At 41.3% G+C, this 144179-nt stretch overlaps 2 protein-coding genes across 32 annotated transcripts in view; both read left to right on the top strand.

The window, feature by feature from the left end:
* Positions 1–44323, top strand: part of mef2aa (myocyte enhancer factor 2aa) — a 156258-nt gene extending 111935 nt beyond the window's left edge. For 15 of the 29 annotated variants that reach the window (XM_088641378.1, XM_088641383.1, XM_088641374.1 and 12 more), the window contains 9 exons: positions 14937–15068; positions 15136–15270; positions 17248–17512; positions 21718–21777; positions 32787–32971; positions 35556–35579; positions 38292–38418; positions 39451–39577; positions 39892–44323. In XM_088641378.1, the coding sequence (XP_088497504.1) occupies positions 14937–15068; positions 15136–15270; positions 17248–17512; positions 21718–21777; positions 32787–32971; positions 35556–35579; positions 38292–38418; positions 39451–39577; positions 39892–40204 (1368 nt within the window). In that variant the 3' untranslated portion in view covers positions 40205–44323. The remainder of the gene's footprint in view (positions 1–14936; positions 15069–15135; positions 15271–17247; positions 17513–21717; positions 21778–32786; positions 32972–35555; positions 35580–38291; positions 38419–39450; positions 39578–39891) is intronic. The other 14 variants (XM_088641388.1, XM_088641389.1, XM_088641391.1 and 11 more) reach the window with 14 other exon arrangements.
* A 9063-nt stretch (positions 44324–53386) lies between these two features.
* Positions 53387–136563, top strand: mctp2a (multiple C2 domains, transmembrane 2a). Of its 3 annotated transcripts, none has more exons than XM_088641369.1 (23): positions 53387–53406; positions 72960–73520; positions 79964–80023; positions 82246–82351; positions 93453–93595; positions 94173–94249; positions 94659–94773; positions 94987–95022; positions 98864–99031; positions 99797–99927; positions 100537–100741; positions 102007–102100; positions 102751–102853; positions 103112–103214; positions 103689–103790; positions 105298–105372; positions 106694–106813; positions 119865–119984; positions 121040–121081; positions 129384–129493; positions 129821–129930; positions 132024–132121; positions 135212–136563. In XM_088641369.1, exons 2-23 carry the CDS (start codon positions 73035–73037, stop codon positions 135278–135280), a joined length of 2673 nt encoding a protein of 890 aa, XP_088497495.1. In that variant the 5' UTR covers positions 53387–53406; positions 72960–73034; the 3' UTR covers positions 135281–136563. The 3 variants fall into 3 exon arrangements, with proteins under 3 accessions (XP_088497495.1, XP_088497494.1, XP_088497496.1); XM_088641368.1 differs by lacking the exon at positions 53387–53406 and adding an exon at positions 53860–54016; XM_088641370.1 differs by lacking the exons at positions 53387–53406; positions 72960–73520 and adding an exon at positions 79519–79654.
* Positions 136564–144179: the final 7616 nt, after the last annotated feature.

Genomic DNA, 144179 nt, shown 5'->3' with positions numbered 1-144179 from the left:
AAATACTTCTGAAAATATAATGACATAAAAATATGTCGGGGTCAAAATTAACTCAGGCCTGGATGTAAGACGGATTTCATTTAATATATCAGTGTAGCGGCAATGCTTGTTAATAAGACAGAATTAAGCTGTTGCTGTGCTTTCCTAAATGAGGCCCCATCTCTCTTTTCATCTCTGTGGTGCAGCCACAGAGAAGCTATTAATGCAGGCTGATTTAAGGTGTTTTATTTTGATAAGGAACAACTCCCAAATGGGGATGCACTTAGCTAAGCTTGGCTATCATGATCAATGGTCATCCCTGGCGTCTATCTGTCTAGGGAGTGCCAGATGGACATCTGGACTGCATTCCTAAGTGTCAGGAGTAAGTGACTCATCTCTCACCTTGATCAACCAATCAGGGACTGGCAGGGCGTGGTTACACCACGTGGGTCTCCAATCCCCGCCAAACTCTCAACCAATCAGCACACATCTGTGTCTTGGTCAAAAGGTAGCACACGCTCAGGTCGGGGCTCTCCTTGGCCATTTTCGCGCACCCTCAGAGACAATCACGTGACAAGCGGTGTTGTCTGCACTGGGACTTGGACTTTGTTCTAAGCACGAGGCCGAGGATCCCGTACGTACTCAGAATTCTGCAATGCCCAACGTGAATGCTCCGCTTCATCAATGGCAGCCTACAGTTGGACCCTCGTCGAATAGCTTATTCAGAAGCAGCGCTGGACCGGGAACGAACCAGTTTTCTTCCCGTGCAAAAGAGTGACTTGCAAGGACCCGCAGTCACACTCTGTGCATAGAGACTTTCTTCTAGTCAGCCAGGCTACTAGTAGACCCCTGGGAGCAACGACTGCCCTGCGCGCTGCAGTTAGATTCCTCCGCCCGTCCTACTCTGAGCTGCACCTCGACTGGTTGGCCGGTAGCTAGAGGACGCTGGGACAACGCCTATTGGACGACCGCTGGGACAGAGGTTGCAACAGAGCCTGTCAGCTGGTTTGGTGTTCGTGCCGGGAAATCCCAAATCCGTACACAGTGGATAAGTAAACCCCATGTTCTACATTGCATCTCGAGAATTTAATTGTTACCTCAACCCAAGTTGTTATCAATTTAATTCATGAGTAATGTATTTATTTCTGAGTCTAGTGTAACAGTGGGTAATAACACTGATTAGCGGTTTGGTATAGCCGAACGGTATATTGAAGTATATTCTCTGTTGTGTATCTCTTTGTGTTTGCATCTCTTCGAGATTAGATATCTTGTATTTTGATAACCCTCACAGTAAGGTCTGCCGCCTGTATCCAGGCAGACTGGTATATGTTTGTGCACAATTTATGTTTAATAAATGTATCTCGTGTATTGAATCCGTGTGTGTGCGTTGTTGGTTGTTCTGACAATTGATTGTCTAAAAGCCATAACGAACCACCTCGTGATTACTGCTACATTTAATAATTGTCTCAGTAAAATCACAAAACCCCTACATCAGTGTGGTTCAATATACATTTAATATAAATACTAATTTTCAAATGTGTCCGTGTCCTGTGTGAAAGTGGAAGTGTGCAGAGGTCCAGGTTTGCTTTACTAGCCAGAACTGCTTCACTGTGCTCTCCAGTCGTTTCGTGAGGCAGGTTCCTGTGAGCAACGCGGCCTCAGAGCCTGTCGATGCCGCTCGATGCCGCTCGATGCCATGGTGCCCTGCCAGCCATGGGCTGCTGGCAGACAGGAGTGAAGCGGGGGGCCTGGCGGTGAGCTTGTGTACCATAGATCTCCCTGCCACTGCCGAGCCCCAGACTGATGGAGGATAGAGTGTGCTGCTGGATAAACGTCCCGCTGGCACACCCTGCCCTCTCTGCTTTCACCCTGCCTTAGCGGAACTCTTAATTGTCCTTATGAATATTTTAGAAGCGAGCAAGAGCAAGGGGGAGATTCTGTTTCAGGAGCCCTGACAGTTCAATGCATGCCTGTAGTCCAGCACTGCAATGTCAGACAAAGCAAAGAGGCTGCGATGCTGTTCAGTGTAATTGTCTCGCTCGCCTTTCTCTGACAATAACATTCATGGGTTCTCATGCGAGCGGTTCTAGAAGATGTTTGCTTGTAAAGAGATTATTTTGGATGCTGTATTATAATGAGTCTTTAATGTTAAGGTTTGAGGCCCAGAACGCAAGAGATTTTCACCTTGTGTGATGGAGACTTGTGATAAATCCTGTGAAATGGAAACTAGGTTAACGTGTTTGACTTTCTGCTACGTGACTGCAGGAGACTCACCCTTCCTCCATGTGACGGAGGCTGTCAGTGGGAGCTGTCATGCTGCAGGTTAAAACTCTTGACATCCTGCGTGTCAGTTGAGAGTGCAGTACTAAGTTTTGAAACTTTTCATTTCTATAGAACATTTTTTATGGTAGTATGGAAATATTATGACTTTGAGTTGCCTTTTATTCCTTGTTGTTCCCCCTGACTTCTATTCCCAGTTTGCAGGTGTGTCTGACAGTACCTGAGCTGCTAACTGAAATTACTTCTTTCTAAGCATGACAGCCCACGGCTTGTTTTTTGCCATTCTTGTCATTCACATAACTTTGGCAAGCAGCTGCTTTTATTAAAGGGATGCTGCCTACTACAGTACAGTAGATTCTAACCAGTTTTATTCATCGAAATGACAATCTAGGCAGACAGGGACTAGAAATTATCTGCAGTATCTTGGGTCGAACTGATTTAGACGTACTCTCTCGCATACCTGGCATTTCCAGACTGGTGCATGCAGGGAAGTCATTAGGATCAGCTGTTCAACACTTCTCAAATCAGGATGATTTGATTTTTGAAGTTTACCAATCTCTGCTCATTTTTGCAAAAAATGTGAAGGATATGAGATATAAGCGTTGGTGTGTCTATAGTGGTTTCATCAGTGTGCCCGCTGAAAGCCCTCCTGTTTAGTGAAGGTAAAAAATATACCCTATACAGTACATGCTGCATATAGAGGACTACTGGCTGTCTCATCCTGGCCTGTATCTCATATTCATTGTCAATACGAAGTGGAGATCAGTGTCAAAAGAAAACCTCTCTCTGCCTTTGATTTGATTTATATTGGAATCAACAATTATTTTCAATTATACACCCATCAACTTCGGAAGCACTTTGGCACAGACCCCTGTACAGCATGCAGAGCAAGAGAGTGGCAGACATGCTGCTCTGCTCCGACACCTGTCTGAGCTGCTCACCACGGGACACGCGGCGCACTCCTCTGGGAGTGATTGGGGAGTAGGTGCAGACGAGCTGGGAAGAGATGAGTCTCTTGCTCTTATGTGTCTGTTTGTCACAGCAAAGCTGCAGGCACCTGCCAAGTCTCTGGAGTCGCCAAAGGCTATGAGGACCCTGTCCTAGAAATGCCCCTCCCTACCCTACCCTGCCAGTCGTGCACATGCTGAATCCCAGTTCCACCCAGGGTTTGTAGGCAAAACAGATGAACAGCTCTGCATAGGAAAGAGATTGCTTGCATTTAAGGTACAGTAGCTATGACCTGTGATAAGAAGACATCTTTTGGTAGAAAAAAGGATCATAAAAAGGCTTAGTTTTTATACAAAGTGCTTGTGGAAAATGGTGAACAGGGGCTTGTGGTGAAGACTTTAAACTAGATCCATCCCCTAAGCCATAAAGCTGTGCACCAGTGCCTGACTTGTTGGTTTTCAAGTGGGAGACAAAAAGTCGGAGGCTTAATATTACAAATATTACAGCAGACTTGTTATTGCTTGTGTGACAGATTTAATAAGAGATGTGAAAAATCTCAAATTCTAAAAAGCAAATTGAACATTGGTGGGAAAGCATACAAAACACAAGTATTGACAGTTACCCTTCTCCCAAAAAGATGATGACCTGCTGGGACCTCAGGCAGAGTTGAAGACAAAATGTACAATTCTCATATGCGGGGTCTCGCTGTTTGTGCTGTCAGTCTGGCACAGCAACTGCCGATATAAAAATACAGATTCTTATACAGAATTTATGTCGTTAAATCTCTTGTGGGAGATAAAAGCTGAAGGCCTGGGTCAGTGCCATGGTCCCAACTTTCCAAATTATTTTAACGATTTTCAAACTCAGAGGTGTTGGCACTGTCACTTTCACAGAGAGTAGATCACCTCTCCTGGGCAACTTCCCACAACACAGTTTCTTTCACTGTGAATATTCTTGACAGAGATTCTTGTAGAATACATGTTGAGAGAAAGTCATCCGCTGCTCAGCAGGGAAACTGGCAAATTGCTCTTTTAAACTGTGCTTTTTCCACAGGACATTTTTAAACCTTACCTAGGATTAAAATTGGAGTAGTATGGAAATAAATGACCTGTGTACCCTGTGCTTGTGTTGGGTGTCGCAACAGTCCTGCCAGTACAAAGAAGTCTACTATCTGCACTCTGAAACTGGGTTTCAGAGAGAAGAAGGGAAGATTTTCAGTTAGCAATAACATTAGACTACAAAATCGAGGTGGAAACTTGTCAAATTCAGATGTGAATAGTGAACATTTTACATTTTTTACACAAAATAAACATTTAGGACATAAAGGGTTACAAAAAATTTTTATTATTATTTTTGTTGTTAAATTTAATATTTTCCTAGTATCCTCTACAAAGAGCACACTCACATCTTCATTGCAGTTTATATCCCAGTCATCCTGGTTGCCAAAATGGCAAAATTGACTTTTCACAACCTTTAACATTAAATCAAGTTTTACAGTCCATATTCTCTTTTTCCGGCCACATATTTGCACGCAGTTCTTCTTGCTTGACATTGATCAGTTTCAGTTTCGGAGAAGACTTGCAGAAACCCGAGCAGCTGTTTTTGCGGGTTGGCCTCTAGATACACTGCGAGCTGATAGTGATCACTCGTGCTAGTCCATCCTCCATTCTTCTGCTCAGAAATATTTAAAAGTGAAGTTTCCGTGCCCTCCCCCTTTAGCTGAGGACATTAATAAATTCCTTGAAAAATGTCGTGTAAATGTATGCTCGTATGTTGGATTCGTGAGGCCAGCTTCTAATCCTAAACTCTTTTGTAAAGCTGAACGGGGTTTTAGATTCACAAGACTGAGTCCATTTGCTCCTTGTAAATTATGGACACCTTTCGGGACCGCGGTTGTTCTGTGTGAAACCCTGCCAGGCTCCCGGGCTTCTCGGCAAAACCGCGCGGCTTCCCAAGTTTTCTCTCCGCTCTCCCCACCTTCTCCCCTCGGCCCGTGTGAATCGGCTCCATGTGCTCACCGCTACGTTAAGCAAGGTGGCGTGCTAATCCTCATGACATCACCATTGTATCCAATCCGTTCCATCTAATGCGCTTATCAAAGAGAACCTTTGAGTGCGAATTAACTTAAAGATCAGCGCGGGGAGGGCAGGGGATTGCAAAGCTTTTATCTGCCAAGTGCCTTTTCTTTTTCTTATATAACTTCCCCGACTCCGTGTGGCTGTATTCTCTAGCTCCTGTTTAGCCTATCCTAAGGACAGGGGGCTGGGGAGTAAAAAGAAAAAAAGTTTATTAGCTGCTCACATGGTTTTTCTGCAACAGACTGCAATTTCCTTGAAATTGTTTAAGTGTAGCCAGAATGCTTTTAAAGTCACATTGGCCTTATATAATATTTATATTATCCATGCCTTTTTAATTAGCCAAATGTCTGGGGATATTATAAATCACAGAATCCAAAAATCATACTTGAATATATGTACATATTTTTGTACACATATACATACAATATACACATAAAAAGGTTAAGAAATACTTTCAGTAATAAACAAAGCCATTTGCTGGCAATAAAAATGTCCCTTTATTTACAGTATGAGGTTATTACCACTCCTTATTGCTGGCCGTTGTTTAAATGCATGTTCATGGGAGAGAGCAGCAGGGTTTGAACACATTCACTTTCAGTCCGACAGGCTGGGTGGACGTGGAGCAATGTTATCATAATGATAAAGCTGTCTAGATCTCTGTATGGTAAAATCTTCGACTGCAGTTTGCAAAATCTCTTCTTAAATCTGCGGAGAAAAGATAGATAGATAGATACTTTATTGATCCCGTGAGGGAAATTGCAGTGCAACAGCAGCTTAACACACACAACACAGCCACAGTGTAACGAATTATATAATAATAGTACAATACATACAATACAGTACAAGAGTTACTCACAGTCCGGACACACAAGAGGAAACTAGAACAGAACAGTACACAGAAAATCATATCACACGTATGAATATAAATATAGATGTAACCATAGATATAAATATAAATATAAATGTATTGCACAGGTCCCTGGCATATATTGCACAAGATTTCATTTTGTAGCAGAGCATGAGGTGATCTATTGAAGAGCTCCTTGCTTAAAAAGCAGAATAATTGTAGATGGATAATCTTCTATTTTAGAGCTCCAGTGGAGCAACAGGCCACACCTCCATGGCTAGTTATAGTTAGGTAGACTATCTGGTCTGTGAACTCTGGGGCCTGCTGGCTTTTACACTTAATTCCATTTGACCTCTGAAATCCATTTGTTTCTCTCAGCATGGTCTCCCATAGACTGTACTTAACATTCTGTACATGTCTAGAAGACAAAAATGATATGGTAATGTAGACACTTTTTCCCTTAACCCTTGTCTGCATTAAATGTCATCTACCACATTTTTGCCCAGTCTTAAATTCTATCTGAAATCTGGATTTGCTAATCATCCAATTTTTATAACATCTGCAAACATCTATACAGTAGTTTACAAAAACTTTCACTCCACGGCCAAAACTTTGTGTTTCCTTTCTTCCCTTTTCAGGATGGAATAAACCTATTACTTGTTCCTATTTCACAATATTTCTGTTTATTTATTTCTATGTCATTGATATCAATTTAGAAGATCAGTGGTCCTAATAGAAATGCCTGAGGAATTCCACTAATTCAATCACCCCAGTCTGAACATTCCACCCTTTTGTTATCAAAGTATTTGGCTGATTTTATAATCCAAAGTGATTTACAGAAGTTATTTAAACCATATATATAGATAGAAAAGATGATGCTCATGTATTATAGCTGGTTTGCTGGAACAATTTAAGCCCACGCCCTTACCATTCCTCCAAGCTAGTATACTACATTTAATAGTTTGTGGCATATGCTCCAAAATGGAACATGCCCTTATAGGGTTCTTCAAGTTCAATGTCATTGCTTTCTTCATATTAATTCATTTCCCAGGTAGTAATGTGGTATAAATGTTGTTGTTTTTTGTTCTTGGTATTTTTCCACTCTGCCTCTACACAGGATGGAAATATACTGATGGAAAGGGATAGATTTAATGGATTAAAGATCTGGATCGTGCTCAAGAGTAAAAAGAGGCTTGTTTTTCTCACAGCGTCAAGCCATGTTTGCAGACAAACTCTTTTTCCTTAGTGCACAAACAGACACAGTCACACCTCACTCTGTGTAAAACCTATCATTTTCAGTCGGGTTTTTAAGGCCCCCTCGTAACTTTGTAGACTTGTGCCATGGTCACTAAATGAAACAATTCTCATTCCGGCGTTCCAGTGCATCCCTGGACTAAGGGAGTCATGGTTAACATGGAGTAAGATGCAGACTGAGTGTTGGCAAGAGGCTGAGGCACGCTCTAATATAGGACACGGTCTGCAGACCAGAATGGAGCTCTTTCTTCCTATTTCACACACACTTACATCCCAACTGACTTGACCCCAGTTGTTTTTTTTTTCATTGAAAGCAAACTCTTATCAATACCCGTCTTCAAAACTGTGAGAAAATGGAGGCTCCCACAATCCTCCCTGGGCCTTGTTAACAGATTACAAAGTTCCACTTGTTACTACCCTCTCAAACGCTCAAATACATTTAGGCCGTGACAGCCCTCATGTACAGTTATTCCTCTTGCTCTTATTGTGGGAGTTTTCATTTTCTTTTCTTTGGTTCCTGCTTCTTCTTCCTTTCCTGGATTTTTCCTTCTCTCCCTCCTTCTCGTTGCTGTTTTCCACTCTGGTGATGCAGTGCCTCGAAGTGCCAAGTGTGATAAGGTGACAGTGCCTGGATAGCGCTGGCTGGCTTCATGGGCTGTTATCGGGTTACAGATTGATGTGGCTCTGTGCTCTGACATGATGACAGCAGTTTGAGCTGCAAGGTCCTGTTTTCCAGAAGATGCAATGTATCTGGAGATAGGAAACTGCCAATAAGTGAAAACGAACCCCTTATAAGCGAAAGTAGTAGTTCGAATACGGAGAAGTGATGTTAACGTTATGCAGAACAGAGAAGAGTGTGTACACTATGCAAAGCTGGAAAAGTTTCTGGTTTGCACATGTGTGTAGTTTGGGACATATCTTCTTATGCAGTATTAACCCTGAATTACTGTAGCAGTTGGAAAGTTTTTTTTTTATATTTTGCAGTGTCGTGGAAGAATACAGTCCTGGGCAAACTTCTGATCTGGGTGATTTTGATAGAGCAGTGAAAGTGACAGCCTTTCTAACTATCTCAGCTCTCAAGACGCTGGCTGTGCTGAAAACAGCAATGGTTGTCAACCAGATACAGATTGTATGTCTCAGGAAAAGCATATGGAAATTGTAGCCAGTCATTAGTGGGGAGACATAGATTCTGCCTGCTGAGGTCTGCAGCACATTGTGATAAATGAAGGGGTTGACAAAGTGTTCACAGGCACAAAAAGCTTCAGCTTGGAAAAGCCATATCTGTCCCAGGAGCAGAAATGTGCAAGGGTCTCTGACAGGAGCAGGTGATCGTTACTTCTATTGAAGACAAGAGTGCGTGAAAGGAGGCAGAGAACACCATTCCTCCCTTTGACGCTGCTTTTCTTATCTTCAGAAATCTTTAGACCTTATGAAATCTTCCCCCTCGTCAATTGTGCATGTCTGTGAATCAAAAAAAGCTTTGCTTAGGTCTCATCATAATTCTCTGTATAGTCAGAGTCCTGGAAGAATAAAATGAGTCAGTGTCTTATATGTTGTGTACAAGGCAATATGTAGAACACAAGGAACATATTTGGTCTGTTGCTATAAGTGTGATATGACTTGTTTATCGTATATCTCACATAGGTGAGATATCTCATATTTTATGGCTATGTTGCATGATGGGGGGGGTCTGTCTTTATTGCTCCCCCAGCACAACTTGCTTCTGACATATCTGGGTATATCCTAGAGCATAATCGCTTCCTCTGTCAGGCTCATGTGAAATATTTAACAGCCCAAATGTGTACCAGGAGTTTAATATATGTGGCACAGTTGTTCATTTTATTCTTCCAGACAGTTTTGTATATATAAATAAAATCTTGTCTTCTAACACATTATTCTATTTTTTGTGCATTGCTCATAATATTTTTGGGATTTAATTTAATTGCATAGTATAATACATTTCTGATTTGTCCTCTGAAATCTTGTTTTCTTTATACAAATTAAATCTGCCGCTGGAGGTTAACACCTGCTATTTTTATATTGATCTCCTATTTCTTACTGTGTAAGACAGATTTGGGTTTATAGATTTGGAAAAGCACATATTACTGGGGTTAAAGGTGGAAATAGAAGAATTGAACTGGGATGAGGCTTGAAATGAAATAGACTGACTTGTTCTGGAGATGTAAGTGCCTGCTTTTGATGCCTTATTGAAATACACTCGCTGACTGACAGCAATGGTATTTAAATGAGAAGCAGACAAATCCCCATTAATAACATAGAGTCTGGCTCTGCTTCTCTTCATTGCCTTAGACACACATGCAACAATCCCTGAGACAGTGTATTCCTTTTCTAAAGCACCACAGACCTAGTTACACTTACTTATCTGTAAACTTTTAGCATTATTTAGGAAGGCACCTATCCAAATACAAAAATACATCAATACAGGACTTGCTTTTCAGAAGTCATGTTCCTGATTCATCTTGCTGGTTAAAATTTCAAATATTGCTTTAACCCTGTAGACATGAGCCTTATTTTCTGCAGTCAGATAGTCTCGGGGGAAGCAAAGTCTCATTCATTTCAGATGAAACAATTTTCAGATAAAAGTATCTTGGTCACCTGTTTGTAGCATATTGCTCCTGAACACATTGCTGCAAAAAGTCTTCTGAATTTGTTTCACTCTTCCAGAATGTCCCTCAAAATACTGGAGCAAAGGTGCTTGGTCAGAGTATTTCAGGGGACGGTAGCGAGAGCCTTTGAATTTACCTTTAAGACTAGACCTCACTGGGGCGGTTCGGCTGACCAGTGCTCCACACTCCAGGACCTTGTATGGGCATGGCACGACGAGGCTGCTCCTGATTGGCTGTGCCTGGGCATTAAGGGCTGACAGGTGCTTGAGAGAGGGACACCTGTCCTGCCATGTGCTGATTTAGTGATCCATTTACTGGGAGCCACAGGCAGTGTCTGTGGGATACGCAAAGCGTGCCAAGTCATTTAAGAAGGAATTACAACTGGGCTGTCCAAGACAGACGATCTTTGCACACTTAGAAGTCCCTCTTAATAGTGATATCGTTTTTCTTGATCTAATCCATTTTTTAGACGGATGTCTGAGTTTTGTAGACGTAATAATTGATGCGTTTTAGTTTCTTAAGCAGCTTTCAGTACTGCAGGTTTGTCTCTCTGCTTTTTTGGCTTTACACAGTGAACAATCAGTGTTTTTAAAACAGCCACTGCATCCCTTTGGCCAACGAGCACATCCGGTTATTTATGCCTTTTTCCATGGTCATACTGCAGAACATTTGGCACAAGCTATTGATTGAGTATGAGATTGCGTACAGCTTAATTCAAGATACTATTAATAAGTGCAAGACTAATTGGAAGGTTCGAATGTTTTGTAAACACAGGACCTGAGAATTTGAGAAAATGTTTTCATTTGATATCCACTGCAGCTTGAAACAGTGGAAATAAAACTGGCTAATATTTGTACCTCGCTGATTAGAATTTGATTGATGCTAGTGTGATGTAAGAGTAACATGGAAGCATCCTCTTCCCTGACCTCTGACAACAATACGCTTGCAGAGTGCACTTTTAGAATAAGAGCTCTAGTGAAACCGTTTAACAGCGTTAAAGTGCGGGGGCCGAAACATGCGATACATCCCTCTGAAATTTTTGTTGGAAACGTTTTGACCAAATGTCTGAGGTGTGTTAATTTTACAAGCAATTAAAAATAGCACATTAAATAAAATGGTTGCATAGATATTTTGCAAGTATTTTTAAAGTCTGACTTTCACGAGGTGTAAATAGCTCTTGAAATTAGAAAGAGAATACAGGCAGTATGTTGAAGTACAGTATTTGAATAAGCACATACGCACATGTGCTCCTTGTGTAAATGCTTTTTCATCACCGCCTTCTTAGGATTTGTATCCTGTATTGGTTCATTCAGTCAAGTCCAACACAAATGTGTTGGCTGCCTGACACTCTGGAGTGCACTGATCAGTCCAGTTAAAGGATTGAAAACATGGGACTAAAAGCCTGTCTTCTGAAGCACATGTAACCTGTGTGATGCTTTTTGATGTGAGTTCTTCTTGGAATGTAACACACTAATGTATAAATGTTATCATTCCGTTAAAAGTGTATGGTTTGCCTTCATCGATAACCCAAGTGTAGTAAATGGGCACCGAGTCTTAATACTCAGAATACCTAATATAGAATTCTAAATATCGTGTCAGTGTTTATAAATACACCACCCATTCAGGCAAACAGATAATGGCCTTTGAAATGAGGGCTAACGTCTACATTCTATATGCTTGTTTGAACGTAATGCATGGGCTTCAGAATAAACCCACCACTGCTCAATACTAATTAAAGAAATACATAAGTTTGCACATACTAGTTACACTTACTTATCTGTAAGCTTTTAGCACGAGCTGACAGCTTTTTCAGAAAAGGAGGATGAGCATTCTGCATTATTTGCAAACTTCAGTTTAATAATGGATGGCGTACGTGACAGAAGAGTTTGGGAAGTGAGTCTGGGTGTGTGCATTTTCTGAGAGTCAGATGCCTGGGCGTCTAGTAGATTTCAGCAGTCCGGCAGCGTAGCAGGGCCTCTGAGGCCAGGGCAGTGGGGGCCTTGTGGAGCTGAACTGTCTTGCCCACAGCCGGCCTGTCACACACAGACTCGCCTAGGCACGGCCACACCAAGCAATTTGAGATAATAAGCAGTTTAGGTCTTTAATTTGTAGTTCCGATCGAATCTGCAGAGCTCTGGCGCAGGGAGCATGTAGCTGCATGGTAAACAAGGAGGTTTATGGGACCTAAAGCAAAGGTTGCCTTCAGTAAACAGGAAATGACCGTGGAAGGCGTTTTCGCGGAATACAAAATAAAATAAAACGCTGGCAGAAAAAAGAAACAGACAATAATTTAGGAAAAGACAAATAGAAAAAAAGGTCTTCAGGTTCTGGAATTTGAATTTGCAGGATTTTCTGATTCTGGCTTTCTGAGGAGTTCACAATTAGTGTGAACTGCCTGATTAGAGTCAGCTCCTGTGTTGTCCTTGAAATGAAATGAACAGCCTCCTCCTCGCTTTTCAGAACTAATCTACCAAATGCCCTGTAGAAGATGACAAAAATCATGTTGGGACATGTCTAGAAGCACTCAGGCTTCTGCTTTTAAAGCAAACCAATAAAAAATGAATATTAGTCCTTTTTCTTGAAAAACCCTTTGATTTTGCATGTTAAGCAGAGTATTGATACAGTTTGTCTGTAGCTTGCTGAATTGCAGTACCTCTGTATCTTGGGCTACACTGTTAATTCGACACTCTCTTTTTTCATTAATTGGGTTGCGCCATATTCCATGGAGCAACACAAAGAAATCAGGATAATGGAATAAGTGTGGATGGACCGCAGTCTGCGGCAATAGGAGACTTATTTAAGCCAGACAGTGACTGACCATACTCTGCTCTTTACCAGAACCTTAAAGAATAACTGCACTCACATAGGAAGTGCATGATAAGATTACTAGTACAGATTTTGCAGTCAGTATGAAATCCAACGGTTAGGTCTGACTGCTTGTGAGTGGAAAACCTCAGAGCTGGCTGCTGGGGAGAGGTGTAGGAGGTGGGTAACCTGAGTGGTTAGATAAGACAGCAGAGGAGTTCACTGCTCCTGTCGGAGGTGGAGACGGAGAGGAGCAGAAAGCAGTTGACGCAGCAGGGACTTACCCCTTGCCTGTCGGAGAGATGCTAACACACCTCCCCTTCTGCAAGGAAGTAGCTCATTCAGCACTGGAAGTGTGACTGCAGCAAGCTCAGCTCCAGTCGCTTTAGATTTGACAATTCAGCCAAAGAATATGGCGATTCGCTAGGTAGAATTAATTCAAACTTTTATTAAGGCTCTCCGGTTGCCCAAAGATGTCATTTGGTAAGCCTTGTGCTATTGTGAAAAACAAATCCAGTTGATTAGTGGATAGACCAGAACACACAAAGAATCATTTAAAATAAAATAACCTTAGAAGTTCATTCTGTTCGTGATTCTGGAAAATCTGACAGTGCCATGCCAAGAGTTTATCTTATGAATTAACCAACACGGAGAGTCCACCTCCATTTTAGGACAGCAAGCCACTGTATGGACATTATATGCATTTGTATGCTTTCATTTTTGTTCTTTGCGAGTCATTTCCTAAGTTGATATAGTCATCTGTCACCATTTGTTGCATATCATCAACATCATTCTGACTTTTAATAAAATTGTGAGATTGGGGGGAAAAGTGTTTGTGGTATAAATGTGTCTGTGGTTTCCTTCCAGATACTTCTGTACTGTAAACTGCCACATTCTCTATGTACCAGCACAAAAAGAGGCTAATTTTATATTGACATATATCACAGACAGCTGGGCACAACTGTGTGGCTGAAATAACCCCTGAAATTCATGGCTGTACTACTTTGGCCAGACATAATAGGGCACTTACTTCTATTGATTCAGAGAATCCATAAGACCTGCGACTGGCAGACATGCTGTGTTAACCTTGGAAAATTCTGAAGATGCAGCTCTGTGGGACCCTCCTAGGCTTCAGCCATCCAGCTGTGTGGCTTATGATAACTGAAAGATAATGAAATATGCATTGTGCACGTACACATTCAGCAGGGAGAAATCAAGTTTGGTTTCTCCAGTGCCAAGTGTCCCAGAAGAGATGAGAGGGTCAAAAGTGTCATTTCAATTTGAATCCTGGTTCGGGATCAACTTCAAAATACATGGCACAGCGTTAGTAAAGCGCACACAAGGATGAGAAAAAAAATGTATGCATCTGAGACTAACCCCTTAGTTTTGAATCCACTAGATTTGTTTGTGTTTTCATGTGCTTATTACCCAAGCTTGTTCTTTTTGCAATTAGAGGCCAAAATGAAATCAAGTTTTCTGAATTTCTCCCGACAGAATTACTGAATTTCTCTAGACAGATCTTGAAAAGCTCCGCGAGGACTTCAGCTTTTGTAGTGACTGGATAAATGTAGTAGACTGGATAAATGAACAATTAAATAAACATGGGTACCAGAAGGTCCAAATTACTTTCTTTTTCGGGGGCAGACCCTGTGGTGAAATCCTCAGTCACCTACTGTAGACAGCCCCCCGGTACCCCTATAGTTCCACTACGATCCTGAAACATTGTTTTTAAAACCAAGTATTTAAAATCCTCAAAGTCATAGAAAAACCAAGCTAGGTGACCTCTTCGGGAAAAATAAAACAGTGGAAAATGAACCTGAAGAGGCAAGTGCAAACTAATAAGAAGTGGATTTAAAACTGAGAACAGGAGGTACTTCTTTATGCAGATGGCCGTAGGAGTGTGGAACAGGTTTTCCAGCCATGCTGTTGAAGCCAATACCCTGGTTTCTCTCAAGAGACAGCGGCAGGAGATCCTGGGATCAATTAGCTACTAACTCCAAAATGATCTAAATGGGCTGATTGGCCTCCTCTCGTTTGTAACCGGTTTTGTGTTCTAAAAAAACAGCAAACATTTTTTTTACCCCGTGTGTATGTGTGAATTCTCCGATTGTATTTCAGAAATTAAGAAACAAAGGCCTTAGTGACTGTGCCAGTCCCGAACCCGATGACTGTTTCGGGCACAGCCCCACCATGGACGAGCGATACGGCAAGCTTAACGAAGAGAGTGATTTAATTTACAAGCGCTGCGGTGTAAGTATTTTTTCACTTCTCTGCCCTTTTGTGTTGATTCCCTTTTTTATGTTGATGTTCACTGCAGGCGCTTAACAAGAAAGAACACAGAGGCTGTGATAGCCCGGACCCTGACGCGTCATATGTGCTCACCCCTCACACAGAAGAAAAATATAAAAAAATTAATGAGGAGTTTGATAATATGATGAGAAATCATAAAATCGTAAGTAAATGCAATGTTTTTGCTTGGCTTTGTGGCAAAAGGATTTTTTTTTTCCTTTTTCGGTTTCTATTTTTTTCCGTTGCCCCCACCTCACCCTCACCCCCACCCTCTGCCAGCAATTTTCAACGCAACAATGGACTGTTCAACATTTTCTTAACTTTTTTTGTTCCACGCGCCTTACATTTTGTCACATCATGATAAGATCACATTGTGGAGATAGAGTGAAAACTCTGAGCATCATCGGTGGGTCTCTCTGCGTTTGTGTTTTTTCTCTCCTTCAACACATTGCCCCTTGTTTCAGATACCACAAAGAGAGAGATAACTAAATAGAGACTGTTGTTTTGTATTTAAAGCTAGCCAATTGCTAATAATTGGCATCTAAACCCCAAAAAAGTGGAGAATACTAAGACAATAGCTTGTACAGTATGTTAAAGTGGAAGAGACAGGCCTGCTCAGATTTTTTCCCTGTGGAGGCAATATGTTGCAACTACGTAATGTAACATGATAGAAATTTAATAGCCTGACTAATATGAGAAAAGCTTCCCAGATTGGCTGGGCAGGGCACCTTTTCTGGCTCCAATATTAGCTGATACTGCTGGAGATGGAAAGCTTTATAACTTTCCTCAATGCATTTTTTTTCCTGCACAGATTTCAAGATCAAATCTTTATTGGGGACATACACAGTAGGATCGGGCTCATGTGCGAGTTAGGAGATTTATCATCGAGCTGAGCTAGACTGGGTATTGTCTCAGCCCTCACCTCTTTGCTCATTAAAATCGTGTTTTTTTCTCTCTTGTTTTTCACACATCCTTTGAGGTGAAAACCTCAACTGCCCCCCCCCCCCTCCCCACCACGGCGGTCCCTCAGCTCTCATCTGAATAATAGGCTTCTTGCAATGGGAGTAAAATTAGCTCAACAATACCTGTGATAATTCAGCTAATGTTTTTTTTTTCTACAAAATGTCTGAAGTGAGCTTGTTGTGAATAGGTCATAAGCAGAACAGTCTTTCTGGGTGAAGCTTAAATTTATGACAATGGTGATCTTATCGCGGTGTGTGCGATATTAATAATCTGCACTAAAATATAGTGCTGAAATTATATTGCTGATTTTTTTTTCTTTTGAATGATAAAATACCACTCCTAATGCCATTAACTTCACTAATAAAGTCACTAACCACCTCACCACCCTGAGCTGAGAATGGAATGACTCCTCTGGCTGTTGTCACAGATGCACGCACTGAATCCTGGGATAGGTAGCACTGCATACGCAACTGTGGATCAGAAGATCTTCTCAAGTCATGTTTGCATCTATCCAAGTGCCCTTGTGTGATGTGTACGTGTGCTTTACATATCCTGCACATGCGAAATGCTTGGTTGGTTTCTAATTAAAGTGTCCAATTCTCCATACCTCCCACAGTATTCTGGTAGTATAGAATACTTCACAAAGGAATTTATTTGTGGACATGTGGAGGACATGGACTGAAGAGATGGGATGTGAAGTTTTGTTTGTCTGAAAAAGAGATGACTACTCCCCCCTTGTAGACACATCGAGAGAGTCATTTCCAAGAGGTTTTGTTCATTGACACGGATTGACGTTTTGCACAGAGCATTCCTTTTCATTTTTTCACTTCGTAGCGTACTTAACAAATAACTTGAATGCGGCCTTTTTTACGACTTGCATTCCATCTAACAGTCCTCCATATGCAACGGTTCAAGCCCACGTCATTAGCGTCTGCGGGTACAAAGAGCAGTGCTCTTTTGATGGTCACTTGTGATCTTTACAGTGGCATTTTGCAGCTGTTTGTTGGTTTATTAATAAACTTGCCAGCACAAAGCACGATGCCCACACCTCTGCCAAGGGAATGCTCTGTCAGGGTTACAGTCGGAGCGACTGCTCCTCGCTGTTCCTTTGCTGTGGTCTTTTCCTGGGCTCAGGCCGTTGATCCTCTGTGTGTTTCTGTCTTTGTTCCCCTTATAGCCCACTGCTTTGCCGCAGCAGAACTTTTCGATGCACGTGGCGGTGCCGGTAACGAACCCCAACACCCTCTCCTACAGCAACCCCGGGGGCTCCCTCGGGACCCCCGCCCTGGCTGCCGCCACAGCATCGCTGAGCGACGGCGGGATGCTGTCGCCTCCCCAGGGCTCCCTGCACAGGAGCGTCGTGTCCCCCGGGGCCCCGCAGAGGCCGTCGAGCACCGGCAGCGCAGGTGGGTGGGAGAGCACAGCTGCACAGCAACAAGAAGGTTAGACCTGAGGTGCCGTTGACTGCCATGTTGGATCACGTCTGAGTTTCAAAGTGAGCTAGCTTTTCAGGGCTGATTTTTTTATTTGCAAAGATTTGCATCCTTCTTCGTTTTGTTAGGAAATGACCCATTTATTAAGCTGTCAATGGTAAAAAGAGCAGCTAAGGATATGATGTTAATTTTTTTTAGCTGAATGTACGGTATGTAGAAAAAGAATTAGCCTTTAGTTCAGTAAATACAGTCAATTGTTCAGCTGATTTACAGATTGTCACATCAATAAGAGAACATTCAGACTGCACTCTGTCACCTGTTTGCAAAGTGTTCATGGCTTGAATGGATCTTGAACATGAATTATTTTCTTGTCCTTAATGCACAAATAGAATATCATGTGGCCTGAACTGGCATTATTATTATCCTCAACGTGAAAAACAGATCAGTTGAGGATTTTCTCCATCTGCTGTTTAATTGGTCGTGCACTGACAATGTGACAATGTGAGCAAACTGGACAGGCTAGTGATATTTCCTTAATCTGGCAAGTGTGGAGGAAGTCGAAGTGGCACATCACTGACGAGTGATCAGACCAGTTCTGGCTGATCATGTGCAGTCCAGTTTTGGAGGACATTCAGATGTGCATTGGAAATGATTGTGACAGTTTGCAGGTTTTTTTGGAGAGTGCAGTGGGGGCAGGTCCCACATCTCTTCGACGTTCAGTTGGCTGGTGATTTTCTTGCAAGGCTGTGTGACGGGCCGTGACAGAGTGGCAGGTTCTCCTGAGTGAAGTGGATTTTCACAGCCTCCGTGGAGCCCAGCCAGAGAGGCTGCAGTTTGGCCCCTGAACGTCTGGCCAGGTGGAATGATAGGGCCCCATTCTTTCAGAAACAGAACTTAGGCTTTTTCCCACTTTGGTGGCATAGACCACAAAACAGGCGACACGCCTTTCGCTGCTTTGCTCCCCTTTCGTTTGAAGTAGGAAACAGCTCAGGCAAGGAGCCAGAAAAAGCAGAAATCTCCCTCTCTCTGGAGAGATTGTGTTGCTTTCCATAGAAGACAAAGACAAACAAACCTGCAATTACACAACAAAGTGTTACTCAACAACAATTACACATCAAACCAGCAAAGTGCCTGTGGCTGGCCCAGCCTGTGGGCATTCTTCCTCAAGGGGAATGGCACAACAAGTTTATCCTTCAGAGTATAGACCACAAACCCTACTGTCCTATTACCAATTTCATCTGCATGCACATCCTTGCTGAAAAATAGTAATTACCCAAACCTAGTGCAGAGTGCTGGTTTAAAGACGTAAAGGCAGTGTCTAAGACTCCCGATGACTGGGGATCCATGAATATTGACCACCTAGAGTCAATAGCCATTGTGAATATTTGATTACACCTGCAGAAAAAACATCCACTTTTTGTGGGTTTTCTCCTACAAAGTGTGATATTCCAAGTGTCGGATTTTTTGCTGGGTTCCCTTCTCAGAATCAAAATCCTGTATGATTCCTTTATTAAATAAGAATTAATTAAACTTAGTAATGAATGTCATGATTTTTTAAATTTGGATGAATGTGCTTATTTTGTTTATTAGTTTATATCACTTATATGTAAGGTGATTTTGAATATTTGTTTGCTTGCAGGTTAAAAGGGGATAAAAGGGATAAAAGGGCTTCTTTTGGGTTGATGAACTGTTGATGTTTAAGTTCTCACCCAATACATTCAACCCACCAGGAAAATTAGAATGTGAGGAACCACCTACTGCATGTAGATAAATAACTGATATCTTAATTAATGAGCATAATTAACTTACTAGTTTTATCCAAAGGCTGTTTACCTCTGTGTACTGAGATTGAATGAGTGCAGATGACAAGGTCATTTGTATGAGACCTTTCTTTAAACACTCAGCTGCTGATGTGTCCTTGCATTCAGCATGTGTACTGAGACACTGCCACCACAGTGACTTCTGTTTCTGTGCTCTTCGCTCTGGGAGCTGGGAAGGGAAGGAAGGAGCCTATTCTGGTGTTCTCAGCGGAACTAGCAGTGAAGCTGTCTTCGGTTGTGCTTCTGCAAAACAGATCTGTGGTCACCCCACCTAAGCCCATCTTTAACCACAGCAAGTCCTGAGAGGCACACCAGTCTTCAGAGCCTTTTCAATGAGCTGCACTTTATATCTTTTTATTATCTCCAGCAAAGATAACACTGCTGTCTCTTTTATATTAAATTAAGTATATATTTAATCTTCAATTAAAACTGTTCAGTTCAGTTACATAAGATGTTGCATTAATGTTAAAGTATAGACATTATTTTACATTTTTTGAGCAGCTATACTGTACTATATTGAATTGGTCCATTCAATTCAATGTAGTTTTTGCACCAAAAGGCCTTTACAGTATTATTGATTCCTGTTCTCTAAACAATTCCCACATATTTGTGCACCATTTCCTTCCTCTCTTTCGTTCACTCAAAAAAAGCATTCACTTTTCATCAGCCTTGTTCACCAACAGCTGGCAGTGTCAGTGAAGTTTCATGAAAGGAGACAAATCTTGTGCTGTTACTCACATTCCTGGTGACTCATGAATTCTTAAATCTGGATTTCGTCAAATTCACAAAGGATTTCATCAGATGAGTCATTTCCTTCGGTTTCATTTTCTCCTGACTGGGGCATGTGAAACTGGAGAAGGAACTTTTCTCCCCCCCCACCTCGGAAATCGTGACCACAGCTCTTGTGCAAAAGGGTTCCCAACTCTGGTACTCTTTGTTTTGGGGGGATTTTTCATTCCACCTCAGCTTTCTCGTACCGAGTCAAACTCTTAATTGACCTAATTGAATCAATTGAATTGACTAAATTAACTCTTTAACTCCTTCTAAGACGTTTTCAATCCCTAAATACTAGGAGCTTTCAAGCTGATTGGAGTATCTAAAAGTATCTTAATAACTTCAGCTTCAAAACTGAGAAAAATGATTAGGTGTAATTAAGGAAATCAGTGAGTTAAGTGACTGAGCTGGAAACCAGCAGATGGAGGACTCTTCCAGTCCTCTGGCTTCAGAGCTCTGGGTACTGTGTTAGGAAGTAGCTTCAATCTGGCAAAGACAAAAAGTTCCTGGAATGAAGAGAGAGAGCTCAGACCATAAAAATCCTCTCCGGGTCTCCTCTGGTGCCTGTATTTACACTGAGTGGGACAAAGTTCTACAGTGCCAGATCCTTAAGCTATCCCTTAGCTTCATATATCTTCATTGTGTATGTTTTCAGATGAAAAACAATTGTTCCATCTTTTATATTTTGTTTGTATGTAATTATACACCTATATAGTCACACACACAGCACACAAAAATTTTCCATGTTTATTGTGTCCAAAAGGGTCAGAAACCAGCAGGTTTTATAGGTCTTTTTAAACTTGAATCCTACCTCACTTAGAGCACTTTACAGTTACAGTACATTCCTCCACAGGCCTGGGTAGTGGGCTGTAGCTCACAGGGACTCCGATAGGTGCAGACCAGTGTATCTGGGGCCTTGCTCAGTGAATGCCCTGTCCAGCCAGTTTAGCCTCTTCCAGATTGGTGTCTGCAGAAGTGGCCAACATGCACGTTTGCCTTGTGTGTGCAGAAAAACGATCTTGTAATGTGCTGTCTATTCATACAAGACACAATACCGAAGTTGATTGTGGCTGTTTGTGGCATTTTCACTAGGCACCCCTAAAAGTTCTGAACAAGTTTTTTAATTGTAATACAATGTTTCATAGATGAGTTTAGTCCCTTTTGTAAAATGTGACCTCTTTTTATGTATTTAATGTGGATCTCACCCCATTTCTGTAGAGCAATTTACCATCTGAATAATTTTACATGCACAATGTACTCCTGTTGTCAATAAAGGGAGTTCAGCTATGAGAAAATAACAAATCCATCTGGTTTCACTAAGTAAAATTACGCGTAGCAAACAGGGCTTTGTGCCTTGAATGTAATAAATATAGTTCTAACAGTGCAGATAAAGATTAGTCTGCCTACACATTCAGCTGCTTGAAGATGAAACTGGTGTGATGCTCTATTTAGAGATTATTAGCTCTTAATCTCAAAACCACCTCAGTACAGCACAGCTATAGGATAAAAAGCAAACCTTTCAAAGATTACTGCACTTCTTGGATCTCAAAAGTTCTTTCACATATGGGCTAGAGTAAAAGGTGCAGATGGTTAATCTTGTCATTTTGTGCATCTCGTTAGGTGGCATGCTGGGTACTACAGACCTCACAGTGCCAAACGGCGCAGGCTCAAGCCCAGTGGGTAAGTCTTCGAGGAAGAATTAATTAGCTTTCTAGCAGTATGCAGTACAATTTGAAATCATTAGCTGGATTCATAAGGCTGCGACAGACATCAGTTAACCTTAAATGCCACTGAAACTTATCTTATGATAGTGGAAGGACATTAAGCTGCATGGAAGAGCTGGAAAATCATACAAATAAAATCACACTTCCTTCTGACATGGTGCAATAGGTGGCCTCAGTATCTGAAGCTAATCGTTACAGCATTGTTCTTGTTCTGCAGTGTATTTCCTCAGCGCACATGTATAAGCCCAGCTGATTAAGTCACAGAATATGATGTACTATGTAGTTGTATGTACAGAAACATTTGTTAAAGCTTTTCACACTGGAATGAAGATACTTTAAATATAATTTCTTGCATTTTGGCTAGCTCACTACATTTAAGGGTCTAAATGCTTAAAATTCTGAACTGTCTTTTTGGATAATAAATAATTATTGCTTCAGTCTCAAGCAGTCAGAGGTCTGCAGGCGAATGGAGCAGATTTTATGTCTATGGCCTGTGGCCTTTAGGAAGTAGAAGCAGAGGGCTTTGATGCAATGGCGTCATCTGGTTTGTACGGAAAGCCCTGGTGCAGAACTCAAGAGAAACTGATGTTTTTTTCATAGTCATGAGTCCATGGTAAATAAGCTTCAGAATGGGGGAAAAAAACAGTCAAGCATTCTACTCATCATATTTTAGATGGAACGTTTCTGCAAACGTTTATGCAGAGAATAACAACAAGTTAAAGCAGGACATCAGTTGTGAAAATAAGCCACTTTGGTTGTTATTCAGTAGAAGCGGTAGTGGTGATCCTGGTCGCTGTCAGTAGTGAGTGCTGCAGGTGTAACTGGTGCAGGTCAAGCTCCTATGTCAGGGGGTAGAGGTCATGCAGAGATGCTATGTGTGCCTCAGACATCGTCCCCGCGCCCTCTTCTCCTTTTCTCGCCCTATCTGTCGTGGTCACTTCTAAAACAGAAAGTACAAACCTATTCCATAAATACCACAACAAAAAAGAATGGAAGAGGAGGCTCACTTTCATATAGCAATGAGAGAAGGACAGACTTTCTCCGTGAAGCCCGGCTGGCTGCAGACCGTGGAGACGCGGGTAGCTGGGGAGAAGGCGAGGGCTCTCTGGAGGGAAGCGTGCAGCCGAATGGGTAACGAGAAGCGCTGTGGAGAAGGAAAACGGTGTCAGCTGTTAATTCCTCTCCAGCGCTGCGGCTGGGCTGCACACATTGCCAAAGCGCCAAGGAGACACCCAAGGTTATATGTCCAACTGTTCCTTCTTGACAGTAACAGATACCAGGGTTTTCTTTGTTCTGCGGCGGCCTGTTCCTGGAGATAAGGGCCCAACTGGTCAGATGAGCACTGCACCTGCAGCTCGCGGAATGCAAGCCTGCAGTTTAACACTGGGGGGCACGGAGGGGACCGGGCTGGCTCGTTGGGAACGTCAGGCCAGGAGACCTGGCGAAGGGCTGAGTCAGAAGCACTAGCACACCTCCAACTCACGTTCATGGAGTTCCAGATCTGGGCACTGAAGCTGTGTCACTGCACTCATAGGCCCTAAATAAGCTTTGCATTTAAAAAAATATAAAATGATATTAAACAAAAACTTTGCAGTCAGTGACCATGCTTGCTTAGAGACGGTTATCTGTTGCCGTTATTTGTAATGAAAAGAATATAAAGGGTTAACGAGGAAATGTTTCCCCGGTATGGACAGTTCTGAGCAGCTCTGCATTGTTTAACGATGAATGCAGCGTTTCCTTTAAGATTGCCTCCTCCCGGCCCTGCTCCCCAACCCTCTCCTTTTCTCCTCTAGACATTTCCTTCCCTCAGCTGACAGGTGCATCTGTTTGTCCGGTACCAGAACAGTCCTTTTATGGGCTGAGAGAGTCTGCAAGATGCCTAGCCCAGCAGAACTCTGAAACTATTCGGACCATGACATCCCTCTAAGTCCTTTGTACACAATGCCCGGGCAGCCTGTCATGGCCACTATGTGTCATGTGAAAGGCATTGGCAGGTGTCCTTTAACCCTGTGCTTGCCTGGTAGACCATTTAAGAAGGCCTTCCCGCTGTTATTGGCTGTGAGCTTCAACACTGGGGCAAAATCACAATTCTCACACAATAATGCACCAGGGTCTTTTGTTCTTCGGTCATTTTTCATCTCTTGTTGAGTCATAAAGCTTTCAAAGAGGTCTCTTTGAGTTCATAGGATTAATATTTTTTTATTGGTCTGTATGAGAAAATGCAACAAATGTAGCTGTAGTATAACACAAAAATATGCAGACTTGTACATCACCATATGTAAGGCTGTAAGCAATGAAAGACATCTGAAAGCAGGACATCAGTTTTTTTATTGTTTTAATTTACAGAAGCAATATTTACGGTCATTCAAGGCTTAAAATTATAGTAAAATTAGGAAACGTAATGTTAACTTTGAATCCACTGTTTCTTAACCTGATATGTGGTAGATGAGAAATAGTGATTTTGTTTTTTATTTAAATAGAATATATTAGGGATTTAATGTTCTGAAATATAATACAAATACTGAAACAAAAACAAAATGTGCATTTGTATGCATATGAGTTTCCAAAGTTCAGAAATATTAAGTAATCAAAGAGTGCCATTTTTACCAGGAAATTTGTTTCATTTGTATTTCAAATTAATTTTTAGGAAATGTCTTTTGAAACTGGCCCAGCAGAGCCTTGACAAGCTGCAGGGAAGTTACAAATCCCATTAAAAATGAATATAAAGCAGAGAGCATGTAAAAGATTTAGCAGGGCACACAGGCAGCATAACTGCACAAGAGGCACTTTCACAAACACAGAGAGAGAAGTAAAGAATGAACCTTTCACATTTCACATATTAGAGCTTCAATAAAGGAGAAAAAAGGCTGTATTGCTTTAGTGTGGAAAGAGATAAATGTGTAATTTCATGTCCACTCATTTTATGCTGTTTTTCTTATTTTAGGTAATGTTTTTAAGTTATTTCTTTAAACAGAGCACTATGAAAGAAAATAGCATTCTTTATTACATATTGGAGTGCTGCCTTTCTATACTGTACTTTTACAGATATCTTTGTGAAAATAATTTTATTTTCAAGGGCAGGTTGATATTTGAAGAGCAAAATGTTGTATCAGGTGAACAGAAATTAAAAGCTGTTGATCGTGTTTCTGTGGCAGTACAGTGAATTAAAACCTGAAAGGGGGACAAAATGAGTATAAAATTTAAACATGCTCCAGTCCGTTAAGTGCTTCCAGATAACACAGCCGTATCTGGCCTGTAAGTATAGAGAAGCTGTGACATGAAGAACATGCTTTGAGCTGCCAGAGTATCTTAGTTATACTTGTTTGCCCTCCTCTATCAAAACTAGGCCCTTTGAGGTTAAATCACAGTCAGCTCTGTAGACTTTCATCTTTTGCAGATCTGGAGTTCACAGGATATTTGTAAGATCAGAAAATCACATCTAGTAACGTATCCTCGTGCAGCCTGTTTTTTACAGGAGTAACTACCCGTCCGTTCTTATGTGTCTGCTGTTGACTGATGAAGGAGACAGAGGTGGGGCACACATTACACGCCACATTGTGCTGCTGAGTGAGTGCGCTGATCTCCGAGCTGTAGCAGCAGAAGCCTGTGGGGTATAGAGGGCAGTGTGCTTCCCACAGGCCCTGTCAGGGCACAGGCTTGTTTTCAGCGCGGAGCCTCTCCCCTTGGTGCCGTGGTGAGTAGGAGGAATGTTGGTGGGCTCAAGCCCCTGGCACACTGCGAGGGGTCTGCAGCTGTTGTTTGTTCCAGGTTCCAGCGTGGCAGCAGAGTCTTTCTGGAAAGGAACCTCTTCCATGTCAGTGCTCATGTCAGTTGGCCATTCCTCACATGCTTTCGAGTTTTTACACGTAACCATCGGGAAATGAGTGGCCTGTGGAACAGGCCGTCATGAATGTTCCTTGTGCCTTATTTTTAATGCCATGTCTTGATCTTGGCACAGTTTTTTTTTTTACGGAGGGCTTCCCAGACCTCAGAGGCGTAAACATATAGATGTTTGATCACCCTGAAACCTGAGGAATGGCAGTCGGGCTTGCTGTTGTAATCCTACCCTATCTCCTGAATAACAACTGGGGATTAAGATATCAGAAATTCCTCCTATTTTTTCTATTCTCTTTTTCTTTTTTTTTTGCCAATTTAGTTAACATTTTAGTCTTAATAACCTAATAACTTAAATTATAGAGAGACAATGACTCATATTTCAAAAAGAAACAAAAGAGTACTCCTTGTGTTTTGATTATTTCTGACATTGGGACATCAGAAACCTCCTAAATATTGCTAATACATTGCTGCCGATTTGAATTTTAGACAGAGACAATGTATTGCTTTTTTATCAAAAGAACACTGAACATGGTCCCACAATTTAGCTTTCAGTATTGCTTGTTAAACCTTCAGTGAAATCTGTATTGCTCTCTCTTGCTTAGTGCACTCTGAGTGACTTAGACACTGTAGTGTTACCCTGAGTTTCTTTTTTCGCTCAGTTAATAATACCTGACAAAGGTAAGCCTTTGGACCTGAGCACTGACATCCTTCGGTGGAGGACAGGTGTGGACTGAACTTGGACAAGCACTGGGAGGGGATGGATTAACACAGGGCTGCTTGGCCGCAAGAAGCTACCAGGGTATCCGCAGCACGCTTCAGTGGGATCGTTTCTCCCTGGGTGCTGATTTAGGACTGAAAGCACAATTTGCATATTTGCCTAGCTGACTTGGCACTGTCTGTCTTCATTCCTGCAGCTGAATCACAGAAGGCAGAATCATAGCTGAGACGTCCCAGACTCTGTCTAGTTGAAGAAATTGAAATGATTACAGTACACAGGAGGCTCAAAGAGCTCAAGAGTTCAGGCACTGGACGTTTTTATTCTTCTAGAGCTGGAAGGGCTATAATTTATGTTTTGCTTTTTCATATTGTACTTAGCTGTGGCACAAGACTATGCCTAAGATTTGGCCTTTCTGCAATTACAAACATGCTGCTGCTATGAAAGAGGGCAGAAGCATGCCAAATTCAAGTGCTGGTCACTACCCAAGACATTAAACTGAGGTTTAAAAGGCTTGATGTTTTCCCAGGTGCTATAGGATTTCTAAGAATTAGAAGAATTTTTAAGTATCCAGTCTCCTGTTTTGAAAAAAACACCGGTAAAGCCAGGATTTTTTTATTTTTTTATTTTTTTATTTTACGAGCGTGGTTTTCTTATTTTTGTATCTCTGGGGGCTTAATTTGTGGTCGAAAACTTAAATCGTGTTGTGGTAGATCCTAAATGAGGTCTGTGAGCTAAGACAATAAGGCTTGTGGAGACAAGAGAATATGGTTTGACACAGTCCAATGGCAAGTTACATCGGCCAAGAAGATCTCTTTCTCCTTCTGATTCAGATTCATTAAAAAAGCATTTAGCGCAGGAATATGAATGAAAGAATGTGTGCCTCAAAAAGAATATCGGTGTCATTCCAGTTATATAATAGGCCAGCATCCTGTGCAGATTCCCTCATTAATCTTTCATAGTCACGATCTTATTTGAACAACAATTACAAGTGCTGCTTCAATGATAAAAACAGACCATTTCATGTTGTCACCTCACACTAAAAGTCTAGAAAGGTCTACAAAATCGCACATGAGATTTGACTTAATTTGAAAGTTGCACTTTAAAGCTGTCACTGACATATTAGTTTTATTTTTTTAGGCTGCTCATAAAGTAAAACAAAACGTCACAGCCTTGGTGAAGCTATAGGATACAGATATACTACCTATCTAAATAGATGCTGCCAGTTCCTTTAATTATCATTACTGTTACAAGGAAATCTTCCTTTTAAATCTAAAGTAATGGGTTTTGTTTCTGAAAACCATAGATGGTGTTGTAGTTCATGCAGAAAATATTTCTCAGCCTCTCTTAATTCATATACTGCACATAAATGAGACTTGCTTTCTCATAGTGAGGTACTTTTAGGGTTTTCTCAAAATTGTGTTAATGGCAAACTCAAACCTTTCTTCTTGGCCTTATGAAGTTAGGTCTGAACAAGAAATACTGTACAAGGGGCAAAAATATGCCAAATTGTTTTATTTTAAGATGATTTTTAAAAATTGCCACTGAGATCAGTAAGAATTTGTAGAATTAAATAAAAGAGCCTGTTTAGGAGAACACATTGCATTTCTAAATCAGTATTGAGGTATTGAGGAGCTATGGTCCCAGGATTTTTGTCATATCAAATACAAATCTATATAATATGCTAATATCAGTCTCTTCTAGTGTCTGATATATATGCATAGCAATAAACAGGAGATTGGTGTTTTCATTTTGTAATGTCATTAAATTAGTTTTCTAATTCACAGTGGGGAGTGATAAATTAAAAGGATTTGGCAATTAACAGCGGAATCTCAATGATAAAATGACATATTCAGGTGATATGTCATATTTATACTGTTTTAAAATAGAAACTAGCTCTTGTGTTTTAAAACTACACCTGAGTATGTAACATGGGTTCAAATGGGTCTGCAATTATTGAGCACAATTTCTTTATAAAAATCCATCATTTTAAATGTCCTTTGTTCACCTTAATGCCTGTTTCAGAATCAGGACTAACACGACAGTGTCAATAACAGTAATTTGTTCAAAAAGGGATGAACAATAAACCATTCCATAAGAAATTTTTTAACTTTTATAGTTTTGTCAAGGATTTTCCCTAGAATTTGAATTGTTCATGAGCTGACAATTGTGGGGTAATATCTTGCTTTGAAAATCAACCGAAAGGAAATAATCACCAAGCCAGAGCTAATTGTTGAAGTCTAAGAGAAATAAAAATCCCTCTGGCACTAATTACTCCTGGTTGATAATGCAGTGAAATCAGGGCTTACTACACCATTTGCTCTGACTGATACACTGAATCAGGCCCTGTGTGTCCTTTCGCACAGCTGAGGACTGTGTGATTTTGTTTTTTATGAGAAAAGTTGTGTTGTCTGACCAGTGACAGCAAGGCCAGTGGCTCTCTTGATGTCTGGACGCGGTGTTCATAATGGAGCCTTGTGTGCAATTCTAATGTACCTGACAGAGCTGGAAGGAGGCTCTGGGTAGTGAAAGGGTTAAAGAGTTGAGGTGCACTGGCGGGACTGAACGCCTGGGTATTGTTCAGCTGCAGTGACTGATTGCCTGGTTTAATTCTGGAGGGCTGCCACACAATGACATCATGCTCCCCGATCATTATCAGAGCCCTGTTGGTGAGCCTCTTACAGTAATGTCAGGCTTTTAGCACCCACCCCTGCACACACACCTCCTCGTCTCCTTGGCTCGTCTCGTAGCACTGTTAACAGCACACCCTAGTACAAGTTCAACTCTAGAGATCTTTTACTTGTTATGTCTGAACCCAGGACATAACAGCAAGTTTTTGGGGCATCAAACTGCATCTGTCTTGAACTGCTACAGTAGATTTAGCTAGATGAAAGCATCATTTAAAAAGTGGAGAAAGGCCTTCTCCCTTTTTTGTCGCTTCTCCTGTTTGACTTGTCAAGTTACAGGGTTAAAAAGAAAAGATTGGTTACGATACGATCTTTCTGGGTCATTCCACTGAGCTAACATTTTCCATGTTTCTCAAAAGGAACTCCACTAAATATCGTTATGAATAGACTCTTATCAAAGGTGAACCGTAAAGGAATCTTGTGGGTGTCTTTGTGTGAGTTGCAGGGACAGTACTACCTAATGTTAAAGTGTTCCTTCAGATACCCAAATTTGCTGAGTAAGTTGCATGGAAACTTTTTGTAACTGATCCTTCATAATAACCAGCTATTGCCACTATGCACTATGACTGTAAGCGTGAAATTAGAAATAATGCAGTTGCACTGAGGGCCATGAGAAAGAGACATTACGATAACAGCTAAAAAAGTAAAAGAAAAAGTTAGACTTTTTCGACAGAGTTGAAGCCATCTGTTTTTTTCGTGATCCATGTGAACAACATAGGAAAGCGAAAGCAAGTGTTAGAACAGCAGCATGTTTTACAACGCACCTGCATTAGAGTAGTCTGTGGTCTGGTTTCTCCAAATGAGTACTGAGATGATTCACAAACTGTGACACACCAAATCATGGGCTGATGTCAATCGCTGACTGTAGAAAAAACATCTTAATGCACACTATCACAGAAATGGCGTGCAATACATTACAGTCATTACAATAATAAATCATGGAACATCAATATCCTCATTAGTGGCAGTACAATGTAGCTCTACCTGCTGTCAATTAAAGTTGAAGCAAAATTGACCTGTTCACTCCCAGAATCTTGAACTGTGTGAGTTATTTTTTATAACTGGACTGAACTATAATGGTAAAAAATATGAAGGACATTTTGCTAAAGACTGAGCAGATTTAATCCCAGATTCTATTGATCCTTTAGTCGTTATTTCCTCCCATCAAGCTAATAAGTCTTCCCTTCCCATTGTGACTGAAAAAAATGCTTGCTGTGCCAGTTCTCCTTTCTGTGTGAGACTAACAAGGGCATTGTGTCCAGGTAGGCAGAAACAATACATTTGAATGGGCTATGAAAACCTATGAAACATGCAGGGAGAAAAGATTAGGGGGTGCTTTATCCCGATGTGTTAAAACTCAAAGGGTGATAATTACGTTTTTTAAAACCAATCCCCATATTCCTAAACCCATGGAGAGTAAATCTATACTGTGTTTTTTTTGCTATAAAGGATCACTGGTCTCCACAGCCATTCAGAGGGTTTCACAGGAGCTGTCTGCAAGGTGGAATAAAAAGCTTTGTGCGTTAACAACATATATAGATTTTGCGTTTGGCAGTCAGGCAATGATTTTTTTTATTACTGCTTTTGCGTCTCGCAGCGTGTGACTGATTATAAAATTGGATGTAGTCCGTGCAGCCATTCTGTATTTGCTTTTGTCCCTGTTTCGTGTACAGAGTAGTGCGCTGTCTGGCTGGCATGGAGGAATGTCACAGAGCACAGACCCCTGAGTGGCTGTGCCATACTGTGTTGGGTTTACTGAGGAGGAGGGAAAGATGTTTTGAAGCCCAGCCGACTTGTGACAGGTCCTTCAGGAGACGGGAATATTTTCACTGTGCCTTTGGCAGCTGAAACAGTATTCCTTCTCCGTTCAAGGGCTGCTGCAGGAAATACTTGGCAGGGTGGGAGAAAAAGAACTGCACAAATTTAGTGCTGCATCTCCCAAGAATAACCGCAAGAAACAATAGCTTTTAACTTATACTCATGCTTCTTATTTTTGGATGCCTTACTTCTCTGAAAAAGTGAAGGAGAATGTGGAAACCTGTGAAAAAAAGGAACATCAAAAACAATTTTGCTCATCTGGGAGCGCACAAGTTGCTAATAATTCTAAAGAGAGGAACAGCCAGTGACCTTCACACAAAATTCATGAAAGACACAATTATTTATCCTAGTTTAGAAGGCTGTGTTATCAACAGTCAGAGGGAAAATGTTATGAATGGTCCGTCTGGTGTCTCTTTATGAACGTTAGTATCCCAGTTTGCCTGGGTAACTGCTTCAGAGCATAAATAGTGGGTATGTTGTAAATGCATTATGGAAGCAACTGAGCCTGAAGGAAGTTCAAACAATATGAACAAACAGATGGTGGCACAAGCACCTTTTTTTCATTCTAAGTAGCAGAGAAAATGGTAGTGTTGCCTGGCACTACACCAGGCATTCAAACAGTGCCGTTAACACTTGGGGGAAAGGAGGCTGTAGTGATCACAAAGGATATGGCATCAGGAGGTAATGACAAGGTACTGTAGGTCCTCATCTGAGGAGATGGCTGGCAGCTGTGGGACAACAATGAACCTTGCGCTTAAAGTGAGCGTGATTCTAAAGACGTGACCTATTTTTCCTTTAGCAGTTGTAGTTTTTTTCTCCTGAACAATTCTGCATTCAACTTTAATTTGAATATGACATTGTTCAGGGTTGAATGAGATGGATTTTCCCTGTAGGGGGATCCAAGCTTGCCGGCCTCTCTCAGTGAAAGGGGTTTGCAGTTTTTTTAATGTTCGAGCCACCAGACTTATCCAGCCTGCACTCCTTGCCTTTGCTCCAGTAGTATTTATCACCAAGAGGCTGAAAAGTGTACAGTATGTTCAGAGAGAAGTCCAGACAGGCAGTTCAAGTCTGGGGTGTGTCTTTAGCCTACTGGGATTCCCCAAGCAGTGGCGCACTGAACACGCCTGGGGTTGACTCACCCACCAGCTGGGGGCACAGCCCTGAGAGAGGGGTTTCTGTGACTTGCCTGTGTGCTTACAGTGATGCTACTGCGTAACTTCGGGAAAGTGGCAGTTCATAAGTCTTATAATGAAAAAGCTAAACTGAAGACTGGCTGCCAACATATAAATGGATCTGCATTTAGGCAGCACGTTTGACCTTACCTCTTAGTTAAGGGTTAGATGTCTCTTGGGTTTGATTGATAAGAATTAAATTAGTCTCGGCTGCTGAAATCTTACGGCAAAATTTCAGAGTTAATACTTCTTTGGTATTTTGCTCCGGGAGACCCAGAGAGCCATACAGCCATAAAGGGTTTCTTGACAGCTGTAGGAGCAGAGCTGCCTGCGTCCCCCTTGTGCAGGGATTGAACAGAGCCACTGAAGAGAACAGAAAGGAACTGGTTAACATACGCTGTCCAGTCTCCTCCCAGAATACAAAACCAAGTGTTTTAATGAAGCCATTCACCAAGAGAAAGAAAGGCTCGTCAATTTTAAAACGACTGTTTTATTTTCAGATATGCACAGCATACTTACCAGAGTCTATTAAATGTCCCGGAGGGCAGAGAACACTTAGCGTTGCATCCTCTGGAATGCAGTGCAGCTGTGAAATGGACTCTTTTAAGACTTGGCTCCGGGCTACTCTGTGTTTATTGGCCTGCAGAAACAAGGTCTGGTCAGCCAGGTTCCAGGCTCCAGCCTTCTTCTGCTCTGCACTAACGGCAGCTTCTGTCTCTTGTTTTCGTGTCCACAGGGAATGGTTTTGTGAATCCACGGGGCTCCCCGGGCCTCCTGGGCACCCCGAGTGGAAACGGCCTTGGGAAGGTCATGCCCACAAAGTCACCACCTCCCCCCGGGGGCAACCTGGGGATTGGGAACCGCAAGCCGGACCTGAGGGTGGTCATCCCCCCGTCCAGCAAGGGAATGATGCCCCCACTGGTGAGTCTGGGGACACCCCGGTGTGTAAGGGGAGTCGTCTCCCGCCTCTCTTCTTGTTTCCATCCCAGCTGAGGTCGTCATTACGGTACAATCGTTGTTCTTCGTTTAGCAGAGGCCTAGTTGCTTGCATTCTAAACAGCTGAACGAGGGGTAGGTGTGATACTGTCTCTGACCCCATCCACCTATTTAGAGCTTGAAACAGCTGCGTGGAAAAGAGGGTTCTTACCAGAACCCCTCCAAAAGAGATGGATTAGCAGAAATCTTAAAGAGCGGAGCAGGAAGGGAAGCCAGGAGACTCCAGGGTTGGGAAAACCTCTTCTGGGACACTACAGTAGCTTGAGAAAAGAAATGAAGGAGTGACTAGCAAAAAGAGTGCCAATAGCTGTGCCAGTGTCTGGAATGGCGCAGCCATTGAAAAAGCTCCATGAGGACTCAGCAGCCAGAGCAAGGCGGGTGGCAGAAGTCAGTCTGTCCGCCACACATCCACGTGGCTGCGATTCTGCATTCTGGTTTGTCCCCAACTCCAATGGAAGCCATTTCCTGCAGTTTACAGCTATGTCACATCAAACCCCTCTCTACAATAAAATTTAATAGATACAAACTCCTAGCTTGAAATCTGATATGAAGGCATGAGAGTCAGTGGATGGAGGTTGGGGGTGTGCCCCAGTTGGCTGAATAACTAGTGAAGTGTGCTGCTTAGTATTTACGATGTTCTTGTTTGAGTGCAGCGCCCAAGCGATTTGTCATAGAAAGAACTTGTGATTGTGCCAGGAGCACAAACATCATGAATAGAAATATTTCAAAGGCCCAGGTGCTTTATCAGTCAATTATTCACACAGAAATTACAGGGTTTCTCTAATTATTGTAATTAAAGTGGAAAGAAACCCAAACCACAGTCAACACCCTAGGCTACTTTAGGCAGTCTTGTCCATTAATCAAAATGCACAAAAATTGGCACACATGTTCATCTTCAAACTTGGGAGAGTTAGTAGTTCATTCGCCAGAATCAGCCCTTCGGGAAGACCAGGGAGGGGCTGTGTAAATATTGCCGGGCTAACCGAGGGATTTGTCGTCTCGTATCCCAAAGGCATGTCATATATGAGGTGAAGTACATGTAACAAGGTCAGCATTTGGAAGATGTGTAGATTCATGGTTAAATTAGGATTATAAATGAAAGAAGAGCAGATAGAAGCGCCCATGTGCTGCCTGCTATTCTGACAGTGCATTCATAAAAAAACAGGCTAGTAATGGAATAAGAAACAAGAAAAAAGATTGCCAGCATGTATTCTTTAGTTTAGAAAAGTTCCTCTAATCCAAAAAGAGAAATGGCTTACTTGTCCCTTTTCAGTTTTCTTTGAAAATACAGCTCCTTCAAATCCAAGAAAGGGGAAGAAAATCATAACCTTGTGGCAACAGAGAGAGAGTCTGTTGACAACCTTTCATTAGGTCATGATGGTATTAAATTAATCATGTCTAACTCTGACAGAGTCGGATGAACGCTTTTTAGGAGCCTAAAACATTAGTAGATAATATCTTGTCACCCTTGTCATGTCTGCCTCACATTATTCCCTCAATGTGGGTATTAAGACAGCCAGCCTGGTCTCAGACCATCCCAAAGGACAGTGACAGACGGGTGTCTGCTCAGATTTTGTCTACGCAGCAGAGAAGGCTCATTCCAGTGCTACTGCAAGCAAATCTCTTAACCCCCCTCTCAGACGAGCACTGTGGCGTTAATACCTCCAGCCTAAGGTGCTCAGGCTACCTTCCACTGTGGCGTTAATAAGAGACCAGCAGTTCTGCAGTGGAAGCACTCCAGTCCTGGTGGTAGTACATGTCCTTTTGTGAGTCATTAAAAGGCCAGCAAAAAAACCTGTCAGTCCCATTCTCAAATATTTAATTAAACTAAGTGGTGATCTGGGTGGTAAGGTACCAGATTAATCATGGTATTGGCATGACTCGTAAGCATGCTGCCAAAGCTCTGACACGAGAGGTTAAGTATCTTCGGTGAAAGGTTAAACGGTCACTCCGAACAGCCTCCTCCATTTCTCTCTCTGTGTCAGGACCTATGTTCTGTTGGGTTTGGGTCCAGTATCGTGCACCCTTCCTGTGCTCATTGAGGCTTCTCCCCTTCAGTCACTCATCAGCTGTCTCTGAGTAGCCTCTCATTTTAGGGGTCAAATTAAAACTCTGGAGCAAGATCACCATTCTAAGAGATGGCAATTACTGGGTTGTAGAAAAGCAACATTTTAAAACCCTTGTTTTATTAAACAACATTGAAGCAATGCATCCAGTACCTCACCTACAAATACACAGCTGTGCATGCCTGTTCTTGAGCAGGAATTAGGAAGCTTTGTTGGACTTGGACTGGTTGTTACTTTAGAGCCGATTCATCATAAAGCTTCACAGGGGCTCGTATCAGTGGGCAATCAGCCCCCCATCTCTCACAGCAGAGCCCGATCGAGAAAGCCTCTGCAGTGCTGGGTCTGTGGGTCAAAGGTTGGGGCTGCGGGGAGAGGTGGGATCAGGGTGGTTCCTTGCCTGTGTAACAGTGCCATCTTCTCTTCTTCTTTTCCGCTGAGAGCAGTCGGAGGAGGATGAAATGGATTTGGTGAGTTTGGAAAAGTGCTTGGAGAGCAAAAATGAGAAATGCGTGACTTTAAGAAAAAAGGAAGCAGCAAGTGAAATCATTAAACAAGGGGGCACAGACCAGAATTAAAGCAGAAACATGTGGCTTTTAACACCCTTTTTGTTTGGCCTTCAAAGCTGAATTTGAGCGCATGAGCTGAGCTCCAGCTCCAGCTCCAGCGCTGGTTGGAGGGTGGGATTTACACCAGTGCATGCTGTGTACCTGGGGCAGGAGATAACAGAACAAGAATGGGGCCCACAGCTGCCTCAGCCCCCTCAGGGCACCACGACTGGACCCTGCAGATCGCCTGGCGCTGTGCTGCTGTGCAGTATGTGTGTGCCGAGTGGAACAGAGATCAGGCTTGGCGCTATTTCCTGCAACCAGAACCTGTAAAAAGCCTGAATCATGATAATGATTCATTACCCAAATGGGCTCAAGCAGACCCATGGTCTGAATACAGGAGGGTGGCAGGGGTCACAAAGTGTTTGATTTGGCATTTTCTCTGCCTTGCCCCACAGCTACAAACTGTGCCAGTGTCGAAAGGCGAGGTTTTTTTGCATAGCTTACGGTTCAGCCTAAAATCAATTCTAGCTCAGGGCTAGAAAGCCACAGCCTTCTTCCCTCACAGGGCTGCATGCAAACCGCCACACTGTTCAAGCTGATATAAATATCCTGGTAGAGAAATATATGCTGCTACAGTATATAAATAACATTTTCTTTCATTTTAACCCCTCAGATGATATCATTTACAAAGTTCCTTAAAAAATACCGCAAAAGTTTTATTTCTTCTTTTTTTTTGTCTTTCATTGTTTTTTTTTCTAATTGAGGGAGATGACTTCATTCAGGATGATGTCATCCACCAAGAGACTCTGGACTGAATGATATAATCTCGCTTGAGAATAAGAAAAACCACGAGGGGGCGTTTGTGTGTTTGTGCAGCCTTGAAGAAGAAGTGTGTGAGAGTGCAATGTGTGTGTGACTCAAGTACGAGAGTCTTCCAGTCCAATTCTGCCAGGTTTACAGCATCCTAGATATTCAAAAAAGCTTAACGATCTCTTAAATTTGCATTACCTTCAGCATCAGGTGTTTGAATTCCTTCACGCATTTGAATTGGGATAAGATTATCATCTCCAGTAGATGCCTTATATTGATAGCATGATAAACAAGCAGAAAGACACTGAATAATTATTCAGCACACCAAGCTTTCCTAACTAGGTTATTTGATCCAAGCCAGATTTTTTTTTTTTTAATATTTAAGCACAATTCAACCACAATTTAACAAAGATCACAAAATCAATGGCAATCTGCAAGATTTTAAGTTATTTTAAATTACTGGTACAGAACAGAAGTCGCCTTTCATGCGGCTCCTCCGTGTCAAAATCAGATCATCTTTCTTGCCCCTTTCACCCTAATTCAGCCCCAGTTTTTTTGTTACCACAAAAATGTTCTATTGCTTCATCTTGGGTGTAGCTGGTTCAAAGCTTTGCTGAGCTGCATGGATGTAAGTTAATGGTGTCTCAGTGCTGTGGCTGTAACTAGCTGTGAATTTGTGTTTGCATGCTGCGCGGTGTTTTAGCTGTGATTTTTGGTGTTTTAGCAGCAGAGTGACATCAAAAGGATGATAAAAAATACTCAAAGGTTTTGTGCACCTTGGGTACCATACTCCGCTGTGCATCTGCAGCTATGAAATGTTCCCTGACTGTCTCTGCATTGAGGTTTTCAAAACATCATGGCTGCAATAGCTTTGCATGGCTCCAAATCATTACGAGCATCTTAACGAGTTTCCAAAGCATGGAAAATGATCCCCCAAAAAGGAGTCTAAGACTGTGAATATTTCTTTCTCTTCAAAATGTGTGAATGCATTGACTATAAGTTGATGTGCTGAACAGTAATTAAAGCTGAAAGAAAGGCATTGATTTGCAATTTGATATCTCAAGTGCAAGTCCTCTTACTACAGCAGTACTAAATAAAAATATAGTTTTCATCCTGTTTGAGTGTATTAACTGGACTTAACAATCCTTGTTAAACAGTTTATTACCAGTTATAATCTAGAGTCCATGGTATAGTCCATAATATACCGTATTACCCAGCTTCAGTCATTCAATTGAGATTCCCTAGTCTTTCTTGGAATCCTTTTGTTTTCAGTCCTCTTGATATAAAAAAACAATTGAAATCTAATTTAAATGTGAAAAGAGGGGAAAAACAGGCTATTTTGACAGTGTATGAAAACCAATTGTCTTCTGTTTACATGTTATGAAGTATGTTCTTCAGTTCAGCGGAAATAAAATGTTCTCTTGTGGAGTTACAGCGACAGCTAGTGGATCAACATAGAATTACATTAGAAATATTGCACAGCCTTGTCAGCCCCTTGCATCTGGAGTTCTCATTTAGACTTTATAAAGGAAGCTAGTACTATAAATTTATTTGAAAGTATTAAAATTGTGATTTCATTTCCCACACAGTATTTTAGTCTCAGTCTGTGATGTGAAGTAAAGTGACTCATGCAAGGGCATGGTTTGTCACAGCAGAAAGTTAATGACAAAAACAATCCCGGAGAAGTTCACAGGGAGGTATCAGTTGGCCGTTTTCCCGGTCGAGAGCCAGTGCTGGTGGAAGGTGTGGCGTTACATACGTGTCATTTTCTCGGGCTTTCCTGGCCCCGCTCTGACCTGCGTGTCGCTGTCTTCTCTCCAGAACACCCAGAGGATCAGCAGTTCCCAGGCTGCCCAGCCGCTGGCCACCCCCGTGGTGTCCGTCACTACGCCCAGCCTGCCACCTCAGGGCCTGGTGTACTCAGCCATGCCCACGGCCTACAACACAGGTAATGGCATCAGCCTCCTGCAGAGGAAATCGAAGTGTGGTTTCACTCGGCTCACTCCATTCTTCATCAAGACTGAGTGTGCACAGGGTGATCTACAGTTAGAGGAACAATTCGACACTGGAGCTATGGAGTTTGGTACACAGACAAAAGGGACAGTGGGCAGCACGCTCCTGTAGACAATGACAGTGACCACGTAGAGCCAGTAGAATCAGCGGTGTCCACCAGACGATACGTGCATGCCTTCATAGACGCAAACCATGGTTGTGTTGAACTGAAACGATGCCACTTACTGTAGCTTGTGCCGCTGTTGTCCATAGAAACATGTTCCCCATGGTCCTGCTCGTAATTGTACCACAGTTAATTACTCTGTGGTGCACAGCTTTCACGGTACAGCTGTTAGAATAGGCAAACTCACTTCAAAGATCCCTGTCTAGCAGCTGAATGCGATGGGTGAAGAAGTTTCTCCTGTCTCCAGCTGATCTGCCGTGCAGTGGGGCTGCTGGCGCAGAGTGGGCAGATGGCCAGCCCTGCTGTCAGATTGCATGAGCAGTCTGTTTTGAAATGATGGATTGAACTCGTGAGCTCACAGTTTGGTTTGAATTTTAAAAAATTAAGCACCTCTCTTTACACAAAAAATGTTTAATTCATAAGTTATATCATACTACCAAACTGTACTTTCTAAGGGCCACAACATCACTTTAGCGCTGATTAATTGTTCAGGGCCAATACCATTGTAGTTTTCTACAGAAAACACGGCCTTCAAGAAAAGCTAGCATTCAACGGCCAGTAGGTTTCACAGTGGCATTCCTTTGCCCAGCTTGTTGTATTGTTAGCAAATTTCCTGACAGTTCAGAAACCTGTTTTGCACCTGGTACAGAAAAGCAGTTTCTATCGAAGCAGAAATGATTACTCATATGTCTATATATAAAAAAGCAAGTTTTTGTTTTCATTTATTGCCCAGTCTGGTGAAAAGGAAGTGACTTCTCTCTCTCTCTCTCTCTCTCTCTCTCGGACACGTGTGTTGTTTGGCAGATTACTCCCTGAGCAGCGCGGAGCTGTCCGCCCTGCAAGGCTTCAGCTCCCCAGGAGGCCTGGCTCTGGGCTCCATGTCGGCCTGGCAACAGCACCAGCTGGGCCAGGCCGCCCTCAGCTCGCTGGTGTGAGTACCTCTGCGCTGCCCTGCTCCGAGCGACACCCCAACACTGTGTGTTCAGAGTCCAAACCTAATTAAACACCGTAGCAACCAGGGATGAATTCTCGAAACTTGTCCACTATTTCCCGTTTTCAACAGCAATACAACTTAGTCATGGAGGCCAGTTTGTAGTAACTAGCAGAATGATTCCTTCCCACAGCCCCCAGCTCTCGAATAGACTGACTGGCTGTGACGTTTTCACGGGCGAGACCAGCCTCCCTCCTTGGCCCCCCTGTCTTTTTCAAGCGCGCACGCTGACCGCGCTCTTGTCTTTGCTGCAGGTCCGGCGGCCACATGCCTCAGGGCCCCAACCTGTCCATCAACACCAGCCAGAACGTCCACATCAAGTCGGAGCCGATCTCGCCCCCGCGCGACCGCTTCCCCGCGCAGCCGCCGCCCCCGGCCCGGCCCGACATGGGCCGCTCGCCCGTCGACAGCCTCAGCTCCTCCAGCAGCTCGTACGACGGCAGCGACCGCGAGGACCACCGCGCCGACTTCCACTCCCCGCTGGGGCTGGGGGGCCCTGCGGGCGGCGGGGAGGAGCGGGAGAGCCCCTCGGTCAAGCGCATGCGCATGGACACCTGGGTGACATAGAGCCGCCCGGTGCCCCCTCTGGGCAGGTGCTAGACTAGCCATTGTAGAGCGGGGGAGAGGCGGGGAGGGGAGGGGAGGGGTAGTGCAGGTCTCCTTTTTATTATTATTATTATTATTATTATTATTGTTCTTATTTAAGTTTATTTACTTTTTTAACTAGGAAAGAGAAAGAGAAAAAAAAAGGTGTCCTGACATATCTAAATTAATTCTCACACATACAACAAGGCAAGAATAAATAAGGACTCAGGACTGAGTTCTAAAGACAAAGACTTATCAGGTACTTGGTACAACATGTTCTTGTACATTCGCAGGAGTCCCACGTATGAAAGCAGCGTGCCCCAGATTTTTGTAGTCTCTGCTCCAGTCTGGCTCTCACTTTTAATCTTTTGTTAGACTTTTGGTTCTGTCTGCAAGAGACAAGCAGTCGAAGGAAGTGCAGGGTCGCCCTCGCACCCAGGCTGCTCCCTCGTGCTGCCCGACGAGGAAGGCACACCGAGCAGCCGGGTGCCGGCCCTCCTGTGACAGTTTCGGGGAGGAAGACGTCCTCCTGGTCAGTTTTTCTTTTTTAACCGAGTAAAGACGAAAACCAGAGATGTTGTCGCAGATCTTAGAGACGAAAGAGGACTGAGCAATAGCGCACAGAGCGGAGAAGGACACAGGCTGCCTCCTGGAAGCCACGGCGGCCCGCTTCTGAAGCAGGATGCTCTCGTGTGGGTGGCGGTTCCCTCGGCGGGCCAGTGGGGGGCGCTAGCGTATTTGCATGTTCGAAAACAAGAAAGCGTTGTACCCGAAGTGGGCGATGCGATGGGCCGTGCCACGATTTCTGGAGGAAGAGAAAAGAAACCAGAGGAAATCTCTAACGGAATCAGCATGAATTCAGCGATATATTAGTTTAGCGAAGTTAAGCATTAAAGGAAATAATATATTAATTTAAAATTGGACATATGGGTGGAGACGTTGTTCTATGCTTATACCTTGAAATTATACCTAAAGACTGACTTACAAATCAGGTGTATTTTTGATTCAATACCCAAGACCTCATACCCACCTTAAGAATATACACAAGAATAAGAAAAAAGTTCACACACAGTTTCAGCAATTAATTATTTATATAAGCCAAAGCTGTATGTTGATGCCTTTATTTTGTAGGTATGGGTTTTATCCTTTTCATTTGGGACTTTTAGTTTATTTTAATTGTTTTATTAAAAAAAACAAACAATAAAATGACATTACAAGCAAGACCTTGAAACCGTAACTAAAGCCATGAACACTCGCTGTTCTGTTTGTAAATTGAAATTTGAGCCAAACTTTTTTCTTTTTGTTGTTTGTGTATATAGCAACTTTAATATATATCACCTTTGGTGTAAGTACGTATGTATTGTACCTTCACCAGATTTAAGAAAAAAAAACTATATTTTTGTGGATTACCGCCAGGTTTATGAGGCGAAGTCCTTATTAAGTAGAGTATTCACTGGTTAATATTTACTATTTTGTTAAATATGCTGTACTTTCTTCGAATTTGAATTATTATCGTTAATAACCGGAGTTTTTTCAGAGGGTAGTGTCTGGGTTGTTATCCCTTTAGTGGTGGTGAATGCTTGTCCTTTAAAATTTGTAATGACAGTGCTGTAATGGTGAAGCTTCACTGTATCTTTTTGTCAAGAAGAAATGCAAAGCGCAAGAAAAGCTGGGCACGGTGTTTAACTGTGGAACTCCTTCTTACTTCCCTTCTTTGAGGGACAGGTCTAAAGCTGCTGAACTCACTGCCCGAACCTGTCTCACGCCTGGGGACTGAAACACAGGACACAGAGATGAGGCCTTCATCCTCAGCAGAGGATCTGAAACCGCCATCTTCATTTCAATCCAAAGCCAAACTGAAGAAATGGCACGTGACTCGATTACCCCTCCCACCCCACAGTAACTCACAGTTATTTTACACCTCCTTGTGTTACCCATGTGCAGATTAAAATTTTGTTCAATGCCTAGGCTGGAGGTAAAATGTTAAATACACTGAGAGGCATTAAAAACCCAAAACTAAAGTAATGGAACTAATAGCATTTGTTGTTTTTTATGTCACTCAGTATGCATGACCTCTATAGCAGATACAGGGTTATAAAGCATGTTATTCTTTCATTAATGAGTGTTATCTGGGGGCTGTTGTTGTACTTTAATGGAGGTAATAACATTTGTCAGCCCCTCTCCCTCATCCCACGAACCCACCAAACACATTAAGCCACCCGCTGTAACCTCCCACCTAGGAGTCATCTTTTAATATTTAACACCAACATTCCCCTACATTGTGTTCAGATCCTGATTCTGAGATTTCTTTCCTTTTTAATCCTGAACGAAGTTTTTAAGGGAGAGGAGACAGGGATCCGTTTTTTTAGGCGTCCTCAAAATTCTCGTTCATCTTTATACTCACAGTTTGTTCCCTTTGAGGCGGCGAAGGGACAGGAAATTCAGCAGCTTTATGAGGGGGTGAGGGAGAAAACAGAAAAACAGAAAAACAAACACAACGAAATCACCGCTAGATGGCGCCTGAACCTGTACCTGAAGTGTGCTGTACAGCGTTTATAGGAGTACACCCTTTGCATTTGCTGTCTATTTCCTTGTGTGCCTTTATCGAAAACCATAGGCATGCCCTAAACCGTCCCCACACACGTCAGCCAAGCCACGGCAGCTGATGATGACAGCTGGTAACGATCTATGCAGTCTCTACCCCTTGCACTTAAAACATCCATTCCCCAGCACCGATCCGTGATTGTGTCATGGAAAGCGTTCACAGTACGACTAGGTAACTAACCCATTTGTCATGCCTATACGCACACGCCCACATCCAATTGCTCACTCAATTCTTGAAGAATTGGTGTTAAAGACTGTTACAACTTTCCCTCGAAGTGCTTACCCCTCTTCATGAAACTGGGATGCTGTAGATCTTATTCTTGAAACACGACACCTGACAGCCAATGGACTCCAGAGAAAAAAAAAACACTAACCTCTGCCACACCGCCATTAACTCAACGACTGCTCTCTTGATATTTTTTTATTTTCTTCTCTAATTAGGGCAGCTCAAAAACCCACTCATCCATGAATACACGTTCTTGTTGTAACTGACTGTTGCCAGGATCTTTACAAGCCTGGAATTCACCAGCAAAGATAAACCTCAGATCAGGTTTTAGTCTTTACTTTTCGTTTTATAAAGCTCATGACAGAACTTCAGGAAAAAAATCATCCAAGAAAGATCCGTGAGGTTAAAGATGCAGGAAAAAAATCACGCTCATATTTTTTGAAAAACTGCAGCAATAATATAACAAAACTGGAGTAGCTCTCAATTGGGATTCAGGGATTTTTTGTTATTTTTCTTTGTCTAGGCGTACACATATTGCACAGCCTTGTTCCAAAGAGTTGTCATTTCGAGACAAGGCGAATACCTGATAGGCTGATTTTTGGACACAGCTTTGACATAGACCTGACCAGATTTACAATCGAAAAGCAGGATCGGAGAAGAGGTTAAGACACAGGAAGACCTGTCTGCACAAGCCCCCTCCTCCGTACTCTCCTTGTGTTGTTATTACTCTGTTGTGTGCACACAAGAAATAAATAGTAAATATAAAGCAACTATATAATGAAAAGCTCCTTGGGTCTGTATGCTATTTCTGAAAATTCAACTTGCACAAAAATAAAAGATGTCGAATGTGAAAGAAAGGGATATTAGAGAATCTTTGTAGAAAACCTTCTTCACTTTGCTGTGCAAGAGTACACTGCTTTGCTTTATGGCTTTTTTTAAAGAAAAAAAACAGAACTATGTATTTGGTAATTGTTTGTAGTTACTAGTTCACTCAGAAAAAAAAAAGCTGTTTGCGGTTTGAGGGCTCAAACCGTGTGGCGGCACAAGCTGGACTTTGTTGCCATGAATGAAACAGAATGTTTCAAAATCAAGAAAGAGAATTTTAAGTTAATCTGCATTTTAATTTCCCTGAATGTGTTGTTTTATCTTCATTATTACAATAAATATTCTAGTGAACTTTTTATCGAATGACTAAAATATTATGCTAGAGATTGTTGTACAAATTTGTATTCTGCATTCACTAAAGTAAAGATATTGGCTTTTACCGTGTACTTTGGGCTCGCTCCGTCATTGAGTGGAAAATGGGGGGGCAAGTCGACACATCTGCTAGTGATTGCTAGGCCTGGTTTAGCAGCATGGCCTGACTTGAATTAAACTGGTCATTAAGCCAGTGGTGAAATATACCAATTATATTGATATCCTGAAATACAAAATAAGATTACGATCCTAAGCTTTACACGCTAGACTGGGGAATGAGCAGGGTAGGTGGACATTTTTTAACCTTATCCCAAAGGCTACACTGAATAGGCACTTCTTCACTGCTTGCTAGTGTTTACCGTAGCCACTAGAGGGCACCCTACAGAGAGCTAGGCAAGTGCTCGTCTGAGCTATCAGACTGAAGCTACGTACAGTAAATAGGAGAAACGTGTTTACATACATTGGTGCAATTCAAATATATATTTTTTGTTTAAAAACAAGTGGAATATTATGAATAATAAATAGCTACTAAGAGTATCAGCATTAACGGGGTAATGAGAAAAAATGAGAAAAACCAAATGGCTCTAGAATCTTCATACCTGAGTTCAGAGTACATCTATCCCTAAAATTCACAAGTTTAATGCGTTGCTGAAAATCCCTCGTATAAAAAAATAAACTCGTAAATCGAAGACTAAAGCACCATTAATCTATATGGGGAAAATTATAACGCGTTCCATTTAATATAATAACCTCCTTCTGTATTTGTGCTGTGGGAGAAATACTATATGACAACTTTCCCAAATTAGTTGGGGATACTGTAATTATAATATTTTGCATTGTTTTAGCCATTAACAATTTAATAAAATGCTTCTTATTGATAGTTACGGCCATAATCTGTAGGTACTGTAAATAAAAACACGTAAACAAGGATGAACTGCTAATTATCATAAATAGCAGTTATTATTGGGAACGATAATAATTCCTTTGCCGTCTCCTCACCATCCTCGATGGATTTTTTTTCTTCAAATCTGCAAACAACGAGATAGTCTTCCGCTGAATGAGAAGAAAACTATTTCCAACGTACACAAACTCAGTACTGCGATGGACTGGTGTCCTGTCCAGGGTGTACCCTGCCTTGCGCTCGTTGCTTGCCGGGTAGGCTTCGGCTTCCCACAACACCGTGTGGTACAGAGCGGTTTGGCAAATGACATGACATGACACAGTAAGTACTCTGCTCGTGGGTGCTGCCTGGGGTTGGCGAGCTGGAGAAAATAATCCGCCCACCAACAGAGAGAAGCTTCTTCCTGCTGAGGATCTGGACAGCCCGGAGACCAACTTGAAACTCATGGCACAAAGCAGGACTGCAGTCAAGGCGGTGCCAGCCTGTCTTACACAGGGACAATTCAGACAAACCGGTTAGCCCAGCCTTTGGGAAATAGGTGTATGTGAAAAAGTCATCTGCACTGTTGTCACCAGGGAATCACCATAACTTGTCCTTGTTTCACAGCAGCCTCGGTGAGCTAACCTTGTATGACGTACAAACCACCTATCCTGAACGGAGCTATGACTATTTTCCAAAAAGCACCTCTCTTTGAAGGCTTTTTAAATTGCGATAATAATAATAATAATAATAATAATAATTGCTTACACGTATATAGCGCTTTTCTGGACACTCCATTCAAAGCGCTGTACAGGTAACGGGGATCCCCTCCACCCCCACCAGTGTGCAGCCCCACCTGGATGATGATACGGCAGCCATAGTGCGCCAGTATTCGCCCCACACACCAGCTCTCAGTGGGGAGGAGAGCAGAGTAATGAAGCCAATTCATAGAGGGGAATTATTAGGAGGCCCTGATTGGTAAAGGAGGGCCAATGGGAAATTTGGACGCCCACTTTTACAACTACAGGCTTGTTGTCAATAATTGCGGTAAAAAAGTGAAGTCCTGAAAAGTGAAAATTCAGGTATTGCGGGGGACGAGGAAAGAGAGGGTACGAGGAAATAAACTGAACAACTGTTCCCGTTTGAAACCAGCACACAAGAAGTGGGAGTACGGCGCTTTTTGAACTGGAAGGAGAGTTAATGCGGTCTTGAACAAAGCTTTAGTACTCATCCATGTAGAAATGTATAGGAGAGACGCACACCAATTGAGCAACACAAACGCCGTTGAAGAGAAAATGTATCCGCTGCTTGTGCTACACCGTTTACCGGTAGAAATGATGCTCCTTTGCTACGACAAATCCCAGCTCTTTAACCGAAACCTGCGGCAATGTGGAAACCTCCGCGCCGGTCCGAATTCAAGCCACTGCAGTTACACCAAGGGTCCTCCAGGGGGAGACCTAACACGGCCGGCAAACGAGAGACTTGCAGCTCTGTTCCAACTTGATACCAATTCTATCTTACAATACCGTAGTTGGCGTCTAAGGAGGAGGAGAGACCTTACAAGACATTTTCTGAGCTGCGTACAAGCCCAGTTTCTAGTTTCTGGCACACGGAAAGCCATTAGAGTCCGTTGCCCCTCTCGCCACGGTTAGTAGCTCTAGCTGCAAAGAGCACCCTATCCCTGGACGTTTCCTCACTGCATATTTCTTAAGCATGCTGGCTGTTCACAAAGCTCACTCACTGCTTCACTCTTCCCACTGCCTCTCAGTAACAACTTTTCCACAGTTAAAGGGGAGGCGGTAGTCACATGGCGTTCGAATGCAGTCTAGCCTTGCGATTAATGTCCAGTTCCTGGCTCAGGAAACGTCTCTGTGTCCTGAAGACGTACAGTATGTCGGCCACCGACGTGCCACGCGAGAGCTTTATCTAGAGCTAACACAGCCTTAAAGTGTTGATGACATGGCATAGACCACACAATATATCATCATCATTATTATTGTTGTTGTTGTTGTTGTTGTTGTTATCATCTTAAACGAGGTTTGCTATGCCATTTTCAGATCGCAAAGACTGAAAGTGGTTTCTTGCTCAGGACGAAAAATTAGGAACACAATTGAACTATGGTTTTTTATCTAAAGGAGGGCTGATTTCTTTCTAATATTATCATATAATTGAATGAATCGTTCAATTTCACAACAGCATCACTCCGCCTTTTAAATTGCCGTAAATGTCCACGAGATGGCTCAGTAACATGACGCCTCGATCCAATCGGCCGATTTCACTTCATGAACATATTATATTTTACTTTAAGGATTGTGTGTCTTTCAATTGCCGTAGTCCAGTTGAGTTTGGAGAACTGAATCTATTTTAAACAGCTCTAAGGACATTCAGAATACGCCCCTACAAAATGCCACAGTAGGTATTGTCGACGATCAGGGACACTTCTGGGCGAAGCAATGGGTGGCAGTGTAGAAAAAAGTCACCTTCACCGAGCTTGTAAAGAAAACACATGGATAAAGGGAGGATGGTTTCCTCTCATTGCACACATTTTAATTTTCCTGCAGGATCAAGGGCAGTAGCCTTAGTCACCTGTGTGTGCAATAGAAGGTGCAGAGAGATCCATAATTATTATGATAAAACGTTGTGATCAGTCTTGATCCAGTGGTGGAGGCTGTGCTCAACATCTACTGAAGGGGGTTGTCAGCATGAGATTGCAGGTTCAAACCCCAGCTCTGCCACGGCTGCTGCTTCTGACGGCTTACCTCAGACAGGCTCCAACTAAATGAATATGACCTGTATTCTGTAATCAAACTTATAATGCCAAAAAAAGTAATCAAACAAGAAGATACCCTCTGTGGCAAAAATACAAAATAATTAAAATCATAATATTATTATTGTGCATATTCACATGAATTCATGGTTTGCCCCTCCTCCCAGTGAGTTCAGATCAAGATTGTAAATTGCAAAAAACAAAAAAGAATAAACGTGATAAGCAATCACTTTTTTATCTCTCTTTCTGTAACACAACACATCGAGAACAATTGTGACTTTTTATTAGACTATTTGAAATACGAGAGAGCCAGGCTGTGGCCTCAAGACTCAGCAATTGTCAGGAGATCCAGGCTCAGGAGGCCAGATAGGTAAATAATAATTGTAAATGTGGAAAATGTTATCTTTTGGCCAACTTCTCAATGATCCATATCTACAATGGCGCCCTTTGTTATCCAGTGACCAATGGAGGAATGACACTTGCTCAGAATTTTAAGGTCACTTTAATATGTACAATACTGTAGGTGCTGTTTGGCGTCAACATTTCAAACTGCTAGGAAAGACCTTTAAGAAGACTGTAATATTGCTTTTCCCCAGGACACACTTTTCTCTACTTAAAAAGTTTTTTGAAAGTTTTATATGACAAATGTGTGTCACCAAGTATGGAGATTTCCATCGTGTTCCAGTTCCAGCACTGCACTATCTCCCCCAGGTTTACACAGGAAGAGGGATTCATCCGAAAGACCTTGGGATACAGGCACAGAAAAAAATAAAACCTGAGCAGTTTGCAAAGAACAATGACAATCCAAAATAATTTTTGCAGAGCCAGGTAAAAATAAAAACGGAAGTTTTTTAGTTCGAAATTCCCTATTGAGGAAGATATTCATGGAATAGGAAACTCCCAAGCCTTTCTAAAATGATGAGCATTTCCGATAAACAGTTCAGAGTTTCACAAAAACATGCTTTATCACTTCAAAAGAGTTTTATTCTGCAATTCTCTGCTGTAGAAATGGTACAAATTAATGTGATATATAAACTATACAACATGTATAGTTTCAAATGAGAAAAGGACATTCTGGCCTGTTTGGTAGCTAGTAGTTAAATGATCCAAGGAGCTCATCCAGCTTGGTCATTCTCTCATAGCTAATTATCAGAGAACCAGGTTTACATGGTTGCACATAAATCTACATTCTTTAATGTGAAGTCTCTGGAAACAAAAATTAAATACAACATCTCAAAATGGCATTTCAATGAGCCAACTTGAACTTTAGCAAACTCAATCACACACTGAGTAATCCAAAAACGGATGCACAAAGCACAAATATTTGCATCTTAGTTCTTAATGAATCATTTATACAATAACATTTACATGTTGTAACAGTTTAGTGTTCTTCTAAACAGCTGTATTAGTCAATGGCTATCACAGATGGAGCAACTCATGGATTTAGGTTATATCTATGACTTAAGTTAATATTGCTTCTCCAGTTCTGAGAGTAAACAATTCCATGCTGTGAAATTTCTTGGTAGTCTCAGTACTCTGTGATATCGTTATTTTCCCATGCAAATATCCTGTGCATCACTCTCGCTTTGTCATCTAGGAACATCACTTGACCTGATTAAAATTTTTCACCATTTTGAGTTGAAGGCTCTGGGTATTTTGCTGATGACATTTTGAGTGCATTTCCCTTGTAGTTACAGTATCTGAGCTTTTTATCAGTATCTAAGATCTCATGACTGATAGAGCATTAGCAAATTAGCTTCTTATACAGTAAGTTTCATTTTGATTGCTTTCTTGACAGCAAGAGGGTAACCTGGTGCTATCCGTTTGTTACTGTTACTGTTGGTGACATTTTTTCTATGTTCAAGTTTGTAACGGATCCAGTGAAAGCCTCATTTGAAGGAATGTGACACGAGTTTGCAGTTAGTGAAAAGAAATGTTCATACGTTACTGCATACATTTTCCGTTTGCATCATAGTTATAAGTACATCTTTTAAAGTACAGCACTTGTGACGTTTCATTTAATCATTCAGCATTTTGAAATCCCCTTCAAACTGAAGCTGTAGTTTACTTTTTGGGGAGGTGAGGGCACGCTGAGATTTGGGTAGTTTAGTTTCTGCTTTATCATTTGACTCATTGTGGAAGCTAATGTGTGGTTCCATATGAATTGAGAAGGTATGCTGAAGAAGTAGAAAAAAATCTCATTAGTAAAATAAGAAGCTACCAACTGTTGACTAATGTTGTGTTTAATGGCATTTATTCTTAAGATTTTAAAAACAGAAATAAAGGCAGGCATACTCAAAGCACCCTGTCCCCCTCACACACACACAAACATAAACACAGTCAGAAACATTTTACATAGTGTACAGTATGTTGTGCAATTTTTTTCTGAACTAAAAAGATGGAAGAGAGCCTTTCATCATAGTAACACGGATGGAAACCTTTCGGGAAGGAGGCCAAGGAGGGACAAAAGCCATTTTTAGTATACAGTATAAAAGCCAGCACAGGCAAGGGAAAAAGATTAAACTTAACACAGCAGGTCCGTTCAAATATAAAAAACAATACAATCAAGTTCTTCAAACAAGCCATAAAGAGACGTTGACAGGGCTTGATCTATGAAGAACTCCTTCAAGATGCTCAGAAATGATTGGGTAATGTTTTTTTTTCTGATGGATTACTTAGCACTTACTAGAGTTTATAACAAAAGTTTGTGACAATGACCAGCTCAATCAGACTCAGCCGTCAGTAATTAGTAATCGCTCCTGACAATCCATTCCTCTCCCAAACACTATAAATAATAATAATTGCTTACACTTATATAGCGCTTTTCTGGACACTCCACTCAAAGCGCTTTTACAGGTAATGGGGACTCCCCTCCACCACCACCACTGTGCAGCATCCACCTGGATGATGCGACGGCAGCCATAGTGCGCCAGCATAGAGCGCCAACACACATCAGCTATCAGTGGGGAGGAGAGCAGAGTAATGTAGTCAAATTACTAGTAATGTAGTCGATTATTAGGAGGCCATGATTGGTAAGGGCCAATGGGCCAGGACGCCAGGGTTACTCCCCTACTCTTTTCGAGAAACACCCTGGTATTTTTAATGACCACAGAGAGTCAGGACCTCGGTTTTACATCTCATCCGAAGGACGGCACCTGTTTACAGTATAGTGTCCCCGTCACTATACTGGGGCATTAGGATCCACATGGACACCTCTTCCAGCAGCAACCTTAGTTTCTCCCAGGAGGTCTCCCATCCAGGTACTGACCAGGCTCACACCTGCTTAGCTTCAGTGGGTTGCCAGTTGTGAGTTGCACGGTGATATGGCTGCTGGGTATACCTACGAGATCCCTATCTCTCTCTTTTGCACCCCATCTCCACCTCTGCAGCTGCCCCTTGATCACCCTGCAGGGGGGTCCTGGTCTCCTTGTCCTCTGTCCAGGAGGTCAACCCTCAGCCAAGCAGGTTAAGCCACAATTTCACTCCAAGAGGCTTTCACCTTGGGTGTTTGTCATTCCTCGTGAACTGGAAATTTCAGTTAGATTACTGGAAATGGGATAGATTAATCTGTTGTTTATTGAAAAGTACTTGCGGAACATACAGGGATTAATGACTGATATGGTCACCCCTCATTTATAAAGACAGACAATACCAGGATTAGAGAATATATCTTTCAGGTTGTTTTTAAATAAAAGCACAAGTGTTAAAAGAACACTAATAAATATGAAATCATGAACATCTGGAACTACATCATTTGAAAATGCCCTTCTATCTAGTAATATCTCTACCAAAGAATGCTGTATATGTTGTCTAAAGCAATTAAACCCTTATTATGTTTTCTCAGCATTACCAGTTGCTCAAAAGCTGCAGCTTTCAAATCACTGATGTAGTGTAATTGTTAATTAATTTGGAATATAGTGTATAGCATGTTGTAGGAAATTCTTCATCAGAGGAGCAGGACACAGTCTTGTGCAGATTCAGTTTTATTGAGCTCAATAAGTTCAACAACGCGCGCCGGGTCTGCCCCACAGAACCGACAAACTGCAAGGGTTTCCCAGCTCTTACAGTATATACAGTCAGAAGAAAGTTTCTTTCACAATCTGAGTGCTTGTCCTGTTCTTTGATACTGTATGTAATTACTTCTTGTCTTGCTCTAGGTTCTGTCCTTTGATATGCAGCAGACATTGGTCTGGTTTATCCTGTTTGTGGGTGTTGTTCCTCTTTTATTTATTATTATATGTAGAGTTAAGCCACTGGGGCTGCTAAAGCAAGTCAGCTTAATGGCATCTTAGTGTAACTTTTGTTTGAGGCTAAATTAACAGACCTCACCAACACCTCTCACAATGTGCTTGTGGTGATACTTTGTGATACGTTGATGCTGGATAAATGATATATATATATATATGTTCCACTTCAAGCACATTAAGAACAGAAAATAATGAACAGACAGTGATATCACCGGAACAAGGACTGGGAAGCCCTTGTCTGCAACAATCTATATATCAATCTATATTGGCTGACAAAATCTCCAGTCTTGGGGGAAACAGCCCAGCAGTTTTATAGATTTATTTAAAATTGAGATACTGTAATTAGGTCAACTGTGTAACTAAGCATTAGGCGTAGAGTGGACATGTATTCTCTCATAAACATGTACTGAATATACTATATATATATAAATCCTTTATCTTACTGAAATCTATTAGATGTAGATGCTTAAATTCAGAATAGTGTGGCCTTAAAAACAATACATTGGGGGATAAACTGCTGTTTATCCGACTCTGTTATAATATTGTCGCTATTATATCCCTCTTCTTGTCCTAAATATTAGGTAAAAATCAGATCAGACTAAATATATTCAAAAAGCAAGGGGTTCTATATAAGGCTTACAGCTTTACAGTTTACAGTTTGGCACAGCGTCTCTGCTGTGAATCTGCATGGGTCTGATCTTGGAGACATCACAATGTAATTAAGTGTTAAGTCTTAATGCAAAGTAATTATTTTGCTTACTGAAATATTATTTGTCCAGACCTCTTTCATAATGTTAGTTCTGCGTATTGTATTGTTGTATTAGATTCTTGGATTTCTTATTAGATTTGCCCCGAGGGGTAATTTATGACATTAATTGAATGTTTGGTTACATTGCATCTCCCTTTTTTTCCAGTAAAGTGAAATGCACCACGTACATTACTTATAATTACATCGCGATGCACTGCCGATTTGACTTTAATCACAAGGTGTCGTCTTTGCTAAGGAAAGGTGCTTTTCGAAGGATGCCAAATAATAATAAAATACTAATAATAATAAGAAGAATGATAATTCCTTACACTGACAGTATATAGCGCTTTACAGGTAATGGGGATCCCTCCACCACCTCCAGTGTGCAGCCCCACCTGGGGACAAACCCGTCAGACTCGGGTGAGGTGTCTTCAGAGGTTCCTGGTCAAGCCCACCGGACTGCAGGACCCTGGGCACGGCAGGTCGCCGCGCCCGGACAAACTAACACCTGTCGGGTAAAGATTTAGAAAACCATTTTTTCAGGACTTTCTGTGAAGAAGAGAGAACTTAAAAAGCAGGGTGTGATTGTCTGGCCTACACTTCGGTCTATGGTTTGAGTTTTTCAGGCAAGTCTTTCTCCAATGTACGTTTATGTTTTAGAGCGGGGAGGTGCACAGCAATAAGGGGGAGTTCTACACTAGAAAGAGTAGAAAGTATAATTTCGCAACGAGAGGCAAGGGATTCAGTTATATTAATATATTCATATTTACGCATTGTATGGCATTGTTTTCTTTGTTAATATTCTAGTGGATACTGTACCAAATGATGACACCATTTTCAAAATTCGCTTATTTTAAATGAGAAGGAAACGGTAAACAGTCGTTTAAATGCTTGAACCACATTTATTTTATGTCGGCTTAATTTATTTTTTGGTTGGGAGTCCCTCCCCTTTAATCTGGTGTTTGGTGTTTGGTGTTTGAGCCTTCACATCAGTTGATGAGGAAGTCAGTTCTTATACTCTACCGATTGTTACAGATGCTTCTTTGCTCTGATAATTACTTTCCCCTCGGCCTCTCTGGTATCGGATTAACTGGATTCGAGCATGATCCTGTCACAGGGAAACGGGTAAGAGTGACGACGAGACGGAAGATGATTTTAAACTTTGTCCACGAAGTTAACTGAGTTTCGGCTGAAGGCACACCAATTTGCATATTTCCTTGTCCAGGTGTTGCTACCTGTTAAATAGTTATCTTCTGTTGTGCAGTTTAGGAAACTTCTAATCACCTTTTGAAACATTCCGGTGCAATCACTTATTCTTTCGCGTAAAGACGATTATTTTTCCCAGACGCACACTTTTTCCTGCAGAAAAGAAAATATTAAATGCCTTCTTTTTGGGAGGACGTACTTGGCTGTTCATTTACAAACCAGTAGGATCTTGCAAAATCTACATTCTTTTCTGATGAATGTTTCAATCTTGTCTCCGCTCGTGCTCGTTTTGATATAAAAAATAAGTCGGTCTCAAGTCTAGACATGGATTTTCATCATGCTTTCACAGTAAATGACTGTTTAATTGTAATTTTAGCATAACATTAGATGCCATAGGTTTACTTGCTTTTTACCTGTTTGTTAATCAGACCCTGTCTATCAGTAACCTTGCTTTTTGAATCACTACAATGCGAGCTGTGCTTCTGTACAGTGTATAGTTCAAGTTTCTTGTGTCCTGATTAGCTTTTTCCCCAGTTTACGAACTGTTTCTCTGAGAACCTTATCGCAATACTATAATATTATGCTTTACAGCTTTGTAATTTGTAATGTTATACATTTATTATGCCTTTGCTTTAAAGCAATACCAATTGATATTCTAGAGGATTTTATATCTCAAACTTTGTTCATATGTGAAAACCGTCTTAATTCTGTATTATTGTGAATGTTTTAAATTTATTGGAAAGCAAGGCAGCGCTGACAATCTGTGTTCAAATTGTGCACAAAAAATTCAACTTTCTGTTCCCTGTTTGATGTGGGGATTCTGTAAATTCTGTATAAAAATTGCAAGAGTTTTCCTTCTTCAGCTAGAAAGAGGCCTTTGCAGGTTCTCTTGTATCACATAAAATTAGATCAGCGCTGTGCGTCTCTCAGTTTTGAGTTTATAGGTAAAAACACATTAGGACAGTCTTTTAAAGGGATCTTTACCATTTCTGTAGTTTGTTATAGTGAAAGACTGTAGTGGGCTGTCAACAGTGAAATACAGTGGTTTTGTCTGTTTAGAGATGTTCAAGGGATGTTAATACTGTATGTAGCAGCCGTGACTGCAGATTATTCCAGCAGATATTCATCTTGAAAGGTAGTAATTCTGCAGAATGGATGAACGTGAATTGTTAGGATATTTTCCTTTTATTGTAGCAAGTCATGTTTGTTTTTCTGTTTTTGTAGAATACTGTTTTTGTCCCAGCCTTGTAACTGTGTCCTCCTCAAACATCTGATAACTCCCAGAATTCTGAATTTACCAGTCAGGCCAGACCTAATCTGATAAATTCCTTTCAGTCTTGTTAGGATCCCTGAAATAAACTTCTTATATATATATAATATACTGTATATTTGACATACTACAGAGTATAAAAAGACTTTAATTTTGATTGGTCTGTCTAGGAACATCTGTTTTGTGGTCTCATCAAGAGGACAAAACACAAAAGGAGAAATTCCTGTCATTTCTTGTTGTAGTTAAATGAGTATTGATTCTTTAAAACAACTCAAGACATCTTGCATATGTGGCAGAGTACATTTTTTTTTAACCAATTGTATGCTGCTCAACAGAGGAAAAGAGAAACATTTAACATCATTGTAACATTGGTCATACATTGTTAAGAAACATTTTTGGCATTTTAGCACATCTCTGTACCTTATAAGTTACACAAGAGAGTTTCCAGCTTGTGAAACCTGATGTGGATCACATAGCTAAGCAATGCAATCTTTCCAGATTCCTCCAAAGGTGATTATTAATTCAATCTGGGTGTAGGTACAGTACAGTATGTATGTCACATCTACCCCTCTTCATTCTCAAGTTTGGTCCACTTTGATGTTAATGGACAATTTAAATGGCATCTGACATATCTGTGGTATTACAAAAAGCCCTTTCAGTTGCAAGTTTTTTACATCTGCTTTCAGAAATGTTTGTAAGATGGATTTGTTTTATCTCTGAGCCACTGCTGTTCAAGTGATGCTTGCTCTTATTTATGCTCTGTAGAGGCCATTTTACATTTGGGATAATTACTGCCTTGTGACAGATTGTGGGTGGTTTAGAGTTTCTCCGTACAGATGGAGTGGAAATCCTCTACAGACCCTTATCCAGCTGTGGCTGTGAGCTGCACGCCGGCGATTTGACATTGGGTGGCCAAACGGTGTTCAGGGCTGTAGTATATGTGGCATTGAAACAAGTGGCCTGTGAGTAAATCCATTCATAATCTCCATTCATCCCTTTACTTGGTTTCCTCCCTTCACAAGTGACACTGTGTCACTGTGTTGACATGTGTTGAGACTGGGGGCCAAAATTGAAATTCAGGTTCCCTGTTCTTCAAAAATGCACAGTCAAAGCAATGTGGTGACAGCAGTCTTTGCACTTTTATTTTACAGGCCAAGAAATTAGCAGTAAGATGATCGAGTTACTTTGATCACCATAGTGGGTGTTGTTTTATCTGCTCCTTTGAGGGAAGCCTGTAGTTTTGATATGAAAGGTTTTAAAGAGGGGTGCTAGAGGGAAAGTATGCATTGATAGGTTGTACGTCATACAAGGTCAGTGCAGTGAGGCTGCTGTGACACAAGGACAAATGATTTTGATTTCCTGGGGATAGCAGTGCAGATGTCTTTTTTCATTTATATATACAGTATGTCCCAAAGACATGCTAGATAGTTTAACTGGTGCCTCTACCTTGTCTCTGAATGTAGGTGTGCCCTGTGATTGACTGGCACCCAGAATCTGGTCCTGCCCTGTGCTCTGTGATTCCAGGTCAGGCTCTGGTTTCCACAACTCCCAAGGATTCAGCAGTTATGGATAAGGGATGGAATGAGTGACGGTCAACCCAAATCTGTTGTCATGCCATGTAAATCAACTAGTTCATGTACTTTTACATCTCCTGGTTATGTTACAGAACATTGGGTTTCAAGTTGCAGTTTTTCAGTAATGTATAGAACATGCAAATGTATTTAGTGTTTGGAAGTCACATTCAAATGAGCAGACTCTAATAGTGACAATAAAGACAAGCCTTCACTGATGACTTTACTCATGTCTTTATGGACAAATTTGTGGCATGGCTTTCTCCTTAAAGTTTTGCATCTGGTTATATTCTCAACTGCAGGCAGTTCCTCTATCAGAGCCATGTGAGGTATTTAATGAGCAAGCCATATTACATATGCACAATAATACTAGACATGTGATTAGGGATTTGTACTGTATATTCTATACATATACTGAGTGCATACTTTAAGCATGTTTGTTCTTAGGAAAAATATACAAATTTTGATTAAATGTTTTTGGCATTGTTTTAATTAATTGATCATTCATGGCTGTCTGTGATAGCCTTGAGTGAGTCTTTTGCATGAGCACTAAATTGCCTCATTAGTATGAATCACCTCATTAAAAACATAATTCAGGTTTTGATAAGTGATAAGGTGACTTAATATGTTGAATGTCACCACCGGTGAAAATTAAGAAAGAAAAAATGAAAAGAAGTCAGTATGTGCTGCTTACGAAAAGAATAATGATTTTGTGTCATTATTGTGTTGGTGGTTTGACTTGTCAGTGCAGTATTGCTCCTTGTCTTGGGTGGTTGTAGACAGCAAGTTCTAACCTGACAAGATGTTAGAGACAAACGTAGTTCATCAACAGTCCACCAACAATAAGACTACGATTTAGGCAACCACAGTTGTCATCATCATCATCATCATCATCATCATCATCATCATAACTGCTTACACTTATATAGCGCTTTTCTGGACACTCCACTCAAGACGCAGTCAGGACACACTCACAATATCTAATTTAACGGGGAAGTCCAAGGGTGATGGCCTGGCCACGGCTGTCTAGTCCAGCTTTCTCTCACCCTGGTCCTGTGGCCCAGCATGCTGTACAAAATACCTCAAATGGTCAATGAACAGAGATCTGAAGAACGTGTTAGATCCTTCAAATTAAAGTAACTAATACATTCAAGGTATTCACAGCTCAGCTGGAATGAAACCCAGAATATGCTGCAGCTCTCCAGGCCCGGAGTGGTAGATCTCTGGTCTGTTCACTACAAAGCCCCCTCTGGTATTTGATGGCAACTGGACTGCACTCTGCTTGAGCGAGCTCACGGCCAGCCTCTCCTGTGGGCCCATGCTGTCGTGGCAACATGCCAGCAGGACACTGCGCTTCTCCATGCTGCTTTCTTGAGAGCTGAGGATGTAGACCTGATGCCTGCAGCTGAGCTGGGATGATGTGCAGCATGTAGGTAGTGAGCATGCATGTCCCGGCGCTGTGAGCAGAATAGGACAGGGTCCCCCAAGACTGCAGCTGCAACCTGGTGCCCAGCCTCCATCATGGACGTGCTGCTGGTGTTGCAGCGACAGTGCCCACACACACGACTGGCTTGTGACTTTCACAGAGACTGCCTGTGAAATCTGTTCGTGACAAAAGAGCATCCGAATAATGAATTTACCTATGATGTCCGTTCAGAATAATGCCAGTGTTCCTGTTCCAGAAACCTGCTCTTGTCATTTCAGCGATAATAACCTTCTCAATTGTTGCACTTGTAAGTGATGTGCAGTATATAGTGATACAGTTAATTAAGCGTAAAACTGCTTGGTGTGCTATACCTGATTCTATTAGTTTAATTGATTTAGTAGTAGTAGTATTGGTGTAAATGTGGAAATTATAAAAATGTTGATGCTGTAATTAGCATTTTTTAAGGATTTTCTGAATGTTTGGAGGATTAAAAAACGTTTTACATAGTTTGTAAATGGTCAGCTTACAAACTATATATTACCTCCAATGTAGTGGTAATATATAATGATAACAGAAGTAATCATTATTGTGAAGCTAAAGAAGAGAGCTTGTTTTATTCTTTTATTGTTTGCTTTTTAAAGTCATGTTTAAAAATTGAGTGACTATTTTTGATTTGATCCTGATAATGACTATGTAGCCAAGCTGTATGTTTGTACTTCTAGTTTATAAATGATAAGGTCAGTTTACAGAAGGAACGAAGATTAGATCACATAGACCTTCTGTTCCTTATGTTGGTCAGCACCTCCATAAGAGTACACATAAAAAGCATGTGGAAAGTGTTATGATAGTATTAGTGTGAATTATTAATGTTGTAGTGCTTTTCAGAAGGCTATCATTTGGACCTGCACGATCCTTTCAGAGTGGGCTGGCTTATGCATTGTCATACTAGTGAATAGTCAGGTCTTCATAAGACCAAGTTAAACACTGTGGTCAACTCTCATTCAGAGCTTTGCTTTTCTCAGGATATGAGTGCATTCAGCAGTATAAGGCATTAGTGCTGCTTAGAAGACAATATTGTATTTCCCACGCTTTCACTACTTACTCTTCAAATATAGAAACATTGTGCATTCAGAAAGGCCACTTGAAAGTAAGTTTCTGTCAGATAAGTGTTTCCAGCTGTATTTCAGACAGAAGCCCTTTTCCATACAAGCCTATTAGGGGAATAGCACCAAACCAAAACAATATTGTTGTATGTAAAGGCTACACATTATCAGAGGAGTGACACGGTGCTGTGTTTATTAAACACATTGCTATACCCTCAGATGTCCTTTGTTAAAAACAATTCAGAGAATTGTACTACATTGTTGTTCTTGCCCACATCGTTATACAGTAAAGATATTTTTTTCATGCCAATGTGTTGAATTTATCATGTGCAGTTTGTGAATGTTGAAATTTTTATTCATGAAAAAGCAGTAATTAAGCACAGTAAAGGATTGTGGAAAAGCTTTTGGACAAATGTATTCAATCAACCTTTTTTCCCACTTCAGATATTAACTAAGGCCTTTATTTGATTCTCATTAAAATTAGAAAGATGATGTCACCCAGATTACTGAGCCACAGTTTGTAAAATCTTTCCACATGTAAACATTGGTGAGCTACCTTTCATAAGTCTGAACTGATCCCTGCAGTTCATATAATGTAAACTTGTAGTAAATTAATATGTGTTTATTTAATTTAATTAGACTAAAACTGCAATTGCTAACTCCTATATTGTGTAGAACAGGCATTCTTGAGATCTGGAACAAAATGAGGTTTTTTTCTTTATTTCGATTTTTTGGGTTTAAGCAAGTCTAGGGTCGTGGCTATCAGACTTTATAAAGGTACAACCTCCTGTTTGAAATAAGTTTTCTTAAAATCCCTTTTTTGCAGTTGACTGAAAACGATTTTTTTCTCAACTCCGTCAGACACAGTAAAAAAACATAGTATTTTAAAATAGTTTCTTCTAAAGAGAATGAGACCTTAAATGTAACACAATGTAAACTTCTTTTATCAAATATTCTGCCATAATATAAACAAAATCAGCAAGAAATCATCCCATGCCAATTATTTTCTAATACAGACTTTGAAGAAAAATAATGTAGACACTTGAAATATTAAAAAAAACATACTTCAGTTGTAAAAGGAACATTTGTAATCAAAATAAACAGTTATATTGCAATGGTAAATGTCATTTTCAACAAAATATTGAAAAAATACCTCTGACGGAGGCGATTGTTTGATGACGGAGTTGACCAGTAAGGGACGGATTTCAAAAATTGTTTTATTTACTTCTTAGAACATCAAAAACTATCTACACTCATTTGCTTAAACGAACAAAATTCCCAAATAAAACAGAAACCATTTACGTTTCAGAATACATCTGAATTTTCTTCATTGTCAGGTGATAAGTGATTTATTTTGTATTTACTGGGTAGTAGGCGACGGACATGTTCCCCCTCAATAAATTCTGTAACATCTGGAGAAAATTTTTAAATTTCTCTTCTTCTGCTTATACGGGTGGGAGCTGGAGTTTCCCGTCATTGTTACCAAGATGTCACCAAGTGGACAGAAACATACGTGTTCTTTGCCATGTCTTGGTTGAAAATGGGCATTTGGACCATTGGGGGTTAAATTCTACTTCCACATCATGGAAGTTCTAAAACAGTTTAGACTCCACAGCAAGGACTTTGAACAGCCACCAATGGTCATCATACACAACTGCTATCCAGTCCACACATCCAAGGTTATCAGCAGTTATTTCTGTTGAGGAACAAGTAATAGGTTTATTCCATGCTGAAAAAAAGAAGAAAGAGAACACAACGTTTCGGCCGTGGTTATTTCTGTTGATGTGCCTTCATGGACAGGTTCTTCCATTTCTTGTATTAATTGTGACAAAGGGCTCATGGTGGTTTCCGCTGTGTTAGAGGAATGTCCATGTGCATCTAAGTGGCGTGCCTCAGAGCTAGAAGAAAATAGGCTTGGGCTAAAGCACAACACGTAGCCTTCGCTCACTGCAAAAGCATGAAAGCTGCCTGTAACTCAGACCCTTTTCATGTGAAAAACTTGGCGGATCTGTCTTGTTAGATGGCAAGGATTTCAGACTTGGTGAGAGTAGCCTGCCAAATGTCTCAGTCTCTTTTCCTTCCATGAGATATAGTTTGACATTGTGCAAGCTTGCAGACAGTTCTTTGTGGAACACTCTTGCATCTGTGATGTCAAGCACTAGAGTGTCTGCTGCCCTCTTCACTGCTGCACCAGTCCCTTCTGCTGACCCTTACCATGTGAAGTGGGGAAGAGGTTCCATGATGCTCTTTTGAATCCCAGTTTGAGAGACATGTAAGACAGGAGAGAAAAGTTCTTTTTGTTTTTATATTGTTTGCTGGGACCATCAGATCTAAAGTGTATGAACTAACAGATGCTGTCTCTCTCAGCACTGGTTCCGTGGAGCCCCAAACTGCTGGAGCGTCTTGTTGCTTTGATTCAGTTACCTTGCTGTCTTCTCTTTGCTTGTGTAGCACATTCCAGTGAGTAAATTCAGTTGTGGCAAATTTTGACCATTACTTGATCCTTTTGAGCCGCTTTCTCTTTTAATATATGGCACTTATTTTTTAATATAAAAAGAAGCTAAACTATTTAAGTTAGGATTTGTAGCTGATTTTAATAGCTTATTACAATTATAGTTGATAAAATTGTGCATAATCAACTCTGTCAGCCTTGATGTCAACACCGTAAGATGAAATATCTGAAGGAGTTAACATCGTAAGGAGCTGACAAAATTACGTTTGTTTTTCTCACACACGTTATCTACAGAGTAGCTATTTTGTTTTAGCCTATTTATGAAAAGGTCTCTACGAACTAATGAAATACAAACATTTTTAATACACGACGTATTAATTTTTTTATCTAGAAGACAATGGAGTTGATGTCTTATGGTGGGGACATGGCCGTTTTTGAAAAATTATTTATTCCATTTATCAAAAAATAAAAAACTTACCAGACCATGGGATGTGTTACACATAACAAAACCAGGAAGTGGAGAGACAGCATTTACAGGGAAAAAAAAACATTTCTATCGAAAATGGCTAAATATAAACATTTCCAAATCTTGGACAAGGCCATTTTAGATTCTCCTTGATTATGAAATAAAAATAACCCATAAAGTAGGATAAAGGAACATAGATGCAAACAAAAGCACCTAAATATTAATTTAAAACAGTTTCTACCATTTATTTATTCATTTTTTCAGCCATTTTAGTAGACTTCATTGGTAGGACATGTTTTGCCCGAATTCAGAAGAATGCCTGTAAAATACTCCTGTTTTCTCATGGGCCAGTAGTGTCTTAATTGTGGCTGTGCTAATGGTGGCCAACAGTTTATTTTATTTTGAATATTTGTTTCAGACTAATAATGATAATGTTTCTTTATTAGCCCCATACAATTTCTTGCATTAGGAATTCGTCTTTTCGCATACCCCAGCTTTTCTCCATGGAGACACAGACATTGAGAGAAGCTTGGGGTCGGAGCACAGGGTCAGCCATTGTACGGCGCCCCTGGAGCAGTTAGGGTTAAGGGCCTTGCTCAGGGGCCCAACGGAGTAGGATTCCTCTGCTGGCCGCGGGATTTGAACCGGCAACCTTCCAGTCACAGGCGCAGATCCTTAGCCACAGAGCCACCGCTCCGCCCCAACTATGAGGGGACCTGATCCACGTACAGGTGTCTCTGCTATAAGGCGATAGATGTGTTCCTGTAAAACCTCACATTATGCAAGATCATGCAATAAAAATAGGGTTAGGGGCATACCACTCAAAACCTAAGCATATGCCTAACCAAAGCTTTACCAAATTTAATAATTATCCTATTAAACATGTTAGCACAGTTTAAATACATGTTAAATTCATAATAAATAAAGAAATACTACAGTAAATTTAGGACTTTAACTTAAGAAAAAGTACACCACCTGAAGTTTTATCACCAGCATGCTTTTTAGACAATTCTTCTCACCTTGTCCACTGATATTTATGACAATGCAGAAGATTTAGTGAAAATAGCACAAAAATTGAGGAGCACCTCCCAATTAGCACTTCCAAAACAAGGCACGTGGGTCAACTGAACATCGTGTATTCCTGTGCCGACCGCCGTGTTCAGTTGTGTTACTCCCCGACACAAAACGTAAACATGTCGGGGATGAAATCGTGTATAAGCCAACATGAGTTTCGCGTCATACAGACATCTTTCCCCTGTTTACCAATCGCGTATGAGGCAGTTTGCATTTTGGAAACTCGCATAACAGCAGAGATCACTATATTCAAAATCAAAGGCACTGACAGAGGATTTCCCAACAGTGAAATGAGAGCTGGAGGAAACAGGTGGAAACTTCATGGTAGACAGGCGGTACATCTTAATGCAGAAGGTAGTGGAAGGGCGGACCAAGCTGCCCAGCCATGCTGCCCTGCCTTCCAAATGGGCAAAAATGGCCTCCTGTTGCCACTGACTAAAAAATATTTCTTGAACATTTATAATGATGCAGTACATCCTGAGAGGTTTCTCGTCCTGCATCTGCATGCTGGGTTCAGTGATGAAAAGTCAGGAGCTTCCGATTCAGAGAACACAGTCCAGGCACTGGAGAGAGGATCTAGAATCCGTAGTCGAGCTAGCAAAGTTCAAAGCCAGGGAGACAGAAAAAGACAAGTGGGGGGTAAAATGTAGCCCAGGTCGCACACAGCGAGCATGGTGCAAAGCAAGCAGGCAGACGGAGCACTGCTGAGGCCGTGGAAAAGCCCAACGAGCAGTGAGCAAGGGCTCTGTCAGGACTTTAATACAGGAGCAAGGGAACGTGGTTATTCAAGTGATGATCTCGTTAGTGGGCAGCGGGGGGGACTGATCAGCGCCCATATCGGATACGGGCAGCCCCGGTGGATCTCTCTGGCCGTGTGAGGGTGCGAGCCGGCGTTCGCGTGGGTATTATAACATTATGGTAATTTTGAACAATGATGAATAGGTTCAGAAGCCAACCTCAGTGTTCCCTGTTCATTCCTGATCCTTCCTGATTTGCACAGGGAAGCAGAAGTTGTCGTGATAGGCCCCCACGCTGGATTCGTGTGATTGTTCATGTAGAGGCCTAGCTGAAGGAGGAAGTGCTCGATATCAACACGAGGAGTTTCATGCATTCCAGGATGCTGGCTTGATCATGTCGCTTGAAATGACCACGACAGATTTGCATGTTTATATATAGGAATACATGAAACGCTGTGGCTTTAGCATTGTGTGGTCAAACTGTGACAATCTTTTCTTGCGACATTAACAAGTGCTGAGATGTCACCTCTGGCTGCAATGCTGGCTGCATGCTCTTAAAAATTGCATGTACAGTATGAGTTCACCACAAAAGCCTTTTGCCGTGGAGAAAAGATGCCGTTTCCAAGTGGACACAATTAAGGAGTCCTTTTCTTATTAATCTGCAGTATGTCATTATTTGAAATTGTTCAGTTTAGATGTATGTTTTGGTTTTCTGATTTCTGAAATCTTTTGTGATATGTGATGCTTCTTAGACTGTCATTAAAATCATTGGTCTAATCAGCAGCTAGTCATTGTGGGAAATGGATCAACTATTTTTAAACCTGTAAGAGGCTTATGCCTTTCAATGCTGTTTTGAAGCAGTGATGCTGTGTGCGAGCTGTTCTTGCAGAGCTGGTCCATTTGGGTAGATGATGGGATTGAGGCCCAGTCTCCAGTATGCAGTTTAAAGGATTACTTCTTAACGAATTGCTTTGTGTACTTTTGCTTCTATTGTTCCCTCTTCTCTTAGTTTTGATTGGCAAGTTGAAATCATCTACCCTTCTGGCTGTGTGCTCTCCCTGCATTGACAGGGAGGCATGAGAGGTACAGGATTGCCTCAGGTGGGGGCCCTGGGCTACTGTATGATTTGTATCAAAGCAGAAACCTTGTCAACTTTAAACCCTATCAATCTATTTAGCAGCCCATAAACTGTAGACAGTGTTTTTTTTAATTATTTATATTACATGCCCAAGCCATTTGGAATACCTGTTCTGAGACTTGGATTCCCAGCGACTGCTCCTGCTCCGCTCGGGAGAGAATGAGGCACGTGGACACACCCGTTCGATAAGCTCTCCTGCAGAGTCGCAGGAGCGGACAATCCCAGTCCTGCCTGAGGGACTCAGCCAGATGTGCGCAGCTGCTTGTTCGAGCTACAGTAACTGCCTCTGGGTCAGAGTTCAGCCTGTGTTCAGAGCATGTGCCTTTACTGTTTGGGCCAAAGGTGAGACACCTAGAGTACATGCTTTTAGCTGCCCCCCGTGCTTAAAATCCCATCTCTTGGGATCGGTCAGTGAGAGTGATATGAATTCTTATTTTCCCAGTAGGTTATGTTTAAATTACGACTTGCCCATAGTTTACCCAGTGGAAAAAAGCATGCTGTAGGTTGTTGATGACTTTTTTGTTGAACATCACCTGACAATTTAAGTTGTCAAAGTTTCAGATTCTGATTAAATGAATGTGGGTTGATCTTCCAACCTGACTTTTGACCCAGACGTATATCTAAATTATCTGCCTTTACAATAACTTGGTTGAGGGGTTGGATCTTTTTACTGTAAGAGGATGTGTCACTGTTCTGGAACCTCACGAGAGAATTGGTAACTGTCTTACTGGTCTACTGTCAGGACAAGCCAGATGTTATTGTAATGTACACAGGATATACAAGGTAATACGAAACTTAATAAAATCGATGTCTTCTTTCATTTTGGAAAGAATGATATTGGTTATAAGGCATAATCTCATTTGTGGGTTTGAAGCTGGAAAATCTTAATACTTCTGGCAGATCTGCAGTCTTTTGCGCCCTTAATTATTTCATAAAGGTGCCAGCAGTGTTTATGCTGGAGTCATAGTTCCTAGTGGCTGCAGGGTCCTGTAGGTTGTTGATGACTTTTTTGTTGAACATCACCTGACAATTTAAGTTGTCAAAGTTTCAGATTCTGATTAAATGAATGTGGGTTGATCTTCCAACCTGACTTTTGACCCAGACGTATATCTAAATTATCTGCCTTTACAATAACTTGGTTGAGGGGTTGGATCTTTTTACTGTAAGAGGATGTGTCACTGTTCTGGAACCTCACGAGAGAATTGGTAACTGTCTTACTGGTCTACTGTCAGGACAAGCCAGATGTTATTGTAATGTACACAGGATATACAAGGTAATACGAAACTTAATAAAATCGATGTCTTCTTTCATTTTGGAAAGAATGATATTGGTTATAAGGCATAATCTCATTTGTGGGTTTGAAGCTGGAAAATCTTAATACTTCTGCCAGATCTGCAGTCTTTTGCGCCCTTAATTATTTCATAAAGGTGCCAGCAGTGTTTATGTTGGAGTCATAGTTCCTAGTGGCTGCAGGGTCCAGATCAGTTTTCACATAGGCAAGGCAACCATATGACAAAAGGTAAACTAGTAATGCTACTTTAAAATATGCAGTTTTAAACTAATGAATACAAAGAACTTGAGTGTATTCAGTTCAGTATTGTAACATCATTGTTTTCACGAGCAGTCAATACACAGGAACTTGCAGCTTCTCTTTATGGAGGCTCTGGCCTGCGCCAGAGACTTACGTAACTGTTTCAGCAGTAAATGAAACCTGCCTCTTGCCTGATAGACGTTTCCTCAGGAGACCAATATCACGACCATTTGTTGGGCCACGTTTCCTGTCACTGTGTGAAATATACATTACAGAAATGATTGGTGTTTAGAGGACAGAGTACTTGATAGTAAAAGAATGCTGGATTGTTTCTATGGAATAAGCTGTATATCACACTTTTCTGTATGGGTATAAAGGCCTCAATAGCAAGCTTTTATATGAAACGCATCGGAACTGTAGCTGATAGGTTTTTATAAAACACTGTGGTCCACTTCTGAGTATTTAGAGCAAATAGGAAGAAGGTGTAAAATTAATTTAAATGTCTGGTGTACCCTGGTTCACTTCAGGTCAGTAAGGGCTATTTAGCCTTGGATCGTTTGTAATGGATTTCCTGTTGTGGGAGAGGTAGCAGGCTTGGAATTTCTGTGGAATTCTCTTAGGGGAATTGCCAACAGGTTCTTTTTACAGTAAGTGAGGAATTAAGATAATTTCCGAGAATACTGTGCTTTTGCAGCACACTGGTGTGCTGTATATGCAAGTCATGATCTGCTCTGTTTTTTCATTGCCCTCTTTTGCAACCTTTGCAGTTTACAAAGATTTTTAACAAATAAGAGTTACAAGCATTTATGTGGCACTTTCTATCCCAAATAATAGGAAAGATCCCCCACTGAAGTGCAGTCCCTACCTGGGTGAGGTATTGCTGGAATTCTGTGTGAGATACAAGTTTGTGCTCTGTAATTTATGTGACTGATATTCTTTTTGATGATGAAATCTCCTGCATGCAGGGAAGGTGATAGATTTTCCTCTATGAGGACTAGAGTAAAATTGGGCTTGAAATTATTCACATTTGCTTTGAAATAGATTGACCCCTATCACAGCCTTTAGAGCTCCCTTTAATATCTGATGAGCATTTTGATATCAGAAAACATCCCGTCCCATTGCCTTTCACAGCACTGGATTTTAGCCTAAGGCTCACGAAGAAACATCCCTGCATATTTAAGCATGCATAAATAAGGATTGGAGTATGTATACAAGCTCTGTGAAATACGGCAACTTCCTGTTAGTTTAGCAACATGGCTTACTTCAAATGCTACTCTTGCTCTTATCCAAATGCATACAGACCTCTGACCTGACTGTCCCAGGAGGTTTTTTATTGAGAAAAACAAATGCATATTAAATGAAACATCCTTATCTTGCTGAAGGCATTCTAGTTTTTACCTCACCTTTGCAGGGATAAGAAAGAGAAGGCTTTGAGCAAACATTTGCAGAACAGGTAGCGCACATGGGGAAAAGCCTTGTCTGCTACTGCTTTACACTATTTCCACTGTAATGGACGTGATGGGTTGCTTGTATGGCGCTTACCTTCTCTAATATTCTGGGAGGAAGAGCTATTGGAAAGTCCAGAGAATAGAAATTACTGTAAGTCTTCATTTTTCAAACTGCGGTACTGCTCTATCACTCTAAATTATTCATTTGCCGATGTATTTATGTAGTATTTTTGTTCTGGTGCAGTTGGATGCCACAGTAAATGATCTTTCCACAGATCTGTTGAGGTTTTTCTGCCTGTGGTAATACTCAATACTAATAACTCCAGCTCGGCTCATAAGGTAATCCCAAAGCTGTTTTGAACCAGGCAAAACCAGCAACTGGTGTCATGTACACAGGATATGAATGAATTCTGCTTTGAAGTTGTACATTTTATTGCTGCCCTCCTCATGTGCTTTGCCAGTCTCACTGACTGATGTCTGTATACTAAAACTGTTATTGCCTTATCTGAAGTAATGATTTAAAGAAGCTGGGTATGAATATTCCAGTTAGTTGTCAGTCATAGCGGTTAGAGTATCTCTTTGCCAACCTTATGAAAACTTTGCCGTTGCAGTCTTACAATCAATCAAGGTTTATTTATTAATGCACGGACAAGTATCGCTAGGGTATTTCCACGGTTCAGTGTGAACAGATTGAAACAATAACAGTCTCTTCTGAAGCCATGGTGCCGCCAGACTTAAGTAAGTACTGCAGATCTTCTGGTTACAATTAAGGAGCTCAGTAGCAGACCAAACTGCTTTCCTTCCTCTATATAAAAAAGATCATTGCTTGTTTTCATCATTCACACCAGCACTGCTGCTGCCTCTCCGTTCTTCACATCTTAAAACACGAGGACAGGTTATTCTTGTTTTCTTATCTGTTTTTTATTAGCACATCTTACCAAGATACATTTGAATTCAGCAATATATTCATCCACTTTTATCAGTCTCAATGAAGGAAATTGTTCCTACATTTGAATAAAAAAGTTGGTCTTGCCTACATGTGCAGTAGTCTTTGAAAGGCCGTTTTCGTACCATGACGCAATTTTGTTTTTTGCGGGCATCCCAGTGACTGCCAAGTGTTTTTAGTTCATCTTTCAGTAACTGATTATAAAAAAAGCAGAACAATCTCTTGTCAGCTTTTCTTTTTTTCCACAAAGGTGTGAATGATAGCTCTGGAGAATGGCTGGAAACAATTATGACATTGTGAGGGGAAGACAGAAGTTACAGTATCATCCAAATTAAATTAAATTTTGTTTAAATTAATTGGTGTGAGCGCTGATATACTGTAGGACTGCTGTGTCGCTGCCTTTTTATTACAGTTTTCAGTAATAATAAATTCTCTGAAAGAGATTTAGGTTTTGATAAGGTGATAGGGTGATCTGTTCAGTCATTTAGGAACAAAAGTCATCAGTGTCGGTTGCTAGTTTAGTTACAAAAGTCAAATGGTGGGCTTTCTTTTTTCTTCAGTAGTCTTGTAAGACGGGAAACAGATGAGTCTCTGTCAGACTCTGTGGGTCCACGTTTTAGACATTTTTAAAATTGTAAAGGGTAAATTTGGCTGTTTGTGGAGTGAGCTATATCACTTAAGGTTGGCATCTGTAAAAAATAAAGTCCATAGTTTAGTTTTATGCTGTGATTATCTCATGGCATGAGTATGTGCTGTATTTTATCAGCACAGCATGTGTGAGTCAGATTCCTTAGCAGCTATAGATCCATCCTTGATTGTTGCAGTTTTTTCATTTATATCTAAACTGTAGGACTTTTTACTAGAGTGCCTTTGTAAGCAAAATAGATGTGATTCATTGGTTTAATTATTGCAATGAAATCACTAATGACACCCTTCTAAATTAATCTCGCTGCTAATGCAAGTCCTGTCACTTTTATGGAGATTTTGGTCATGACAATGAAGAAATAGCCATTGTAGTTACTTGATTAAACTTTAGAGACCATTTGGTGTCCACATTGCTGGTGTTAGTCATGGTGTTATTCATTTTTTACAGGGGTCTTTAACAGTGTACAATTTGTTTATTACTTAGGTGCTCAAACCCATTTTCTTTTTGTTTGGGGCTGTTGCTGTTTTTACCTGTTCCTCATTCCTCACTACATCAGAAATGGTATCTGGGACGTTCAGAGGTGGGGAACACGATTAAAAAGACCTGAATATGGCTCTTTAAAAACATTTTTGGGCTCATTGTTTCAAATGAGCCCTTATAGGGCTGAATTAGTTTTTTTTAATACATATATTAATATACAATTTCGAAAATGATCTAGATTCAGAAGGAGGATTAAAAGATTTTATCTTGATCTTTTTCTGAAAAGGTGTTTTTCTTTGGATATGTTTGTGTCTGAGGCCTACATGATCATTTGGCTGACACGGATTCAGGGTTCTGGAAAGGCTTGTTCTCCTTGTGAAATGAGAACCTGTCCCAAGGTGACATGAATGAATGGATTAATGAACTGGTTTTTATTTCAGAAGGAGATCTTGAAACACTGCGTGTACAAAGCTAGGAATGTGAGAATGCAAATGAGCGTCTAACGTCAGAGCCCCAGTTTTGAAGAAGCTCGTTGGAAATGTTGCAGGCTGCGAGATGTGAAGAGTCCCTTGCTGCTGTTACCTGACTAGCACATACTTGGTCGGAAGACACCTGTCATAAGCGAGACGAAGGTTGTCTTTTGTTAGAGACATTACGTCTGTGTTTATCACCGTCAACAATTTCGTGCGTAGCACCAATGAATTTCTTTCCAGTGTAGCAGTGCGTTATGAACTCAGAACAATGTGAGGAATGTTAAAGCAGACAAGGCCATTGTGCCCGTCTTCCTCATTTGGTTATTAGTTGCGTTGTCGCACAACCATTCTGGAAGGATCCCATTTCGTTTGTCTCGACAGAGCGACAGGGTGGCCAATCGCACACAGCTGTGCCTCTCCGTGTAGAGGCAGGCCTCCTGTGTCCTGGGTGCAGTGTCGTGTTTGAGAAAGCCATGCTTGGCTGACTTGGCTGTGTCAATACCTTGCAGGATTTCAATATTTGAACTCTATTCATGTCTGAGAAAGGGTGGAGTGCTGAAAAGCTTTATTTTTTTTCGCAAAACCTTTTTTTTACGCAGCCCAGTCGTTTTGAAGTTGGTGTGCATATCTTGTTACTATTTCATACATGTAGGCTGTATATCGAACAGAGAGCAACAGACCGCACAAACCTGAGGCATGTATGTCTTTTCTCTTTTTCTCCTTCACAAGCATCACTATTGCTCTGCCCTCAAGTCTTAAAGGTTTTTTTGTTTCCCATGTACTTCAGAAATGTTATCACTACAGCATGCTTCAAATGATGCTTGAAATTTTGGTTGCAGCACATTGATAAATGTATTTTTGGCTGCTAGCCTTATGTCTTATTTGCTTGTTGTAGTGTGTATTCTGCTACTCTCCTCAGTAACAAGGTTGCGTCAGCGTGCGTAGGCTTGACACCTGAAGAAGGCTCCACAGCTGAAACGTTGTGTCTCTTTTCTTTTCAGCATGGAAAAAATCTTTACTTGCTCCTTTGCAGCTTATTAGAAATAGTGGTTTCTGTTACAGGGCAATGCAGTGAGAGGTCACGTGGTGGTTGTGATATATCGATTGACAGAAGGTTTCCAAACCCTGTCAGTCCCTGTGTCTGGTGGTTTTAGTTTTAGTTCCATCTGGGCTATTCAATTGAACAGATTTAAGAAGAAACTCGCCAGTCAAAATGTTTTCAGCTCTGGGAGCTTAAACATTTAAATTTCCGTAGAAAAATGTGGAAATAAAAGCAGCGGTCACGAGAACCAGGATGGGAAAGCCTTGGGCTAACATGCTTCTGAAGAGTGAAACAGCAGAGCCGTGAGAGCACACAAGGTGTACACTGTTACTACATGTGCATCAGGCTCCACAGGGCACGGTCCCACATGTCCTGTGTTGTTTCAATCTTAATATTGAATACAATACATAGCCTTAGTGCGTTTCTTTTCCATAGTGCTGGGCAACAGAAAATCCCAATCAACCCCAAATATTATAGCAGTCGCCATTAAAGCCACGATGAAGATTTCTTGAAGATCAAGTTCTTGAAACCACAAAAGTTAGTAACTGAACTGAAGTAGGATGGAAGGCACTGATAAATCCTGTAACATCTGTTACAGTTAGCTCATTCATAGTGTGTTCTATCATACAGTAGTAACTACTCGCTAATGTCACAATTTCATTTGATCTCCTTACGTACAAATTCACTGATCTTTGTTCAGCTCTGTGTTTCTAATAATGCTTGATTTTCACTTCATGTTTGTAGGGAAAATGAGTAAAGATTCTCTTTTCCAGTGAATTAAAAGCTCAGTTCTAAAAAGCTGACTCACAGTATATTAACTACAAATGTAAATGCATGTAAATCAATTTTATTCTTGTAGCCATTCAGGTTTATTGCCTTGAGTTGTTGAGAATGTAACATTTGCAATTTAATTGTAGGAGAAATGCCTTTTTAGTCCTCCAGATTTTCTAGCCATGTTAAAGAAAACAGCCAACTTGTAACTCAGAAGCAGCGTAAATATCTTCACTGGGCACAAAGATGTGTATAAATCCTGGCATTTTGTCTTTTCCACCCCTGCAGTGTTTCTTAAGCGAGTGGTCCAGCACGAAAACGTTTTGACGGTCACCAAAGCACTTTCGCTGTCCCCTCTCCACGATGGAGTCCAGCAAGACTACCGCGTGGAGCAATTTCTGCCAGAAGGCGAAACCTCTCTTCTCCAACATCGTGAAGGGCAAGAAGCACGCCTCCAAGCTGCAGGTCGGGAAGAAGCGGGTTCTGGACCGGAGAAAGAGTGCCTCGGTGCCGGACCTGCCGGTCGCGCAGAGCTTGTCCTCTGAAAGAGATGGGCCCGCGGGTCTCCAGCCGTCGGGCCCCAACAGCCCTTTCTACAGCTGCCACTCCCTCGGGCCGGATAAGGCCCCGACTGACGGCGGCAGCGCCGCTGCTGCTGTGGCCCACAAGCTGGCCGTGCCGGCGGAAATGAGGACCTGGGCCTCCACGGAGTCTATGCAGGACAGACTGACGATAGCCGAGGAGGACGGCTTGTCCTACACATTGGAGGACATGGACTTCAAGGACAGTGACACTACAGGACCTGCCCTGCCACGGGGCTCAGGAGTGCCCGCCATAGCAGTAACAGAGGTCAGAATCACTTTCATTTTTCATTTCTTGAGATTGCGTAGAATTCAGACTTTCCACACTTCAGACAGGGCCGTTCTTCTTTCAGTGTGCTGCTTGTGTGAAGGACCTGTCACCAGTTGATAAGGATGAGCAGGACCTCAAGCAGGACCATGTTAGCTTTCTGTGTCAATCTGGAGTGTTGTTTTCTAGTAAAGGGGGAAAAATAATAAAATACCTTCTTTCCTATTCACCTGGGATTAATTATTTTGTGTAATCCACAGTTCAGTCTTAAACCCTACATGAAAAGGTTTTAAAAGCAGCTGTGATTATTTTGAGGGGGCTAACCTGGAGGAGACTCTTGAAGGTTCACACTCAAACCAGTGCTATTGCAAATCTTCTGTGTGCACACAAGGTTTGCCTCTCACTACGCTACAAATATGAACAAGAAAATTTAAAGGTTAGGAACACAGTGCTACATTCAAGGAAATCCTTTACATATCAGGTAATTACAGTCTCATAATGTCACCTTATCTCACTAAACTAGTAGCACAGTAACCTTTTTTTTAGCTTTTTTGCTTTATCTGTTTTTCAGTGGATAGTACAGGAAAATTATGTGGTCTACCAAGCTGCGAATTCCAGCCTTTGACAAATGTTTGGTTAGAATGAGGTTAGTGAAGTCCTTCCTGATTTTATATTTCATTTTTTTTGTCAGTTTCCTCATGAATTATGCAACTAAAAAAAGAACTTGGTGGGGAAGGAACAAGCTCTGAGGTTTCGTTACTTAATCTCTTGCATACACTGGAATCCCATTTCTCAGCATCACGCACGGGACCTGGTTCCATTCATTATCTGAATGTTCCATGGGAATGCAGTGCCCTGGCAAATACAGCTCTATCATGCATTGTGAAGGTTAAACGTCTGACATTGAACCTGTCCAAAATGATAAACCCCAAAATCCATCATTTGTGCCAAAGGACGTTCTCTTCTATCTAGAAGTGTTTGCAAAGCCTTTCTGACCCAGGAATTGTAATGCATAGGGCTTAACAGCAGTTGTGCATCATGATTACCACATGTTAACCTGGATTTACAGCAGATGTGTTAATCTAAATCTTGTTATGGCCCATCATGATTAGGGAATTATATTTTGTTACAAATTGGGGTTATGAAAATAGTGAATATCATAAATAATTGAGTGGGGTAATCAATAATTAAATTAATTAATCATAACCCCCAACTTGTAAATTATATTGCCAAGAATATACCTAAATGGTATAATTATAGAGGCACCTGAGTTCTGAGTTCTTTGTTCTTTGGCACAGCTTTGATGAAAAGTGTTATAATTTTACATTAATTTTATTCATTAATAATACATGCTAAACAACACGCAGCATAAAACATTCAGCACACAAGTTAAGCTATTTACACATTAAACAAACAAGGTTTCCCAGACGTCTTGACCTACCAACAAAAGCCCAGAAGCCCCAGGCTGTTACCTGGTATTTAACTCTTTTACATCACATCTACACGGGCCAACAAGAGAGAGAAACCTGCCTTCTGAAATAAACAGAATACAATATACAGTTAAATCTTTCTCTCTGTAAACCTGGGCACTACAAAATGAATAGGAAACTATCTCCCTATTCTCTTCTCCCTCTTCACCCACTAACCAGGAAAGACTGTTTAACTGAGAAATTATTTCCATGGGGGATCAAAGTTTCCTAAAAATAACAGAATGTCAGTCTCTCTTAAAAGGGTTCAAGTACCCAACTCTAATCTGTTTTTTATGGGTGATCTGGACAAGGCCTTTTGTCTTTCTCTCTTCTCTCCCCCTTTCTCCTTAACTGCCTGTGTTTATGCTGTGTTCCTGCACTGTTGGTGACTCTTAATGATTTACCAAGAAGATGGAATTAACTAAGGTAAATGGAGGTAAAGTTCACAATTGCTTGGATCACTGATCTCAGATCCCCCTACATCTCAGAAAACATATCCTGGCTTTGAAACTCCCAAGAATGGGAAATGTTGTCAACAGCCAGGTGTTACCCATTGTATCTGGATTCTTAAAAATGCTTCAGTTGTCACTTCCAAAAGCCTTAGAAATCCATTCATTTTTTTTCAGTTTGTTTGCAGGAGGTGTTTGTTATCCTTTACAAGCTTTTTTTTCCAACACCAGGACCTTTAAAGTACTCACTGGCCAAAATGTGTTTGCTACTAGTGAATAATTGGCAGATTCCTTGAGACTCGAACCTGCTTCAGACTTGCATTTTGCAGGTTTCTCTCTGGCTCATACAGCTGTAACTGGTCATCACCTGCTTGGCTAAACATTTACCCAAGAACTGTTAGAACGACTGATTCCAAGCTTAGTAAATACTGTACTGATGGCAATACAATTATGGTGATACATGACAATTACATTACATTGATTAGGAGCAGGTAAGGGGTATATTCCATGCTGAAAAGAAAAGAAAGGGAACACAACATTTTGACTGGGAAGCCTTCCTCAGGTGTGAGAAAGACTGTAGATGGCAAAGAGTAAATAGCACAGGAGAGCAAAAGTTGGAAAAGTGGAGGAGGAGGAGGAGGAGGGAGAGGGGAGAGACAGAGAGGCCACTCAGGAAGTGCAAAGTGGAGAAAGGTGAGAGGTCAAAACCTGCATGAGAATATAGATTACACGAAAATAAGTCTGTCATTGAGAGAAGGGGGAAGGTGTGAACCAAGTTTTAGGATGAGTTTAGTTTCTGTTGTCTTTCTGCTATAGGAGTTAGGAAACCCTTCTTTGAGAACGCAGATGGAGAGATCAGTGTGATCATGGCCTTCTGAGGTGAAATGAGAAACTATGGGCTTGGAGAAATCTTTAATTTTCACAGCTCTTGGCCCTTACCAATCATGGCCTCCTAATAATCCCCATCTATGAATTGGCTTCATTACTCTGCTCTCCTCCCCACTAATAACTGATGTGTGGTGAGCGTTCTGGCGCACTATGGCTGTCGTCGCATCATCCAGGTGGGGCTGCACATTGGTGGTGGTGGTGGAGGGGATCCCCATTACCTGTAAAGCGCTTTGAGTGGAGTGTCCAGAAAAGCGCTATATAAGTGTAAGCAATTATTATTATTATTATTATTAGCTCTATCATGTTCTCTGAAGCCGCCTCTCTATTTAATCTTTGCTGTCTACCCTGTCTTTCTACCTATTTCTGCAATTTCTCTCACGGGATCAATAAAGTATCTATCTATCTATTTGAACTATTACATTGATTATATTACAATATACAGGTGAAATGGAACTTCTGCACAAACTGTGATAGTCATTAGACCACCATTTGGTTCTTTTCTCACTGTGCCTCACACTACAAACTGGGTTTACCTTGCTTAACAGGTTTTGAACAGTGGTCGACCTCACCAGTATCATCATGCCAAGGAGAAGTCATGCAGTGATCTAACAGTGTTCAAACGGTGATCAAGCTGCCTGTGTTTGAAGAGGTTTCTGTATTTAACTCCAGGTCCAGGTTCGACAGTCATTATCCCTGGAGCAAAATGTGGCTGTACTAGCCTTTTACTTATCATTCCATGCCACAAGAGTATACTGTGGTATTGCATTGTAGGGATGAGCAGTACAGTCTTTTAAAATCACGTCACTGTACTTCCTTTGAGGGATATCTTATCTCGCTGCTGCCTATGATCTAATGACCAATTGATTATTAGTTCTCATCCATAAGAAATCTTTATAATGATTTTGCTGCTGTGAGTTATGTTTTCATAACATATTATACTGCTTACAATGGTTGTATAATGTAGGTCTGCCAAGAAAAAAAATATATAAATATGTATTTAGTACCCTTTATCTCCTTCAGCAAATAGGATGTGTATGCATGCATAACAATAACAAAGTGAAAATTAAACTTCCTGCATCGGAAAATGTAATAGGACGTGTCCCTTAGTTATTGAGACTCGGGGAATGTACTATATGAGTCAGTTTTGCATATTGTTTCAGAACTCACTGCCACTGCAGATCTGTCTGGTCACAGTGTAGCCCACTTCGGAGTGAGTAGTCATTATCCAAGGGTATGGCTTTTCCCCGTATAGAGAAGAGCATGGGAATGACAGTCAAACTGTTGTTTAATCTCTAACCCCAGAATTTCCTAAATCTTTTTTTTTTAAGGACTGCAATGAGTTTTTGGCTCGGGGGGGTTCAAAGTCACCAGTTCCTGAATAACACCGGCAGGGAACGTGCTCGCTCGGTGCTGGGTTTACACCTGTATAGCATTGTAGCTCAAGTGCGGCGTGTACAAATGATCCACTGAATTAAAAAGGAGCGCAATTTTTAAGAGGCATCTAGGTTGCCACAAGCTCCACACACTCCCCCAGTTCAAGCATTCAGACAGTGTGCATTAAAGGTGTCTGTGCTGTGTTATGTACTGCTCACTGTAATGTAAATAGGTTATACAGGAGGGTGCCATAATGGATTTAGACTTGTGAATTGGATTGCTTTTAGTGGAGTTTAGTAACGCGGTGAGCAGCAGAACTTGTGCGTGATTAAGAATCCACGGTGCTGATGTGCGTGCTTAGTTTACATAATTTACTTGTGGCAGAGGAAATCCGAAAGCCCGGCTCTTGTTCATGAACCGCGGCAATGTTCAAAAGATTTAGATACTGTATCTAAATTACACTGAAAACTTCAGTGCGTTGACGTCCCAGTGTGAATTGTAGTATTATGCATTTAGAGCTGCAGGAGTCATACATCCAAGTCCCTGAAAGAGGGAAAAGGAGCCTCGAGGAACTGCCTTGTTTTACTGACACGCAGCTCTGGAACTTCCTGCTAGATGGTCCTGCCCCCGTGAGCACAGAAACCTTCAGCTCTTATACCCGTGTTACATCACAATTGTTCACGGGCTTGTTTGTTTGTTTTCTTTCGCACGCCATGCACTCTTAGGTCTTTCACTGTTTTCACTTGGCACGGGGCCCTTTTTAAGATCTGTCAGCAGACAGCTTTCTCATGACATTTGAAAACACTCACATAAGTGATGATCTACAGTATGTGCCATGCAAAGTATAAAAATTAGCCTTGCAGTACTTTATCTGGGGAGGGACACTTCCCTTATCACCATCTGTTACATCTGATTTCGTTTTTTGTTTTGCTTTTGAAAAAAAGTAATTTCATTTATCTTGTATCTAGAAACAGGCCTTATAACAAGAAGTGACAGAGCTATAATATATAGTTGATATGTTCCTTGAAGTGTAGCTATAGATGAGCAGAAAATACCCCACCCCCACCAAATCTACGCTGTATTTTGCAGGCATTGAGTAAAAGCCACAACCTACCCAATGATTTGAAGTACCAATATTTTCCCTTTTGTGGTAAAAGTGGCCAACGGAAAACTGTGGGTGGTTTAAAAATCTCCCAGTTTGCTTTGCTCTATCAAGATGACATGATCACCACCCCTCTGTCTGGAACAAAATTATTCAACACGTGATTCCTTAAATATAATCAATATTTAGAGATTTTCAAGTCTTTGTCAATAATCCCCCCTTTAAATTGTATGAAGACTTGAGTTGCAGTTAGGTTGTTCTTGTGAATAAGGGTCCCAACATAAAGTCTATATCTCCTGCACATGTGGAGAGCTACAGACCTGTATATTACAAGTATGTGAATCTTCTATCTTAAATAGGTTCATTCATCTTAATCTTGCATCTAATAAATCATCTTATTTCAGATACCCGGGGACAATACTGTATTTGCATCTGCAGCTTCATAGAAGAAAGGAGACTTGGTGTAATCCAAGTTTGATTGCATTTGAGGCTCCTTTGTCAATATAAAAAAAAACAATTTTGAAGCAAGTTATTTACAGTGAAGTTAAGGAGGAATTTGTTTGTGCAAGCGAAAATATTTAAAAAAAGGAATTCTTTGGCTTTGGAAACACTGTTTCTGGATTAGGGTGCATTCCCCCCTACAGTGATGGAAATTTACCTCCGGCATTAAAATCGGCTTGATCTGCCATTCAGGACACAGAAGTATACAGCTTCAGACACCAGTTCACTGCTAGACGATAACATGCTTTGGTCTTGTTTTAGGACTGTTTTTGTTTAAAAATGTATTCTGAGAAGCTCAAATCGATCTTTAAAGACTACTTATATGCAATGTGGCTCCTTCCTGAAATCAAGGTCATTGGAAGTACAAACTGTAAAATAATTAGAAATAAGATTAGGAGTGAGTTTTACATAAACAGAAACTCTTGAGTGTCTTGGCTACATTATGATATTGATGATAGCTACATAAGATTAGTCTCTTATTAGAAAATAGGCTCAATTGTTTAAAATGCAAAAGCAAGACGTGAGTAATTTTGTAGTCTAATTTGATTTACGGTCAGGAAAGAAGAAACCTCAAGTCAAACACAGCACCATTTGTTTGATTTTAGTGTTTTTTGCAGATTATACAGAATGTGTTTTGTAAATATTATTTTTTTTTAACAGGAGGATAGTGTTGGCAATGAATTTGACAGCCAGACGGCACAGTGTGCTGAAGAAAATAACGTGAGTATATTTTGTAAATATCTAACCAGTTTTCAGATGAAACCGCGTGTTTGTGAGGTATTCCGACGTGGGTTATGGGGAGTGTGGGTGGGGATCCTGGGTTAGCTTGTCAGCTGCAGCATTAAGCCCTTGAACCTGGGGATCACCAGTCTGAAACCAGGCTGTGCGACTTGACAGCTGTTGATCAGAGACCCAATACGGAACCAAATAGTGCTTCACCACAGCTAGTTCTGAAAGGTCTTCAGGTCATTTGTTGGACTGAGAGCAGCACATCATGCTGCCACTCTCGCTGGTACACTGTACCTCTGCTCATTGTGACCATGTCCTTCTTGGTCTTTTACCATCCTTCTGAATCAGGATGAACGTACAATATATTGTGCATATTCTGTGTTATTGCAGAGAAGTCTTATAAAGTTGTATTTGTTTAATTGAACCAACTCCATGGCCAAAAGGCTTATGTCCGTAACTGTTCACGGAGCATTGAATATCTCACATGTTGTGAACCATATAAAATTCATCATGTTAGAGTGAGCCTGAAATTTTCTCCTGATTTAAAATAATGTACTCCGAGACCGAACTGTCCTTGTCTCTACCAAAAGTTATCTTTGAGGCATTAGAAGGTAACAGTTCGTAATTTGGTTTGATATTACTGCATATTGCAGTGTAACGGAAGTAAATGGCGGTTATCATTAGCTCGCCTAAAAACTCTTTTTTTGGGAAGGGAAATTGTAGTAATTCACAAGGATGAAAGCTGATTACCAATCTTCTGTGATCTTTGCTTTTTCAGTGTTTTTTGCCTAGAACACACCCTTATTTCTCATCATTTACTCTGATTTGCATTGGGGGCTGGTTACATTTCAAAGGCATGAAAGAGATATTCGGTTACAGTCCAGTTGCAGTAAAGGACCTTGGCATTTTTCCTGAAAGCAAATTATGATTACAAGAACATTGGGATTGGTGCTGGAAGATACTGATTATTGTTTTCAAAACGGGAAATATTGCATGATGAATGTATTTAGTAGAGCTGACATGTGCAAGGGATGAAAATTCTCAGGTGTACAGTACTGTTTGTTGAAACTTAATTAGATTTTATCCTCAGTATTTTTGCGTGAGACTTATTCAACTTTTCTTGGCCAGTAAAAGAACCACATCTGTTTATGCAGAATGCATACCGAGAGACCCTTAAACTCTTAGCTTTGCCCTTCACATGGACTGCCAAGGGCATCTCTGCATGTGATACAGAAATTCAGAGGACTGGATCATTCAGCTCATGTGGACACCCTTAAAAAATATTAATGTTTGTTTTCATTGGAATTGGAGATCACAGCTACCTTGATCTGAGTGCAGCTGTTTCCCTTTTGGATATATAATTTATAAAACTGCTCAAAGTACACGGAGGAAATTTACATGTTGAATTTTATATGTATTATATAGTAGTCTCATAGCCCACTATTTTGTTATGCCTTGAACTTATTTCCTTGTCATAACTAACCCTTTGTGTTGTTGTGAGTTTAATAATAATAAATAATATTTCCTTACTTTTATATAGCATTTTTCTGGACACTCCACTCAAAGCGCTTTACAGGTAAAAGGGATCCCCTCCACCACCCCCAGTGTGCAGCCCCACCTGGATGATGCAACAGCAGCCATAGTGCACCAGTCCACTCCCCACACACCAGCTCTCAGTGGGGAGGAGAACAGAGTAATGAAGCCAGTTCAGAGATGGGGATAATTAGGATTTACCATGATTGGTAAAGGCTAATGGGAAATTTGTCCATGACACCAGTTTTACACCCCTACTCTTTTTGAGAAACACCCTGGGATTTGTAATGACCACAGAAAATCAGAAAATTCATTTTTACTTCTCATCTGAAGGACGACGACTTTTTACAGTGTAGTGTCCCCGTCACTATACTGGGGCATTAGGACCCAGACAGACCACAGGGTCAGCGCCCCCTACTGGCCTCATTAACACCTCTTCCAGCAGCAACCTTGGCTTTCTCAGGAGGTCTCCCATCCAGGTACCGTCCAGGGTCACACCTGCTGAGCTCCAGTGGGCTGTGAGCTGGGAGTTGCAGGCTGATACAGCTGCTGGCGATGTGCTTTTAGAATTCTAGCCATGGCCAATCTTTTTTCAAGCTTTTAATCACAAAGTGATCACACTGGCCAAAGGGACAGAAAGGAGCAAACGGAATTTCTGAACTTTTCTTCTGTGGTCACAGATGGTTGAAGAAGGCGGCGAGGCTACGTCTGCACAGCCTCAGAAGGGGTATCTCCTGAGCATCAATCTGAAAGAAGGAAGAAATCTGGTGATCAGGGATCGCTCTGGTAAGGAAAGACCTTCATCTTCCAAAAGTCAGAGCAGGAAAATCCAATGGGCAAGAGAAGGATTGGGATTAGCTCCATGAGTTCATTTTAGGCAAGATGACACTGAAAATGAGTCACTCTATTTTGTATTTCCTGTCATTGATTTTGAGTGAGTTATAGTGTGAAACTCCATTACTTTTTCAGAATCTTGCTTTATTGTAAAATTTTTCTCTTAAGTGTTTTAGATCTTAATGTAACACTATACACCATCTTAGGTTTCACAGATGTGCCAGGTTAGGTAATGTCTGTGTTTAGATTGTAATCTGATACCCAGCAAACAATTATTATGTAAAAACTCTGATGATTACGCATGTTAAATATACAAAGTTACTATGCACAGTTCTGTTATGTTAATATCACGGCACTAGATGACTCATTTTTCTTTTCTATCCATGGTTGTATGACTGGGTTGAAACTGGACTCCATTCACATACTTTGGAGCCTCATGTTTCCTTCTGACAAAACAAACAGAAACTTTGTGGGTTTTCTAGTTTTGTAAAACAGGCTGGTTATGAAACCTGTTGTAGGCAGCAACTTCTCAACAAATTGAAGACCATTTATTGTTGCTTTTGGCACTATATTCAGAGAGTTCTTAATTTTTTACTATCAAGCTGCATTGGTCCTTTTTGCAATCACTTGATGCAAAATGAGATTAATAATAATAATAATAAAAATAATAATAATAATAATAATAATAATAATAATAATAATAATAATTGCTTACACTTATATAGCGCTTTTCTGGACACTCCACTCAAAGCGCTTTACAGGTAATGTGGACTCCCCTCCACCACCACCAATGTGCAACATCCACCTGGATGATGCGACGGCAGGCATAGTGCACCAGAACGCTCGCCACACATCAGCTATCAGTGGGGAGGAGAGCAGAGTAATGAAGCCAATTCATAGAGGGGGATTGTTAGGAGGCCATGATTGATAAAGGCCGATGGGGAATTTGGCCAGGCCAGGTTACGCCCTTACTCTTTTTGAGAAACGCCCTGGGATTTTTAATGACCACAGAGAGTCAGGACCTCGATTTTACGTCTCATCCGAAGGACGGCGCCTGTTTACAGTATAGTGTCAATGTCACCACAATGGGGCATTAGGACTCACATGAGCCCCAGGGTGAGCGCCCCCTGCTGGCCCCACTAACACCTCTTCCGGCAGCATCCTTAGCTTTCCCAGGAGATCTGCCATCCAGGTACTGACCAGACTCACACCTGCTGAGCTTCAGTGGGTTGCCAGTTGTGAGTTGCAGGGTGTTATGGCTGAGATTAAAGCTGACAAGCCATGCAAAAATCACACTGAGCTGTTGGAAGTAATTGGTGATGGCCTGTATCTAAACTGTTTGCATGTACTGTACACATGTTCATGTGTTTACTGAATCTTAAATGGAATTAATTGATGGCAGTTTATAGATGCTTCTAGATATAATTAAGGCTATTTCTGAATCATCAATATAGTACTGTTTAAAGCTATAGTAATGTAATGCAGAAATAATTCTACACAGTATTAAGACAAAAAAATAGAATTCAGACGACTGAAAATACATTAAACAGTTCAGCAAAGATCTGGCAAATTAGTGAGTTCTAATTAATTTGTGCTTCAGGCTGGAAAATTCACAGATGAATTTGAAAAATCAGAGGAATGTCAAAGTACAAATTCAAAGGTAAAGTACATCCGAGGAATGCTGTCAATGTCACAATGAAAATGAATTGCACCCTATGAAACATGAGGTGTGCGTCATTATGTTCAGCAGTGGCCTCAGGGCAAGAGCAGGTTTCCCTGCTTGTATTAAACATAGAGTGGCAGCACCTGTATAGTAGGTATGTGCATTCCTTCAATTTTGAAATGTAGGTCTTCTGAGTGGCTCAACTGGTAAGACCACTCGAGTCCTGCAGTCCACCCAGACAGCTGGAATGCCAGTAAGGCAGCTGTGGCTGGGAATCCTGCAGCAGAGTGAGGCTGTCTGGGGTTTCCTTGATTCTCCGAGCAGCAAACCTTTTGGTGCACGGCGCACCTGTGAACCTGCAGTCACTTGCCTCTCCCGCTTGGCTTCGGGCTGTGTGCTTGCGGATGGCCTGGCAGTGCAGGTGTTGCAGGAGGCGTGTGGTTTGTGCTGGGAGGAGAGCTGTAGAGTCGAGCCTAAGTCATTAAACAGATGAGTGACTCCATAGTTAGGATGTAAGAAAATAACAAATAACAAAAAATTAAACTCTTGCATATTCTGCAGTATCAGCAGTATCTGTGTATAGTTCCATCTTATTCTCCTTGATTGAGAAAAGCATATTACAGTAATTTCTAACCCTCATTTATACTGTGAATACAAAATGAGTGGTCTTTGGTAGTCTTTATAGCTCCTTAATCCACTTATCTGTTTTAATATCGGACACTGATCTGGGACAGGGAGATGTTATCTTGGCTGTTATTCATGTTTACAGAACAAGTGAAAACTAACAAAAGTACCAAGAGCCTACTTATTTGTTTTAGAACAACAATGTCAAATTGAGTTCCAAAAAGAAAAAAAAAAAAAAACAGGAAAAAAGCTACAAAGCTTTGTGTGCTTTTGTGTACATTTTATGTTTTCCTTTTGTGCATAAATAGGTCAAACCATGAGTGTACTCCTTGAAGAGTGGAACTCCACCCCTTGCTTGTCGGCCTGAGCTGCTTGATGCCTTTTTGGGGTTTGCTGTTGTTGGGTTGTGTGGTTTTAATAAAATGCAGAAATAAGCTGTCAATGCCTGACCACTCCTGAGAAACAAATCCAGAGGCTGGCGTGAATTACTAATGCTCCAACTTACTTGGAGTATTAATTTTGACATGAATACTTGTTTCTCCGCCAAAAACACACCTCCGTCTGGAAGGAAATAAAAAAACAGCACGGTGGTGGATTGCTATAAAGAAATAACATGAAGAAATCTTATTTAGTGTGGGATATAATGTGGTTATCAAAAAACAGCTATTTTTAAATAAGTTATCTAATGACTCCATTATTTTGTAGCTTTAAAATACCTTTGTCTCTCTTCTGGCCTGATTAAGTCGTTATTCATGTGGGTGTTGGGCCCACAACTGGGAGTGCTTGTTAACCAAGTCTTGCGATTTTATCTCTCTCATACCTGAAGAAAGCTCCACAGCTGAAACGCTGTTTCTTTTCTTCTCTTCTCAGCATGGAATAAACCTTTACATGTTCCCTATTAACCAACAGTGCCTTTTTTTGTTATTGTAAAAGCCACAACTATCCCTAAATGACTTGGCATATTAATTCCATGAAAATACAGCCCTGATGAGATCAGTGGTTTACTGATCATAAGAAGAAACTCCTCTGTCTGTTAAGGACGTTCCGTGCAATGTCCTATACAGTCGTATTGGACGTACTAACATATTGTACATTAGGGCTGTTGCTGTGATGAACACTCTATGATGTCTTTGATCTCAAAGAAAAGCCTTGTGTTTGTGCATGTGTGGTATGTACTCAGTTTATTAAACTGGATTTTTTTCAGTATGTAATAGTCTTCCTTTGGGGAAACACCTTGTGCAAATAGGTTTAAATGGACTTTCCCAAAGTGATTGACAAGCTGATTGTCCCCCCCTCCCTCTGTTCATTTCGAACTACTAGCTTATTAGTTTTGTTGACAGTTTTCTGAAATTGGAGTTTTTTATTAACAAAACAAAAGTCAATACTAATTTAGTGTAGGCCAATAGCCTGCTTCCTGCAGGCTGGCAGAGCAGAATAATGTTTGATTAGTCAACAACCATTGAAGGATCACTCACATGCCTACATTTTAAATGAAAATAAAGGAAAATCAAAGTTTGTTTAACTGGTGGAGGCACATTAGAGCTGTAAATAGAGGTCTTTTGTGCAGAAAAGATTTAATTTTATGCCTGTGAATACAAAGCTTTGTATGAATAGACAATTGGAGTGATCTAAGTAGTTTTTCCTCAAATAGGAAACAACCATCATGGCCATTATAAGACAGATTTATGCTTAACGTTTTGTGTTTGACCCTGGGTGATTGAATTATGCTGTGCTGACCCTGTTACCGCTCAGCAGTTTCCTGACCGAATTGCGACCTTGTTTCTGCTCGTCCTTTCCCAGTTGCTGGACCTTGAGAGTTTCAGAACGCTGGTTTGTCTGTTTTGCCAACATTGCAAAACATTTCGTGCATCTGGTTATTGTATATAAGTTAATTCACCGGCATAGAAACAGTACCAAACGTTTTGTTCAAGTGCTCCACCCTTTATTACAGGGGTCACACCTGGGTGATGGACAGCAGCTTCACCATGACACAGCAGATCGGGGGAGCACTGAGAAACTGCTTCACCAGTTTAATCCCATGGGTGACATGAGGGAAACCAGGCTGTTCAAGCCCAGTGTAGAACTGAGCCTGGACACTGGGGTTAGCACCCCATCTCTTATGAATAGTGCTGTAGCATCTTTAATGACCCAAGTCATGAGTCCCAACCTATATGTAAAAAGCTATAAAATCCTAAAGTCCTATATATATATTAGATATTATTAAGTATTATTAATAAATGAGGGTTTTTCTGAAAAGAAAGCTAGAAGACTCTTAAGCCCTGCAGAATATGAGTCTGACTCCCTAGTTTTTGTGAGTTTTTTTTATTCAAAAAAGTTCCACTCCTAGTCCTTGAGTCTAGAGCACACGAGTAGGACAAGCAGGATCGGGAGCTGCAACCAGATGCTGGCTGAGGTGAAGTGAGAGACCGGTCTCTCACATTCAGGCAGTGAGGCACAGAGCTCTGCTGAGACAGTATTCATTATAGCTGAAGTTTTAGTCTGTATCAGCCTTCTTTTGGGTGTACTAAAAGTCAAAGCTTAAGTCTTCGGCTGTTGTCTCCTGCCATTCTGAAAGAAATCTACAACAAATAGTTGAGACTTTTCTTTTAATAATTTTTAATTTCCTGGTTCCACTTTGTAAACACTTAAAACCCTTTGTTGTCAGCTAAGCAGGAGTGTAAAACTGAGAGAGCAGTGATCTACTCTGCTCGTCTTCTAAAGCAGTGATCCCCAATCGGGGGTTCTCATACCCCAGAGGTACGTGAGCAGTTACCAGGGGGTACCTGAGAAGATTGTGGATTCAATTGAATTTACAAAATAGAAATTGCTACTTGACATTTAAAACAATATGTCAAATACTGTTTCACTCTCGATCAGCATAATTGTGATTAGGAACAAATAAAAGTAGAAATAGATTAAATCGGTGAGATGTTGATGTCTGGCGTAGCCTATTTATCACAATAATCATCCCTGCGTGATTGCACGGCACGCGAAAACTAGCGAGCAAAAGTAGAGAGCTAATGGATAAGTGGCTGAAACGTCCGGCTGCTGCCACTGCAAGTGGCAGTAACGGTACGAATTCAAACTGAGGTGAACCTACCGGAAAAAAAGAAAAAGGAGATGAAGCCCAAACATTGCCAGTTCCAAGATCAGTGTGTTTTGTATGGCTTTACATGTATGGCCGCGGACCACCGTAGCCACTGTGTTTTTTCTGCGGTGAAGGGCCAACGGTCAGGGCCATGAAGCCAGCCCATCTACAGCGGCTCCTGAGCACCAGACACCCCTCCTGCGTTGGTAAGACTGGCGCATTTTTCCGACGCAAATGGTCTGAATTCAAGTCAAGTCAAAGCAAGCTGAAGAAAGCCAAGGCGCTGGAGGCTTCTTTTGCTGTGTCGCTACTTGCGGCTAAGTTAGGGAAGCCTCATGCCATCGCTGAGGGACTCATTCTCCCTGCAGCCGCAATTTTGGCAGAACCGATGGTTGATAAGAAAGCAGCTGATACAATCAAAACAGTTCCATTATCAAATAATACAGCGTGCCGTCGAATCGATGACATGTCCCTTAATATTGTTGGCCAAGTGGTGGAGAAACTGAAACGAGCAGGTCGGTTCACGCTGCAGTTGGACGAATCCACAGATATTAGTGGGGAGGCACAGCTGATTGCCTTTGTGCGATTCAAAGAAGAGTCTGACATAAATGAGCGGATTTTATTTTGCAAGAAGCTTACAGGGAAGACTACCATTGAGGACATTTTTCAAGTGATATGTTTTTCAAGGAAATCGTGCAGTCATGCAGCGATGACGGGGAGTCAAGAAGGTAAACACCATGTTGAGTGGACGCACTGCATTATTCGCCGGGAGGCACTGGCCAATAAGAAAATGAGCCCCGAGTCAAACTGTGTTTTGAACGATGCAGTCAAATTGATAAACTTCATCCAGTCCAGGCCTGTGAGTCACAGATTGTTTCAAAGTGTTTGTCAAGACATTGGATCAGAGCATGAGCAGCTACTGCTTCATACTGATGTCCGGGGGCTATCCCATGGCAAAACCCTAGTGAGACTGTTTGAACTTCGCACTGAGGTATGTGCTTTTCTGAAGGAGCAGCTGCACCCCCTTGCTTCACTGTCTGAGCACCCAGAGTGGGTTTCCCTTCTGGCATATCTGATGTGTTCACCAAACTGAATGAACTCAATTTAACGCTACAAGGTAAAGACACACACTTCCTGAACTGTATGACAAGGTGAATGGATTCATAAGGAAGGTCAAACTGTGGGATAGGAAATGAGAGGATAGAGATGAGAGCTGTTTCCCATTGCTTGATGCCCATCTTACCACTGACACAGACAGAGCTGCTGTAGTGAAAATTGTGAAAGCACATGTTTTCCAAACTCAACAGAGAGTTGAACTCATACTTCAGTGACATTGAGGTTTGCTAAACTGGACAGGGTCTGGAACCCTTTCAGTGTGACAGAGTAGCAGCAGCCTTCCTACCAGACAGCAGGAACATCTGATGGATGTGTCCGCAGACTGTGGGCTGAAGATGAAACATGCAGACAAGACCCTGACACAGTTCTGGTGTGCTGAGGAAAATGAATACCCTGAGTTATGAAAATATGCACTTGATGAACTTTTACCCTTTGGATCTACCTGCTCGTGTGAAGTGCCTTTCTCAGCTTTGACCTAAATCAAAACCAAGCAGAGGAACAGACTCAATGTGGAGAACAGCCTGATTACAACCATGGCCACACTGACCCCAGAACTGTCAAAACGTTTGAAAGACAAGCAAGCTCAGGCGTCTCATTAAAGGGAGATGAATCTGCTTTGTGAGTCTGACTCTGTTTTTCACCCACAGTATCAATAATTGGTCTTTTGGTTGAAAGTGAATCATTATAATGATATCCAGTTCAATAATATTATTAGTAATGTTGAATAATATCCAGTTAAATATCAGTTTAAATGAACAAATTTAGGATCATACAGGTTTGGTGTGGATGAGGGGGTACATGAGCCATATTGAAAGGGCTGTGGTGGTACATAAGACAAAAAAGGTTGGGAACCACTGTTCTAAAGGACCAATGCTGCCATCTGTTGGCGATTGCCAAGCTGGCAAGTTCAGTGATGAATTGTGAAGAGCTTTGTCAGTACAGGCTTGAACGTAAGAAAGGTTTGAAGTGAGAAGAGGCCATTTAGCCCCTCGAGCCTGTCTGAGAGTTAGCTAATTGATTGATCATCATCAAGCCATTTCTTTAAACCAGGAAATCGGCCTCGCCAACAGATTCGACTAGCTTGTTCCATACCTCTACAACCCTTTTTTGGTACAAAAGTATCTCCTTTTCTCCACTGTCTCCCCTTAAACTAACACCACTGGGTTGACGCTGTTGAGGTTTTTGAGTGCTGGGATCAGCTCACCTCATGCTGTACTCTGTTGAAGACTGGAAATATGCTGTTTAGCCTGTCCAATACACACATCACATTGATTTTTTTTTCAGTACTGTTTTCAGTAGTGGCTGTGTGATGCGTCTTTCTTTAACTGTTCGCAGATGTGTTAACCACTAACTCCAAATAACCGTGTGCAGCTTCTTAAAGCTGGTCTTTACACAAAAAAGCTCTTGTCACATGCTGCTGCTGAGATGTGCAGTTTGATGGTTTTTGTGTAACCCAATAGGTCATCAATATATTTGCTGTATTATGTACAAATTATTCAGAATTACTTGGCTGTTAAGAGTCTTAGTATAGATGACTTTTGCTTGTGGAGTTCAAATCCCTGGTGTGACACCTGACACCTGTTGTACCCCTGAATGAGGTAATTGCGTCAGTAAAAACTCAGTCTCTTTGGATAAATAGCACCAGCCAAATAAATTAGTAATAATTAGATGAGTGATGTAGAGACACTTTGTATCCACATAACCAGATTATGAGCTGAAGGTAAGCCTGAATGTTTTGTGTATTTAATGAAACGCTGGCTCTTTGGTGTTTTTAATAGGCTGAGCACAACTGTCTGTTAATATTGAGAATATTGAGCAAATATTGAGAATAAGCTAAACTGAATAAGCCTTTAGATTTTAATACTTCATAATGTAGTGACCCTAACCTGATAATGTTGTCATTCATACCTGACTCCAACATTTCCGAAAGAGAATCTGACATCTAAGTTAAGATATGTAGCCTGCTCCTTTTCCTTTATTAAAGTATATTTTTAAAAAGTTTTCAAATAGGTGTCTGTTGGGTTGACATTTACTGGCCTCTAGTGGTCAGATTGCGTGCTACAATATGAACATTGTACTAACATATGGCATTTAGAGTGCCCCTTCCGACATCTTCTCAGATTAGAGTGTCAATCTAGGAACTTAATATTTAAACTGTAACTCCAGTCATGATGGAGGCATCAAAACCTTAAGTGTTTAATAAATGTCTGTTCGTGACTTCTCTAGTAGTTTTGTCTAGTAGACCCCATGAATTTGGTCTGTGCTGCAACCACCTGACCTTGATTTGAGATGATGACCTAATGGCTGCAGCTCCAAACACAGTCCATTTCCTCTGGTCTGTGACAATTATGTTTTTTTTTTCCATTCGATCCCTGTGTGAAATCGCAAAATAAACCTATTTAGTTGGAGTAAAAACCTGCCAAAGAGTGTGACATCTAAGTCTTTTCTAAAATAATCCTTTATTATTTAATTGAAATGCAATTGCATGTGGATTTCGAAAGAGAGCTGGCCCAGAACGTTATCTTAATCTATACCTGTTAATTGCTGCAGAGGGAGACCAGTAATGCGTCATTTAATACATCTTTTTTTCTGGTTTGTGTTTTTTGGCCTGCATGTAAAACAAGAATCGGTCATTAGTAAGTCTGTGCGTCATAACACAGCAAATACTGTTACTCGAGCAAGTGGCTGAACTGTTTTGCGTTTGCGTAGATTGAAGAAGATCCATTTTACTCTAATTGCATATCCTGTTCTGTAACAAAAATTAAAAGTATTTTCTGTGTGTGTCCCAAGATCACAGGAATTTCAAAACAACATTGAGGTCAGTTAGATGTTTAGCAATAACACAAATAACATAGTGTGGAACCGTTATCTGGATCGTTACTCCTGAAAACCTGAATTTGAGGGGCTGAAGTCAAGCTAAGCTACAAATTGAATGACAACTAAGGGCCGTCTTTTCCGTTTTATTTACAGAGACAATAAAGCTGTATATTTTTCATTCTTTACCGTGTGTATTTGTTGAATACTGTGTGAGCTTCCTATGAATCTTTGCTTACAATGTACTGTACACTGTACATAAAGGATGTCAGCTGGATACATCATAAAGTCACTTTTTACATCAGACTTTTTCCTGAAGTTTTTATTTTCAGGGTGTTTAAAATTATTCCAAAAACAAGCCAAATTCTGTATTTTGCAAAATTTTGCAGTCCTGTGTTTTGTTTATTAAGGCTTAGGCTTTGAATTCAAAATGAAATGAAGGAACGAGTCCTCATCCTTCATTGCCAAATGGTTTAGGGGTTAGCTTAAAAAAATAAAGCAATCCAATTTATCTTGATAACTTCCCTTTGTGCCTGGAAACTAGTTTAAAGACTCCTGTCTTTGAAATCTAAGATGCAGGCGTGTTTCTGTTGACTGGCATGTGTACAGTGCTGCTTTATCTTCCTTAAATAGGCCTCCTCCCGATGCCCAGCTCCCCCAGTAGTTAAGATGTTACTTTTCCTGACAGAATGCTTCTGCTATCCCCTCATGCTTCCTGCGTCTCAATTATATGTCCAACAATTAATGCTGTGCCAAAGCCTGACACTCTCCACCGTTCTGCGTTCCGAAAGGGCCCTTTCCTGACCCCCCATCCTTCACTCTGCCTTTTCCAGTTAATTCAAGGCGTTAACGTTCTTGGTCACGCCAGGCTCTCCTTCACCCGCAGAGCGGCTCAGACATTCTCTTCCTGTCAAGGAGCTCGGAGGTTTCCTTGTCGCACCCTGCTAGGGCGGAGCTGGGGAGGGCACTGGCCGCTTCTCTGAGATGATTATTTGGGATGGGGGTGCTGACAGCCCTGACAGCTGGTCCCCACAGAGCTTTTGTGATCTGATTTTGGCCTCCCTGCATTTTTTTTATTTTTTTTCCACCACCCTTTTATCTGCCTGCATGAATGAAGCAGTGCTTATTCCCTCTTTTGTGCCGATCTGCATGCCATAGAGGACACAAAAACTAGACCCCCAGTGAAAGCAGGTCCTCTTAACAGGCTTTAGAGATTAACACCAGTTGCTCATGGTTTCCCTGCCTTGGTTTTCTGCTTGTCTGTGACTGGCAACCGTTCTGCTCTTTCCAAATAATTAACCCACTACTGTTTCTTTTTTCCACTGAGTGAGCTACTCCCACACTCGGCAGCAGAGATGGCAGCAGAATCTTACCTTCCAGTAGTGCTCTTCTATTCTGCATAGAGAGCAGTCCTTGTTTTAACCAGCAGGTGGGCGCTGTAGAGTAAAATGTCTTGTTTCAGACTTTCAGCTGGTTAGAAAAGATCTGTTTTATTCTTTGTGTTTGCTTCATGCTGTAGTGCTGCTGTTGTTTACTAGGGTCTAGATGTGGCCCATTACAGAGAAGAGCATGCCTCTTCAGAGGATAATGCTCAATTACTCAGTTGTTTATTTCAATACCGTATAATGATTATTAAAACTCAGTGTTTCAAGAGGGCACGTGTCTTATATGCCATTGGAACTTCACTGTTGTTCCTCTACTGAAGCTTGTTTCCTGATGTTTCGTTCTTCCTGTTTTATATTCTGTAGGTACCAGTGACCCCTACGTCAAGTTTAAAATGGAAGGCAAGACTTTTTACAAGAGTAAAGTTATGTACAAAAACCTCAATCCAGTGTGGAATGAATCCTTTTCTTTGCCTCTGCGGTGCTTGGAGCAGAAACTCTATATCAAGGTAAGCGCTGGTGCTTTAGATGTTGGGAGGGTGTCTCGGTTTGGCCCTCGAACTGGGAAGTGGAAACAAAGCCATACAAGCTTTTTACAGGAGCAGAAATGTGTAGTTTACCCTGAGTAAGGTGTGGTCATTTTAATGTGGTAAGGAGACCTGTGGACTCACTCCTCTGACACGGCCTCCTGGCAGAGCAGCTCCTTCTTTGTGGAACTTACCAAAAGTTACAGGAAAGTTGGCATCGATCACAGGAGTGGCATGTGTCTTGTTGACATTACTGCAGGCACCCCAGCTAGGGTCCTAGGGGCAAAAGCCAAGAGCCGATAGTCGGGAGAAGACGCATCCCATGCTCATTTAAATGTCTTCGAGTGGCCTCGTTCATCAGTTAAAGCCGTAATGCCATTGCTAATAAATTATAGTCTGGGATGCAAAAAAGAAGCAAGCTCACTGCTCCCCAGTTCCAGTGCTGGCCATCCCAGTTCGGGAATTGCAGCAGAGAATTATTTGGACGAGGAAGTAGCATTTTCCGTAATCTGTTCTGAAAAGGCGCTTGGACCTGAGATTATTCTTGTGCTCTCTCTAGGTCTATGACCGGGACCTGACCATGGACGACTTCATGGGCTCCGCCAGTGTGTTGCTGAGCGAACTTGAACTTGACAGGTTTGTTCTGGTAGATTTAAGTCTTGAGCAGAGTTTGTTCCCTTCTGGGCAGGCGTTTTGTAGCAGCTCAGCAGGAATTTGCGGTGTGCCCAAAATCTCTAGTGTATCTTTCACAGGTAAAAACACTTCACAGCACATATTCTGTTGGGGTTCTGGCCAGCTTATTGCACTTTGGAAAATTGTCGTGATTTCAAAGTTTTCCTTTTATAGCAGAAATGATTTAGTTTAGGTTGTAGCTGAAGCGTATTTATATCCTGTAGAACATTTTGCATTTTTATCTTACCACTGTCGACATTGTTAAAACGCTGGCTGAAAATCAGACTTCTAGACTCCCAGTTCTTCGCCCTTTAATATTAGAATCCCAGAGAAACAACCTCACGAGACAATTTCCTTGCTTACTTCCTTTCAGACATTATGAGAAGGTTCTTCCCCTGAGTGATCCCAACAGCCTGGAGGATGACATGGGAGTTATCGTGTTGGATGTGTGTCTGGCGCTCAGAGACGGGGAGAGTAAGAAGAATTTGGTAAGAGCATGTCAAGCATCACAGCCACACAGCTGAGTGTGTTTACTCTGAAGGAGAGATGACCAGATGCAGATTCTAAACTGGAAGACTGTCAGAAGAAAAATGATTGATGCAGTGTGATAAAAACAGAATAGCTATATATTTATGCTGTCTTTTTCTTCTCTCTCTCTCTCTCTCTCTCTCTCTCTCTGCTCCCTCCTCGTCATGGTGCAGAGGTGGCCTCCCAGAAGAAAGCGAGGCAGCATGAGGGTACGTAATGGTCAATGAATCAGAACTGGGCCAATGCAAAAACAGAAACTATAAATATGAGATATAATAGACTTACGAAAAACACTTGGGTGTTTACCTTAAAACGTCATGTAGATAGTGTGAAGAAGCATTTAAAAGAAAATACACATTTTAGGATACATACACTAGTTAAAAGCATTTAAATCAATTCATGTTATGTTAAAATTGTATTCCTGGGCTCGTAAGGCCTCTTGTAGAATATCAAGTACATTTTGGTCACCATGTTGAAGAAAAAGATATTCTGCCCTGGAACTAGTCCAGTGAGGAACCATAGACATTTGGGGACTTAAGCAAGTGTCCTACACTGACAGGCTGGAAGAGCTGCACCTTTATAGTCTTGAACAGAGAAGATTGCGATGGAACCAGAGAGAAGTATTCCTATACCCCCAAGGCATTGACAAAGTCAGCCCAGCAGGTTTCTGAACAGCCGACGGTGACGCGCACACTGGAGGTCACGGAACTACTGCACATGGGAGAGCGTTTGAAACTGAGAACAGGGGGCTCTCTTTCCCTCCCGGGTGCATGGGAGTGTGGAACAGGCTGCCCAGCCATCTTGTTGAAGCCGATACTCTGGCTTCTTTCAATGAATGAATGAGATACTGGGAGGGATTAACTACTAAATTGCAGATGGGCTGGAAGTGTGGGATGGCTCCTCTTGCTCCTCTTGCTCCTAACTCCGCTTATGGATATGGAGAAGGGAATTTATACACACCGGAAACAAGGAGGAGTTTCTGATAGATCTTCTCAGTATTTTAAAAAAGTATTATAGGTGGCTTTGAGAAAATAAGGTTCACATTATACTGTATATCACATTTACAATGATTGATTTTAAGTGAATATGACTGAAAGTGTACATAATGTTTGGAAACATTACAATGTTATATCAAAATCTAAAGTCACTTCAACGATTTATTCCATTTAGAAGAAAGTCAGCTTGATGCAACTACTGTACTTCCATTTGTAATAATGTTTCTCAGCACAAGGGGGCAGTAGTTCAATGGTGCTCAATGAATATACGGAATAGCAAATGGATGTAAAACTTTGTGCACCAATAAAATGCATTTAAAAATGTAAATAATGGAAAACCACTGTAAAAAGTTATGTTTTTAATCTTTAGTTTATTTTAATAGCTGTGTAAAAATGGTGATAAAAAATCAAAGTGCCTTAGATTGGTCTGATATTTTTTGTTTGCAAATTTAGTTATAGTTCACTGAACCCCACACTGAGGGTTTGAAAGAGTCTTCACTGCAGCTTCCTAAATAATTATGCACCATTTAAACAATATGACATGTTTAGATCACTGTAATATATGATCTTATTTGCATTTTAATTAAGCACAAAAAATGAGCAAAGCCTTCCTTGAGTTTACAGCAGATACGGCTTAATCTCATTTTTAAAGCAGTAAGCAATAAATTTAATTCATTTAGGCTGAAATAGGAGGCAGTTAAAATGTTTTCTGGACTGAAGCTGCCTTTCATTATCTTAGCTGAGGGTTTATTATATAGCACGGCAGCCCGCCTATACATCTGCTTCCCTTTAATCTCTAGATAGACTGGTAGATGAATTTCAATTTTATTTTAATTGAAAAGAAAAAGACAAAGCGCTCTTTTCATTTATCTGCTCCTAGATGGATAGATAGATAGACAGCCAGCCAGCCAGAGGAAGGCAGAGCTGCCTGTTCCTGCACTGCTGGAGAAATAAAAAGAATCCAAAAGAATCTTCTAAAGACATTGGAAGTAGTTTATTATCCGTTATTTTACACAAAAACATCGATCTCGTGTTTGAATTCCTCTTTGACAAGAAGGGATCGCAAGAATACTGGCTCTTTGCATCTCAGAATTTTACACCTTTTGAACATCGTTTACATTTGCAGTGCTCTTGTCCTCCTGCAAGCGCGCTTTTCGAAATGGATCTAGGGGCTGGGGGGGGGGTGGGGGGGTGGGGAGGCTCTGCTGGCTGGCCGGCCGAGATATGAGAAGTTGATTGTTCCCAGGCACCGTGAGCTATAATCCAGATGTTGGGATGTAATATCACAGCTGTGGGTGGATGGAGCTGAAGTGCCAGCCAAGCAGGCCCTCGTTTGAGCTCATCCTGCTCGTCCCATGCTGTTCCGCCATATGGAAGCAATCCCGGTCCTCTTTTAGAACCAAGAATAGACACTCTTTACAGGCCTTTTGCTAATAAATGGAATTGTTTTATTGGCCAGCGGGATAGAAGGCTATCCAAGACAAATGCTTTCCGATGACATGGTTTGGCTTAGCTTTGGATTTTTTTCCCCTGCCTTTCTTTTTTGTTTTAAGGTGGATGTTTATCGAGAGGTAACGGTAGTGTTTGTGGGGATCCTTTACCTCTCACTGGATGGTTCCCCCCAGTGTCTGGAATGGGGAGATAGCAAAAGAGAGGAAGCGTGAGCGCTTGCTTGGTGGAGAGGTAGCAGTGTGGCGAAGGAGGCCGATCACGGCTCCCTGTCTTAATTGCACCGAGATGTGCACAGCCTCTTCGTTTGTGGCTGGTATCACTGTCATTATGAGATGTCTGTCTCGCAGGATGACTGTCCTGCTAGGAGTCCTCCACCTGAATCGGGTAGCCACACAGGAAAACAAATATATTGCAGATAAATAATAGGTTTATTCCATGCTGAAAAGAGAAGAAAGAAAACACAACGTTTCGTCCGTGAAGCCTTAGAAGGCTCCACGGGCGAAACGCGTTTTCTTTCTTCTCTTTTCAGCATGGAATAAACCTATTACTTGTTCCTTTGCAGCCTACGCATGCGGATGCAGCTACCCACCTGAACTATATTGCAGATATATACTGTGGACCATGTATACTGCATACTGTGTACAGTCAAACCACCAGTACTGTTGTGCTCATTTTCTTATCTTTTTGCTTTAAGTATTTTCTTGATAGTTTTTCTTCATCTTTCTTTAAAACACTCTGAGCAGACCCCTTTCACTGTGTGCTCTGCTGCCTTCCTCCCTCTGTGTGTAGTTGAAGAGGCCTGGAAACGGGTCTGGTTAAGAATAGGGGAGCTCCACAGCAACTGGCAACATAAAGTTCAGAAGAACATTTCAAAATTCTTTGTTCAACCTAGAGAGAAATTTGTGAGGTTCTGCATTTTGGTCGATATTGGGCAGGGGATTCAGTGCAATTACAGTTCCAATGTTCCTCTAGTGTGCGAGTTGCAGCGTCTGAAAACAACAAAGTTTATTCAGTCCTTGTCCCTCAGTGAATCCTCAAGGGCCAGAGTCTGTTGGTTTTACAGACACTGTTTAAATAGCAAGATGGTGACGTTTCTGACCTAAACTTTGTTTTCCAGTTTTCAATTAAGTATTTGAGAGCACGGGTTGAGTTAAAACTACCCTACGTCCCTCATGGACTGGAGAGAGCCAGGCCTGTCGTCGAGATTTGTTTATATTGCAAACTCATCTTGCATGAAACTAGTTGAAAAATAGAAATCCAGCTCTGTATTTCTACGAAGTGTGTTTTGAGGGGGGTCATTATTGTCCTGCCCAGTCAGGTGCTTCCCAGATGGAACAGTGTGACAGACTCAAATTGAGCAACGCCTCTGCTCATCTGATTGGTCTTGAATTTAAGATGAACGGTGATGAACGAGTTAAGTCTTTTGTGCTTTCTCGTACCTGTGTATTTCGTCCCTCTCTAAACATCTGGCTTAATGCACATGGGCTACCAGTGCCTTTTCCCAGTGAGCATGTGATGCGGCTTCAGGAGCAGGGCTGTGCTTTGGCACCTGTGGCTGTGTTCCTTAATGAAACCCCTCTCTGCTCGCCGGCTTGCTTCACAGTCGAACATCGTGCAGAGCAGCCCAGGCCTGGCCGAGACGCTGCGGAAGAGCCAGTTGTGGAGTGGAGTGGTCAGCATCACGCTGGTGGAGGGCCAGGACATGCTGGACGATGGCACTGGGGAGGTCTTCATCCGCTTCAGGCTGGGAGACCAGAAATACAAGAGCAAGGTACTGTTCTCTTGCTCAAACCTTTGCACAGTTAAACATTGCACAGCTTTTGATAAATGTCATCACCTTAGCTTGCTGTGAAGGCCTCAGGCCTCAGGCCTCAATGTGTCTGAGCTCAGTGGGACCTTCATGGAACAAATTCTTTCCTTTGCCCTTTATTATTAATCCTTTCGGCTCATACAAGAACCAGCAGACTGCGATATTCGGTTGGTAAAATTCAAATTTTACAGAAGGTTACCCAATTGCTGAATGGGAAGACACAAGCAAATAATTAGTCCGTCTGTGGCTTCAGAGGCAGAATTGACTGTGTTGTGGAACATAAGCATGCTGGAGTGAATGTGAAGGCGGTACTTGGGAACATGGGGATTCATCTGTCCATCACAGGACTAATGCCTTAATCATGGATTTCCAGCAGGATAGAGGAAGAAACAAAGAGAGCATGTGACCATCTTACCAGTCCCGCTGGGGTTTCTTCATGAAATCCTTCTTTTCATCAAATTAAACCACTTCAGTCCTGTGTGATGGAAGTCTGAGAATGGAAGAAATTTGCTTCATTATTAAGGCTAATTGCAATTGAAGCTAGTCAATTTTTACATCTTGGAAAAAGAATAAGAGGTGTGCTAAAATGTTCCCCTTAGCTGTTTGAAAAATGAATTTGGCTGTTAAGATGTTTTCTTAAACATTAAAACACTGCGATTCTGTGCTCGTGTTTCTCTGTCTTGACTGGTGGTCTCAGCGGATTGCCTTTCGCCTTTGTGCTCTCAGAACGTGTGCAGGAGGGCGAACCCTCAGTGGAGAGAGAAGTTTGATTTCAACCAGTTCCAGGACGGAACTGTGATGCTGGAGATCGAGGCTTGGGCCAAGGAGGGCCGGAAATGGGAAGAGATCATTGGGACGTGAGTGCCACAGCTTCGTTATTAAATTTGTCAGTGTGGAACGTGACCCTGAATAAGTCCAAGGTAATGTTGGAAGAGGCTTGTTCAGTTAAACAAATACATTAACTGGTCAGTGTCAACTGTCTTATGAATTCTTTTATTTCTGGATACATCTGTTCTCTTCGTATCTCTAAACAATAGTGTGATGTCTGTGCTCTCTTTGCTCCAGCTGAGCCTTATAGTTGCTGAGACTTTTAGTAAACCGTTCATTCTGTCCTCAACTTGGTTTAATGAATCCCTGCACCCTTAGAGCTCTCTAAACAACTTTACTATTGCTATTACTGGTTTATAGAGCACAGTCACAGGTGGGAATTACCCTTTAAAACACTGTCATAGTTACATTCGTTTTATGTAGGTCTGCTTAAATTCTGGACTGCTGTTCATTGTAATTCTATATATTATATAGAGTGTAGGGGAGTTCTTAAATCTAGCAGATGGCACAGGGGCAAATGCTAATTTCTCACCCCTGCAGATGTTTAAGAATTGAAAGCCATGACACAGTGTATGTGAACAGGGGAACCCTGGAGCGCAGTCCTAGCTCTTCAAGCTCCCTTCGTTTCTTCTGGCTAGATGCGATCTAGACCTGTCCATGGAGCCGGTGAACGAGACCAGGCCCCACACCAGGGTGCTTCGGGACAGGAACAATCCAGGGGAGAGCCGAGGGAAGGTGGTATTTCTGGTCAGCCTGGCTCCGTGCACCGGCGTCTCCATCGGCAACCTGTGCGACCCTCCTCTGGAGGAGCCTGCAGAGAGGACGCAGATACTGGAGAGATACGTGAGTACTGAGGGGGCACGGCGGAGGGGGCATGAGCATCTGTCTCAGGTGCTCTGTACGTCACAGCGCTGCCACTCACAGGAGTGAGCCTGGCCCCTGCCTGGATGGGAAACCTCCTGGGAAACTTAAGGTTGCTGCTGGAAGAGGTGTTAGTGGGGCCAGCAGGAGGCACTCACCCTGTGGTCTGTATGGGTCCTAATGCCCCAGTATAGTGACAGGGAAACTGTACTGTAATAAGGCGCCGTCCTTCGGGTGAGACGTAAAACCGAGGTCCTGACTCTCTGTGGTCATTAAAAATGCCAGGGCGTTTCTTGAAAAGAGAACGGGTGCAACCCCGACATCCTAGCCAAATTTCCCATTGGTCCTTACCAATCATGGCCTCCTAATAATCCCCATCTATGAACTGGCTTCATCACTCTGCTCTCCTTCCCACTGAGAGCTGGTGTGTGGTGAGTGTACTGGTGCACTATGGCTGTTGCCACATCATTCAGGTGGGGCTGCACCTGGTGGTGGTGGAGGGGAGTCCCCATTACCTGTAAAGCACTTTGAGTGGAGTGTCCAGAAAAGCGCTATACAGTATAAGTGTAAGCAATTATTGTTATTATTATTATTATTATTATTATTATTATTATTATTATTCCACACGTTTTTTCCTCCAGGTGCAGACGCAGCTTCTCCTTTTCAGATTGATAGTAAAATCTGGTGGAAAAGGCTTTCCAGCAGGTTAGGTGTTCCAGTAGTTCAGGAACATGATTGGTTATTGGGGGGGCTCCCAGTTCAGCCTCTTATGCACCCACTGGCTCAACAGGTCACCCCAGTCACTGCAGTTGACAGCCGATTCCCTGTCCTCTGGATGAGGTGCTGATGGAAGGGATTGGGTTCTAGTTTATAATCCCCCCCTGTCTCTCGGAGCTGCTTTGAATAATTGTTGTTACTACTGTACATCATTAAATACATCTCTGATTCATTTCAAAGAAACAATAAAATTAGTGCTTTTCAACACTTATTAATGTCTTCTTAGATTACATATGTTTATGACTATTTTTAAGACTTAGAAAGTCTTAAGATCCTTTGTTTTGTTTTATTCATTTTTAGAGAGTTGTATGATCTTAGGTGGCACAGCAAATTACCAGAAAGGTTTTTTAATTTTACTCAGCATTTTCTTTTGCATCTCATTTATGTCAATTGCATGGTTCATTTCTTGTGTGTTACAAATCTTTTTAAGATATCTTAACTAGCATTTGTTTCATGCTTTGTTTCTCCAGTGCTTGAAGAACTCCTTAAAGAATTTAAAAGATGTCGGCTTCCTTCAAGTGAAGGTGATAAAGGCCACGGATCTCTTAGCAGCTGACTTAATAGGTACTGTATCTCTGAAATTCTGCTTTCAAAAGAAGAGTGACATTCTGTTTCTTTAGGTGTAATATTGTTCCCAAACTCGGGCAGCTGCAAGTTACAGTATCCTGATGTATGTCCCACACTTTTCCCATTAAAAACACATTTGTGTTATAAAAATCAATAGATGACAATCCAGTGATAAAAAGCAAACTATTCAGTATTTCAGCAGCAGAGAATAGAGACAATATTTTAAAAATAAGGAGCCTGTAGAATTATAAGTTGTCTTAAAAAAGTATTTGACGGAACCCTGCCAGTATTTGCTGTTTATTCTGAGAGAGTACAGATTTGACAATAGGGACAGAAGCAGGAAGACCTCTGCATCTCATTTGTGTTGTGTGTCATGCAGGGCCTGATTCATGGTTGTGCGGAAGTACTGGGGCATTTGTTTTGGGAGGGGTAGTCAGCTTTTCACATGTTATACCTTGCTTCCTTTGAGTTGTGCTCAATGTGTTGTATTTCTACATTTTTCTTATGGTTTGAAAACTTCTGTGCTGCAGTGTCTGTCCCATGTACTGTATATGATTATTCTGTTTTTAATGCATTGTACTGTCCTTTTGAATTGTCTTAACTTCAAGACTGTGAAATATTTCAATATTTTGTTTTCGTCTTTGCAGGAAAAAGTGATCCTTTCTGTATGTTAGAGTTGGGGAATGACCGGCTTCAAACTCACACAATATACAAGAACCTCAACCCAGAGTGGAACACTGTTTTTACTTTGTAAGTGACCGAATCTGATAAGATTGTGCCTTCTCCATTTTCAGTATAATCTTAGAATACATTAAGCAGTTTGCAAGATAGAATGGAGATACAGTTCCTGGAAATGAGATTTTCAGGCCATCACGTGAGATTGGGCAGTTGTTTGTGCAGAGGAAAGTTGTTAGGCTTTGTTGTTATTAGACCTTAGTCCTACAAGATTAACTCTATAAAGAACTGGTGCTTATACAATATGACGGAATCCTTGTGTTATTTTTGCAGTCCGATCAAAGACATCCATGATGTACTAGAAGTGACCATATTTGATGAAGATGGAGACAAACCTCCTGATTTCCTAGGAAAAGTGGCCATTTCCTTACTGTCTGTAGGTATTTTTTGGTAATCTGTATACTTTGTTTTTTTATTCTTCAGTCCCTATCCCATCATTATGATTCAGTTTTTAATTTAAACTGCTTCAGCCTGACTCAATGTACTAATGCGCAGCAAACATCTTATCACAATGTGTCTGTAGGAGGCAGGTTCGGCCACGTGTCACCATTCCTAAAACACTATTGTCTACAGTGGTAGTTGAATTAGACCTGATAACCATTGCATTATGATTTTTGTATTATATAATTGCTTAATTCCAGTTACTTTTTTTTTTTAGATATTTTACCTACATTGTACAGCTGGTAGAACACCATCAGAATTGATATCATAGTAATCTGTTAATAGTAATTAACAAAATGGGATGGCTACTGTACTGAGCAAAGTTTGATGCTGCCTGTACAGGGGTAATTTTGTTTCAAGTGCACTATTGGACCTGTATTTATTTTGACATTTGTTTTCCTTTTTTTAGGTACAAAACAACCAGCAGATTTCCTACATGTTGAAAAATAAGGACTTAGGGGGGCCAACAAAAGGGAATGTGGTTTTGGAAATGGAGGTTATTTTTAACCCTGTAAGTAAAAATCAGCTATTACTCATATTCATAACAGGGTGCTGCTCATACATCCATTTTTAATGTCTAATAAATTGGCACCTTTATTGCACTGTTTTTTTGCCTGGAAACACTTGTTGTCTATTATTTCTATTTGTTTTTTTTTTAATTTAATACACTCACTGGGAATTAATAGTGTGTATTAAAAGACTGTGGTTAGCAGAAGAGATAAACTTCTACTCTGTAATGGCCATCTGTAGCAGGCCCAAAGAAGCAGAGCAGAGGTGTAATGACAACTTAGCCTGGATTGTGGAACAGATGGCAGCAAGATCGACCAGTCAGAATGTTGAAATAGGTGCAGCAGGCACAGCTGCTGTAGAATAGCCTATTGCTTCTGCAGTGTGATGCACTGGCCAAGTGAAATCAGAGTTCTGTTAACAAATTATCTCATGCACTAGTTAAAACAGGAGCTTTATTGATACTGATTTTATCAATGGCCTTCATATGCTGTGCATACAATTATTACAATTGTGAGAGAAAGAGAATGTGCAGATGACATTTTTTTAGAAATGCCACATTGTCCATCTCCATGTACGTACATCATGAAACCATGGGTTTTCACTTGTACTACAATGTTGTTATCCAACTGTCGGGTTGCATTTGGAATCAAAAGCTGATTTGAGTTTAACATTACAAGAAAATGTCCGTAACCATATTGGCAAATATGTTAGTGTTTTGAACTTATGTCGTGTCATTTGAATTTTATTTTTGTGGACACAACTCAATAAATGAAAATTCTTGTTTTCCCGATACATCTGCTGTGACTGGTATACTGTTGGCGTCTGCCTTTAGCAATGATTAGGCATGGCAGAGTGCAGGTCTAATCTAATCCATTTCAATGGGCTGCTACTCAGTCATGCTTTTGAGTAAAGAGTATTAAATTGAAAAAGTGGAATAACTCGGCTTAGAGTTAAAAGAAGATTGACTACTGCTTCTCAGCACACTATATTAAACTTCAAACTTTTGTGATTACTTTTTTTAAAAGTGCACAAAACCCAAAACAAACCCATTAACTGAAAGATCTGTGCGTTTAGGTTTTGCGCCTTGACTTAAATGTTTTAGACAGAGAAAAGTCTGCGAACAATATCATTGTTGAATTTAAAATGTGACCCCTTTATGCACGTACCTAGATAATCCCTTTCTGCTTGCTCCCTGTTAATAAATATTTTTTCTTTCATTAAGGCAGTTCACCAAAGCAAAGTCTAGACAATATTTTTTTCCCTTGCTAAACCAGCAGTTGTTCAGTGCGTGAAACATTGAACACAAAGTGATAATCAATGTTCTTCAGCGAATGTGACTAAAAACGTCACTTGTACTGCTTTGACGTTTTCTAGTGTCTGTTTTAATTACAGATCTGAGAATATTCAGTGCATTCGGTGCAAACTCAGAGCATGTGTGGAAATTAAATAATGTTTTCTTCTTGGGATTGTAGAACTTGAATAATGTTTCTGGATTTGATGTCTTCCAGGTGAGAGCAAGCATCAGGACCTTCAAACCGAAGGAAATGAAATTCATGGAGGACAATCCTAAGTTTTCCAAAAAGGTTTGTTTTGTTTTTTTAAACTTTCTGTTCAAGATTTGGAGAACCAGTGCTGATGGTAAGGGCATTAAACTTTGAACATGATTGTTAAAGACAGTCTAGGTCCTGCTGGTTCATGCCATTAGCTAGATGTGATGTGGATGTCTCAAGTGGTAAAGCACAGCTGACCAGGGGCTGCCAGACTGGAGCGGTCTTGAGGTGGCCAGGGTATCCTCAGCTTGGCACTCGGCTGCCAGCCCTGTGACTTTCTGGGTTCTTGTGAGTTTGCAGTGTTGACAGTTATTGGTGCATCATTGTTCCAGCTGGTGCTACACTGCCTGTCGGGGCTACATCACCCTACACTAACAGGGTAAATAACAGGAAGGACTATGATTGGAATTGTTCTGAGTGTTCAGAAAACTCAAAGATGTTGACAGAAAATAGACAGTACACTTTTCAGTATCAGTACTGAAACATGCACCAGAGATCACAAGTAGAAGATGTGCACAATTATATTTAAATCTGAGAATAGGAGGCACCTCTTTATACATAAAGTTGTGAGCGTGTGGAACAGACAACCAAGCCATGTTGTTGAGGCTGAAAACCTCTGGCCTGAAGAAACCGCAGGATGAGATCTTTGGCTCAAACGAGCTAGATGGACAGACCACCTCTTGCTTCTGACCTTTCATAACGCTCAGTGGGGCTCTGTGCTCAAATGAAGGATAGAACCAGAAAGTGGAGTCTATTTAAATAATTTCCAATTTTAAATGAGGATTTTTATAAAAATGAACTCCGGCAAGGATTTGTTTACTAGCAACAAAAAAGCTATAAAAACCAAATGACACGATGTGTACTTCATCCCAGTCATTGCCATGTCTTCTCTTTCAGCCCAAGTGTTGACAGGCGTGCAGTGAGTTTTACAGTCAGTTGTATACAGTTAGTTCAGTGGGAAGCAGATTCCAAGCCATGATGATGTCCCATGTATTTTAATGTGAAAAAAAAAGCACATTCAGCACCTAGGATGTAGTTCCTTTAAAACTTTATTGTTGTAAACATCAATGTGTGTGTCAGCTTATCTCCTGTAAAGACAGGAATTTGATTTGTATTTTCAGATTCATTTAATTCTATTTTGCTTATTTATTTATTTTTTGCTCGCCTAAAGAAGCTCGCTGAAGCTGAAAACTGAGAAAAGTAGCTCATTAGTGGGATCCTTTTTAAAGAACTCTATAAAACTTATAATAAACCTAGCATCCTGTCAAAAAAATTAAATTATATACAGGCAGAACACCTATCCTTGACCTTACTGTCTAAACTGTTGTATTTCTCTTTCCTTATTTCCTGTCAGATTTTAGCAAGAAATGTGTACCGTGTTAGAAAAATCACCAGGGCGGTCCTGCATACGATCCAGTATATTAAAAGCTGTTTTCAATGGGAAAGCTCACAAAGGAGCCTAATAGCTTTCTTGGTAAGTAATTTAGCTTTCTTCACTGCATTCATAGTTAATGAATATGAATAGCCCTTTGGCTGTCTGTATGATAATCTTTTCTCATGCCCTACATTAAAGTATGCTGCATTTTAACACTTGCCTCTCCTGTCCAAGATCACCTTCTTTTGGAAATGTCTTGTATTGTTTCATTACTTTAGTTCTAACAAGTTTAAAACTGAAGGAAAACTTGTCTTGGTCAGCAGACACTAGGGTCTCAATCTTTTTTAATGAGAGAAGGTATGGATTAAGACTTCTGAACTTTCACGTAATGTAGTTGTTGTCGGCGTGTGAGATTTACTGTACCTTGAATATGATGTTTCGTTTTCATAACAAAGATGTTCATATTGAGCAAGAATCCTTCAGTCTCCAATCCTGTTCCAAGGATTCTAGTTAATCCCGTTTTCCACTGAGATCTAACTGCGTTATTTAAACCAGTTAGTTGCAGTACCCAAAGGCAAGTGTTCTTCGTGTTCTACAGGTAGTTTGTAAAAAGTAACTGATAAGCATTTAAAAAAAATGGGCAATTCAGCTTCTCATTGCAGTAATTACTTCAATAAGGGAATTAAGGTCAGAAATGAAATGAAAATCAGAGGATTGTGCTGATTAATCTGAAACTACAGATTACTACAGATTAATTAGAGAAGTATGCATACATGCATTGATACATTAAGTGCAGCAAGTGCCTGTTGGATGAGTGTGTAATGTACAGTAGCAGTCTTGCCAAATTCTGCTTTCTGATCGCTGACAACTCCTTTCTTTCTGAATGTGAATTCTGTTTTGGAAAATACAAATCCCCACATTGTACAGTACACACCACTGAGATCCTAAACCTGGCTGGTGCACTGTCCCAGACATGGCTCGGGGAGCATGGCTCTTCACCCCAGCTCAGGTGACGGTTTTGGCTGCTCTCATGCAGCATGTTACACACGACTTGTGCTGAGGTGTCTTACGCGCTTCACTGTGTACATTCCCGAGTGTACATAATTAGCAAAACCTGTCCCCTGCCTATTATAGGGAGTAAAAAAGAGCTCTCAAGAGATTCGGATCATATGATAGAGGTCCTGTTTGTTAAAGCCAGAGGCATTGCGGTTGTTAGGGGTCTTTTTATAGAGGCTGGCGGTGTGACTGTATTGGTTATCCAGCACCCTGGGCAATACTGGGCTGACCTCAGTCAGACACTGCAGTCTACACCAGAGCACAGAAGAGGTGGAGGGGGAAGAAAACCGGGTTCAAACCTGCTGTTAAAAATCCCCCCTTTCTTGGTTAGTTCATTTCAAAGTCATTTCCAAGTGATCTGAAGCCTTTTATTTGTCCCTATCTAATGATCTTTCAAAGCCCCTCCCCCCCTCCCCTCATCAGGGGGCAGGCTCACTCGGAGTGCTGGCGCCTGCAGCCCCCCGACAGACAGCAGGGCAGCCCCCCCCGTCAGCACCGCGAGAGCGATCCCCCAGCCCCAACGATAATTCTGTCCGCCGCAGGTGATGGTGGCAGCTGAGATTCAGGTTTAATTTTAGCTAACAGAACCCGGGGCATGAACATCTTTGTGGAAGGAGGCCTGTGTCTGCTGCCTGTGAAAACTTTACCAAGGTGCGCTGGTTCTGAATAAGGCGATTTCTTTGGTTTTAATAAAGCTCCCCTGTTCTCCCCTGCTGCCGTCCTTTGATGTTGACGAGATGGGCGCTTAACGGAGCTTTTCTAATTTAATGGTTCTGTTTTTCTGACTTTTTCTGACTCTGCAGATGAGCTGCTTTTCTGAATTGTGCCGAACAAATCTAGCCTGGTCCAGGCATCCCCTGGGGACTGCTTTTTGATATGCGTCGTCTCACATAAGATAGCGGAACCAGTTTTTCTGATATGAATATTAATTTTTTGTGCCTTGCTCTTAAAAAGCAAGTGGGATTTTATGACGTGAGCCAGTTTTCAAATGCATTGTTGTTAACTTTGATTTGATCACAGAGGAAGAATGTACCTAATTGATTGTGTTTAGGGATGGAGAACCTAAGGGGTGCTTGTGAAATAGTAAGAAACATTTGCTTTTGAGTTAACAGCTGAGGCTTCCATCTTGTTTGAAGAGAAGATCGGCTCTTCTCTCATCCTGACTTGTAGTGAAGTAGATCTTGGTTTAATGCAGATGCGTTAGGGCACCTCATTCCGGTGCATGCAGGCTTTCCCTAAAGTGAAAATGGGTAAAACTGTGTAAAACTTTATATTGATCGAGTTTAATCTTGGTCTCATTTACCTTTATTCCTCATGTCTGATATACAGAAATCTAGGCAACATACTGTGTCATGGCCTCTGAAGGCCACTAAATTAAACTTTTAAAACTTCAGGTGGAAGTACCTATGGCTGTATAGGTCATATTACATGTGCAGTACAGTATATGCATTGATCTGGTCTGCATCATAAAAATCTGCAGGTTTGAGAATGATTTTTAATAGAACATGTACGTTAGCTTAGTTCAGGGTAAGCTAATAAAACAAGAGGTATTTATTGTAGGGTAATTGTATGTTTTAATGCACAGCGTAACCAATTGGATAGCTGAGACTGTCAATTGAGCATGGACAGCACTGCACGCCAAATTATTTTTAGTAGCAAGCTGTAACAAACTGATCTCACAATTTCAAAGTACTTGGAACTCCTGCTCTTTTCTCTGAAATGATCCTCGCTTTGATTTTCAGAGGTGTAGAATTGTTCTGGAGCACCAACTTGCCTTTGGAAAGTGTGAGTCTGTCTGTGAAGCGCTGGGGACTCCGTGCTCCCGTTTATCAGGAGGAGGGCGCAGGAAGAAAAATTCCCAGGTCTAGTTGTGCTGTGTTTTATCTAGGCATCTGGAAGCTCGGGGCCCTGGGAATGTTGCGCACATACGTGCTTCTCAGCAGAGAGCAAGAGGCTCACTGTGCCAATGTCCACACTGACAGTCCTGTCATTCTCAGCCATACACAGCTGGACAGGTGTTGACCAGGAGCTGCTCCTTCTTCTGCTGAGACATTTGCACTTATGTTTGTGTTTGAAACATGTCTAAGGAGCAGGGTTCCATGCATGTATAGTATATGAAAATAGTAGTATTTATATACTACAGTTTATCACCGAGTCGGCTCCTATTAGATGGCCATTGATTGCATCTCTGATGTGTAGCGAGTCACACTTTCCCCTGTTGTAAATATTAACACAATTACTGTATAGTATGTACTCCAGTGCTATAGGGAAGCACAAGACTTTGGAAAGTACTTATGCTTATCTAGAACCTGTCACATTAAAGATTACTATTGAATTATTTTTACTTAGTACAAATAAGTTTAACTCTGTTTTTCATATTAATTAATTTGATTAATTGGATTGAGGTAGACGATGTGATCGCTTATAATGTCCTTTCTAATTTCTGAACACTTGAAAGCCATCACTGTGGTATCAGGTTAAAACCCTTATTTATAGGGCACAGGTAATACAAGGCTTACATCCTGGAAATGCAGTGCTGTTCATGTGGCTAAAGTTACAACTGGCCACTTCATGCAGATCTTCAGTCTAATTTTGGCTTTGAAAACTTAAATAAACATAATATTAAGAATCCATTATTTATATTATGTTAAGTTCACAAAAAAAAGTTTTTGTCTTGAAACTTTGTGGTTGCAGATGGTTATTATGAATCAGGACAATGCCTTTCTTTGAACAGAAAGGAGCCTTTCTGGCTGTAGTCATTATTTGGAGGGCCTGCGAGTTAGTGAATTTGATTACGTAATTTAAATAAGTGCCTGAGAAGTAGTGCTGTTTGATGTCCTCTTCAGATGACACTTTCTGGTGCTTGTTTATTTTTATATATGTATGGATGCTGTGTAATTAAATGGCCTGAAAATAACATTCTGGTAAAATCACCCCTCCTAAAAAATTCCCAGGGTTTTTATTGCATGTTTATATTACTGTAATGACTCTAGGATCTGTGAGTCTAAAGCTTGACAACTGCATCTTATTCCAGAAGAGAGGGAGAATGTGACAGTTAAAAGCCTAATAAAATACTTCCCTTTTAAATGTGTTTTTTTTCTCCAGGAGTGAACTTGATGAATACTGTATACATCAGCAGCAGCAGCTCTGCAAAGGGGTCAAACAGAGTTCTTTGCTGCAAAAACAGTTTTAGCCTGTAGATGGAGCTCAAGGACTGCCAAACATGTCAGGAATGAAACAAGCTCTTCGGTTTTCCGAGCAGGATGTAAACTGGTGGGCAAGGCAGGGATGCAGTGAGAGTTCAACTTTCTATTTGCTCCACAAAAACAAACTTTTAAGTGGGATAGGAATGGGTCATGGCTGAATGATAGTGTCTGGGCAGGCAGAAAGATGGACAGAAGCCGTAACCCTATGCCGTTACACAGGTTTTGCTTTTTGGTGTCTAGAATAAAAACATACACGCTAAAGCATAGAAGGTTCTGCAGTTATTGGAGTGGTTTAGGTATTGTGGAGAACTAAGGTTTTAATTTAAAGCTAGCTTGCCTGCCACGATCCGTGTATCCTCCCTTCAGTGGCTAAAGGAACGTGTGTATTTTAACTGTTTCCTTTTTGACGTTGCCAGGTAGTTGTTCAGGCACTAACTTGACAGTCTGTGAAATGCTGATTGCTGCACATCACAGACTGCAAAGCTGGCATCTGATGAATGTTTGATGTTCTACAGCTGGAAGCACAGTTGGCAGCTGTGCCACCTTTCAGCCTGGTCTACTCAGATCTGTGCAGATAGGAGCCGGGCCGGGGCAGCCTGGCCCCAGAGCCTCTGAGGATGTCACCTGTGCCCTGCGAGCAAGACAGCTCTGTGCTTGGCTTTGCATCAGTACAACCGCACGAACATAATCAGCACTACTTTTTTGTTGATCACAGTATGTTTTGGATCATTTGTTTGTGGAGGGCAGGAAGGCTACAAAATGTATTGCTTTCAGCTTCTTCATATGGGACGTTAACTCACTTATGAGGTATAACACGTTTTGTGTGTTGTAACATTTTTATTTAAAATATCCCGGTCAGTTCTGTTACGCTTCTTATTAATTTGTTTGCTGTGGGAGTTTCTATAGAGCAAAAAGGATTGCTGGCTGAAAAGCACATCATGTTCCTGTATTCCTGAAACAGCTCTTACAAAATAAGGTCTTAAGGAGTGAAAATGTTATAAAATCCCAAGTCAAAGTTTCCACGGGGTTAAGAGATCTGGGAGTAGGGGCAGGTCTCGTTGTACTGCCTGCTTCTGGACTCATGGCAAAAATATAATCATTGAGCAAATGTTGCATGTTATATGACATAAATGTTATGGCTAGAAAGCAATTTTTCTGTCTAAATCTAGTTTTATCTAGTTTACAATATTTACAGCTGTTTTATGTTTTTCTTTTTATTCAGACGCTTCTCAATCAATAACATGATTGAGGGCACCACTTCACAGGCAATTGTAAATGATTTTGAAGACAATTCTTGAAGCAATAAAGAAAAAACATAATCTTCCCTTTCCTGACAATGACCATGCTTAGCATGATGAAGGTTTTGGTTCTGCAAAAATGATTCTGCCAAGTGAAAATAAAGAGAAAAACATCTTCCTCAAGGAATCCCAGCTCTCTTTGAGAGCTGATGCGTACGATTAAGAAACTAATTAAGAAAGACGATCTACTGTAGTTCTAAACAGTGCAGGTCTCAAATAAAATTTCAGAAGCAATAGCACCTACAGTATTTCTACCTTACAGAGGAAAGCTAACAGCAGCATTGGTGGCCTTGTATAATTTCAGTATTCAGGGATACACCTTCTTTTTTTGTCAACTGAGGAAGCTCTACATATTTAACCCCAGTGGCGGGATATCTCCCTCGTCCCCGAGGACAGCCGTGGAGAAGGATGGCTTGTCTGGGGAAAGACGGACCTGCCTGCTCCCGGAGCCCCGTGCCCTCTGCGGCAGATCGGGAAGTGACAGGGAGAGGCGGGGGGGGGGCGGGGGCCGGCCTGTCTGCTCTGTCACCCTGCGAGGCTGTGGACTTGTGAACATCCCCGACGCGGAGCTGAGACACCCCAGCCAGCACGCACAGGGGCCGGGGGGGGGGGGCCCACTGCTGACAGGCACCACAGGGCCCCTGTCGCCCCGCGCTCCACGAGCTGAATTAAACAGGCGTGCTCGTGACAGGGAGACACCACGGCCAGGGGAGCCGAGAGCGACGCCTGACCCTTCCAAAGCGAAACCTCGGAACTGGTGTGGAGTGCAATGTCCTGCTGTTTTCATGGCTCTCTCTAGTTTTTGTGGGATTTGGTGCCAAAATCGGCGCTACATTTTAATTTTGTTGTACTCTTTGTTTATTATACTCTTTGCTGCTTCTTATTCAGATGGAAGGCAGGGAGGGTCTTTGTGATGCATCTCTTTAAATCATTTTATACAAGTTTATATTTTTACCGGCTAGCAGAAAACCAACAGAACACTTATGACTGGGAAGAGTTTCAGCATGGCTAAAGAAGGCTGAATTTGAATATGATCTCCATTCTCTTGGTCCATTAGACATTGCTGATAAGCGTATTCTGTTTTTCTTGGGTTAGGATGAAGTTAAATTCAGTGAACCTTTTGAGGCTCTGCCATATACTTCAGTGGCACTTTGACTTATCCTACAGGAGAACATTGATGTTTTTTCTTTATTAAAGCCTTGAGTTTGTGGCAGCATGATGGTTAATTCTTGGAGCTCACAGCTCCTGAGCTCAGTTCCGGGCTTGGGGCACCTTCGATGCGGATTAGGCATGTCCTCCCCATTTCCATGTGGGTTTTCTCCAGGTTTCTTGGTTTCTTTCCACCTCCCAAAGACATACTGCTGAAGTTAACTGTAGTTGCTGAATATCTGTGTGTGTGTGTGTCCTATGCTGGACAGGTGTTCAAACCAAGGTGCCCTGTGCTTCTGGGATGGCCTCCAGGTTGTTGTGACCTGTGCCAGACGGCCGTTTGACAACAGCCTGATGGATCGGTGTGCAAGTCAACCATTGTCTCAAACATTTTTGTAGGCTGTCAGCATAAAAGTAAGTCGTGAGCCCTATAAATTCTTGAGCTTTTGAAGAACTGTCTGTTGTGACAGTTAGGAGGGGAAAAAGGTTCCAGACTTTTCTAAAATGAGTTAAGATCTATTATGCGGACCTCTCGGTTTCACAGAGCTGTGGAAGGAGAAGGCACAGTTATGACACTGCACTGTCTACATGTATTTTCCCTTTTAAAGAGCGGAGCTTCTTTTTCTTTAGCAGAGATAATTTGAGTCGACCGTTTTGAAATATTTATTAAGCCCGAGCTCTGAATACCCACAACTGCCCACACTCTGTACCTGCCCTGCAGAGAAATATCGTCTGTGGCTTCCCTCAGCTGTCACCCTTTGAAATCGCTTCCCTACACGAGCTTTAACTGGCCCAACTTTATGACAAATTACATGTCTCATTGCCTTGTGTTTACAACTGCTTTAAACCCCGTTCACTGCCAAGGCAGAGTAGCCATCCTCGCCACTAGCCCTCAGCCAGACATTCACTTCAAGCTCGGCTGAAGAACAAAAAGGCAGACGTGAGCATTATAGCTACTGGGGCCTTTGATTTATTATTCATATCCTTCTTTTTTCCTGTTTTTTTTTAATTGAGAAAGCATTCCCGATTAGTCTAGCCGCCCTTGACTTCACCCGGAAAAGCGAATCTGGATTGGAGCGACGATTATACACCGTTTTCTCCTCTTCTTCGTGTGTTTTAATTTTTTCCACCCCCCTGCCTGGAAAGCCTGAAGTCAGTCTTGTTAAACTTGCTTAGCTGTGTTTCCATAATCTGTAGCGATCACGCTGGCATTTCATCTGTAGCTCCCTGCGCTGTGTCCCTGGAAGGCTTATTTTTTTCTTTTTTCTCTTTTCTTTGCACTACCCGGCTTAGAAAGAAAGTGTTTCCATTACAACGCTTTAAGAGCTATCAAGTTTGAAATTTCTTCTTCTGCTAACTTTACTGCATATGTATTCAAGCACATACTAGCAGATTTGGCTGCATCTTAGTTAATAGTCATAATCGGTTGTCAAGCAGTTACTTTCAATCCTAACATCAAGGGGCAAAATGTTTGAAGCACGAGGAGCACTAACTGAAACACGTCAGAGACATCTTAATTTTAACCTCAGTAATTTTTTTAATGCGAAACAAAGCAGTGAATGTGTGATTTTTAGCGTCATCTGAGCTGGGGCTGTGACTGTGGCCATCAGAGACTGGGAACCTGATGGAAGATTGCTGTGAAGCTCTTGATCTGAGAGGGGATCTGAGCTTGAATTCGCCACCAGTTTAAATTGAAATAAAGTCAGAGACCCCACTCGGTATGGAAAAATGTTTTTTTTTTCCCCATTTCTTTTATTACATTAGCCATACTGATATAGTTGTGAGTTTTAATAGGTAAGATCAAAAGGTGGTGCAACTCAGTAAGGGTTTTTGTACATAAAAAAACAGTTGTTGAAATAAATGAAACGGTGCAGTAAAATGTTCAGTATAGCATTGATAGCAAACTCGGATTTTGTCATTGTGATATGGTGAGCACTGTTGTTTTTTTGACGACAGAAGTTTGGGGATTTTACAAGTCAGTGTGATGGTGAATTACTTGGATTTGAAAAATCTGTGAAATATGTGAAAAGTGTAAATGTGAGCTGTTTACAGTTCTTGGGGTTTTTCATGGCCAGATTATGTAATACATTTGTGCACATTGTGCCCGTGAGCCCCTGCACTCTACCTTTTGTTTTGACATCAGACGTTACTCTCTTCTGAGAGGAGGGAATGGCTACAGCTGTGCTTCTTCTAACCAAGCATTTAACTGAGGGTGAAAAGTCACTCTCCGAGCTTTATTGTGTAAGGCCATGGATCGTGTGCTAGAGGGATTAGTGGGAGACCTGTAGAATGCATTTAGCAGAATCCTATTAAGAGCACTATAAAACAAATCCCGTCATCTGATTTTTAACCCAGGTAGCAGTGTTGTTTCATGCAGGGCAAGCACTTCTCTGCAGACTTACAGGTATCTAAGGAGAGTGCATCTCAATCACACACTTCACTATACTCAGTAACAGTTTTATTAATTAATTAATTATTTTTTTTCCCAGACACTCCATGCATAATTGTCCTGACATCTTTCAACTAAATGGCTCTGTCGAGGGAGGGTTTCATACATTAGAGACGCTCCTTATGCACACAAATCAAAAGCATTTCAATTAGAAGGCATTAATTACCCGATCCTACCTTGTGCAAATGTGGATTTGGGAAATCATTAATTACATATACTGTGCTATAATCTACAGAGACTTTAAAAAGAAAGTTAATGAAAAAAACTTTTTTTATGGTGTTCAAAATGGTGCAACAATTTTTTGCAGATTCAAATTTAGCATGAATGAGCTTCCATTTTTTGTCATACATGTATACTCTGAATTACAGAGCATCACACCTACAGTATGTACAAATCCAGAACTGTGTTTTCTCATTTCTTTTACAGTTACTATAGTGGATTATTCTGCCATTAGAAAATAACTGAGCACTAATTTTAATTTTAAATTGAATCTATAATTATATGTAATATAATCGTGATTAGTTATTTTATTATTATATAGTGCATTCATGTAGCATAAAATGTAAATATTTTGTTACCTTCTAAATGTGAACTTCTTGGTCAAGGAGGAACAACGATGTCTGCTGTGTATGTGAGAATAATGTCGCAGATAAACTGAAGAAAATTAAAAACATCTTGAATTTCACTATACAACAAATTTTGTTGCTGCAAAGAATGGAGGGCTGTGTTAAAATTGTGTATGGATATTTTACATTTCTAACACATTTAATGCACAAATATTGTCTTTTTTGTAAGAAAAAATGAATTCAAAAAGATGTATTTTATTCTGCAAAATATTATTTGGTTATTTCTAGGATAATTTACTGTATGTTTCATGTCTTGTGGCACAGAATACCTAAGTGTGTGTATCAGTACCTGATTGTTTTCCGTTAATAAAGCATTTCAGAGATGGGGAGGTGCACACCTTCAAATCTAACCTGTCTGGTGCTTAAAGATTGTGTGACACACTTTGCAAGCTGGAAATGGTGCTGAACTTTCCAGCTAATTAAAAGGTGGATTGTTTTCTGTAGAAATGTGGACTTAAGGCTGATGTTGGTTTTTGTGCTCTCTGGGTAATAAAATTTAAACCATTTAGCAAGGTATTGGTTGCGTCTCTAGTTCACAAGACTACCAGGAAATGCGAGGAGACGGGGTAGGTATACCTTTCTTGTGTGCATTAACGAGGGACAGCTGACATTTTACGGAGTGAGAGCCTGAAAGGAGAGATGCAATGGCTTTTTCAGATGTTTCCAGATGTTTCCGGTTACATTTTTATTAGCACATAAAAACATGTAAATTCTGCTCACGTGGCCTGACAGGGCTGTTTCTTGGAATACAGGGGGCACTCTGACAGGTTTGGTTTATAGCTCCATTTAGACGCGCAATTTAGACACGACAAATTATATTCCTTTATGCTTTTTATCTGTTTTCCAAGCCCCGCTCACTAAGCAGAATTTGCATTAGCGACCGATTAGGAAGACCTGTGACAGATTCTCTCCTTTGGCTCCCTGGGTAGAAATGAATTGCCTCCCTGTGTTAACTTCCACCAAAAGACAGAGACCAGGCAATTAGACTTCAGTGGTTAATAGAGCAGCTTTCACATCGAGGGCAAAGGATCCATGGTTCCAGCTGGGTTGAAGTCAATGTGCAGGAGTCTGCACAAAGGATACTCCAGAGAGAACTAGCTACCTGTCCCAAAAACTTTCATTCCCCTGGGGATAACAGCAAAATGTCCTCAGTGGACACGGAACAGGGGACGTAGGTGAAATGTTTGCAGCATTTATTTTTTTTTGGAGGGGAGAGAATTTTTTTTTTCTTGTATGCAATTAACTTGATAGATAACATTTGTCTGCCTGCACCTGTTTGTATGTAAAATGTGCTCTCATGCCACCAAATTGGGTTTTCTTTCAAAATCAGGCAGTTGTCTTGAGCAGCATATTACCCACTGTGCATGTTCATAGCTGCTGGAAAATAGGTCGGTGCAGCTTTAATAGTTTAGTCTGTTAGTGAGAATGTCTTGTAAATCAACTGCCTGTCAAAGAAGAATTCATCAAATTTAAATTTGCAATGACGGAGTGATTAAAGTGAAAAGACATGACTGATAATCTGATATACGGTAGATAAAAACGTCTTTCAAACAATAGGAGCAGACATTATTTCAGGTACACTCGTATGCACCTTGAATGAAAAGCATTGAATGTGATATGCCAGGCAGGGGCACCTTTTTAATGTTCGGTCATAGACTTAGCTCCGCAAAAGGAAAACAAACCCGCTCCGTCAGGAGAAAGACGGCTGAAATCCATGTGTTTCCTAGTTTTTTCTCATTCCTTACATGTTTGTTGAGGTGGGATTACCCACCAGCTAACCGTGATGCGTACAGACTTGTGTGTGCTGCTCAGAAGGGGCCCTGAAGTCAAACCAGTAAAAATATCGCTCAAGATAAGATAAGATCACTTTATTGACTATAAATTATTTTTTGCATTAGGAATATAACTTTTCGCATTCCCCAGCTTGCTCTCCATGAGACACCAGGCGGAGAGAGAGAAGCTGGGGGTCAGAGCGCAGGGTCAGCAATTTATACAGCACCCCTGGAGCAGGGCCTTGCTCAGGGGCCCAACGGAGTAGGATTCCTCTGGATTTGAAGCGGGATTTGAACTGGCAACCTTCCAGCCACAGGTGCAGATCCTCAGCCACAGTGCCACTGCTTCGCCCCTCAAGGATCAAACTCCAGACATATTGTACTGAGCAGCCCTTAGCACATTAGACAGGGACACAGTGGTATTGTAGGTGTGAATATTTAAAAATGAAGCTAACCTTCTGCAGTTCATTTCAACAGACATTACTAGGGCTGTTCTGCCTCTCTGTGTGAATTGCTCACAGAAAAGAGAAGATAATGATGTCAGAGTGTAAGGAACAGGGTATCATTTATACCCATGGTTTATTTTGACATGATTGTTCTGGAAGTTTATATGCATTACCCTAGCCTTAACGTATTAATAATGATAAGAATAAATAAAAAAACTTAAAACAGAGAGTTGATTCATCTTTGTGAGGCACAAACAAGACAGGTCTGGAGAAAGCTGTTTGACGGGATTTAAATTGTGACAGTCAAGCCTGACCCTTGTCACACGGTTGTCTTGATTGTGTGATCTGTCAGTCATCGAGAGGAAATCTCTCCCATTTCTCCTTTCTCTTCATCTATCCTCGAAACAACCGTCTGAGATAATAACGGTTTAAGCCTGACTCATGAGGTTGTCACTAAATGGGTTTAAGTGTTTGGTTCCAATTAATGCACAGCTGTGAAATGTTGTGGGAGTTTCTGCGCCGTGCTTTGTGCCAGGCCTTTTACAGAATTATGAAGGATTATTCATTCGGCATGATTCATCTTATTTCTTCCAGGGGTCTTGGCTTTCCTCAGTATTACTGCAGCGATGGAAATATATGCTGAACATGTTCCTCCGGTTTACCTTATGTGCCGAGTCACAGGCAATTGGAAGGACTAAATCCGAGCCCTGCAGGGTCTGATGCAGATTATACTTTGCATGGGATTTCTTTCCTTGTCACAGAATGTGTCCTCTATTCTGAGAACTGCAAAATGCAGGCGCCCTCCCCCCCAACACTCAGGAGTCCTGAGAATGTGATCAGCCCAAGTAAAGTACCTTTCCAGGACGCACTCAGCAGAAATTCAATGGCTAAACTCGGTTTTGTAGAATGTCGTAAATGCAGCACATGGTTGGCCCATCTCCTGTTAATGAATTGATGTATTGTATTTTTATCTGTGTTACCTGTATTCAGATTCTAGTAGAAAAATGCATGATTTGAACAACAAGAGAGCAGCAAAGGAGAAAGATGAAGTATTTGTCAACAGTGTCTGGTGTTTTCAGTTACACGTCGGTGTTGGGGATCTGGCTCACCTGCGGCCCTCCTGCTCAGTATGCGTCCTGTCGTTTCAGATCTTCGTGCTCACGGTTTGGCACTGGGAGCTCTACATGCTGCCCCTCTTCCTCCTCCTCCTCTTCGCTTGGAACTACTTCCAGATCGCCGCGGGGAAGGTCAGCCACACACACGACCTGGTGAGTGTCACCCTCTCCTGTGCTGCGCGGGCACCGGCTCCTACGGCTCGGTCCGAGAGAGGAGCAGCTGGGGATGCTCAGACGATTTGCAGAATTCTGACTGCTGAGACCGTTTCCTCACCGAGCTGTGCAGAAGGCATGTCCTTGCAGTGAACTCAAATAATACATGCAAGGCAGGCCTGGTACAGTAGCTGCATCGAGATGAAACACCGCATGTGTGCTCCAGTTTAACTTGATTTTAAAATCAAGTTCTACCTTTAAAAACTGATCACGAGGCCTGTGGCCCTCAAGTTGGTGGAGACATGCAGCATCAGTCTGAAAAGGTCTAATTAAAGGAGAACGGCCACAAAACAATATAAGGTGGAAAAGTGGAATTATAAAAGCAGCAGTGGATTATAGCCTCCTCCTACTGTGGGCAGATTGCTACCACACCCTACACTTGGTGCACAAAAGACAAGAGCCTAGAATCATAATGAAACGGCGTCTTCAATGAGCTGCGGAGCACACTTCAGCAGGCCCCTGCCTCTCCACCTTGTTATTCTGAAGGGTAACACCATTTGCACCCTCTGAATAAATGCACTAGGTACCTCACAGCTCCCCTCTTTCACACACCCTTCCCTGCGGTCTCTTGGTGTGAATGTGCCAGAGGCCAGGGAAGGGGAGTGTAGCCTTGGGGGTGAAGGTAGAGCCCTGGTCTGCCTGAATATCCGTCTTGAAGTGACGTGGCCTAACGGTGACCTAGTGCCTGACTTGTGCACCGTACGAAGTGATCAAAGCAACTGTGCTAATATCATTTTATTTTCTTCATGTTTTTGTTTACTTTGCTGGAGAATTTAGGTTGCAGAGCTGTGATGTTGCTGTGTTGAACAGGAGTCTCTTTCTCCTGTCAGTTTTTCTGAAGTCATTTGTGGAAAACAGCCTTTGTGCACATGAAAGGCTTGTGTAATGAAAGGCGGAAACACAAGGAGAAGCATTACCAACAATATCGAAGATTGCATGCTATACACTTATATTTACACATTAAACATTATATTTTAACGACTGTTCTTTTCTAGGATAATATGGACTGGTGTGAAGATGATGACGAAGATGAAAAGGTAAGTCTTATTCTTTTGTGACATTTCTAGAACCTATGTTTATCCTTAGACATGTTATTTAAAAAGATACATTTTGGATCACTTTTCTGTGGACTTGGTTCCCCAAAAGTGCACATACATTTTTCTCGGCTTTCTTCACAATAATTTCAAGTTCTGCACAAGCGTATCTACAGATCCTTTCTCTTGGTGAAAAAAAAGAAAGCATCTTGTCATTTGTTTCAGTGTTTTAGAAGCTATTTTTCTTACACTTATCCATGACAATTTACAGTCAATAATGCAATAATTCTGGTCAGATTTGTTTTTGCAAAATCCAGTACTGCTATTTTTTACTATTCTCCATGTTTCCATTTGTGTGATTCGTGTATTCCATTGATTTATTTGTAAACAGATGATGTACAGTGGCATTTTGTTTCTAGAACCATCTCTCCGTTACAATGGGTAAAGAGAATGAATGACTGTACCTTATTATATTTAATGGAACTTTTTCAACTTCAGGATGTGTTTAAAATATAGTGTAGTGTTAAATAGTGGTTTAACGGTGAGCAAAATGAAATAAAATGCAATTTACGCAGTGAATCAAAAATATTGTGAGCAGGTCAGAGCTGGAGTGGATCACAGCAGTGGAAGTCTGCACAGTGAGCATGCACTCCAACTCTCTGATCCAGATTGAAGATGCAGAAAAGGCGGGGAGTCAAATCATTCCATCTACAGGTGGAGTGGATTTTTGAGGAGGTGTTGGAATGATATGGCTGCTGAAATGTACAGTATGTGGTGTCTTGAACTCTAGCCAGCTTTAGGTTTGGTGTCTTAAAGAATTAGTCTGTAAAGAATTACTTCTAGACCCGGAGTCATGAGTGTGATTGTTTTCCATAAGGATTAAAGTGAGATGCATCTCTGACATCGGGAATATCATTTCTGCCTTAATGCCCATGGAAATAGTTTAATATCAGTCATCTGTACTCTTCACAGTAGGTTCATTTCTAAACTTAGATTGAACTATATCCTTACTTTCCACAGAGACATTCACCAAGTTTTTTCAAATGTCATTTGACTGAACTATTCATATCATTTGTTCACGTTTCCCCAAGATCTTAAAATAAATACATAAATCACAAATTAAAATATCTAATATTCTATGCAGAATGTAAAAAAACTGCCACTTCCTCCAAGCCCTTTCAGATCTATTCCACTGGGTATGCTGTTTTGCAGTTTTATAAAGTCTCTAGTCACTATTGCAGAAATTACAAAATGCTGCTTTGAAACTCCAAAAGAAAACTTTTATCCTCAGAAGCAATTTACGTGTCTTTTCCATTTGGGACTTTTAAGCGAGTGAAGATTTCATACAAGACTATACTAATTACCAATCTTTTGGTTGCCTGAACTTTGGCTAAATAAACACAAACTGGGTTAAGTGGTAACTATGGATATAGGCTTGTCTGGGTGGTTTTTCTTTCAACAGCAAGGACACGGGGGAAAAGGAGGCAATTTCTGCTTTCTGGCGGTTGTTATGGTAGGATTTGGGCCATTCAGAGCTGTCTCTTTTGAAGATGTAAAATTCCACATCGGAAAAAATTGCTTAATTCAGTTGAATGTAAAGGGATCCCATATGAGTGAAATCCCAGAAAACAGTGTTGTGTTTTAGTTCATACACCTGTACTGAAGCCGACCTTTTGAATTTGAATTTGTAATAACATTTGCTGAAATGTCCTCAGGATGTGAACAATTGTTTTAAATTGTATGATGATGTGCATCCCTGTATAATTTAGTTCTCTGCTACTTCTTAGTTCTGTACATTCTTCCATGGTTCATATACTGAATGTTTAATTCAGTATAATGGCGGAGCGGTGGCTCTGTGGCTGAGGATCTGCGCCAGTGGCTGGAAGGTTGCCGGTTCGTATCCTGCGGCCAGCAGAGGAATCCTACTCCGTTGGGCCCCTGAGCAAGGCCCTTAACCCCAGCTGCCCCAGCTGCGCTCTGACCCCCAGCTTCTCTCCCTGTCTGTGTGTCTGTGTCTCATGGAGAGCAAGCTGGGGTCTGCGAAAAGACGAATTCCTAATGCGAGAAATTGTATAAGAGATGTTATGTTAATTACATAGATTCCGAGATTGACTTTTACATTGGCTTGCCATTGTACTACCAAGTCTTTTTACATTTAACTATCATGTTAAGCGAATGGATCAAATAACATTCGCGAGCACTGCCAGCCTTGTTTTTCTTTTTTTTAGTAAGCAAAGAGTTAATTTAGGATTGCAGTTGCCTTCCATTGCTCCTCGAATGCTGGAGTGGGGAGCCTCCAAGCGCTGACCTTTCTGCTCCAGGACTGGGCCCGAGAATCATATCCATAATGTGCTGAATATATTCTGCCGTGATGACCAGGGGCTAGCAAGAATCTGTGGAGAGCAAGCCCTGTGGTGCAGCAGGCCGTTCCTCTGCGCTGCCTCTGGCGTGGGAGGCTCAGCCATGTAGAAGACGTCTTTGTGATGTGTGTGGGCTCACAGGAGAGCCGGCCAGTCGCGCCGTGGCCTCAGGACACTGATAGGACGCATCCTGATGCAGCGTTGTTTGAAAATTAAATGAAGAGGTTCCACTCTTTCCCCACTTTTCTTTGTGGATTTCTACCAAGGAGGTGCTGCTGGTTTAAGCAGCCCTGCAGTTTAAAATGCTGGATCCAGTTTTCTGGTTTACTTGTCTAGTTATATATTAATGTATTCAATGAGCCTTTCTTTTTGTTGATTCCCAGAAATTAATTGTAGAGAAAATCATTGGCATTTAATGATACTCTTTTGCCTTCATACCATACTATGAAGTACAGTGGCAGGTTTTTGAGTATATTTGTCAATTTTATTTAGAATAATGCTTTGCCACTTGAATAGACTTCAATACATGTCTGTACAGTGTCTCATAGACTTAAATTACGTAAAACCTTTGTTGCCTGTTTTTCTTCAGTACATTTTTTAAACATCAGGCTAATTTTTCACGATTAGATTGCTGTTAAAATAACTCATAATCATTAAGTACATTAGATTATTTTTGAGAACCCATGGCTGGTTTCTTGATGTGTTAGAACATTAGATTATCTTGCCTGCTTTTGGCTGTCTACCTAATATGAGGCATTTTTTTACAGTATAATGAAATGCATTTTATTAAGCTGACAATGTTGTTATTTAATTTGGGGTTAGGGCTAGACTGATTTCTGTTACTGTTCAGGTGACTGTAGGGTTTCTTCAGGCTTTCCATGGAAGTTATGAAGAAAGACTGACTATCTCTGAAAAGATCATCGTTTTTGTCCTCCTAAGAGAATCCTCATGTGAAATATCCTGTCAGGGTTAGTAATTTTAAAGAAATCACATAAAAGAAAAAAAGCAAATATTGAAAGCAAGCAAGAAAAAAGCAGCGAATATAATCCAGACCAGATCCAGTTTCTGGGAACGCTAATCCGTCCTCAGAGAAGGAGACTGTTTACAAATTCTATGTGGTCAAAACGACTTCCCTTTGGCCAGAGCTATCCATCTTGTACTGACAGACAGTGTTTTAATTGCAACAGCAGAAAAAAAATCTAATAAAAATCTCCAGATTCTATCACAAGTGACTGCAAAAGATAAAAAGGACTCCAGTTCCCCGTTGGCCCTGGGCCGGTTTGCCTGTCTCCCCGGGAGTCTCCCTGCTGGCTGCCAGCGACAGGGCTGCTTTTCCTCATGTCCCCTCTCACTCCCAGCACTCGGCTAGCCAAGGCCTGTTTCAGGTTACCCCCGTTAAGAGCTAGGCTGGCCCTTTTATTCAAGGCAGCTTCCATGCTCCCATTCCTACAGCTGGGTGCTTTTTCTGGAGCCATGTGAGTGAGGGACCTGGTGTGAGGGTTCAACAGTGGTGTGTCGCCTGGGATTCGAACCCTCAGCCTTCCAGTTATAGGTCCGGAACCCTGACTGCTGCTTCATACTGTTGACTTGCACAGTTCCACAATTTTTCTGTAAGTGCTGGTGAATATAATATACTCAGCTGTGCCCGTATAACACTCCCAACTAATTTTGTAAAACTCCGTGTAAGTTAAATGTAACTCTCTTCTTGCTTCTCTTCATTATCTATTGTGTGAGCCTCGATACACTGTATTTGCATCTTTGCAAGATTTTATGGATACCATCGAAAAAAGCTCTGGATCAAGAGCAAATAAGTCTCTTTGAAAGTACATGTTCTGTTTGGCTGTGTGATACCCACAGTGGTGCGGCTGCATTTGGAGGTAAAGTGTGATTCTAGGGGCTGATTTTATTTTCGGTTTCAATGGTAGCTGATCTTAAAATGGTTGAATGTAAAAGTAAGTCCTGTAGCGACAGTGTCGGTGGCACGGCGTAACAGTGGTCAGCATTGTTCCCTCATAGTGCAGGGGCCCTGGGTCCAGTTCTGGACCTGGAGTGGGCTTCCTAAGGGTGTTCTGGTTCTCTCCCCCCAGTCCAAAGTCAAACTGGTAGGTTGAATGGCTTCTGGGCAAATTGGCCCTTGGTGCGAGAGTGTTTCTGTGCTTGTGTCAGTCTGCCCTGCGATGGACTGGCGTCCCATCCAGGGTGTAACCAACCTTGCGCCTGTTGCTTGACGGGATAAACTCCGGCTCTCCCGTAATACTGAATTAGTTGGAAGCAATTAGAAAATGAATGGATGGATGACATTTTCTCCCAAGCATCACAACTTTCAAGATATTTCGTCCTTTCCCTGCAGTGGCTGAAGCATCAGCCTTCAGCAAGCATTTTTATGTCAGACTGTGTGATCAGATAATGTTATGTTTGTGCCTGATCCATTTTGTATTGTATGCATAGTCTGCTGTGAGCCAGTGCATCTCATTTTGATACTGCAGCCTTGGGTAGCATCTTTACAGTAAGTAGTGCCTCTTTTTTTAAGTGGCTTATTCATCTACACTTGTGCTAGAAGATGCAGCTCTTTACAATCAAAATCAGATGTAGTTGACAAAATGAAAGGAAAGATAAATGAGCATTTATGTTACATTTATCAACAACTGGGCCCAAAATTCAGCTTTAAAATCTCAAGTTATTTACCTTTTGTACTGCAGATCAAATCTATTCATTTAGGAGGTTGCCTTGAAATGTTGCATTTATAATTTTTGCTAAAGTATAACTACAAGCTGACATGGGTTCTCTAATCAGAAGACATTAGAGAACTTTGAAATCTGTCCCCTTAGCAACAAAAACTTCCTTTTTACTTCTGAGGGAGCTGGGAATTTATTTTGTCTAGAGGTAATGAAACATTTTTCAAGGAACTCCACAAAAAAAAGGAATATGCGCAGATTAGGATCTTCAAATGAGCAATGAAAGGTTTTTCTGCATGAGACACCAAAAGATGGAGGACTTCAAAGGTGTTTGGGGAGATATATTGAAATAATCCTTGAAGCTCATTGATGCAAATGCTTACTGAGCTCCTGCTTGTATTTTTTTTGCTCTTTATTAACATGAAAGCTGTGTGATGGCATTTATTTTTTCTCCATCTTTCGCTGAGCCAATATGTGACACAAGTTATCTTTTGTATGTGGTACAACCAAAACCTTAACTTGTTACCATTAACCCTCGAATGCCTTGAGCACAGGCACAGCCATCAAGAATCTCCTCATCGTGCATCGAACCCGGGAGTTAGGCTGTTAGGCAACGGAGGGAGCCACCTGTGCACACCAGTACACCACACCACTGTGCTTCTTGGCTTTGCAGGGCGGAGGTGACAGAGGATACAGGAGGTAGTTTTAAAGAGGTCAGCATTTCAAGATCATGAATTTCAGCTATCTATTCAGTTTTACAAAAGTGCAGATTTTTAAGAAATAACATTTCTTTCGTTTGAGGTGGCATACACATTGTACCTCTTGAGTAGATTCAGTAGTTTTCCCAATATTTTTGTCCCGGACTAGTAATTGTTCTGCTTTTTCAACTCCCAGAAAATCTTTAAAACAATATTACAGACAATACTGTAAGGTGAAATATACACATTTAACAACTGTGCCAGCACTTGCGGCTGTTCAGCTGCACTCTCCTCAAAATCCAGTTAGCTTAGGAAGGACATACTGTATGTAAGTGAAATATCTATTTCTTTCAGAATTCTTTTGCATTATCTATTGTGACTTTTGCCTTTATGAAAAAAAAGAATTGCAGCTGACTCCGCGTGTCGATGAGGTTGTTTCTGGGAATTCTTGTCCGTGCCAGGCAAGCCGAGCCGGAGCTGGATGTGAGGATCCTGGCTGGCGGCTGGCCGGCTGTGGCTTCTCCGCGGTTCCCATGGGCTGGCTCCTGAAGTTCTGATAAACTGCTCCGTCTGGATGCTGTCACACTGAGCGTCCCTGTCCTTTTTTTCCCCCACCAGAAACATACACACATCTTCAAGCCTCTAATGACAAGAAACATCAGATGGCTGTTTTCTCTCCCTTCTCTTTCTCTCCCTCTTGTCATTCCTTTCATTATTTCCTCCTTTTGAAGTGAAAATTCTCAGCCTCTCTTTTAGCCTGCATTACTTTTTGATATCTCGTCCTCCTCTTTTTCTCTGGAAAGCTTCACTGATGAGTTTCGGAACGGTTTACCCCTGGTGCAGTTTCTTCCCCGACATGATCACATCTGTTCAGGCGGCAGATTGCAGAGCTGGTTTCTTTCCCCATCTGTAGAGCCGAAATAAAAAAAAGAAATATAAACCTCTGGTCCACATGAGAGGTAAAAAACAATCTATCAAGCTATTTGGCTATAAGTGCACTGGGGCATGGCTGCATTCATATAATAATGGACCATCCACAAAACAGAAGTACAGAAAATCTGTTTTTCATAAGCACTTTTCCCAGCATTGGTCACTGAGCAGTGGAAGTCGATTCAAACTGGGGAGAAAATAATATACCATTGAAATGTTTTGGAAAGCTGTGTTACATTTTTTTTTTTTAAAAAGAACAATTTTTCCCTTGCTTTGAAAATATCAGTAAGTGATCAGCTTGGCCTCTGCAGTCCTGGGACAAGCAAGAGCGCAGTGGGAAGGCGAGCATCCCCTCCAGTCAGTCGCCTGTCACACTGGGGTCCCACAGTGCCTGCAGAGCACTTTGTGTCAACTGGAGGGGCTCACAGGAGACCGGCCCCTCATAGGTGTCTGCGGTCCTGCAAACTCGCCACACCCAGCAGATTGGAGAAACCAAAATGACATTGTCCGGACTCCCACCAGTGATTCACCACTCAGCCAGAACTTTTAATTCATGTTTTTTGTTTGTGTTTTCATGGAGCTGTCTGGAAGACGTCTCTACACACAGCGTCCATGAAAAAATGTTCTCATTTTAGTTGGGCTCCTCTGCCTTGTGGGCAAGCATGCTTCTTTCAAGGCTTAGCTTCCACCAGAAGTGTAAGCATGTGCCCAGAAATCAATTGCAAGGTTTAAAAGTTCAAAAAGTACTACCTCTTACATTGTGTTTATTATTGACTCATCCCAGTACGAAGTGAGTATATATATCTAAAAGTAGCACATTCGTTCTCATTATAAAATCCTCTGTATGTATTTGGTGCCTTTTGTCTTTGAGTTCCTTCAGAACCATTGTTTTTAGAACAATAACACATGCAGGGTGTGTTGTATCATAGTCTATCACCACTTTTCTGGGGGTGGAAGAGACTGAGCTGTACTTTTTGCTTCTCAACTCTCATTGCTGTATCTCATTATAGCATAGCATTGCTTTACCACAATTGTAGTGCAAGCACGCATTCCGAGTGGCCATCGATTTTTCCTGTGTGATGACAAGCCGGTTCTGGCTGTTGCGGAGTGTTCTCCCACACCATCTCTCTCACTGGGAAAGGTGTGAAGAGAGAGGCAGCAGAGACTGCTGGCTGGAGCTGGGTCCGGATTGTCACAGCAAGAGCAGACATGTCCTGTGGAGACACGTGTGGATTGAACATTCATTCTCTGCAGTATTGGTCACTTCTCCTGCTTGCTGTCTGGTTTTGAAGTGATATCAGATGCTGCCAGATTGCAGGCAGCCACAATATTTACACTGTGGTGACAACTATATATTTTCCCATTTCTTCTTTAACCCTGCAGAGTGTTTGTACTTGTTTCAGTGATCCTGCCTTACTGGGGCTGAATTCCCACTGTCTCTCATGACAGTTTTTGACTGTAAACAGCTTTCAGCTCACATTGAAACGCAAATCTCAACAGCTGTTGGTAAAATCTCTGCCCCATATCTGTCCAGTGTTTCCCAGAATTACTCATCATCGCTTATTGGATTAAAAAAAACTATCTTCCTGTTCCTCTGTTACCCTACAGATCCCATTTTTACCTGTCCTTGTGCCTTTTTTAGGAATCGGAGAAAAGAGGGTTGATGGAAAAGATCCACATGGTTCAGGACATTGTGATCACTGTTCAAAACCTCCTAGAAGAGATCGCATGCTTTGGGGAAAGAATTAAAAAGTAAGTTTGAATATCTGTTTTATGTTATGAATGCAGTATTCTGGTACTGAAACTGGAGAATTTTTGTAGCTGACATTATCTAAATGCTGTTTATTTTTTCTCAAATAAAAAAAAAATACTATTTAGTTTCTGTAAGTGGCTGTTAAATACAACAATTTCCCCAAACCTTCAGACTTCAGATCTGTTTAGTTGATCCTGCAAGATGATTTATTTATTTTTGCAGGATTGTAGGTTTCCACTCTGCTCTGTGTTAGCCAAGTCCAGTGTGTGTCCAGCTAAACACCTCTCTGATGTGTCTCTGATGTGTCTCGTCTTTTTAATTTGCAGCACTTTCAACTGGTCGGTGCCATTCTTGTCTGGTCTTGCTTGCCTGGTCCTCACTGTGGCGACAATTATAGTGTATTTCATACCACTGCGGTACATTGTTTTACTGTGGGGTGAGTGTTGAAAATGGAATTCTTGAATCGGTTTCACACAGCCCTTCTTGAACTCAGCTGGCTGATATAATAGAGCTCGCAAAAATATCTTTGCTGGGTTCTTTAAACTCCTTTCCAAAAAATATCTTGCAGACAGAGTAATGAATCTTGATAAAAAATGGCCAAGATATTGAAATGCCTTGAATATTTTCCTGTTGCACGTTCCGTTTTATTAAACTAAACTTTTCAATGAGTAATTCACTGTGTTATGTTGTGCTAGTAGACTGTTCTTCTACCTGTTCCCTCTGCATAACTGCAGTGGCTCAGGACACGTTTCTTGTGAGGTTTGGCGCCATAGTGAACCTCCCACAGCTATGAGAGACAGATTGCAGAAGGCGTGTGGGAGAGGAAACTGTGTCAGAAATGATTGCAGCTCCTTGCTTGTTTTTGCCAGCTGATTTCACTTTTACAGCATAGCCATTATCCTCTTTGGATCAAAATCTGCATTCACCTGATAATTGACAATTTCTATTTTGTGAGGACATCAGGATAGATCATGAACTTGAGAGGTCTCGAACACCGACTTAACCACGCAGAGCAAATCTTCATCTTTTGGGGGGCATTTCTCAACTCTTCATGTGGCCAGTTAAATCTAATTAGAAACGTTTTGACTTCTGTCTTTTCCAGAACAGTGCTCTGAGGAACATCTCAGGTGCAATTCTGCCATGTTTGAAAAATCCAATCCAATCCAATGCAATTGATCAAAAATGGTAGAGGCTGGCTTGCAGAACAAGAATAAAAATGGAACAAAACATTACACAAGCGTTGTTCTAGACGCAGATATAGCAGATCCACACAAGCAATGCTAACTTGGCCCGAGGTCTCTATGTGGAATAAAGTCAGATGAAATGAAAAAAGCATAGTTTTCTTTAGGGGGTGTCGTCTGAGGGAGACTGAAAAAATAAAACGTTCCTTGTCTGTGCAACGACTTCAGATATTAATTGCAGAAGCAGTGCAGATAGACACTAGTCTAGGGAGGGTCAGAGACAGAGGGAGAGAGTCTCCACAGAGTTCCTCCCCTCCAGCCTTCTGGCCCCTAATTTGAAGCTGTAGCACCACAGCAGAGCTGGTGCCTCTAACCCAATCAATAGCCAAATGGTATCAAACAACACTATTGAACCCTCTCCTGCATTTGCAGTTAACTCTGAGCTCTGTGGTTGCAGGGCAAGGCTTTCAAGTTCTATCTCCTACTCTAATGGGCACTTCACTCTGCTCTGTCAGGAACTGAAGCAGGAGTGGGAGACTTTTTTTTTTTTTTTTTTTTTGGTTCCATAGCAGCAGGGCATAAAAGACACCTAATTGCTTCTCAAAATAATAATGCCGTTTCTTAACATGAGAAATAACTTTAATGAAGGGCAAAAAAAAATCGATCGTTTCTGTGCCGGATGGGTCTCTGTCTAGGGTGTGTGTAGCTGCTGATCAGAAGCTGGCTTTCCTCCTGCTGCTTATAGAACCTGCAGGACTGAACATGCCTTTGGACAGAAATGGGTCGAATCTGAAGGGGGGTGTTCACGTTCTCTGCAGTGTACATCACTGCTGGGCCCAAGTGTTCAGTCAGCTGTCTTCGGAGGGGCGAATTGTTTATTCCACCTGCTATCTCTTTTTTTTTGGTGTGATTCAGACAGTCTTCAGGAACACATTGTCAGAGTGCTTTTTTCCCCAAGCTTTCTGCTTCAGAGCAAAAATCTGCTGCCTAGTTCCTGAAAGTGATTTTTTAAACGAGCATATAAGACAAGAGACCATACTGTAGCCATGGAAGAGAGAATTCAACCTAATTTTTTAACTCCATCTGAAATGTGGAAAATGAGTTGGGATTTTATAGGGTTAGAAAAAAGTGGGGAAAAACTTGCATCGGAGCAAAAAGCCCTGAATGTCCTTCCATGAAGTCTGTATTTTTAAAGATTCTGAGCTGCTTTGGGTAACATTTTATAATGAAATAAAATAGTAACCTGTTTTGTGGCATGCAAATATAAATGACTATATGATTTACACCACAATAATTATTTTAATGGCTGGTTATTGGATGTTCAGATTTTTCTTTTTATTTGTTGCAGGTATAAACAAATTTACCAAAAAATTACGGAAGCCCTACGCCATTGACAACAATGAAATACTTGACTTCCTCCGCAGGGTGCCTTCCGATATTCAAAAGGTAGGAATCAGAATATTGCAGCCAGAGACTGGGATTAGCATCTGAGCAGGGCTTGTATGGTATTGTTCTCACAATGTCTTAATGTATTTTAGCTGATCACTGTCCTTTGTATTGTTTGGTTATTCATTGCTTTTGTACCAATCGTGCTTCCCACACTACACCAGTTCAGAGATTTGTTCCTTTCTGTTCCTTCAAGTCTAGAAATCCTTTACCTTACAAATAAAACACGCGCATTTTATACTTTGCAATAAAAGAGGACACTATTGTATTATTTGTAATGCTTGATCAGGTGCTGGAGAGATCAATAACTGGAGATGGGAAACACTGTATGGCGCACAGCTGGAAAGCTGTCTGGTCTGTTGGTTTATTTGCTGCCAATATTTCAGCTCTTATTGAACGAACGAGGCTCGGTTGGGTCATCCCTGAGCTGTACGGTTTCCGAATTTCGCTCAGTTGCTGGGTTTGTTTATCAGTGGCTTGGAAGGGGTGGGAACAAGCTCGCGGTGTCCGAGAGAGCAATTGACCATGAGCATTATGAAGCCGATGTCTCCAGCTGATCATCGGCTCTGTGACAGCCGGGGCCTCAAACGAGGCCCTGTCACATCAGGTTGGAGAAGTCAATTAATGAACTCGTGAGCTACAGTAAACCTGCTGCGCGCCATATGCGATTGTGTATTAGTGATGACTGATATGTCATTTGCAGTTACATCACACGCCCCGAGATGCTGCCAGCTCAGAAAGTATTTCTTTTGTGTTTATCAAGGGCTCTCAGCTCATTTAGTCTGTCTTCTCCGTATGAATGCTGTGTGAGGGCAGGAAGTGGCCTGCCTTGAATGAGCCTTTTTTTTCTTCTCCTCTCCGGCTCTCGGGAGAAAGAATTCAGCCAGTGTCACAAACAGTCTGGTCTGGAAATGTGGGCTAACCCTGAGTTCTTATCTGGGTGCCCCTTGACGCAGTCCTCTCGCAACCGGTTGTCAAACTCCCATTGACATTTTCTAAGGAAACCCTTCTAAAGCTGCAGTTTTGGCAGACGTATAGGCTGGCAGCACAGGACGATAAACTTTTGTGTATTGATGGGCTCCTAAATGCACAGCCTCTGCCATGACGTGTTGTGAAACCTTTGAAAAACGGGTGACCTCAGTTTTAAATGAAGGGGGAAATTAGACACTGCTTTTTTCAAGTGGTAGAAAAACAAGCCCAGCAATCAGCTACCAGGCTTCACAGGGGCACTGTAGTGCACGGGACAGCATAGTGTAGGGAAATAAAGTGAACTGTGTTCGATACATTGATCACCGTGGCACTCCATTGTTCTAATGTAAATGAATAATATTGGTACTATAGAAATTCATTATCAAAATGTGTCTGAACTTTGTCTCTGTATTTTATATATTTTATAAAAAAGAAGAACTGCTTTTGCTTGGAACTCAGATGATCTTTGGAACAATATTGTTTGCAATGTTGTCAAGTACTGTACTGTACACTTACTGAGTAATATATGAACCAGAGAGAGAGCCAATTCATTTGACTGGGAGTGTCTAATAATTTGGCCAGAGGGTGTGATGTTATTTTGGGAGAGTGACATCAGCTCCATGTACTGTAAATATGCTTGTCCTTCAGCTTGAATTCCAGAGTGGTGGCCTGGAGTACGTTAGATTAACACTGACGTGAGAAATGTTAGTTTGTGCTGGGTCAGCCAGTGTTACACTCATGTGCTTTGCAAGGCAGCTGAACTGTTTCAACTTGTGCCTCTGTGGAATGGACAGAGCTGCCCACAAAAACACTCATGCACAGACACATGACAAAGCATCTGTCGGGAACGTTTCTGAGTCTATGACCTTAAGATTTACTTGCCTGGATACACCTGAAATAATTAGCAACTGTATCTTTGATGTATCCCTGTTGAGTTATTCACTTTATTCTGCTTTGTATAAGTTATATCTTCTATTGCTTAACTATTTTCTAACACTTTTTATAAACAAAATCTACATATACTAAGAAAAGATTGTCATGTCTGTCTGTTTTGGGCCACCATGAAATTTGAGCTACCCTTAAGGATATATTGTATTTGTGTTTTGTAATACAAAACCAATTGACTTCTGGAACTGCTACTAGTTTCTTACTTTATGTTAATGTAAAACAACGAATGATGACTTTATTTCTTGATCTGTAACCAAGAGTAATGTCTAGGTTAAAAGTATAATAAATTGCAATGTAATTGTATCTTTACACATAGTTTAAATTAGTAATGTCGCTGAATTAGACTTGAGCTTTCATAGAATGACTTTAACATTAACATGATCCGCTTTAATCTTAAGAATAAGGAATGCATTTAAGTTTTTGAATTAAGTTTGGAATATATCATATTTCATTAGTCTGTTAATTCTCTCCTAAAAGTGGGTCTTGTATTTATAACCACTTATAAATTTACCATTTATGTCTCTTATAAACTTCAAAGACATTTCCACCCCCATGATGTTGGTCTGGGTAGTTTAGTAACACTTTGGTCAGGGGAGACAGAGGTGAGAGTTCAAGGGTTAAAGTTTAAGCTCTGGTTTGCCATTCAGAGAAAAGCGGGCAAAACTGGATCAGCCTGGACAGAAAAGGATGATACTGGGAGGAAAGCATCTCAACAGTGGACACTAGCAGCCATGATATCAGAAGGCGTTGTAATTCAGAAATGTAGGATTTGTGTGCCAAAGGCCTACTGAACTTTTGACTAGCCTGGTGTATGATATTTTTGAAACACTTTACACTGATTATTTCATTCATCTATTTGATGTAATGGTTCTAAATTAATTATACTCTCATTCTGACTTCCGGGCTCGCAGATTCCTTTAGCTGGTGAGACCTGCTGTTAATATTGTGATTTTGGAGAGAGGGGGTGGGGTGGTGTTTTAAAGGAACCCTTGACTTTTCAAATCCTTCCTCTCAGTGATTAATCCCCTCTGCTCCTGTGTTTAGAGAATGATTCATTACTCCTGAACCTTCCTCAGTTTCTCCTCCGCCACGGCTCCTCGGGGAGCCATTAACGCGCGCTCCAGCGAGCTCGAATTACCTGCCTCGCGACGTCACTCCTGTTTGTTTTCACAGGTGCAGTACGCCGAGTTAAAACCCTCCGCCAGCCAGAGTCCACTGCGCAAGAAGAGAGGCGCCATGTAGCGGAGGGCACGAGAAAATGCCAGCAGTGCCAGGCCTGGGGCCACATCGATGTGCGTCGTAACCGTGTGTGTGTGTGGGTGCGCTGCATGCCCCCGACACCCACACAGCCGCCGCGTCGGCAGCGAGGGCTGCTTCTGGAGCGTCACGAACCGTGCCAAGCCTCACCGAGAGGTCCCCGCGGCCTCGTTGTGTGTTTTCAGACTGACCGCTCCTTGTCCACTTGTTCCAGTTCGCTTGTGGGGCCACACAAGCTCCGAGCAGGACACTGGTCGCAGCAACTCAACTGTGGCTCGTCGGAATCTAGAAAAGTGTTAGTCTGTCATTCTGGGGGGAAGTGAAAAGGTGAACGGAAGTTCAAGGTCGACTTGAACCTTGACCGAAAAGGTGGGTAGGTCAACCCGCCTCCCCAACACATATTAAAATACATTGAAGTCTGAAAACAAACCATTAGGATTAATTTAATCAAAAGGCAAAAGATGAAATTGACACTAATATTTTTGTTATTTGATTTTCAAGAGCATGATACTTATGTAATGAACAGCTGCTACAAACTGTCTGGGTCTTTATCCCTCTGTGACGTTAGTTTTCTCACTGGTGAAGTTCATTTTGCCAAAATTGTTCTTCTCCTTACATAGACAACTAAATGTTTAAGGTGCGTAAGAGGCTTTAGTTTTGTACAGATCAGAGGTGTATTGTCTCTGTATCTACAAAGTGGGCGACATCCAATTAATTTAAATCTTACATTTTTATATCAGAAAGTCTACAACTAGTATGAAACGTGTTGATCTATTTTAAAAAAAAGTTATGTCAATAATTGGTTTAAATAACTGAGCATTTCATTGTTTTAATTACATTTTTAAAGTCAACGCAAGATGCCAATTTTTGAGGAAGGGAAAAGAGTAGTTCAGATATTGACACAATCCACCATCCACCTTCTGTTGTATACCTCGTGTCAAGAATAACCCTGTACATCAGCTGAGATTAAAATATTTAATTATGTAATTTTATATTTTCTTTTTCTGATGATACTTTTTCAATGCCAAAGAGCTTCTATTGTCCCTCACCCCACACTTTAAAAAGTGCTTTTATTCTGTAAGAAAATGTACTTTTATTCTGTAAGAAGAAATTCAGACATTTTTTGTGAATATGTATTTTCTGAACTGTAAATGCATTGCATATAAACTACTATATTTCCCGATTTGTACATGTAACTTATAGATTTATCTTTATTTTATGGTAAATAAGAGAAAAGAAAATTCTAATAAAAAGGTAATGGGAACAAAGATATTGCTTAAGACTCCAGTTTTAATTTTAGTATTATTTTTTTACTTTTAGTTAAAGACGTCAAGAGCTATTTTTTATTTTTAACGTTTCTTTGGAAGAAAGCCCCCCACCCAAAAAGCTGCGTTTTACTGGTGCAATTCCCCACTCTAACTTCTCAGCTTAGTCCATTTACTAGTCAAAATCTTAGGAACCTACAATGTCAAGGCGTTAGGCTCTCTCGGTGGAAGGCGCTGTGTGGTTGTTTTAAGAAACATGAGACTGATTTCCATCACCCTCCCTGGCAGGAATAGCGGTTGTCTCATCCCAGTCCTATTGAAAACTGCTGGGACCAGTGGAGTGTGTGTTCAGTCCCGCTCATCACAGCATGAAGAATGGGGTAGGGCTGGGCAGCAAGTGTTTGAGACCCTTGTGGGATACATGCCACCTGCTGTTCAGGCTGTTACAGCTGCAGGCACAGCCCCAGCAAAAAAGAGCAGGACACAGTTCTTGCAGGTCTGGATGGATTGCTAAATACGGACAAGGTTCAAGGAGATGAATTTCTTCTGTCTGGAATAAAAAAAAAAAGATTGAGAGGTGATTTAATCCCATTATATAAAATCCTAAAGTGTATAAATTGGGTCAATGCAGGGGACTGTGTTAGACACAAGGGCACAACTGGAAACTAAAGAGGAATCCATTTAGGAGAGAGAATAAAAGATGCTTCTTTGCACAGAGCTGCGGGTGTCCTAGCTAGAGGCATAAAGCCTAAACTCTAGGCTCCTTTAAGAAATGGCCAGACAACATCTGGAGTAAGATGGGCCAGGTGGCTCCACTCCTTTGCAGCTATTATGTTCTCAAAGTGCAGTGTAGATCTGAGATAGAGCATTTTAGAGCAAGACTTATCTATAGAGAGGAAATATTATCAATTTCAATGATCCCCAAATGCATTGGCAAAGACAGTGTAGTAAAAGACAAAGGCAAAATTACAGTATTCCATTGTACTATTATATATAGTATATTCCATTGTACATTTACTGTAATAGTTTGCAGCAAATGTAACCCAAATGTAATGTAAATGTTTTTCCTTTTCCGAGATGCTTTGGTTATGCTCTTTTTGCACACAGTAAACGTGTGGTTACACAGCATGTCTTGGTTAACACACATTCTTACTCCAAAGCATGCTGCTCTCCCCCCTGTTACCTCCAACACAGGGGCTGACGCGCAGCGTGTCCTTCTTGGAGGGCTCTCGGCACTGCAAATAACACTGCCGCCACTTCTCCTTAGTTACTGAGCACATCAAAGCTCTTCTTTTTCTGATCACTCTTTTTTCCCTGAGGTACGCTTTGTGGTCCTTCGTACAATAGCAGGTTCCCAGCGAGTGCTATCTGGTGATGAGGGTAGAGAGCACTCTCAATTCCTAGGACTTACCACTTTGAATTTCCATTAAAATCACGTCCTAACTAATGGCTCTACAAACAGTCCTCTCTGGGATGCGGTTTCCCGACACTGAAAGTTTTCTAATTAACGCAATAATGCACTGACCCAGAGGTGTCTGTGTTGTACTAACATCTTATTTTTTTGCATGCTAACATATGTATGTTTAGAGAAGGATGACAAGATTATTGTTACAAGATTACTCTCATGCAACATAGCGTCCTAGAGAGCAGAGAGTTCTTTATTAATTAAATTATGGTATATTTCACCCTGTATGATATACTGTATATTAAAAATGGCTGGCTGAATAGCTTTAAGATCAGTTTTGGGGGGTTTAAAAATAAGCTAACACTGTTATTAAACTGTGTTGTAGCTACACATTTCTGAATTTAATTGTTGCACTTAGTTTGATAGCTCTTTCACTGGTTTATGTCCAATGGGGCTCGAGAGCTGTTTGGATGTGTTATTCTTCTAACCTGTTTTTTTTGTTTTCACATTGCTGAACTAGAGCTAGGCTTTATTGCAGTACTTCACACAGCACAAAAGGAATAATCAAGTCACTGTCTGGGGGACACTGCAATGGGGCAATGGAGGCATAGTAACTGAAGAGAATCTTACATAAAACATCTCCCTCTGGAAGGAGTGTTGTTTCATCCCTGTAAAGAACTGTCTGGGGGCCCTGCTCTTGAAATCAAATCTTTACCTATGCTTTTGTCTTTAATAAAATATAACAGCCTATTGATTAGTCTGTGAGTGAGCTTCTGAATTATTATTCCCATGGAGATTCAGTGCCCGAGTCTGATCTGATATTTGCAGTGTAGCCTCCAACAGCAGAGTGAGTGCCACAAGCCCTCTAGTGGCAATGGGATTTATTGACGGAGATGTGGGATGACATTTTTGCAAGAGGTTCACACGTACAGTACCTTCAGGCATAGCAGGCCTTTCATTTAAAAAGCACAGGTTTTTAAAATTGTATCCATAGCAAAATTAAATGCATTGAATCACTAGGTAATTAACGCATTAACCACTATAAAAATAATTAGTAAAAGTAAACGCTATAATAAACTAATAATCCCACACTGTTAGCATAATAAAAATGTAATATAACAGGACCAGATTCTGAATATCAATTTAAATACAAACTTGTACAAAGGCAGCAGTGAATAGTCCTCAAGTAGAGAAACCAAATTCGGCTCGCTTTCAGGATTGAAAAAATGCTCGGGTAAGTAGGAAGATGGAGATCCTGTTGGTTGTCACTGATATTCAAAACTGGAGGGATTACAGGCAACACGAGTCTTGTTAATATTGTCAGCAACTCCAGGCTGTCCACAATACATTCTTGACTTTTTATTCACTTTAATATCCTGAGTCTTCTGTTCATGGGACTTGAAGGGAAGAATTGTGCTTTCAAGCAATGCTGTTCAGTATGATTCCCATTCATTTGTGGTGGGACCATCTAAAACAGTAAAAATAGTGTTAAGGACCCAAGAGAGTCAGGACCTTGGTTTTACATCTCATCTGAAGGATGGTGCCCTTTTTATAGTCCCATCACTATACTGGGGCATTAGGACCCACACACACCGCAGGGTGAGCCCCCTCTACTGGCCCCACTAACACCTCTCCCAGCAGCAACCTTAGTTTTTCCCAGGAGTCTCCCATCCAGGTACTGACCAGGCTCACACCTGCTGAGCTCCAGGGTGACATGTCTGCTGGCTCCTGCTACTGTACTGTAGGCACCCATCTGACAATGAGCCAGAACTTTGCTTGACACCTTCTAGGCGTAAGGAGGTAACTCATTCACACAGTCCGCTCACTGCCTTTGTTATGGAGCAGGGACAGCTCTCCTCCCCTACACTTGAGCACAATCAGGCTTTCAGGGCCAGATCCCCATTGCCCAGTGTTGAGCACACACGCAGTTGTACTAGAGAGAAATAGATACAGGGTGTTGCATGTTGCATAAAAGGTGTTTTGAGAAAGTCCAGAGGCTCTGACTTTTCTAAGCTCTTGGAAACAAATCAAGACGGAAAGACGATGCAAAAAAATGAAAGAAAAATTCATATTTCCTTTCACTCCTCTAACCTCACAAAAGGCATTGCTTGGGCACTACAGTATTTCCTTTCAAAGCGCTCCAAATCCCCATTTTCAATAAGCAAGCTCACATTTTGTGTCTTTTGACCACCATGCAGCCTAGAACACGCTCGTTCTGTCCTGTGGGATTTAAAGAGGGCTAGTGTAGCTTGGTCCACAACAAAGTTAGGTGAGCGATGTGTAGCTGGTGAAACCTGTTCTCAAGGCAGAGAGAATGTTTCCTGACAGGTCAGACAAGGCGATCGGCCATGAACAGCCGCAGGAAGTGTGACATACTCTGGCTTTTTCTGTGCACAACAGGCTCTGCCGTGCTGCCTGCGGGTTGATTCAGCTCTCAGGCTTGTTAGAGGCGATGATTCTGTGCCGTGTCATCCACTGCAGGTCCCAGAGCGGTTCGGGAGGGAAGTTTACACAGGGATCTCCAGGAAGGAGAGCTGTGCCCAGGGACAGACAGGTGCGCTCTCCATCTGGCATCCAGAAAGGAGCAACCAGACTCGAGTGCTCGAGGGCGCGAGTTATGAGCATAGACTGTGCACGCAGTATCTCTCTGGTTCTTAGTAAGCATCTAAGAGAAGACTTGCTTGACATTTGCAATTTGTAAAGGGAATAAATAAGGTTGAGCCGCCTTCTTACCTCAAAAAAGTTAACCAAACGGAATGTGTAGGCATGAAAGGGAAATTGTTCAAAAGTAAGTTCAGCATTGGAAATAGATTTTGTTTTAGTCATTATTACACAGATAAAAAAATATCCACTAATACTATGGAGGATAAAAGGCTGTAGTCAACATTAAGCTTGAAAATGTATGGGAATATGGTAAGATGATTATCTTTGTTTTACAAGAAACCTATTTTCACATGTTTAGTGAAGAAATACCTAATATTACATTTGGATTAAAAGCTATTTATATACACCCCTGTGCTACTCCACTTGCACCCCTGTCCTGTGCCATAAGCAAATATCATCTGAATTGTTACACTGCGATTTAATTATCAAGATGACTGTCGCAATCTTTTGCAGAGGAGTGGTTTGAATTAGGCTACTACCACACTGCAGTACCCCACAGCAAAACAATATCCTAAACACCACAAAACACCTGCTTTCAACAGCTCTATTCAAAAAGACTTTTCTTTCCCCAACCTTGCTTCACCAAAAACCCAAATCACTGATCCTGAACACATACTGTAAATGCGCAAATAAACACACCTACTACACCTACCAGTGCACCAGTTTAAAACCTCCAGTTTCCAAAGGCATCAGTCACAGTCAGAATATTTAATACATGTAATATTAATTATAGTATATCTACTGTGCACATGTCCAAGACTCTCTATATTGTTCTCTTTTCATGTTGTGTTATTCCTTCTTTACACGGTAACACACTTTTATGGGGATCTAATACTGAAATTGTAACCATTTGTTTCAAGCTAACAGTTAATACTGATAGAGCTGTATTTATATTGTATTGCAAAAAGTAGGCTTTTCGAACGTGTAGAGTGAAGCCAATGAACTGAATGATGAGGAATATCTGACAAAGTGTCAATTCAATTTTCTAGGTGATCATATATGATGGATCAGTTATTGCAACGCTTGGTATGTAGTTGACCTTGAGTTGCTGTGATCAGCTTTTTTGGAGATTCTGATCAATCTCAATTGAAGATTGATAAATGACACACTTGTTCTCTTACCACCCCAACTTAACCGTATATAGCCGTCAAGGTGTAATAATAATGTAATGTTAAAAGGTGTAATAATAGTAGAAAACAGTAATAGAGACAAGGAGTAAATTTCTGGTGCACACCAAAGATGTTTACAGAAAAGTGCATATTAAAATATAACTTCAGCAAAATAAAAACTTCAAAAGAAGCTTTTCAAACCCCCATCACTTGGCCTTTTGTTATAGATTGGTATCATCCCCTAAGCATTACTCAGTCAAGTGTAAGTATTAATAGGCCTTGAACCATATTTTTTATCGTTTGGTTTTTAACAAGCTGCAGCTAAGACTGCATCTCAAAGCTAACCATTTTGAAACCAAGCAGCTGAGCAGTCTTGTTTCCTCAGGTCTTATTTACCAAGGGGATGCGTTTCCCCACACAACAACAGGTAAGTCACAGTTTTGTTTTTTTCTCTTCTGTGTTTTACCCTGCTCAGGCTTCTAGTGTTTTATGAACCCCAGACAGTCAAATCAGCCTTCTAGGTGTGAATCTGTGTAATTATTTACGAGAAGGGACACTGCTCTGAACACTTCCTGTTTTTCTCATAGCCCGTTGAGCCGAACAATCGCCTTTTCTTCCAGCAGCCCATTGATTAGGGTCAGTGTTTGAGTGTGGAGTAGGAGTTAGAGAGAGGCCTGCTCAATGAGCAAAACTAATGGGCAGTCAGAGCAGTAGGTCACTGGATGACTGGCAATAGACCTTCTGCTCCATGACATTTGTATTCTGTATTCTGCATGACATAAAGCACACCTGGAAATCTTAAATCTTTTGACAGAAGTTGTTAAAATGGAAGTACAGAAGAAGATTAAATTTAAAGCTTGGAATTCAGGCTGCAACAAGAGGCTTTCAAAGATTTTGGACACTCCTGCCCTAGACTATTTGCTGTTTTGGTAGTTTTTTAGGGTGTATTAATGGTAGTCAAGAACTACACCATGTCAGTGCTGTAAAGATAGAAAGACTCAGTCATGCTTTTCTATTGAGTTTAGGAGATATGTTACTGTGATGTGCTTTTCTTATATGTTTCACATGAAGTAGTAGATAGAATGCTGAACAATGTTTTGCATCTACAAAAGCTACATGTGTGAGAATTTGTGGCTGGGGCATAAAAAATAAAGAACTCCAGTGATCCATATCACCCTCTGTTTTGTCACTGTTACTATTAATTATTCCATGCTTCATTCATTTAAAAAAGCAAAGTCAGGAAATTCATCACATCAGGAACAAGATTCAAAATCATCATGCAAATTGGCCTGTATACTACTGTATATTCTGTACTGAAAATGCAATCAGACTGGTAAAAATCATTAAAAAAAAGTCAGTGAATTTTTCCTCAACTCTGGTCTTGGTAAACTTTTAATAAATGAGATCTGTCTGAACCACGTCTGGGTCTTGTCTAACAGACGAGCTATGGGAGTTTGTTCTGACTGATTGGAGTCTTGGAATATCTTCTGTGCTCGCTAACACTGCAAGGCTGGCTTTGTATATCCCAGATCACCCCTTACCCAGCCCCCTCCCTCCCCAGTCCTCCAGCCTGCACAGTTGTAAACTGGTGAAAGAGCATCAGTTAAAGCTCTGTAAAAAGTTTGATTGGCTCAAGGGGACCCAGCAGAGCCCGGGGCTATTTCTTTGACAAGTTGATAGAGACATCACTGGGCTCTCAGAGGACTAGCTGCCAGGGGTCCATTTTCAAAGTGAGGGGGAGTCAATGTGACCCCGAGCTTCTGATGAGATGAATCCCACACACAAGCAGAAACCTTAATGCTTGCGCTGCTCCAGTCAGGAGGCCCTTCTGATACCATGCCGAGGAAACAGAATCGAGAGGCACCGAGGGGTGAAACCAATTGAACAGACGCTCTTCGGAAACTGTTAATCAGCCCTTATGAATCAGTCATTAACAAACATGAAACTCCTCCACAAGGATGTCAGAGGATGAAGTTCAGACAAGGGGGAATAAATAAAAACGATGTCTAATTATTTCATTTCTTGTATGAGTGGGCAACACGCTGCAGTATGATAATTTGAAGCATTATTAATATTTGATACCTGCTCGCTCTTTTCACGCTGCTCGATGTGAGGGTTCCTTAGTTAGAATTCACTCCGAGTCACTGTCCAGGATACAAGAAGCAATGAAGGAGGAATAAGGAAAATGAATTAAGCCCCTAGCATAAAGAAAATGGAAAGTAACAGTATTTATACAATTGATTTCAAGTTGCTTTTCCTAATTAGTTACAGGAGAAGTATTTTAAACCTTGGGAAGTAAAGAATAAGCAAAAAGATGCTGCAGATCTTTAGAAATATAGAATATGTTGTACGTCACAGCTTCACTGACACATATTAATGTTAACTGAGGTCAGAGGTTAAATCAGTCTTGGATGAATGACTAGAAACAGCAATGACAAAGG

The sequence above is a fragment of the Lepisosteus platostomus genome, chromosome 7 (assembly GCF_059453375.1).
Source record: "Lepisosteus platostomus isolate fLepPlt1 chromosome 7, fLepPlt1.hap1, whole genome shotgun sequence".
In the NCBI taxonomy this organism is placed as follows: Eukaryota; Metazoa; Chordata; class Actinopteri; order Semionotiformes; family Lepisosteidae; genus Lepisosteus; species Lepisosteus platostomus.
This window is presented reverse-complemented; position numbering and strand designations above follow the sequence as displayed.

Coding starts and splice junctions, on each gene's coding strand:
- mctp2a (XM_088641369.1), top strand. CDS start 73,035: ATGGAGTCCAGCAAGACTACCGCGTGGAGCAATTTCTGCCAGAAGGCG. Junction 103,791..105,297: donor TGGAGGTTATTTTTAACCCT/GTAAGTAAAAAT, acceptor GATGTCTTCCAG/GTGAGAGCAAGCATCAGGAC. Junction 132,122..135,211: donor TGCCTTCCGATATTCAAAAG/GTAGGAATCAGA, acceptor TTGTTTTCACAG/GTGCAGTACGCCGAGTTAAA.